This window comes from Mesoplodon densirostris, chromosome 16, assembly GCF_025265405.1.
Source record: "Mesoplodon densirostris isolate mMesDen1 chromosome 16, mMesDen1 primary haplotype, whole genome shotgun sequence".
Classification (NCBI taxonomy): Eukaryota; Metazoa; Chordata; class Mammalia; order Artiodactyla; family Ziphiidae; genus Mesoplodon; species Mesoplodon densirostris.
In genome coordinates, this window is record NC_082676.1 from 1,189,355 (window position 1) to 1,323,552 (window position 134,198).

At 62.1% G+C, this 134,198-nt stretch overlaps 6 protein-coding genes across 8 annotated transcripts; 3 read left to right on the forward strand and 3 right to left on the reverse strand.

Moving 5' to 3' along the window:
* The first annotated feature begins 8,117 nt into the window (after window positions 1-8,117).
* CHRNA4 (cholinergic receptor nicotinic alpha 4 subunit) lies at window positions 8,118-21,167 on the forward strand. Its single transcript, XM_060119828.1, is given in 8 exon segments — window positions 8,118-8,132; window positions 8,134-8,434; window positions 8,437-8,763; window positions 10,199-10,350; window positions 13,534-13,578; window positions 13,686-13,795; window positions 16,967-18,308; window positions 21,042-21,167. Coding segments are annotated over 8 exon segments (2,418 nt in total).
* A 5,588-nt stretch (window positions 21,168-26,755) lies between these two features.
* COL20A1 (collagen type XX alpha 1 chain) lies at window positions 26,756-53,360 on the reverse strand. The gene is made up of 36 exons (XM_060077817.1): window positions 53,242-53,360; window positions 53,035-53,126; window positions 50,945-51,061; window positions 46,136-46,279; window positions 45,735-45,878; window positions 44,209-44,367; window positions 43,758-43,877; window positions 43,021-43,185; window positions 42,225-42,389; window positions 41,874-42,043; window positions 41,506-41,635; window positions 40,662-40,807; window positions 40,415-40,538; window positions 40,115-40,254; window positions 39,506-39,635; window positions 39,169-39,311; window positions 38,884-39,016; window positions 38,427-38,569; window positions 38,116-38,245; window positions 37,056-37,091; window positions 36,353-36,491; window positions 34,992-35,134; window positions 34,706-34,815; window positions 34,102-34,260; window positions 33,935-34,012; window positions 33,312-33,398; window positions 32,559-32,612; window positions 30,479-30,532; window positions 30,301-30,354; window positions 29,950-30,003; window positions 29,100-29,171; window positions 28,657-28,692; window positions 28,503-28,551; window positions 28,149-28,295; window positions 27,276-27,405; window positions 26,756-27,035 (listed from the first exon to the last, which is right to left on the reverse strand). The coding sequence occupies exons 1-36, from the start codon at window positions 53,358-53,360 to the stop codon at window positions 26,756-26,758; spliced, it is 4,296 nt and encodes a 1,431-aa protein (XP_059933800.1).
* A 4,784-nt stretch (window positions 53,361-58,144) lies between these two features.
* Window positions 58,145-69,945, reverse strand: ARFGAP1 (ADP ribosylation factor GTPase activating protein 1). 2 transcript variants are annotated; one of them, XM_060119833.1, is made up of 13 exons: window positions 69,822-69,945; window positions 66,993-67,056; window positions 66,730-66,839; window positions 66,367-66,538; window positions 65,868-65,968; window positions 64,996-65,082; window positions 64,425-64,521; window positions 63,573-63,629; window positions 62,418-62,450; window positions 60,927-60,983; window positions 60,370-60,429; window positions 59,739-59,815; window positions 58,145-58,748 (listed from the first exon to the last, which is right to left on the reverse strand). In XM_060119833.1, the coding sequence occupies exons 2-13, from the start codon at window positions 67,050-67,052 to the stop codon at window positions 58,400-58,402; spliced, it is 1,260 nt and encodes a 419-aa protein (XP_059975816.1). In that variant the 5' UTR covers window positions 67,053-67,056; window positions 69,822-69,945; the 3' UTR covers window positions 58,145-58,399. The 2 variants fall into 2 exon arrangements, with proteins under 2 accessions (XP_059975816.1, XP_059975817.1); XM_060119834.1 differs by lacking the exon at window positions 58,145-58,748 and adding an exon at window positions 58,786-59,111.
* An 11,169-nt stretch (window positions 69,946-81,114) lies between these two features.
* Window positions 81,115-95,077, forward strand: NKAIN4 (sodium/potassium transporting ATPase interacting 4). The gene is made up of 7 exons (XM_060077833.1): window positions 81,115-81,168; window positions 86,153-86,290; window positions 87,294-87,374; window positions 88,435-88,629; window positions 92,547-92,607; window positions 93,704-93,788; window positions 94,936-95,077. Exons 1-7 carry the CDS (start codon window positions 81,115-81,117, stop codon window positions 95,075-95,077), a joined length of 756 nt encoding a protein of 251 aa, XP_059933816.1.
* Window positions 95,078-96,693: 1,616 nt separating this feature from the next.
* Window positions 96,694-102,769, reverse strand: BIRC7 (baculoviral IAP repeat containing 7). Its single transcript, XM_060077834.1, has 8 exons — window positions 102,698-102,769; window positions 102,426-102,480; window positions 99,856-100,329; window positions 98,902-99,001; window positions 98,488-98,569; window positions 98,335-98,380; window positions 97,101-97,172; window positions 96,694-96,938 (listed from the first exon to the last, which is right to left on the reverse strand). The coding sequence occupies exons 1-8, from the start codon at window positions 102,767-102,769 to the stop codon at window positions 96,694-96,696; spliced, it is 1,146 nt and encodes a 381-aa protein (XP_059933817.1).
* A 7,475-nt stretch (window positions 102,770-110,244) lies between these two features.
* On the forward strand, window positions 110,245-124,267 carry YTHDF1 (YTH N6-methyladenosine RNA binding protein F1). 2 transcript variants are annotated; one of them, XM_060119829.1, is made up of 5 exons: window positions 110,245-110,356; window positions 110,635-110,662; window positions 111,677-111,756; window positions 119,219-120,739; window positions 124,004-124,267. In XM_060119829.1, exons 1-5 carry the CDS (start codon window positions 110,330-110,332, stop codon window positions 124,028-124,030), a joined length of 1,683 nt encoding a protein of 560 aa, XP_059975812.1. In that variant the 5' UTR covers window positions 110,245-110,329; the 3' UTR covers window positions 124,031-124,267. The 2 variants fall into 2 exon arrangements, with proteins under 2 accessions (XP_059975812.1, XP_059975813.1); XM_060119830.1 differs by having other exon boundaries at window positions 110,638-110,662.
* Window positions 124,268-134,198: the final 9,931 nt, after the last annotated feature.

Below are 134,198 nucleotides of genomic sequence, written 5' to 3' on the forward strand. Positions count from 1 at the left end.
GGGTGCGGGCAGGCAGCAGTGCCTCGGCTTGCTGACAGTTTCTGAGCTGCAGGCTGTGGTGCGTGAGCGGCCTCGGAATCTCAGGGGCCCAGTGCTGGTTGGAGGACGTGGAGGACGCGGAGGACGCGGAGGATGCTGAAGAAGAGAGCCCCGCCTGCCCGCCTGCTGCCCGCTGCCCGGGGAATGTGCTGATTTAAAAATCCGTCACTGGCCAAGGAAGCTTCCGTGCTCTGCAATCGGCTGCTGGGCCTGGGGACCTGAGTTCCCATTGTGGGCGCCCCCCCGCCCCCCACCCCCGATTCGGGCAGGCTGTGCATGTCGGTGGTCTGCCTTTCCTGCTGAGTCCCCTCCTGGGCAGGACAGCTGGGCACAGAGATGGGGGTGGAAGTGGGCAGAGCAGGAGAGGCCCAGGCCCACGGAAGGCTGCCTGGGAAGATGGCGTGCAGCTTTCACACGGGCTCCCCATGCAAACTCGCCCAGGAAGCGGCCTGTGGCCTCCAGGGCCATTGGCCTCTGGGCCTGCAGCTGATCCTCCGCTTTGGGTGCAGACGCACGGGCTTCCTCTCCTGACTTCTGTGCTGGGCCTCAGCCAGCAGGCCACAGAGAGGCCCCACCCCGCAGGAGCTGTGCAGCCTTCCCGGGACCCTCCTCCTGGTCTCTGCTGCCGACTCTGTTTTCATTGCTGGTGGGGGAGGCCAGCTGCCTTTGCCAGCCTGTGTTTGTGGGAACTCAGGCCCCCAGGAAACTGGCCCAGAAGGTCCAGCAGGGAGGGTCCTCCCTGGCCCAAGAGGCCCCAACTGGGTCGCTTCCCAAGGAACCTGGGATGATGAGGAAGTGCAGGTGGTCTCAGTTGGCGGGCAGGGGATCAACCTCAGCACTGGCATCCGGGGCAGATGTGCTGACACCCCAGCCTGGTCTCCACTGTAGCAAGGAGCGTCCCTTGGTTAAGAACAGCCTGGGAAAGGAGGGGCAGTGCCCCGCTTTACAGGTGGGGAGACTGAGTTGACGGGGGGTTGCCTGAGGCCTGTGGCCAGAGGGGCGGGATCAGGCCTGGGTCTGGGTCTCCTGGATCACACACATGGGGCCACCAGGGCACATGCCCAGGGGTGGAGGTGACAATCGGGGGAGGGGCCTTTGCTCTGCCCCAGGTCCACAAGGAACAGCCCCCCTCTCCTGGCCTAGCTGGTCAAGCCCGGGGGCCAGCAAGAGGCATGACCGCGGCCGTTCTCCCCTCCCTCGGGGCTGGCGGGGCCAGTTTCTGAGGACCAAGTTCCGATTTCCACCCCCAGGAGGGGCTCCTCCACGCCTTGGAGGTCCCTGGGCAGTGGACAAGACTGGTCTGGGCAGGACGTGCCTGTGGCCTGCCCAGTGCCTCTTCCAGGACGACCTGGCAGCTGCCTGACTCGAGGGGCTCAGGATCTGGATGGGGTGAAGGACACCCTCAACCAGTGATTTGGGGCTAGGCCCAGAGCACACACCCTGCTGTGCTCACAGAGGGCAGGTCCCGAGGGGGCCCTGGGGACACACGTGTGGGGTCCCACTAGACGTGGTGGGAACCCACACAGGGGCGGCAGCTTGGGGTCCAGGCCTCAGGTGCAGCAGGAGCCCCGATGTGGCTCTCGCACTGGCCCAGGGGAGCCTGGCAGGCTGTGGGGTCTCCCACCCCAGGCAGAGCGCCGTCTGGAACTGCAGGGCTAGGTTCAGGGCCCGAGAGAGGACAAGGTGACTCGGAGGCGAAGGAGAAAGAGGAGAACCTTCCAGGAGGACTCAGGGCTCCCCTCGGATGGTCACGAAGCCCCGCCGGGCCTGCCTTCCGTCCTCATGCACCGCCGTTCAGCAGGGCCCACCCCCACCCCCGCCCCCTCCTCTGAGGAATGCTGTGACCCTCTGCCCCAAGGTGGGAGCCGCGTGATCCTCCAGGCTGGGACTCATGAGCAGGTGGCCAGCTGCCTGGGACAAAGGGCTTTTCTGCGCTGTGGGCTGTCAGAACGTAATTCTTCAGGAAGAGCCGGACTCGCTGCCTCAGGGGTGGCAGGGCCGGCAGGCGTCCAGACACCTGCTGTTCCGGTCCTGGGTCAGGCCGTGGGGCACGAAGCCCTGCGTGGGGGTCCTTGGGCACAGTGCCCCTGGGATGCTCTGCAGCCCCCAGGGCAGGTGGCAGGGCCCACAGGTGGCAAGGAGAAGGCCCTGGGTCTACGCCACACCTAGCCTGGCCCGTGGGCCCCCTGTCTGGCCTCTGAAGGCACTTGAGTTGCGTCCGGCTTCCACCTCTTAGCTGTCGGCGCAGGGGCCTCCCTTGAGAGCAAAAGGGCAACTGCCAGGCGGGTCCTGTTTAATGGTCATTTCAGCGGCAGCAGCAGCCATTCAGCACCAGCCAGACACGGAGCCAGACACCAAGTGCCCAGCCGACCCGACCCCTCCACCCTCACGACGGCCCCATGAGCGGGGACTGTTACCATCCCCACTTAACAGCTGGGGAAACGGAGGTTCAGAGAGGCGCCAGCCAGCAGGGCCGTCAAACCACGCCCCCACCCCCCACGCTTGCTGGGCCAACAGAACACTGGGAGCAGGGGCGAGGCCCGGGGATCCCATTCATCCCCAGCCGCTTCCTCACCCTGAAGAGTGCTTCGCCCTCCTCTGGAGTGTGTTTATAGATAATTAACTACTTAGCAGAGAGGCAGCTGGGGGTGGGGTGGGAGGCAGGGGCACGTGCAGCTGTGAGACTGGAGGCCGGCCAAGGGCGGTCGATACCGTCCGAAAAGATGCTGCAAAGTGTCGTAGGGACAAAGTCCAGCTCACAGGAGTCCCCCCTATGGCAGAGGGGCCCCTGAAGGTGGGGGAGTGGGGCTGAGCCCCTGCCAGATCGGCTCAGAGGGAGAAGGGGCCCTGCAGAGCCCTGGCAGGTAGGGCACCTGTCAGCATGTCTGGCTCTGGACAGCACAGTCCTCCAGGCCAGGGCCGTGGGACGCCAGGGACACAGGGGACGAGGAAGCGTGCTGGGGCGGCAGGCCCTGATCCCGGCACAGCACAGCTTGGGCTCGTGACTTAAATCCAGAACCTGGAAGAGGACTGGCCGGTGTCTCGGGGGAGGCCAGGTCTCTCCTTCCTCTGTGCGACTGTCCACTCCTCCTTGCAAGGAGAACGTTCAGTGATTTAGAGGCCTCTCAGCTGCGCTCTCCCCTCTCTCCCACCCCTTGTCCCAGCATCGGTGTGGCCTCTGGCTGGTCAGCAAGGGCATCTCTCTAAGAGGCCTGGTTGGACCCACCTGCAAGTGGGGGAAGATGACAGCGTGTCCCCTTTGGAGAAATGGCCCCGATTCTCACATTCCTCCTGCACTTGATGGCTTTCAAAACTTCTGCTGAAAGAAATGGGCAAAGAAAGAGACTCAAATATGGGCTTTCTCCCAGGAGCCCCAGGGAAGGCATTTGGTCACGATTGAGGCTGGAGGGGTGTTGTGTGGGGTGGGGTGGGGGGCTGGGGGTGTCGCTGTCCGTGGTGCTGAGAGCTGGGAGGCTGCAGGGGCCTGGGGGACGTGACGGGGAGGCCTCTGGCCCAGGAGGATGGATATGTGTTTCCATGTAGCAGTCAGAGTGACCTGGGGGCTGGACACAGTGCCCCTCCCTCGGGGCCTCACCGTAGTGTGTGCTGGACCAGGGCTCCCACTGAGAGATTCGATCCCAGGCCAGGCCAGGATCTTCCTAATAGCCCCCGAGAGATGGCGCCAGGGCCCACGTGGGGCACTGGTGGGGCGTGGTCCCCTGTGTGTCGGGGGGGAAGTCCCACTGCAGGACTGGCTGCGGGGGCTGCTTCGGGGGGTGGGCGCGATCTCCATCCTGAGGGAGGGCAGGGTAGCCTGCGAGGGCCCAGGGAGGTGAGGCCAGTAGATTCACTTCAGATCCAGTCCTGACCGAGGATGGGGAAAGGATGAGGAAGGAACAGACAGTCTCTGAACCCTCCCCAGGTCCCAGCGTCCTTACTCCTGCCTGGCCCAGCGTGGTCACCACCCCTCCCTCCTGGGTAGCACCTGCCTGGATGCCCAGCACCAGCCCCAAACACCTGGATCCTCTCAGCCTGAGTGTGTGGGGTTCAGCCAGGGTGGGGTTGACGTGTGACGCAACAGGGGCCCCCTCTGGACCCAGCCTCCCTTATGCCCTCTTGCCAGGCACCCACTCACCCACTCATCCATTCACCCACGCATTCAACACGTTTACCAGCCCTACTAAGTGCCGGGCATGTGTGCAAAGCCTGACTCCTCCATTATTGGCGGGTGGTGGGGGAGGGGAGGGGCCGACAGGTGTGACATCTCGGGGGTGAAGGGTACTAGGAAGTGAGGTGAAGCATGGCCACGGGGCAGAAGTGGGGGGCGAGAAGTGGGGGGGTGAGAAGCTCATCCCCACAGTCCACGTGGGGGCACCGGGCTTTTCACGTGGCCCCTCTCAAGGGTGTTTGGGTCTTAAAGGGCCTGCGTGGCTGGGTCAGGGGCTGAGGGAAGCAGGAGGGCGGGCCTGGGAGGGGACGGGAGGGGTCCCGTCAGCCACCCCTCCCCTGTGGCTGGGCCTGGCTGAAGGGCTGGAGGAGGAAGTCCCCCAGGGGTGTGGGTGTATAGGCAGGACACCTCCTCCCGGCCCGCTGAGCTCACAGCGCTGCCCTTGGGCTCACGTGGGTCCTGCTGCTGACGCCCCCCCTTCCCCCCCACACCGTCGCCTCCCAAGCCCGCCCTCCTGCCTCCCTCAGCCCCTGACCCAACCTAAGTCCCACCTTTAATCCAGTCCCCGTTTATGCCAACAACTGGTTACCATGGCAATGTCCTTGGGACAGGGTGGAGGGTGGAGAGGGCAGCAGAGAGAGAGGGGAAGGCGGTTTCTGCAGAGAAGACCTTTCACGTTAGCCAGCCGCCTGGCACTGGCCGGGGGAGCGTGTGGGCAGGGGTCTTAGGGGGCCTGCTCCACACCCTTCCTCCTCTCGGCCCCGACCCGGGGTCAGCTCAGAGGACACCTTTCCTGCCACAAAGGCTCCAGGACGCAGGGACATGGAGGCACCCGTTCCCCAAAGTCGGTTTCATTCGTGTGTGAACTGGGGGTTTTCCTTTCCTCTGAAACAGCAGTTTCAGCAGCAGTGGGAGGGAGGGGCCTGGCGGCCTGGAGTAAGCACTAATTCAGCTCCTACGACACGACTAGATGATGACTAGCTTCCTGCAATGAGTGCTTCCCAGCCGGGCGCAGGTGGGGAGGGAGGGCTGTGCAAAGTAATGAGTTAGGCCCGATTAATCTTGCTGCGTTAGCAAGTCTATGGGGAAAGCCAAACAAGGTTGGACAGATGTGTGTGAACGTGTGCATGCGACGCCCCTCTGGGTCCACTGGGCCCCCAAGCACCGCGCTAACCCCAGTCTGGCCTCGAGCGCCAGGAGGGATGGGCCTGCTGGGCTCACCCGTGGGAATGGCCATTAAGACCCACCTTCTCAACCGCGTGGGCTGGCCCAGGTGCAGGGAGGGGGTGCAGAGCTGACCTGGCTGTGAGCAGCTGCAGGCTCCTGCCGAGAGCCCAGGCCTCTCTCCCTGTTCAGCCTCAGCCACCAGGTGATGCCAGCACCCGGCCCAGGCCAGGATGCCAGGTTGGGTGGGCGCCTGGCCAGACTTTCTGCCAAGTCCTTGGGCCAAATCAGCTCTTAAAGTCCGAGGCCTCCTGAATCAGTGTTACCTGGAGATGGTTGTCAGCAGATAGAGATGGGGGCCTCGGCCCAGGCTGAGTACCCTCTGAGGGTGGGGCGCCAGAGTCTGGAACTTAAGCAAGCTCCCAGGTGACTCCCTGTGCGTGGCTGTGCGTGGACGTCCACAGTCCCCAGGGCTGCATTCCTGGGCGCCCCTTCCTCCAGGAAGCCTTCACAGATTGGGCCAGATCACCCTCTCTCCTCTGACGTCAGCCTAACATTCTCAGGAGCACCCAGATTTCACAAGTCCCGAGAGACGAGCCTAAAGGCAGAGGCTTGAGGAAGCATCCCCATTCCGAAAGGCGTGGGGAGTGCCACAGGGGGACGGGACAAGACAATCTCGCCTTTTCAGCCAGACAAACCCCGTCCATACCTCACCTTCCTAGGCTGCCAAATGAGGGAACCCCTGCTTCCCAGAGGTGCTGAGATGGTTGGAGGAGACTTCAGAGGGGCCTGGAGTGTGGTTGGCCTCCACCACCAAGAGAAGGTCGTTGAGCAAGGCACCTTCTGTCCCGGGACAGCACGGAGCAGGGACAGACAGAGAACGCAGCTGGCAGTCACCAGGGCTCACCCCCACGCCCACCGTCCCTTCTCCGTGGGGGGGGGGGCTTCGCAGGTTCTGCACCTTGTGTGGCCAAGTGTTCTGCTGCGTGTGGGGAGCGGGCCAGGAGGGGCGGGGTCAGGGTTTGCCCCCTGCGCGCAGTTGGCCGCTGGCCGGGCCTGTCCCCCAGCTCCTGGCTCAGGGCAACTCTTCACCGCAGAGAATCTTCTGGTTCCTGGCGCAGAGCTGGCTCGGGGAAGGGGCCTGAGGGTGTGAGAGGAACCCTGGGGGGTGCTGAGAGGGAGGGAAGGGTAAGAGGGGGCTTGCCGGCAGAAATAGGCCGCAAACCAGAGCAGGCTCCCAGTGAGTCTGTGGGCTGGTCCGGGGCGGGCTGTGCGCTGGGGCTGGCAGCCCAGGAGGTCGCCCAGAGGGCAGGGCAGACCCTGGGGAGCTCCAGTCTGTAGGGGCACAGGCCAGCCCTGGGACATGCTATACCTGAGGCAGAGGAGGCCAGGTGCAGACCCTGAAGCTGGAGGGCCCGCTTGGAACCCCGGTAGTGACTGCATCACCTTGGCACGCGGGGCAACTCCTCTGTCTAAGCATTTCCTCACTGGGACACACAGATAACCAAAGAGCCTGCCTCACAGGGATGCTGTGGGAGCCGTGCCTCAATGGCTTGGGCCAGCATCTAGGAAGCCCATGGACAGGGTGAGGGCGACCGTCACTGTTGAGACTGGCCACTGCTCAGGGCCAAGCTTTTGGAGAGCTCTATTTATAGGCACCAGCCAGAGTGGATAGACAGCTCCCGAGAGGGGAGCCCTGGAGGCCTCAGAGCAATTGTGTGAGGTGTCAAGAGCTAAAGCTGGGACCAGAGTGCCTGAGAGCTGGGGGAGGGGCAGAGGCGATGGGGGAGGGGCAGGAGAGATGGGGGAGGGGGAAGGGAGATGGGGAAGGAGGGAGATGAGGAGAAAGAGCGGAGACAGGGGAGACCAGCTGGGAGGGGGCGGGAGTGGGGGAATGCGGAGGGGCAGGGGCCTTTGCTGATGGAAGCTGCTGCCTTGGGACCAAGCCTGTTACTTGGCGAGCATCGCCTGTGAGGGGCGGGGACGAGGGGCTCGTGACCCGCATTCAGCCCCCTCAAGGGCGGGGCGCCGACTCAGGAGGAGCGTGGGGGCAGCTCCAGCCCCTCCTTCTCTGCCTCCATCCCGGGACCCGAAGTCTCGGTTTGGGGGCTGGGTTCTCCCCCCACCGCCCCCTAGAGCCCCGGCGCACGGCGAACAGGGATGGCTACGGGGCTCGCGCTTCTGCGGAGCGGCGACGAGTGTGCGCGCCACGCAGACCGCGGTTCCGCCGCACAAAGCGGCCTCTCCCGGCCCCTCCTCCGAGCACCTGCTGCTCTGCCGGCGGCCACCTCGACCCACCTGAGGGCGGAGCCCCTGCCGGGTCGTCCAGCGCGCTGCCCGGGCATCTCGGTTGCGGCCGACATTGTTCAAGACTAGTCCGGGGGCGCCAAGGGTCTGTTCTTCAGGCACCCGGGCCCGAGGCGCTCCGCGGCCGCCCCTCAGCCGCTGCCCACCGCGCGTGGGATGGGGGCTGCCCTCACGCCGGCGCAGGCCACCCACTCGCAGGCCGCGCAGAGCGGGGGGCGGCGGACCCCGGCCCAGGCCGGACCTGGAGGCAGCAAGAGGAGGCTTCGCCCGGGGCGGGGGCGTTAGGGTCCTCTTCGCCCCCGAAGGGCGGGCCGCGGGGCCGAGGCTCCCCTGGACGCTTCCCGGTCCGCCAGGGACAGGCCGATGGGGGTGGACGCTGTCCTGAACGCCTGGTTGGGGAAGACCTGTGATTTCCAAACTGCAGAGCGGGGCGGGGGTGATGAAGTTAACCAGATCCGTGCGGGGCTCCCCTCCTGGCGCCCGGAGACCCTGGGTGCGCGTCCTCCCTCCAGGCAGGCGTTGGAGGCGCTAGGCTGGGGACGGGGAGGGGGTCAGTGTCTCGTGCTCCGCGAACCAGACCGCGCAGGGATTCCCCAGACGCACGCGGTGACTACCGGGCCCCCACTCGTGGCTCGGGCACGTCCCCAGCCCCAGGAGGTGGAAGGAAACTTTGGCCCTGCGCGGGCAGAGCGCGGCCTCCGCGCCCCCTCTCGGCTCGCGGTCCGTTCCCCCTCCTTCCCCCTCCGATCCTCGCCCTCCTCCCCCTCCTCCTCGCCGGCTGGAGGCGGGCAGGTCCGGGCGGGGCCGCGCCGCTGAGCCCACAGCCCCGCGCTCCCGGCGCGGTAGCCGCCGCCGCGCCCCGCGGGAGAAGCTGCCGAAGCAGGCCCGGCGGACGGAGCTGCCCGCGCGGCGCGGGGGGCATGAAGTTGGGCTCGCGCGGAGCTCGGAGCAGGGGCGCGGCGGGGCCGGGAGCCGCCCGCATCTAGAGCCCGCTCGGTGCGCCATGGAGCTCGGCGGCCCGGGGGCACCGCCGCCGCCGCTGCTGCCGCCGCTGCTGCTGCTGCTGGGGGCCGGCCTCTTGCCTGGTAAGTTTCGGGGCGCTAGACGGACCCCCTTTCGCCCGGTTCAGGGCGGCCTCGGACCTCCGGAGCCAGAGGAGGGGAGGCTCCTGGCTGCGGTCCCAAGCCGCTGGTGCGTGCAACGGGGCAGCCGCGGAGGCTACCCCCACCCTCCCTCCAGACGCAAAAGGCTGTCCTGCGGCGAGGGCTGAGGCAGTCAGGGTTTGGGTGGGTGAGGGGGAATGCTGTTTCAAGAGCTGGACCCAGAAAGTCCAACTTGGATGGAGAGAGGCGCGGTCCATCTCCCCCCTCCCCCACCCCCATTTACCCATTGTGCCAAATTTCCTTGCAGACTGCATGGTGCCTGCCCACCTCCCCCCTGCACCGGGGTTTGGGGAATCAGAGGGGTGGCCTCTGCCCTTGGCAGGGCCCCACCCAAACCTCTTCTGCTCCCCCAGGCCCACTGGGACGGGGGAAGTTCTAGCCCCCGTGCTCCCCATTCCCTGGGAAGCCACCTTGCTATTTCAGGGGTGAGTGGAGTGTAATTCTCTGGCCTCCCCAGTGAGGAACAGGCTACACCTTACTGTCAGAGGGACCAGGCTGGGGCTCTGGGTTGGGAGTGAAGGGTCCTGGGGGTCTAGGACTGACCCCAGGGGTACCTGTGAATGCCCTCCTCATGTCCATCCGTGACTCACAGGTGAGCAGGACCGAGCTGAGAGGAGCACAGCGGCAGGGGTCTCCTGTCCCCGTCCTCACACCCCTGCCCCCCCATGCAGTGGTCCCAGCGAAGTCGCCCAGGAGTGGCAGGGAAGCCCTCAGACCACAGACTGGCCGATGGTCAGGGCTGAATGAGGGGTCCCCTCCCCAGGCTCACTCTAGACCTGGTCATCGAGGGCAGGCTGTGTGTCCGTCCAAGAGCACAGGGTGCCAGGTTCATTGTCGGGCTTTGCACTTAAAGTACCCCTTACACGTCAAAGCATGTTTTTTTCTTGGGTGATTGCTTGCGGATGCCACAGCCAAAGGAATCAGGCTCTCGGTGGCTGAACCCTCACTCTCCTTTCTCCATCTCCCTTCCTGTCCTGTGGTTACCCCCACCTTGTACTTTGAGGCAAGGTTCTCAGGACTCTGCTAGTAGCTAGAGATACAGTCCCTCCCACCCACAGTCACGGCCTGACGGGGTCAGCACTTATCATACCAGTTATCTACTTTCATGGTGAGGGGTACCGTGCTAGGAAGGCTTCCCTGAGGAAGTTACAGACCCCCTTACAGACCCAGGGGATAGGGGAGAAACTGCGGCTGGAAGTAGGGCAACACGTGCAAAGGTTCTGAGGTAGGAGGGACGTGCTGTGAGAAGCTGGAAGGGAGCCCAGGTGCTGAGCACGGCCTGGCAGGAGGCCCAAGGGGGCATCCTGGACGGCCACCATCCCCTGCCCCTGAGCCGCACACATGCTGGTCCCCGCAGTGAGCAGCCATGTGGAGACCCGGGCCCACGCGGAGGAACGGCTGCTGAAGAAACTCTTCTCTGGCTACAACAAGTGGTCCCGGCCCGTGGCCAACATCTCGGATGTAGTTCTTGTCCACTTTGGCCTGTCTATCGCCCAGCTCATTGATGTGGTAGGTGATGGGGGGTGGGGTGGGGGGGGCAGTGACCTGAAGGGAGCACCCGTGTCTGGGAGGGGCTGGCCTGGAGGTGGCCCCAGGGCTGGCGGGGGCAGGGGGGCTGGATGAGCTGGGAGGGCTGCATCGGAGCTGCACATGGACTGTGTGTGCCCCAGCCCCGCCTTAGCCCAGCACGCACGCCTAAGCAAGCCGGGAGGCAAGGTAGGTTTTGTGCGACACCCCCAAGCCCTGCCCTTTCCTCCCTTTCCATGTAGAAAAGCTCAAAGGGCCAGATTTGCAGCAGGGGGTCCGGGCTGTCATCTTCAGAGGCAGAGAGCAGGAAGTACCTCTGTGGGGCCAGTGGCAGAGTTTAGGGCTTTTGTGTAAGTCGTGCTACTGCGTGGGGTGGGGTGAGGCCGTGCGGCACCCTGGCAGCACCCTGACCTCCACCTGGTTTGGATGTGTTTCCCTTCCTGGTTGGGGACCAAGGCAGCTGCTGGGAGGAGGCCGGGGGTCCAGCCTCCGAGTAGCCACGGCTCTGGAGGGGCCGGGGCGTCCATTTGGGGTGGGAGCCCGTCCTGTGGGTCTGACTGGGTGGTAGCTGCACAGCCTGGGGCAGGGTCCAAAGGGCCTTGGAGGGTGGGCTCTGGCCTGGCAGGGAGGGGGCCTCTGGGAGCCTGGTTTGCAGGTCCAAGGCTGGCTGGGTTTGGGCTGGGGTCTCCAGCCAGCTCTGGTTTCACAGAGGGAGCTGGAACTTGTGCAGCTGCAGGAGGCTGTAGATCTCTCCAAATGCCAACCCTATGCTCCTGCCGGGACCCCAACCCAAAGTGGGCTCCGTGAGGTGGGGATCCACCAGTTTTGGAGTTTGGAGGTCCTGGTTCCTGGCTCAGGCCGGATGTGTTGGTGACCCTCAGGGCCCTGGTTTTCTCACCTGTGAAATGGGATAAGTGTGACAGCTCCATCTGGGGCTGAGCTGGCAACATCCAAGGGGCTTTGCGAGGTGGGAGGGGCGGTAGCCACATTCACATGGATAGAAAGGGCCGTGCTTGGACCCCATCAGTAGAGAGACCCGGTCAGTCCCCCTGTCCTGGCCTGTGCCCTCAGGCCTCCTGGAACCAGGCCTTAAATGCTTCCTGTAAAGTACTCCTGGCTGGGGCGCAGCCAGAAGGCAACTCAGGATGGCAGGTGTCCCGACCCACTGCATTTGCAAATGCTGTTCCCAGTGGTGGCTGTGGCTTCATGTTCTGGGTCGGCTGCACCGTGGCCTGGCCCCCTACCTGAGCTTCTGGAGCTCTCTCATCCACCCCCCTGCCACATCGCAGCATCCGCCCCGCATCACCGCTTCTCCCCGGTTTGCCCAGGAGAGACAGCCTGGAGCACACGAGCTCCGAGACACCAGCGAGGGACCCACTCGAGGCCCTGTGGCAGCACCAGGCAGGACAGGAGCTGCTCCCAGCTCTGCTGTCTGCAGCCACGCTGGCCAAGGGCACTCCTGCACACACGTGTGTGCGGACAAGACGTCCTTGCTCATCCTGGGTGCTGGCCGTTTGTGGAAGGGGCCGCCTCCCTGCCCCACTGTTTGTGGGGCTCAGGTGTTTGCTGCAGGTCTGTGCCCCGGTGCAGAGTGCTTGTGTGTGTGAGTTCACGCCTGCAGAGGAGGCTGGGGAATTCCTGGGCGCTTCTGGGCCCCGGGCAGACGTTCCAGAATGTACAGAGAGCACCTCAAACGGGTGCCGGCGGGGGACAGCTGCGCTGGGGGGCGGCCGGCACGAGGGGAGGAGGCCAGGCCCCGCCACCCAGAAGCTTGTTCGGAGCCCGGGGGTGGGGGACGGGGCAGAGCCCGGCAGGCTGTCCCCAGGGGGTAGGGGCGGGGACATGGTGGTGGGGGCCGCACCGCAGGACCGCACTGCTGAGGTCGAGGTCATTGGACGTGGTGTCCGGGCCCCACTCAAGTCACACTTATCCTCAGTGTCCTCTGGCAGCCTGTCCCAGGTGGCCCTGAGAGAGAGCAGGACCAAGGGCAGTGCCTGGGCCGCAGGAGATGTGGTCCCCTTCTGTGACCTGGCTGATGGGGGCTTGTCCCCTGGGGGAAGCAGGAGGGGAGGCTCCCAGGGACACCAGCCCCCACCCCCGGCCCTGGGCGCTTTGCTTGCTTGACCACCCTTGGTTTCTTTGGCCTCAGCAGTTGTCCCAACGGCCTGTGTGTCCCTGGTCTGGGGCAGATGGGGGCAAAGTTTGGGCCATCAGCAAGTGGGAGGAGGCTGGTTCAGGCGCTGCTCCCCACACCCTGTGTCCCGTGTCCAGTCCCTCTTCCCCCAGGGAAAGAGCCCCTGCCTCTCTGGTCCCCATGGGCTCCCTGCTCTCTGAGGGGACCCCCCCATCAGCTGCTGAGTGCCCTGCCGCAAACTTTGGGCAAGGAGCCAGCCCCCAAGCCCAGCCGCCCTCTGAGTGGGCTGGGTGAGGCCGTGGTCCCTGGAGGTTGGTTCAGAGTGGGGTGTGAGGACCCCTACGTCCCTGCATGGAGCCTGGCGGTCTTCTCCAGAGGCCTCCAGCCTCTGCTGGACCTGCCTGCCCGTCCGTGTACCCGGGAGGGCTGTGAAGTCGGGGGGAGGTGCAGAGGCCGGAAGGAAGCTCACGGCGTCTGTGGTCCGGCCCTCCTCACCTGGACGGGTGCCCACTAAGTGACCTGGAGAGGACCCTCCCGGGTCTCCTGCTCCCACGTCACCTGCTTTAGCCCCTCACCTTCGGGTCCTGAGGCTCAGGCCCTGGGCGGCAGTTTGGCCAGTGAGTGTGTTGCTCTGGTAGCTGGAGGGGGCCAGATGCCAGCTCACCTGGAGCCCCTCCGCAGGGCAGCTGCCCCGCCAGGCAGGATGGAGCCATGCAGGTGGGCAGGCCCAGCACGGCTGCCTGGGGAGGGGTGCCGTCTCCCTTTCCCTCAGACCCTTCGGTAGCTGGAGGGCCCGGCCACCAGTGACGTCAGCCGAATGCTGTCCTCACTTTCCTTCTGGCCCTGAGTTCCCTCCGGGTCCACTGTACTGGGCTTGGTTGCCTCCAGGGACAAGGCGCTCACTCCCTCCTGAGGTCCCCCACTCCCCACGTTCAGCCCTGGCCCATCCTTTCGGGTAAGGAGACGCGGCCAGAGAGACGTGTCCTGACCCGAGGGCATCACAACCTGCCTTCTTCTCCTTTGTGTCCTAGGATGAGAAGAACCAGATGATGACGACGAATGTGTGGGTGAAGCAGGTGAGCGGGAGGGAGCCCCCACTGCCCCCCGCCCCTCCGTGCCCCGCCCCCCCCCCTCACCGCCCCCCACTCCTCCCCCTCACCTCCCCCCCCCCCGCTTCCCCCAGGAGTGGCATGACTACAAGCTGCGCTGGGACCCCGCTGACTACGAGAACGTGACCTCCATCCGCATCCCCTCTGAGCTCATCTGGCGGCCGGACATCGTCCTGTACAACAAGTGAGCCCGGGGCTCTTAGCCGGCAGGGTGGCAGGTGCCCAGGTCCAGCCGTGCTCCGGCCAGGCGGCTCTTCCAAGGCCGGTGTGAGCAAGAGGCAGGCGGCTTGTGTGGGCTGAGGGCGGGCTCGGACGCAGGAACAGTGAGTAAAGGAGGGTGTTGAGACCTGGGGTGGGGGGGGCAGGCCCGTCAGCGGGCAAGGTGGCAAGGAGACGGGGTCCTGGGGGCTCCGTCCCTGCCCAGGCGGGGGCAGCGGCCTCGGGCACTCACGGGCCGGGAAGGGGTCTGAGGTCCTCCCAGGGTGACTGCAGGCCCTGCAGCTGCTCCCCCTTGGGCTGGAGTCCTTTCCAGAGTCAGTCCCTGTCCGGGGAAAGTGGGCCCTGCACACGCAGCGGACCGCGTCTGGGAGCAAAGGCCGGGAGGTGTAGGGAGGAAGCCCCAGACCGGCCGCCCATCCCGGCTCGCTGCCCGCGCCCCCTCCTCCTCCTGGCCCTTCGTCTGTGCTCACAGTCTCCCCAGACCCCGCTAACCACACGCAAGCAAACAAAGCCTCTGTCTGGGCCACGTGTCCCCGGCTCTGAAATCGGATCTCCTGGAGGATGTTTCTGTGCTGGGGGGCCGGGGTGTGATGGGCACGGCTGTGGCAGACAGTGGGCTCCAGAGGGCTGGCGTCCTTGAACTTGTCCTTTCCCGGGATCTTCGAGGTGTCCCTGACCTCGGGGCAGCCTGGTGCCCTCCCGCGTCCCCGTGTCCCTGCTGTGTCATTGCCAGGCCAGCTCACCCTGAGCTGAATCCACACTGGCAGATACAGACTTGGGCCTGGGAGGCGGCCGTTCCACAGCGCTTGCAGCTACAGCAAATGGAAGCGCTCGGTCCCCTCTGGTCCCAGCCATCTGCCCGCAGCCCCTGCCCTCCCACCAAGACCCCAGTGCTTCTGCACAAAAGGCCTCCTGGGCCCCCAGGCTTGGGCCTGACCTACAAAATGCTGCTATTTGATTAAGAACGATTGGGCTCCTCTTCCAGCTTAATTGATTCCAGTAATGGCAGCGGGAGAGCGGCCGCATGTGGAGGAGATGGTGTTTGGGGCTGCATTAAGGGGGGCCGCTCGGTGAATGGAAGGCGTGGCGGGCTCTCCGCTCTCCCTCTGCAAGCTGCCCGGTCCGATCCTGCGCCCTGGAGCTCTCCAGCCGCCGGGCCCCCCCCGGGTCCACGCTCCGCTCTCCCAGCCCCCTGCCCTGCTGGGACCTAGCACGGAATACGCCTGTGTATCAAAGAATCCAGAACGTAGGTACCAGGGTCAGAACTCTGGCACCCAGGGGAGCACCGTCAGGACTGCTGTGGGAGCCACACAGCCCCTGGGCTGGCAGCGCAGGAGAGCGGGGCCGCCGCCCGAGCCCCTCTTTTTCTGGCCTCCTTACCAAGGCCCACGGGAGGCTGCGGGATGGACCTCCAGCTTCTCCTGGGAAAGGTGATCGGCACCGAGGCCCTCTCTGGATGGGGCTGGGCGTGGGTGAGGACAGACCCCAGAGCCGGTGGCTGGTGCTGGCCGGACGGCCAGTGAGGAGGCATGTTTCCAGGGGCAGCGGGTAGCTGACGGCCAGGGCCGTGTGCACTTGAGTGAGGCCGAGCGGTCAGCACAGGCTGCTGGGCGAGGGGAAGGGTCGGGGGGTGCTTTTCTGATAGCTTTGGGGCACCCCTTCAAGGTTGGAGGGCGTGCACGTGAGGCCATGCCACCCTCTATGGGCTTCCCTGCATCGGCCTGTCAGGCAGAGGGTCTCACGTGGATGGGCGTCTGCGGCCTGGAGCAGGAACGGGACCAGCTGGCTCGGGGTCCCCTCCTCCCACGGGCGCTGTCATGCGGTCCCGCTGTCCACACCCCTGGGCTTGCTGGGGGCACAGGAACCAGCTGTGGGGGGAGGGGCGGGACTTCGTGCAGCGGTGACGGGTAGCAACAGCGTGCCCTGGGGAACGCTGCTCCTTCCTGGGGCTGCGCTAGGCGCCGGGTCCCACGTGCAGAGCCCTAGGCCCTCTGAGGACCTGGCCGGGGCCGATGTGCCCTCAGCACACGAGTGTGAAGACACGGGCTTGGTGACTAGCGTCCGGTGCCCCTTAGTCCTGGGGCCAGCTGTCTGGGGGGTGTCCTGGGGGGACGAGGCGAGGTCTCCCATCAGCGTTTCAGAGCCGAAGCGGCAGGGCTGCTGGAGGGGCTGGGGGAACGGCTGCCGCCTCCACCGGCCTGTGGGCACCACGCACGGTCGGCATGGACAGCGCAGGCCTTGTGGGGAAACAGGCCGACAGAGGGGCCCCCGAGGCCCAGGTGGCACCCACTCAGGGCCCAGACTGGGGACCGGATGCCAGCTGCAGAGGAGAGAGTGGCTGACTCTGGGGGCAAGAAGGGCTCTCGGGGGACCATGAGCAGGTGTCCCTGTGTCCCCATGGCCGGCTGCCTCACCTCTCATGGTGTCAGTGTACCCCCCATCCCACCATGGGTGTCTTTGGTGGAGAAAACTGAGGTGGATGTCACTGTCTGGGAGGCCCAGGGCCAGGGCTGCAGGCTGGGCACTCTGCCCACGAGGAGAAAGGCTGGGACAGGGCACCCCGAGGCCGAGGGAGAGGCAGGAGGGCTGAGGGCCTGGGATGTGAGGCTGGGGTCCACGTCTTGCTCGGGGTGGGCCCAGACTGGTCTTTGCCTCGTTGGGCCTTGGAGTCCTCACCTGTGCAGGAAGGGGGGTTCCTGCCTCTAAGTTTGGGGGGGGTCAATGGGGAGAAAACACCAGTCTGGGGCATGAGAAGGTGGCCGGACAGGTCCGACTTCTGCCCAGCTCTGGGGTGACGGCAGGGGACAAGGTGTTCTGTGTGCTACCCAGGGGCCACTTGTGTGCCTGGGGCCCCTGATGTGGCGTGGACGGCCTTTCTGGCCCCCAAATAATCACGGTCATCACCGCCATCAAGCTTGGGCGTCAGGCACGGTGTGGGCCACTGAGACGGTCTCCACGGAGCGCTGCCCCCAGGGTAGGGGTGACAGCGAGGCAGGCAGGTGAGCAATGAGCCCAGGGCTGCCCCATCCTGGGCGAGGCCACCGCGAAGTGGGGGCGCATGTGGCGGGCGGGGGGAAGAGAGCTTCCGGGCCGCGGGTGCTGGGCACCTCACCCACCCCCTCTGTCTCCCACCCAGCGCGGACGGGGACTTTGCCATCACCCACCTGACCAAGGCCCACCTCTTTCACGACGGGCGGGTGCAGTGGACACCCCCAGCCATCTACAAGAGCTCCTGCAGCATCGACGTCACCTTCTTCCCATTCGACCAGCAGAACTGCACCATGAAGTTCGGCTCCTGGACCTACGACAAGGCCAAGATCGACCTGGTGAGCATGCACAGCCGCGTGGACCAGCTGGACTTCTGGGAGAGCGGCGAGTGGGTCATCGTGGACGCCGTGGGCACCTACAACACGCGCAAGTACGAGTGCTGCGCGGAGGTGTACCCGGACATCACGTACGCCTTCGTCATCCGGCGCCTGCCACTGTTCTACACCATCAACCTGCTCATCCCCTGCCTGCTCATCTCCTGCCTCACGGTGCTCGTCTTCTACCTGCCGTCCGAGTGCGGCGAGAAGGTCACGCTGTGCATCTCCGTGCTGCTCTCGCTCACCGTCTTCCTGCTGCTCATCACCGAGATCATCCCGTCCACCTCGCTGGTCATCCCGCTCGTTGGCGAGTACCTGCTGTTCACCATGATCTTCGTCACCCTGTCCATCGTCATCACCGTCTTCGTCCTGAACGTGCACCACCGCTCCCCGCGCACGCACACCATGCCCGCCTGGGTCCGCCGTGTCTTCCTGGACGTCGTGCCGCGCCTGCTCTTCATGAAGCGGCCGTCCATGGTCAAGGGCAACTGCCGGCGGCTCATCGAGTCCATGCACAAGGCGGCCGGAGGCCCACACTTCTGGCCGGAGCCCCGGGGGGAGCCCGAGCTCGGGAGTCGGGGCCCCGCCCCGTCCCCGACCCCATTGCGCGGCCCGGACCAGCCGGCCTGCATGTCGCCTTCGGACCAGGCCTCTGCTCTGCAGTCCTCAGAGGCCGAGAAGGCTGGCGCCTGCCCCTCGCCCGGGCCCTGCCGCCCACCCGCCGGGCCCCGGGCCCCAGGGCTCGCCAAGGCCCGGTCCCTGAGCGTCCAGTACGTGTCCGGCCCCAGCGAAGTGGCTGAGGGCAGCGTGAGGTGCCGGTCCCAGAGCATCCAGTACCGCGCACCCCGAGAAGACGCCGCCTCCCCAGCCGACTGCCCGGCGGACGGCTCCCCTGCCTCGCTGACCACGGCCCCCTCGGCCGGGCTTCAGCCCCCAGACCAGGCCTCCCCCCGCAAATGCAAGTGCAGGAAGGAGGCGGAGGCACCGAATGCCGTGCCCAAGGCCCCCGGCACCGCAGCGCCACCCCTGCCCCTGTCGCCAGCTCTGGCGCGGGCGGTTGAGGGAGTCCAGTCCATTGCAGACCACCTGAAGGCGGAAGACACGGACTTCTCGGTAAGTCCCCGCCGCGGCCGTGCCGGACGGGCCCCGCTGCCCTGTCCACTCTGAAGGAGGGGGTGGCCGGTGAAAGACCCAGAAACCAGGTCCCAGAGCTGGCTGCTCAGCTTGGAGGCCCCCCGCCACCCCGCCGTCTGCTCCCTCTGCCCCAAGCCTCCGAGACCAGCGGGGGTCCCTGCGGTGACTGAGTGGCTGGCGGAGAGCAGAATGGATCTCGGGCACCCCCTTGGGGCTTCAGGGCGCAGGGAGCCTGCCGGCGGGGATGGGGCTGCCAGCACCATCTGTACCTGGTGAGCACCTCCCCCGACCTCGAGAGCACCCCACCCCTCCAAGGGCTCCCGGAGAAGGACTGGGGGGTGTCTGGGCCCTGGGGTTGGGGTGAGAGGGGCTGAGTGGCCTCAGCGGCCTGGCGGGGGGAGAGGAGAATTCAGGCCTGGGCCACAGCCCTGCCTCTCTGGCCGGCGCCCCTGTGCCCAGCTGGGGAGAGGGCACCCGGGGTCTGGGTGGGCAGGGCGGGTGCTCAGACACAGCTGAGGCTCAGGGCCCCGTGGAGTTGGTGGGGGGTGGCAGTGGGGCTGCTCCCCGAGGCTCAGGCTCCCCACTGGCCACGTCGTGGGTGCCTGTGAGGGTCGGTCCAGGCTGGCGGCCGAGCCCCAGTTCAGGGCATGGGCAGAGACAGGCGGGCAGGGGGAGGGCACTGGTCATTCAGCCTGGTCATTACCGGCTGCTCAACCTGGGCATCGGTTATGCCGCGTTGACCTTGCCCCGCGTTAGCTTCTTCTTACCCGTGACATGGACCCTGGGTGCGGGCGTGACCCTGCTGTCCCCTCCCTGGACCTGGGTGCGGGTGTGACACTGCCATTCCCTCCAGGAGCCTCCTGGTCCCTTTGCTTCCTTGGGAACGGCCCATGACTGTTTCCCGGACACGCATGATCCCTGGGGACCATCCGTCCCATGGCTGAGCCCCGCCTCTAGCAGTGAGCCGGTCTCCCTGTACCAGCTGGTCATCCCTGTATGACCGGCTGGTTATCCCCCTGAATCCCAAGGGGCTGTGAGGCCACCTGGGGGTTTCTGGAAGGTTCCGTCTTGCAGCCAGGTCTTGAGACAAGAGGAGCTCTGGCTCTGGCGTGGGCTTGAGGGCCTGCTGAGCAGAGACGGACGCCTTTGAAGCGTCACCAGGATCTCGGAGGCCCAGCGGTCCTCAGCGCAGGGCCGGCCCCTCGTCCCCAGACCCCTCCACCAGCATCGCGGGCCTGGCTGTGGCGACCTGGTTCTGGTTCCGGGCGTCGTCCCCGGGCTCTGGGGAGCAAAGCGACTTCACAGGATCCAGCCTGGGATCCCGGCTGGGGTAGCTTTGTCTGCGAGCATTTCATCCTGGGAGGAGGGGCAGTTTGAAAGGCAGCGCGGAGGCCGTGCGCCGCGGGGCTGCTTCCTGGAACAGAGGGTCCTGGCGCTCCCTCGCTTATAGTGACCCCATTTGCTCTGGTTTCCTGAGAATAAACACGGCTCTTTCAGCTTTGGCTTAAAACTATCAGGACACCTCTGATGACTTTAAAAATCAGAGCACAAAACAGCAGTGAAAAGCCTTCTTTCCCTCGACGGCCCCAAAACGGGGTGTGATGAGCCTGCCCTTGCCCAGGCCTATCAGACCCACTGGCGTCTGGCTGGCCTGAGCCTGGGAGCTGCATCCTTTCTGGTCACTCAAGGGCTGACAGCTGCCCACCCAGGACCCGCCTGTGGCCTTCCTGAGCCTTTGCCCTGGGGTCACACCAGGTGGAGGCCAGGACCTGCTCGCCCAGTGTGGATGTGTAACCATGGCCCATCCTGCGCCACGCTGGGCCTCAGGGTCCCACCTGCAGACGGGATGGTGCAGCCACCTTCCTTGTCAGGTCCAAGGGAGCAACCGCAGGTGATGCACTCAGCGTGTTCCCCACTTCGAGCCCGGGGTCCCCCCCCCTTGCCCTTCCATGGAGCCCCCTGCCTCACAGCTGCCCGGTTCAGAGTCTGCTCGCAGCACAGGGCTGTGCCCTCCTTCACATGTGACCCTCACCCTCAAACGGCTTTAGGGACAGAGCTGAGAGACCCCCTGACCCATGAGGGGCTCGAGCCACATGGGCAGGCGGCCGTGAGTGCTGCCCCGGGGCACGGGCAGGAGTGGAGGGCAGTTGGGACTCAGCTGTCACCCTTGGGACGCCGTCCACCGTGGAGCCTGCCCTGGGCTTTTTGTTGGAGGCCAGGCCCCGTTACTCAGGTTGCTCCTGGCTCTTGCCCTGCACAGCCAAGGGGCTGTGGGTGCCCCCTCCCTGGGCCTCACTTGCCCACCTGCAAATGGGGGTGTACTGGCTGGTCCCCACGGTGCCACCAGCTTTAGCAAACCCAGAGCACGTTACACTGTGACACAGTGCGGACCCTGGCATTCCTCCAGAGGCATCACTACCTTCTCGGAGCTCAGGCAGGTGAAGTCAGGTGGGGCCACCATGCTGGACCCTGTCCCCTGCAGTGGCTCTGCTGTCCAGCCCCCGCAGAGGGCATTGACCCTGCAGCTCACTGCTTCTGAGCCCAGACTTCAGCTGGACAAGCCGTTTCTCCGTGGCCCCTTTCCACCCCTCACCCCAGTACAGGTGTGCCTGTGACCTTGGTGGCAAGGATAGGAACAGAGCTTCTAGAAGGTTCGCGCTGCAGTGAGGCCTGAGGGCACGGCCAGGAGTGACTGTGTGTGTCTGTCCGCAGGTGAAGGAGGACTGGAAGTACGTGGCCATGGTCATCGACCGCATCTTCCTCTGGGTGTTCATTCTCGTCTGCCTGCTGGGAACGGTGGGCCTCTTCCTGCCGCCCTGGCTGGCCGGCATGATCTAGGGGACTCCCCGCACTCGATGCGGCCACGCCACTCACCAGATTGCCCTCCGTCATCTGTCTGCTGTGAGACGGCCTTGGAAGCTGCCTCCTGGGGACCTGCCAGGGAGGCTGGTAAACGCCTGTCTATCTGCAGGGCGGTGTGTCAGGAGCAGGGTGACATGATGGCCTTCCGCCAGGACGCACGTCTGACCGCTCTAGGCAAATGTCCCAGCAGCCCTGACTGTCCCAGGGCCACGCCCCTTGGCCACGCTCAGCCCCTCTCAGCCCCCAAAGCCCCTCGTCCCTGCGGGATCCCCGAGGCCCAGGCACTGAGCCGAGCCTGGCTGCCTCTCCCACCCGGGCCTGGGGCACCCTTGGGTCCTCAGACCTGCTCTGTCTGACCCCAGAGGCGAGTCAGCAAACATTCGAACCTCATTTGCCAGGGGAGGGTCCAAGCAGGGACTTTATTTTGGTCTGTTCTGGGTAAAAACAAAACCCCCAATTTTGTGCCTGAGGGGCCTTGGGGATGGAGTGATGAGACGTAGTCCTGCTCGGAGGAGAATCCAGTGGCAGGTCCCCTCGGGTGAGGGATCCTCAGCCCCAGGGAGTCCAGAACTCTGCCTTCCAGGGGTGCCGGGGGTCTCGGGCCAGCACTTTGCAGGGGCCTGTGATGCCCCCAGACCCCCGTGGGCCCTGGTACTTTGTGAGGGACCTGGAGCCACATTCAGGACCCAGGTCCCGGCTCCCCGACACCTCCTGTGGGTTCCCCTCTGCTCACAGCCCGGGGACCCCTCTGGGGCATAGACACAGGTAGGACTTCCCTGACACAGTAGCCATGGTGACCTGGGGGGACCCGAGGACAGCTCATCTGGCCGACTTGGAGACTCTCTGGAGTGTGGTCCCTGGGGGTGGAGCCCCTGAGAAACATCGAGGGGGTGGAGGGGACCCTCCACAGGTCGCCCCCCAGCCCAGAAGCCCTACCTCACACTATGCGGGGGCTGCCCTGCCCGAGATGGTGGGGGGAGGTGCGCGGGCAATGGCCCTGGGGGTCCAGTGTCCCCCCACCCCAAGGCTAAACACTGGGCGGCACCAACAGTGTCCCTGGAGACCCTGGGAAAACACTGGCCCTGGGGGGGTGTCGGGGTGGGCGAGTCTGCCCCCCATCTTCTGATTCTTCCAAACCTTCAGGCTCCAGGTGCCAAGGCGGGTCCTGGACAATGTGGCCCCTCCCCCAGGAGTGGCACCTGGGTGGGGGGCTCCCCAGGCCGAAAGAATCGCTCCCCCTTTATGGTCAAGCTCCCCAGACCTCATGCATCGGGGGTGTGGCTGGCAGGTTGGAGCCGGGCCCTCTTGGAGCCCTAAGTCTCCCCCCTCCCCAGGCTGTGCCTGGTCCCGCACAAGGTAATGGGGATGCTGCTGGAGGTGCAGCTGGAGGGCAGCACCAGGTCAGAGGAGGCTGGAGTCTGCAGCCCCCATCCCGCCGCCTGTGAAGCTCTGGACAGCCCCCTGGACATCCAGGCCCCCATCTGTCCATCTCGGATCAGCACCTGCCTCCTGGGGCCATTGGGGCACCAATCCCAGGATGCTGGGGGAGAGCCCGGGTGCGCGTTCACCAGGACGCAGGACTGGGCAGCGGAGGTGGGGGAGGGCCAGGCCCCCGAGGATGCAGCCGGGATGGGATGCAGATCTCAGACGTCAGCGCCTCAATCCTCCTTACGTAAGCGGATCCAGCGCCAGATATGGGGCAGCTGTGGGGAGCCCTGGGGGTGCCCAGCTGCAGATGCTCTTTTCTGGGTTGGGAGAGAGCAGGAGCCCCAGGGATGGGGATGCTTCCCCTTTCTGGTTTCCGCTTTTTCTGTCTTTTGAGACCCAAACACAAGTCAGAAAATCCGCACACAGCATAGATCACCCACATTCCCACCAAATTAACCATGACCACTATTTTGGGGTATTTGCCGCCAGGGTTTTTGTTTTGTTTTGATTGACATGAAATTTACCTATGACAAAATGCCTGGTCTTAGGTCCTCAGATCAGTGAGTTTCACTAGATTCGACCCCAAGGCCCCCATCCCCCAGAGCCCCCTCCAGCCCCTTCCAGCCTGTGCCCCGGTGGCTGTGATGGCTCTAATTTCCTCCCCAGAGGTGGTCTCTGCCTGTCCCTGACCTTGGTATGACTGGAACCCCCCGTTCTCAGCCTTTCTGTCCTGTTCTTCCACCAGGTGTGGTGCGATCAACACCCACCATGGCTGTGTCTCCACCCATAAAGAGTTTTGTCGTTAGTTGCTGAGTCGTGTTCTTCTGTCCGAATAAAGCAAGTCTGTGTCTCCGTCACCAGTGCTGGCCTCTGTCCGGTCATTCTGACTCAAGCCGCTGTGTGCAGGTCCCGCTGGGTGTCCTCCTTTCTCTCAGGGTTGACTGTGTTTCATTTTCTGTGTCTTGTGATGTTTTGACACCTTGGGGGCCTCACACACTGGGGAGGGGGCTGTTTCAGCACCATTTGTTGAAACACTGACCCTTCTACATTAAAATGCCTAAGAACAGTTTCCTCATATATTTTCTGTGCTTTTTAATGGTTTTTGGTCCAGTATGGGTTACTCCGTCACGGCTAGAAGTAGAAAGCTGTATCTTGTCTTTTAACGTAATCTTTTGAAGCGTTAAACTCCCCGCTATTTGTTGTAATTTCTGCTACACTGGGATATGGTTAGGCCGTCTCCTTTATTTTCCTGCTTGCATGTGTTCTACCCGCCTACGTAGAAGAAAGCTTGATCTAGTTGGCTAATCTTGAAGGTTATATGTTCAGTGTTTTCCCTCCTGGTGGCTGCTCTTAACTTCAAGAGTGCTGGTATTTTTCAAGAGCTTAACAAGTTGATATGAAAACTGTCTCCGTCAGCCTCCCACCTCCAAAGAAAGCAAGCACCTCGGCTGCCCTCGGGGTTCTGGAACAGCCTGGAACCTAGACTAGGTTGCCACCGATGTGATGGTCTGGGGAGGGCTTGACGATTCCGTGAACGGCGAACGTCACTAGGGCTTTTACTTACCTGGGATTTTCCATGTATCGGGCCTAAGTGCTGGTTACTTTCCCTTTCTGCAGAAAACTCCGCCAACCGGATTTCGAAGAGGATCCCCTGTGACGTGTGACCTTCTCAGACTTTGTGGGCCTCAGAATGTATTTTCACCCCGTTCGTTTCAGTAGTAATTCTGCTGGGCATAAAATTCGAGCCTTTTCCCTTCAACACTCTGAGGTCATTTCCTCCACCTTTTGACGTAGAGCGACTCTTGTCTTTTTGTAGAGAAGCATTTAAAGAACTTCCCCTCCGTCTTTGGTTTTTTGCATCAGTGACTCTAAGGGTATGTTCTAAGAGCCGGTCCCACTTCGCCCTCTGAGACTTTCCATCTGGGGTTTTAAATCCTCCTCTAATTCTCAGATCTTTAAAAAGTACTTACTTCAACATTCTGCCCCCTCCACTGACTTCCTGTTTCTTCTTGGAGCCCCTCATGAGGATGCAATGCTTCTTCCACTTTTATCCTCCCCCGAGCCCCTGGGTGACTTCTCTCCCCCAATCCCACGGCCTGTCTGAAGTTGGGCCCGTAATTACTGCCCCACCGACTTTATTTCTCCTTTTGTCTCCCACGCCACGTTTCCTCGCACCTGTTCATTTCAGCTCCATGTTATTACTACCTGTCCTTCCCTCTTTTTTTTTTTTTTTTTTTCTTTTTTTTTTTCTTTTTGCGGTATGCGGGCCTCTCACTGTTGTGGCCTCTCCCGTTGCGGAGCACAGGCTCCGGGTGCGCAGGCCCAGCGGCCATGGCTCACGGGCCCAGCCGCTCCGCGGCATATGGGATCCTCCCAGACCGGGGCACGAACCCGTATCCCCTGCATCGGCAGGCGGACTCTCAACCACTGCGCCACCAGGGAGGCCCCTGTCCTTCCCTCTTTGAAGATACTGTAATTTTAAATTAATGGACAAAAGGGGACCCGCATTCTCCTTCAACTCCTGAGACCTGCCCGGCGGTCGTGCGGCTCATGTGTCGCGTTTCCCGTTAACTCATCTTCCAAACCCGGGCGCAGCGCTGCGCGCGTGAATGTGCAGGAGCACATGTGCCCACAGCGGGGAGATGCACGCATGCGTGTGCATGTGTGTGTGGCGTGCGCGCGCACGGGGGTGGGGGGGAGATTTGGGAGGGACGTTTACTGTCCTGTGAGGGCTTCATGTCAGCCCTCGAAGCAGCTCAAACCATAAAGGGCCAGAGGCGATGCTACTGGACAGGGTGGTTGGCAGGGGCCAGTGCCCACTCCTGCCCATCTCGCCCTTCCTGCGGGGGCGTCGCCTGACTCCTGAGCAGGTGTTCCCCGGCTCTGGAGCCTTCTCCTCTGCCCCTTGCCGGCCACATCCTGACAGGTGGTCTCTGGCAGCGTCCACCCCCCTCCTGCTGCCGCCCCCGGCCCTCCCCGCCCGGCCTTGGAGACGTGAGGGACTCAGTCCTGGGACGAGCCCAGTCTGTTTCACTGCCACTGAGATGGCGGCACCCACACTCTGCCCCCGTGAACCCCGCTCTCGCCAACCCACCCAGCACCTCCCCCCACCACCTGGCTGCTCTTGGGACCCTGGACCCCACCTCGCCCAGGGCTCCGCCCCCGCCCACCCCTTCCAAGCCATCACCTCTCCAGTCCAGCCACCTCCGTGCCAGTGGGCATCCCCCCAACCTGGCCACCTGCACTCTCATCTACAGGTCGTTCACACAGACACCAGGTCACGGCAGCCCCTGCTCAGAACCCCGGGGCTTCCGGTCGCTCTGAGGTCAAAACCCAAACCCCTCCCCGCAGCCCCTGCCCCGCTCCCCGGTCCCCGGGCTGAGCACCCCCTGGCCTGTGCTCAGCTTGCTCTGTCCTCCTGCCATTTCTGGGTCAGGTGCAGCCAGGCCCGGCCCCAGGCTGCTCACGGGCGGCGCCCCTGCCCGGAACATTCCACACGGTCTCCTCCTCCCACTCTGTCCTGTCTCTGCCCCAGTGTCACCTCGGAGCCTTTACTGGCCCCGCCCCCAGTTCTTCCCGGTGTTCAGGGAACTGCTTGGCCCCAGGGTCCACGGCTGGCTGGCCCAGGTGGATGGGGAGCCGGGGGGAGCGGTCACTGCACAGACGGTGGCATCCAGGCTGGTCAGAGGGAGGGGGAGGCGTGCGGGGCAGTGACGAGGCGAGGGGCCAGCGGGTTGGGGTCCCATGAGGCCTGAGCACATGGGGGCTGAGCCAGACTTTAGGACTCTAGAGGAGGGGCTGCTACTAGGGAGGCGGGGAGCCCCTGGCTGGGCCCGGGGCAGCCACGCCAGCGTTCTCCAAGCCCACCCCCACCCTGCGGACTCAGAGTGCAGCCGAGGCTGAGACCCCCTAAGCGGGGCCTGAGCTCTGGAGGGGCCGGCCGGGGGCACCCGGGCACCGGGGCCTGGGGGCTGCAGTGGCCTCACAGGAAGTGGGGGCAAGCGCCAGGGTAAGAGGGAGACCATGGTGGGGGCTCCTCTCCGAGAGACGGGGGTGGGGAATCTGGGACTCCACCCGACGGGGCGGACGTGGGGCCCCGCCAATGAGCAGCACCTCCCTTGACAAGCACACATGGTTTATGTGAACAGGAAGCGCACAGAGGAAAGGTTCCCAGGCCCGGCCTCTGCCTCCTCTCCTTCCACCTCCAGACCCTCTTCTCCAGCTGTGCTCGGTGTCCGGGATCCGGTGGGGGGACGTTCGGGCTCACTCGGGGCAGCAGGGGCACCGTCCTGGCAGGAGGACAGGGTGGGTGGGTCTGGGGGAGGCGGTGGACAGCTGACAGCCGTCAGGAAGCAACGCCCGGCCTGCGCGGCTGCGTGGACCAGGCCCCCGGGTCCCGGCTGGATCGTGAGCCGTCTGCACAAACCCGCTCCTCAGGACGCTGCCCCCTGGGCCCCTGCCCCAGTCAGCCAGCCTGGCCAGGTGTCCACTGTGGTGCTGACCCCCATCAGGGCCTCCCCACTGGGCCAGCCTCGGTCTCCCGCACCCACTTCAGTCCTGCCGGCTCCCCCGAGGCCCCCACATGCCCCACTGCGCCCACTCCAGTTGCTTCTCTAGCACCTGCACGACTTTCCCCGCTGCTCCCCGCCCCCCCACCGCTCCTCCCTGCAGCCCAGGGCTGCCTGTCCGACTGAGGGCTCCAGGCTCAGCCAAGGGGAAGGAGGGATGTGCCGGACCAAGGGGTGCAGGTGACAGTGCTTTCCTTTCTTGAGGGTCCTGTGCTGACCTGGGGAAGGTGGGTCCTGGGGGCAGCGGGTCCAGCCTTCAGGTTGACGCTGAAAGCTTAGGGTCGGGGGTCCCTGACCTCAAACAGGCACTGATCATTGTCTCAGAGGCCGGGGTTTAGTGTGCGGTGGGGACGGGGGAGGGGGCTGGGGTGGGCATCAGGACAGCGCCTGCCAGCTTTGGACGGCAGGTACAAACGGGGGGCACTTACGGCAAAGACAATGTCTGGGGGACTGTGGTGGGTGCAGTCGGGGGGATCCCTTCCCCGCCCATCCCCGTCCCCCCCCCCCGCCCTCGGCGCAGAACTGTCCTCCCAGCCGCCACATCCCACCCCCACCCATCTCCTCCTCCCCATCGAGGCCACGAGCTCCATCTCCCCTCATCAACTTCTCCATCCATCTCAGCATCTAGCATCTGAGCCGTGAACAGCGCCACAGCCCCAGTCAGATGGACGGACTCATTACAATAAGGTCACTGGACCAAGCCTCCCGCTGCAGCAGCCAAGGAGAGGGGGACGGATCAGGGACGGGAGGGAGGGGACCAGAGGGTGGGGAGGGGGCCCTAAGCTCAGGCTTGCTGGGAGGTTGGGGAAGAGGCTGTTTCGAGGGCCCCAGGCAGCCAGGCAGCCCCAGTTCTGTGTGCGTTCAGGGATCCTGTCTCCCCACCCGTCACCTGGGGGAGGAGGGCCACACAGAGCCACCAGCCCCAGGACTGGGGGAGACCCTTCCCCACGGGGGCCAATACCTCTGTCCTCTGGGCGGGGGCCACCGTGCCCCCCTTCTCCAGGGAGCCGGGCCTCTCTGCGCGTGCCGAAGGCCCTGGGGGCCTCCAAGATGGGCATGGGGGGCCGGGTGCTCTCATGGGTGCAGGCATGGAGCTTCAGCACGTGCGCTGCGGGGGAGGACGGTCAGAGGGGGCAGGGCAGGGAGACCTTCCCTTGCTCCCTGCCTTGCCCCGAAGCACGTGGCCCAGGAGAACGGCCGCAAGGCTGGGTTCGCTAATGACCGGGCGCCGGGCGTCCCTTCCCTCCCGGGTGAAGACGGAGGCTCTGGGGTCCTCACAGGAGGCTGGGCCACTCACTCTGGATGGCGGACTCGCAGGCCTGGCCCACGAGCTGGTAGATGGTGGCCAAGGACTGTGGCTCGCCCTGCAATGGAGGACGGGCCACGTGGCCAGCGGATTGAGCAGCCCGAGTCAGTGCCTCCCTGTGCTTCCCCAGGGACGGCCCAGACCCCAGACTCCCCACACTCACCTTCTCTCCTCGCTCCCCCTTGGGTCCCGGCAGCCCCTGAGTGGGATGAAAAGGAGAAGCATCTGGACCCCGTGGCCGCCCGCCCACCGCACCCCCCAACCGAAGGCTTCGTGTGGGACTCATCCCAGGAGTCCCCAGAGGACAGAGGATCCACCTCTCCCGCTGCGAGAAGGACCTTCCCTGCCCCCCGGCCCCCCCCGAGCCTGCAGGCCCAGGTCTGCCCCTCCCCGGCCCCCAGAGCCCACGTCCCCTCACCTGCCCCCCACCTTGTCTGTGTTGGGCCGGGCAGGGGGCAGCCTGGGCTCTCTCCCCTGCGAGCTTTGTGCCGGCCTTGCTCTACAAACGTGCCCGTCGCAGGACACCCCGAGCGGTCAGCGGGGACAAGTCTGCACACGTGACCCCCCTTGCTGTCGGGCGGGTGGGCTGGGTAGGGAGGGGCTTACCGTGGGCCCCACAGCCCCCGGGGGTCCTCGCTCCCCGCTGCTTCCTCTGGCCCCCGCCGTGCCCTGGAAGCCCTGCAAAGGCGGGGGTTCCGGTTTGGCTGCAGCTCCCGTGCGGTGGCCCCTCCCTCCGGTCCCGCCTGCCCTGGGCCAAGAGCAAGCTAAGACAAGCTAAGGGAACCCTTTAGCTTGTCCCCAGCCCCCTGCAGGCTGTGCCTCCTGCCCACCCTGCGCCCAGGCAGCCTCCCGCACGCCCCGCCCGTTGTCGCTAATGCTGCACGAACACGTCCCCACCCGCGTCCCAGTAGTCCGGGTGTGACCGCAGGACGGGCCCCCCGGGGGGGCCTCTTGCAGGAGGGGCAGCTCGGCCTTCCAGGAACGTAGCGAGGCCGACCCCCGGGAGACCCTGGCCGGGTCTGGGCTGCCAGCACCGGACTCCCCACTCACAGCAGCTCCCCAGCCCGAGCTCCGCTCTGAGCTCCGGGAGCACCAGGCCGGGAGGGCAGGCGCTTCCGAGTGAGCCGCGGTGCCCCCAGCCCTCCCGCAGGGCCACCGGGTGAGGGTTTCTGGAGGCGGAGGGAGAGAAGGGGGCCCGACCTCGTCCCGAGGCCAGGCCCGCCCGGGAGCCCAGGCACCTTCCTGCCGTGTGGAATGGCGGCGTTTCCTACCAACCTGCCCGATGCAGGGAGCGGGGAGGGGGCGGGGGGGGCGCGGCTGCTGCGCCACCGCCGACAAGGCCCCCAGCCTGGGGCCCAGAGGCCTCCCCGGTCACTGCTCAGCTCAGCCCCAGGAAACCTGGGGAGGGCCGGTGGGGTGAGTGGTGTTGGGGGCTCACGGAGGAGGCGATACGCACCCTAGGGCCAGGGGGTCCGGGCAGGCCAGCAGTCCCCTCCAGGCCTCTCATTCCCTGAGGGCAAAGGAAGGGGTGGGCGGGGCAGAGGCAGGTGCCCCTCCCACAGTGACCCCCAAAACCCACCGCTGTGGGGGGTACATGCTTGTGCCGGGCTGAGGCTGGTCCATCCCAGGGCCTGCCCCCGCCCCGGGCAGTGGCCACTCATGCCCCAGTCTGTGTGGGCTGACGCTCCCCTCCCACCGGCCAGGCCCCGGCGGGGACAGGATAGGGGGGGAGGTGGGTGTGGGGTAGAGGAAGAAGCCCCACCACAGCCTCCATCTCCAGACCCTCCCGGCCAGGCTCCTCTCCCACCTTTGGTCCCTGGACGCCAACCTTCCCAGGGGTGCCCTGGAGGCCGGGGTGGCCCTGGAATAGAACAGAGGCAGCCAGCCAGGCTGGGCCGAGGTCCGACCCGGAGGGGCAGGCCCCGTCCCCAGACCCCCGTCCCGAGCACACAGCACTTGTGCTCCGAGTGTGGTCTGACCCAGACCTGCGAGCCGGGGCGTCCGTGGTCCCCCTTCTCTCCTTTGACCCCTGGTGGACCCTGGAGGGGGAAGATGGATGGGCTGGAGGGCGAGGGGAGAGGGGCGGGGGGATGGGAGGGAGGGCGAGGGGAGAGGGGCGGGGCGATGGGAGGGAGGGCGAGGGGAGAGGGGCGGGGCGATGGGAGGGAGGGCGAGGGGAGAGGGGCGGGGCGATGGGAGGGAGGGCGAGGGGAGAGGGGCGGGGGGTGGGTGAGTGCTGGGGGGTAGGCAACACCTACCACGGGTCCCTGGATGGTTCGGCCCTGGGTGCCTGGTGACCCCTGCTGACCTCCAGGACCCTCGGGTCCCATCTGTCCGGGTGGCCCGGGCTCTCCCTGGAGACACGGGGGTGTGTGGTGGAGCTGAGAAGACATGTGGCCCGTCCTGCGGCCCCTCCTTCGATCCCACCCTCCTGCCGGCCCATGGTCTCCAGACCCAGGCCCGTCACAGGCATCTTCATCCTCACAGACCACTCTGGGAGGGAGGGGTCCTGCTATGACCCACCGTATAGCCAGGAGCTGGGCCGACTGTGGACGGGCCAGCACAGAGCCCTGAACCCCAGACACCAGAACGTTCTACGAAACCTCTAAGGGACAGATGACACTAACGCCATTTAAACTGCTTGATTTGCAGTTTAAAAACAAAAGACTGCTTTCAAATAATCATGTGAGTCATGCATATCAATGCACCAAACTCTATAAAGAAAACCACAGGCATTCCCATTTGTGAATAGCAATGTGACAATCCTAAATAAAACCTGAGCGCACAGAAGCCTGCAGCCCATTAAATGGGCAGCGAGTGCTCGGTGACCACGCCGGCTTTTAACGGGAGTGGCGTAGTTCAGAATTTGGGAGAGATTCAATCATTCACCAAACTAATAGCTTCAAGAAGAAAAATGGTTTGCGTCCACAGCAGCTGATGAGGCACTAAATCTTATTAAACGCCCATTCTTGATTTTTAAAATCTCCTAATAAGGGTAGGATTTGACTATCACGTGGCAAAATGTATCTGTCTCAGCTCCCAGGCCAGCCCCACACTCAACCGGCAAACACCAGAAGCATTTCTGTGAAGTCAAGATGAGGACATCTTCTATCACCGCGGTTCTCTGACAAACTCTGGAGTGTCACCATACCAGACAAATAAACGAGAAAAATAAAAATAAAAATAAACGAGTGTAATAAAAATCGGAGTCAGTGAAGTGATTTTTCACAGGTGATGTAAATTTAAACCAGGAAATTCCAAGCAAACCATCTGAAAATTAAAAAACTATTGCAAATAAGATAATTGAATAATAAATGGGGCACAAAAGTCATACACAGAGATGACAGAGGATTGGGGGGCCTGACTGTGGAGCTGGACACCAGGATCCGCGTCGGAGGCAGCCGTTTGGACTCTGGAGTCCGTGGAAACTCGTGATGTGATTAGGCTGCATTTGAAGTTGGCGGGGGCTGGCTACCCAACCCTGGGAGGACCGACGGGGGCAGTGGTCTGGGGAGGGAGGAGGAAGCATGTTGTGTGTCGGAAGGTGCTAGAAGCACTAGAAGGGACTGTGAGCAGGTGGGCCCTCTCAGACTGAGGAAAGCCTTTAAACACGGTGCGAAAGTCAGGAGCCGTAGAGACAGACCCACGCAGTCCACTAGACAAAGGCGATTCTAAAATCTGCCTGGAGACACGTACGGTAGACCAGGTCAAAAGACAACAACAGGGTAAACTAGGCACAACTCAGGTCACAGGTGTTTCCGTTAAACCTAGAGCCCCACGAGCGAAGAAGAGATAACTCATCGGAGCGGGGGCTGGAGGCCACGCGTCCAGCAAGAAAATACCAGCAACTTTCAAAGCCGCTGGAGCCACTGGGGAGAGAAACACACTTCAGGGCAGAAGACACACGTCCTGGCCAGACGCCCAAGACTGCCTGTCACGCTGTCCCTAGGCTGGGGCCCCGCGGGGAGGGCACCATAGCCCGGCTGGGGGGCCCCGCTCCCGCCTGGGATTGGGCTGCGGGGGGCTCAGTCCTGCACCACCCCCCCAGGACGCCTCACAACTCACCCTGGGCCCTGGGAAGCCCTGCTCTCCTGGGCTTCCGTCCCTCCCGGGGTGGCCCTGCAGAGGCACAAGCAAGGCTGAGGCCGGGCTGCACGCTGGCCTCCCCAGCAGTGCCCTGGGCTCCAGTCCCCACCTTTAGGGGGAGAAGAAGGAGGGGCTCCGGGGGCGAGGGCGTCCTGGCCCACCCTGCCCCCCCACAGCCACCTGGTTACCGCGTTCATGGGCTCAGGCGGGTCTGGGTTCCAGCCCTGGCCCCTCCCTGGTGAGGTCTGTGGACCACCAGCTAGAACGGGTCCTGGAGCCTCAGGGTGGCCAGAGGGTCTGGACCTGCCCCACAACGGGGCCCAGGCCTGGAGCCGCCTCCTTGGAGGCCTGGGGAAAGGCCCCCCAGGGCTACCCTACAGCCCAGAGCGCCCAGGACAGAGGCTGCCTGCGTGGCTGCGACTTGTGGCCAGGGACCAGCGCAGTGCTGCCGACTGCTGGGCCCGGACCCCCACCCCAGCGGGGAAGTGTGGCTCCGACACCAGAGAGGGGCCTGCTCGGGAGAGGGCGGCCATTGGGAGGAAGGGGCTTGCAGGAGGCGACGCGTGGGCCGGGGGGTGGAAGAGGCAGGCAGGACACTCAGGACGTCGATCTCATCTGGGCGGTGGGTCTAGGGACGGCTGCGGGGCATGCGGGGGGCCACCCTCATCACCGCTGGCAGCAAGATGTTGCCAAGAGTCCCTGGTCACCTCAGGGAGGAGCTGCTGGACTCACAGGAGGTCCTTGGGGGCCCGGGGGCCCAGGGGTCTGCGAGGAACATGCACAGGCAGAAGGGAAGGCGGGGCAGGTCTCTCCATCCTTCTGGGAGAAAGGAGACCCCCACCGTTAAATGGACCCTTTCCTCAGTTCTTGTTCGACCCTAGAGCTCAGGGTATCCACGGACCAGGGTCCAGGGAATCTCCAAACCCACCCCTGGGAGGCTGGGGGGGAGGGGGGAGGACCTGGTCCTGGGTGCCCACCCCCACAGCTGCCTGGCACAAGCCCCCAACAGGACTCCCTCTCTCACTCCCTTGCAGGCCACCAGCATGGCCAAGCCCAGTGTGGGCACCCAGGGGAGTTGGTAAGGACCCCTGCCCACAACTGTGCCCACAGAAAAGGGCAGTGGCCCTGAGTACGTGGAAGCAGCCACCCCTGGGGCTGAGGGCTTCCAGGCCTGCTCCAGCCTGCCTTGCCTCAGGGCCTCCAGGACACACATCCAGCTGCCCTGAGCTCTGGCTCTAGCCCCGGGGGCCACCTCCTCCAGGAAGGCTGTCTGGATTTCTCCCAGAGCAGCAATGACCTGGATGGCCAGTCTACCCCCAGACTCTTTTGCCCTCAGTGGGCACTTGCCCGCCTACCGAAGCCGGAAGCTCGCAGCACCTGTCCTCCTCTGCCCAGGAGTCACTGCACACAATCTGTAGCATCTGGAGCTGGAACTGCAGGTGGGGGGGAGGGGCAGGGTCGGCCAGGGGCAGCTGGGTCGGGTGCGGGAGGGGGTCCGCCAGCCCTGGGTTCTCTGGCTCACCGAGGCTGAGCTGCTCCGGGGGCCTCGGGCCTTGGCCAGTCTCCCCAGCGAGACGAAGCCGGTGGTGGGCAGGCTGCCGGCCTCCCCAGTGGGCTTCTCAGCCACCTTCCGGCAGTCTACGTAGAGCCTGACCTTGGAGCGGCCCACGGCTATGTGCACCTGGGAGACACCAGGAGGTCTCCCGCAGCCCCGGGCCAAGCAGGGCTCCCTTCCACGCCCACAGGCCAGGGCCAGAGCGGGGAGGGGCAGGTGACCATCCCCTGGGGCCTGGGGTCAGGATCCTGACTCCACCCCAAGTCTCGTGAGACCCCCCCTCACGGGGCCTCAATTTCCCTTCTGTAAAATGGACCAAATGACATCCCGCACAGCCCCTCCCAGGGACTTGTGGGACGCAGGAAAAAGGGCTGGATGCTCTTTGACCCAAATTAAGGTAAGGACGTCCAGGGTAGAGGGGACCACAGGAGCAGAGGGGGAGCCACGGTGACGGGGGGCGGGCAGCCTGTGTCCTGCAGAGCCCTGTGTGGGGCCTGTCCCAGAACTTGGGAGCCAGGAGGGCCTTAGGGAGGGAGGCACATGCTCTGGTCCTTCCAGGACCTTCCAGGACCTTGTGGAAGCTCCCAAAGAATATCCTCCTCACTTCGGGCAGGTCGAAGGTGACCTCCTGCAAGGTGGCCCTGGGGTCACGGTTGAAGTAGGTCAACGACTTTCTGCTGGCTGAGGGGCAGGGCAGGGAGCACGTGAGACCCCCAGGCGAAAGGCGGGAGGACCCACCCAGAGTGGAACAGCAGGGTGGGGGCCGTGATGGGTGTGCAAAGCCTCAGAGGCCGTGCTGCATCAGTGGCCCCTGCCTCTGAGGAGTGACCTGGGCCCACCGCTCCCCTCCAACTGACCGTCCAGCAGGACCCCCACGACGGGCTGGAAGTCTTCAGCCGCCACCTGCCACAGCGCGAAGACCTCGCGAGGCGTCTCGGGGAGCAGGCGCAGGAGGAAGACGACTGTGTGTTCCGTGGGGAGGGTGGCCAGGTGGATGTCGCTGTGGGGACACAGCAGGGGCGACCGCAGGCCTGAGAGGAGGCCGGACCCCCGGGACCGCGGAGTGGTGTCCTCGGGGCCAGGCTGGGCCTCTCTGCCTCGGCTTCCCGTGAGTAACGCGGGGAGTGACGGGCAGGACTCCCGTCCCGGGCCTGTCAGGTTTCAACGGGAACATCTCCCCCAAGGCCCAGCAGGGACCACGGCCAGTGTCCATGATGATCGTTCTTCAGGGTCTCTGCATGGGTGGGGAGGGTGCAGGTCGAGGGCTCCCAGCAAAGTCTCTGAGCCTGTCTCCTGGGCCAGGAGCCCACAAGCCCAGAGGCAGCTCTGCCCTTGGGAGCTGCTCGGACTGGGTGGGCAGCTGGGGCCCGTGCTGGGGCCATGCCCACCCTGGTGCTCAGTGGTGGGGAGGGGCAGGGAACAGGGCCTGGAGTCACCCAGTAAAACTGCTAACGGCATGCAGCCTCCCTATTGGCTCTTCCTTTGCTCTCGGGAGAACCAAGGGCCTGGAAGACACAGCCCAGCCTCATGGCTGCAATTCTTTAAGCAAACCAACCCCAGGGCCTTGGCATGTGCTGCTCCTTTTCCTGAGCGCCCTCCCCTCTCCCATTCTCTCCTACTCTCTGCCACCTCCTGGGGAGCCTTCCTGACCCAGGGAGGAGCCCCTTCCATTCTTAGCAGCCCCAGGGTTGCATTTTGTATTTCTCGAATTTCTATTATAAAGTACGTGATCTACCTTTACAACGTAAAACATTTTAACTTAAGAAAAATTATGCTGTACATGTGGAATTTCCAATGAGTGATTAAAGACACCTCCATATACGAAGTGGGGTGACTATTAGACCTCGGAGGTCATCACAAGCCTTGATCGTGGTGAGTCACAAAGCAGTGGTTTCTTACAGACCCCGGATATTTGCAGAATCAAATTAAAGCACAAAGGAGGCAGGAGTTCTCAGGGAGACAAATCTGGTGGCCGCCGCCCAGAAGTCTGCAAGTTCGGTCAATCCCTGGGCCACAGGGGGAGAAGGACCCCCTCCCACCGTGGCCTCATTGCGCCCACAAGAGATTTATTAATCTGTGGAACTCGGATTCCCGGAGCCCACGTTCCCCCGGGAGTCTCCCTGGCTGGCTCTGGGGTGGAGCCGCTGGGCCTGGGGGACTCCCCCTCCCATGACCCCCGCAGGGTGCCCTCCTGCTCCCAGGCCCACGCCGCCCCAACCTGGCCCGGCGGGTCAGCTGAGCATCCTTGAACAGCGTGAAGGTCCTGAAGGGACCAAACGCCGAGGGCTCCACGGCCACGCCACGGATGGAGGCGGACTCCTTCTCCACCAGCCCGAAGGCTGCCATCAGGTCAAAGCCTGGGGAAGGGGGCGCGAGGGACAATCAGAGACGGGAGGGGAGGTGGGGGGCAGGAGGCAGAGAAGAAAGCCAGGTGTCAGGTGAGAGGAGGTGGCGGAGGCAGCGAGGGAGACGCAGGCCTCCCCCTGCCCTCCATCCTGACCTGGGGAAGGACACGCAAGCAGCACCGTCCTGCCCCTTCTGTTGCCCGCAGCCCTCGCCTCCCTGTGACCCTCAGTGCCCGGACCCCCGCCCATCCCACCCCCATCCCCCCTCGCCGGCCCTGCAGCTGGGGCTGAGCAGCTTGTTGGACATCCCGCGGGAGACCCAGCCCCAAGCTGGGCCCCCGCCTGCAGCCCGACCCCACTGCCCCGACCTGGCAGATCTCCCTGACCATGGGGGCCCACGTGTCAGCCTTCCCTCTGGCTGTCTCAGACCCACAGCAGTAAAGATGCGACGCCAGGGACCCTGGCTCAGCCCCTCGCCCGCCCAGTCCCAGGCCACCCCCAAGACAAGGACCCAGAGGAGGAGGGGCGGCTAGGGGCTGGTGGGGAGCAGCCGCCACCCAGGGTGGGGGGACCTACCTGGGAGGGAGCCATCCGGGTGGAGGGCCGGGCAGGCTGCTGAGAGGTGACGGAGGTCAGGGTCAGTGGGGAGGGGCCCCTCGTGGCCGGACACCATGACACACCTCAGGGACGGGGATGGGACAGGGACAGTGTCCTGCTGCCTTAGGGTCCACCCCCAGGAAGACGGCAGCCGGCTGCGTGCTGCCACCGGGGGCTGCACCCAAGGCGGTGTGCCCCAGGCGGCAGGGCCAGGGAGATGCCTGGGTGTGAGGACGTGCCCGGGACACTGCCATCCTGGGACCCAGCTGTGCAGGCCTGCCCCACTGCCAGGCTCTATGTGGGCGCTCAGGATCGCTCACGGGCGAGTGCGTGCAGAAACTGGGACCCTCAGGGCGGGAAGCGGCTCCCCCCTCAAAAAATAGGAAGGGTGCTGAGCCTCAGGTAGTGAGGCCCTCGTCCCCAGAGGTATTCAAGCCAAAACCAGGCAACCCCATAGAGGGGACGCAGAGGGAAGCTGGGGCGGTCGGCTAACTGGCCTCTGAGGACCTTCTACTCCGAGCGTCTGATTGTCCAAGAAAAGCAGCAAAACAAAACAAAAGACTCCTCTCAGCCGGGTCCTGGCCTGCAGGTGGTGGGGCTGGGACAACCGATACCCCGATGGTGGGGCCAGCCCGGCATGGGCCCTGGGCTCCACTGCAGCCACCCCGTCTGTGGTCTGCATCCAGCTTCCTGCTCCTACAGGCCAGACGTCTGCCCTGAGCCTGCCAGATGCAGATCCAGGAGAACACCGGCTGCTCCCCAGCCTTGGGCACCTGCAGTCCGGGCCACAGCCGCGATCCCCTCCGCGTCAGCCTGATGCCTTCAGCTGGACTGCAGTGGCCTTAACCCTTGGGGTAGCGGTTAGCATCCTACACCGAGGAAGGTCTTGCGTGAAGACCGGATCTCCTTCCGCTAAGGTCTGCAGTGCAGGGTGCCTCCAGGAGTGACAGGGCCCACACGTCCTGGCTCCCAGGGACCTGCCAGGGTTCTGGGTCCGGCTGGGGTCTGCTGGGGCCTGGGGGTCTTAGTGCCCACTCACCCGTCTGGCCCGTGGCAGACACTGCCACACTCTTCCCTGCTCCGTAGACGGCTGAGACCAGGACCTGGTACTTGGTGGCTGCCAGCAGGTCAGGGAGAGTCACATGGCTTCTGGGTCCTGGAACGGAGATCTGGTGGGGGAGGGGAGATGGTCACCTGAGCGTCTTTGCTCATTTGGGTGTCTCAGCTCCCTGTGGGTCCTGCCATGGAAGAGTGGCCCCCTTAACAGGCAGGGTGGGACGTGTCTCCCCCAAGGCCCAGGACCCAGGGGCCCACGAGGGGCGATGGCTTCCCGGCTCCAGGGAGACCCACCGACTTCACAGGTCCCGAGCCTGAGGCCAGTGCGTAGGAGAGCTGGTAGTGGAGAACATGGCCACTCGGGGGCGTCCAGCTGACCTGCAGGCTGTCGGGCGACTCCGAGGCCAGGGCCAGGTTGGAGGGTGGGCTCCGGCTGCCTGCGGGAGAGCAAGGTGCGGGGGGGCCTCAGATGGCAGCACGTCCCCCACTCTGCACCACATCCACCACCCTGCCACTCCACGGCCCCGCCACGCTGCCCAGTGGCCTCGGCCAAGACAGGGCCACCAGGCCAGCTCCAGGACCGTCTTGGGCACTGTGTCACACCAGGTGACTTGGACCCTCGGCCATCCCAGGGATGCCTGCCTGGATGGCTCAGGACCCAAGTGGTCCAGCTGCAGGGTCAGGGACTCGGGGGACTGCCTGTCGGCGGCCCACAGATCGAGGGGTCTGGGGCAGAGCAGGGGTCACCTACGGGGGGTGTAGCGGAGGGACACGGGGTCACTGCGGGCCCCGTCCCTGTAGTAGGCCAGGATGGTGATCTCATACTCCGAGTGCCTCCCCAGGCCGGGCAGGATGGCCGTGCCCAGGTTCCCCGGGACGGAGATCTGCGGAGAGGAGGGACCGGGTGTCCAGCCCGTGGAGTTGTGTCCACACGTTGGGGCCCAGCCCGGGCCACATGCAGGCCGATGTCCCCAGGGTGCAGCACGGGGATCTGAACCCCGGGAGCTGGGCTGGGGAAGGTCTTCTCCCCCCACACCTTATGGGCCTTCCCCTCTCCCAGGGGCGTCCACGTGATCTGGTAGACAAGCACGCCGGACGCCACTGCGGCCGCCCACTCCAGCTGGACTTCGTCCCCAGGCAGCTCTGTCACCGACAGCTGGCTCGGGCTGGGGACTTTCCCTGGAAGAGGGAGACTGAGGCTGGGGTGGCAGAGGGGCCCCCAGTCTTCACGCACAGTGTCCGCAGGGCCCACTGTCACACCTGCCCAGGTACCCGCCCTCACCTGGCTTGGTGCTGCACAGAGCAGACACCGAGCAGCTGTGTTGATCTTAACTGTCCAGGGGCGCAGAGGGAAGCAGCCTGGGGACACTCACGTGTGGTCAGGCGGCCCGTCAGTGTGGAGGAGCTGCCCCCAGGGTAGAGGCAGGTGACGCGGACCGTGTAGGCGGTGGAGGACGAGAGGGGGCCCAGAGTGACTGAGGTGGCGCTCCCAGGAGCCTCCGTCTGCAGGCAGGTGGGGGTGGGGACACGGGCAGCTGCGGAGGGGGCAGCCCCGGCCAGAGGGAGACCCGGGCCTGCCCCGTGACCACCCCCAGGCCGGGGAGATGGGGACGGACTGCAGGATCCACGGCACCGGGGCGGGGTCTTGCCCACCAGCCTGCCCAGCAAGCCGGCGTTTTCGCCTCTCGTGACGCCGCGCGCCCCCAGCACAGCCCGCCACAGCTGTCACGCACGAGGGTTCTCGTGTATGATTCTTTGCTTCACGTCTGCCGCCCCCAGGGGTCCACAAGGGCCGGGGTGGTATCAGGTGCCCTCCACTCCCCCTGTACCGGCTGAGGCTGTGCCTGGGGAGACCCGGCCACACCCACCGACCCTGAATGCAGGGCGCCCAGTGGGGGAGGCGGAGGGCACTGGGTCCCCGTGGACAACTCATGGCCCTGGGAAGCCCAGGACATTGGGCCCCGGGCAGGGCCTGGCCTCACCTGTCCCGAGTGGCCGCCCTTGCTCGAGACGTAGCTGACCCTGAACAGGCGCACAGGCCTCGCGGTGCCCTCCCAGGACACTCGGGCCGAGTCGTGGCTCACGTCCGAGAAGCTCAGGTGTCTGGGGGGTGCCAGGGCGGCTGCAGGGCACACCAAGGCCTCAGGGACCGCCCCACACGTACGGGGGAATGGTGGGCGATGGCCAGGGCTGGTGGGGCTACCAGATGGGGTCGGGGTCCCCCACCCGTGGAAGGTTGCAGGGAGCCAGAGTGGGCAGCAGCCTGCGGGCGGAGCACTCACGGGTCCTGGCGCGGATGCTCTGGGCCTCGCTGGTCTCTGCCCCTCGCAGGCTCCGCACCCACACCTCGTAGTCCCTGCCTGGGGCCAGCCCATCCAGCAGCGCCTCTGGCTGCCCCACCCGCACCTGCGGGAGGCTCACGCTGGCCCTGCCTGCGCTGCCCCCGCCCATCCGCCAGCCCAGGCTGGCTCCTCCGCCTCCCCTTCCCCCCTGCCCCGCACCTCTCTCCCCTCCCCCCTGCCCCCGCACCTCTCTCCCCTCCTCCTTGCTCTTGGGGGAGGTGGGTGAGCACTGCACCAGGTACTGGGTGGCCCCTGCCGAGGGCTGCCAGGTGAGGTGGATGGCTCTGGGCATCACTGCGGCCAGGGTCAGCGCCTGGGGTGGGGGCAGGGGCGCTGGGGGAGACGGGGGCAGGCGTGGGGGGGCTTTAGAAACGCAGCTCAGGCAGAATTCAGACCCATAAACTAGCGGGACAAAGGGTCTCAGGCAGCTCAGGCCAGGTGTGTCTTGATGGAGACACAGAGCGGGGAAGACCAGAGCGGGGTAGGGGGGGCACAGACAACTGAAGTCCCTGTCCCGACTTCGCCCTGGGCCACCCTGCCGGTTTCGCTTAAGGCCAGATGCTGTGTGGTCCCATTTATATGGAGGGTCCATAGACAGAAAGCAGATTAGGGGTCCGCAGGGGCCGTGGGGAAGGGGAGGATTGGGGGTGACTGCTAAGGTGTGGGTGCGCAATGCTGGGACAAACGGAAACCACTGACTTGTACACTGTAAATGGGTGAGTCGTAGGGTGTATCTCAATAAAGCTGCTGGGGGGCGGCTCACGCAGGCCCTGGGGGCCTGCAGGCTGGACGGGGCGGGAGCCCCACCAAGAGTGCGAGCAGCAGCAGTACTGGGTCCCAGCCATGACTACCCCGTCATCACTGTGCTCAGAAGAGGACACTGAGGGTCAGAGAGGCCCAGTGACTTGTCTCGGTCACAAGCTGGGGGTGTGCCCCACCCGGGTTAAGACTGCTCCGGTGCCAGGCTCCGAGGTGAGGCTGCGGGCGGGGGCAGCCCTTACAACCCTGAGCCCAGGTCCCCCCTTGCCCACCTGTGGTCACCAGGCCCTGCAGGCCCTCACCGACGCCGGCCTTGTAGACGGGGAGCACGGAGACCAGGTACTCCGTGCTGGAGGTCAGGTTGTGCAGCTCTGCTGACGAGGTGGGCGCCTCCACCACCACCTGGAACAGGAGCCGCGACAGAGTGGGTGGGGTGGGGGGCAGGGGCGCGGGCCGGGGAGGGCTGGGTTCGCCCTCGCTCCCTGCGCGGCCGCGTCCCTGGCCAGGTCTGGGCCATCTGCGGGGGAAGGGGCTGCGGTTTGGTAGCCCCCCGCCCCTGCCACTCTTCTTCCTCCATGTTGGCTTTGTGTCGTGTGGGCCCGACTCTAGCCCTGCCTGCGTGAGGGGGGGGCCCTCTCACCTCCCTGGGGGCGCCGCCCTTAGAAGGCCGCAACACGATCAGGTACTTGAGGGGTGGCCGCGGGGCTGGGGTCCAGGACAGGTGGATGCTGGAGGAGGTCACCCGGCTCAGGACCAGGCCGGTGGGAGTGGAAAGGGGGTCCAGGGCCGGAGCGGCTGCGGCCGGTGTAGCTGTGGGACGGGAGGGGGCGGCTGGCGACAGTGGCTCTGCCTGCGCCCCTGGGGGCCACTTCCGCGAAGGACAGTGCTCCCCCAGGCATCCTCAGAGCCCTGAGATCCGCGTGGGCAGGCCCTGGTGGGGCTGCGGCCAAGCACGGGCGACCCTGCCCTCGCGCCGCCCCCGCTCGCTCACCTGGGCCCCCACGCAGGCGCCCGCCCTGCACCTTCTGGCAGACGAGGCGGCTGAGCAGACCGGCCAGCGTGCCGAGCTGGGGGAAGTCCTGCACGCTGTGGACGGTGATGTCCAGAGGCTGGGACGCCAGGAGCCTCAGCTCAGCATCATCGGCGTTCTTCACGCCTGCCGCGGGGTGGGGGTGAGCTGTCCGTTGTGCAGCCAGGACCACTGGGCCCCTGCCAGGCATCCAGCCGGCAGAGGCTCCTTCCCAAGCCACAGACCCAAGACTCCACAGGCCCCAGAATGGGGTCACCCGGCCGGGCCCCCGCGAGAGATGGGCTGGTGTGAAGGTGGGGCTAGACACCCGAAGGTCCCTCTCAGGCTGTGCCATGCCTGCCTGGGTCTCTGTGGGGTTTGGGGCCAGGAGGGAGGCCAGTGTGCTTCCCTCGCTAGGGTCAGGCCCCGGGGACGGTCTCTGCTCCCAGGAATCCCCGCCCCCAAGTCTGGAGTTTCCTTCCCAAGGGACAGATTTAATGACTGGCCAGTTAAGGGAGCAGAACAAGGCGTCCAGGCCACGCACAGGCCCGTGCAGACAGGAGGGGGCACGGAGCCGCCTACAGACACGTCATCAGAGAGCGGCCTTGCTGCCCACGCCGACGCACGCGGCTGCCTCGGAGCAGGGACTTGTCCTCCTCATTCGCAGACAGCGGGCTGAGGCTCGGAGGCCACAAGACCTGGAGCCCGGGGGGCGGTGGGGGGAGTGTGGGAGCCACCCGCTGTGAAAACTCCCCGTGAGAGCCCGGGGGCTGCTCACCCACGGCAAAGACGTCGACACCCAGACCCTTGAGCGCGTGGCCAGCAGCGCGGGCGTCGTCCTGGGACTTGCCGTCCGTCACCAGAATCACCAGCTTGGCCGCCTCTGGACGGAGACCCGCCACGGGCTTCAGGTTCTGCTCCAGCACGTGCGTCAGGGCCAGGCCTTGGGTGCAGTGAGAATAAAGAGCTGGCAGCTCCAAGCACCCTCCCAGCCCACTCGCGATGGCTCCGCCAGCCCTTGGCCCCCTGCTTTGCCCACCAGGCCAGTCCTGGCCCCTTCAGGCTGCGGGGGCCAGGAGGGCAGGGATGCCCCCTCTCCTTCCCTCAAAGGCACCCAGAGACTCAGGGACCGGCACCCCACACCCTGCTGCCTGCTCAAGAGCAGCGAGGCCCCAGGACGGGAAACAGGGAGGGGACTTGCGGTGGGGGGAGGGGTCTGCCGGGGGGGAGACCCCCTGACGGGGGCTGCTGCTGGCAGGGCCCCCCCCAGGCAACTGGTGGGCCCTCCCAGGGGCCTCTACCGACCAGAGGAGTCTCCTGGTTTCAGTAGGACTGCCCAGCACACCATGTTCACCATGGATGAACGAGCTGGACTTGTCCTTTGCAAAGGCGTCAATACACAGCTCTCAGGCGGGGCTCAGAGCACACGTTTCCAAGTCTGGGAGGGTGCGAGGGCGGCGGACCTCGGGACAAGACCTGAATGGACCCCGAGGAGGGCGCCGGGGCCAGGCAGACCTGTGAACGTGTTTCCGCCTCTGTAGTGGAGGCCACGCACGGCGGCCAGCACCTCCTCCTTGGTGCCAAAGGCATTCAGGTCCCACTCGGTCTGGGGGTCCCCGCTGTACTGAGTCAGGCCTGGAAGGGGAGGGGTCCCCGCTGTACTGAGTCAGGCTGGGAGGGGTGGGCACACAGCAGGCGGGCAGGACACACACGGCCTCGCCCGGGTCACCAGGGAGGCACATTTGCAAAGCCTCGCTTTCCACACAACATCCCCCCAGGAGCCAGCTGTCCTCCAGTGCAGGTGGGGACCCCACCCCTGCCTGGCCAGGTGGGAACTTAGCCTTAGTTCCCAGAGGCTGCGTGTCTCCTTTCCCAATTCTCCCTCCCTTTTCCAAGCATCGCCTCTGCTGGGGGCTGGCAGGAATTGTGAGGACCACCCCGGGTGGGGCGCAGGGCTGGGACCCACCTACTTGGACTTTGTCTGGCCCGATTTCAAAGGGCTCAATGATGCTGGCCAGGAAGTCTTTGACCTGCTGGAAGTGACTGTGACCAATACTCCAGGACCCATCCACCAGGAAGATCATGTCCACGGGTGTGGGGGACGTGCAGCGGAACTGGGGTCCGGCTGGGGAAGGAGGGGAGGGAGGCGAGGTGCTGGGCGAGACCCGCTGCTGCTGCTGGACCCTGAACTGCCCCGGAGGCGGGCTGCAGCCCCAGCATCTCCTTCCCTGGGGCAGGTAGAGGGTGAGGAGCCACAGGACTCCAGCCTCAAGTGAGGTGGGCAGCTGGGTGTTGGGGGACAGGCACTAGGGTCTCCCCAGACTTAGAAAACCCCACTTGAACCTCAGCCCATCATCCCAGGTTCTCTGAGCTCCCCCAGAGAGGGTTCACAGGACATCCAGCCGCTCTGGCACCTCTGCCCTCCATCAGCCTTGGCGGTGCTGGTCACGGTGCGATTGTCTATGGCGGGGGAAGGGGGGTTCCACCTTCCTCGTCTGGCCAACACGACACCCGGGCCCAGCGGGTAGAGGCTGCCCCACGGGGTGCCAAGCGGGGTCGGGGGTCAGCACCACGGACAGCTCCCAGCAGCCACCCCTCCTGCCAGCTCTGGGCGGAGGCCTCACTGTTTGGTCCAAAGGACCCAAGAGCTCTTTGGAGACAAAGCCACACCCCTCGATCTGGGGCTCCCTGAGTTCTGCACAGACAGTGCCTCCAGGCCAAGCCCCAGAGCCAGGGCCAGACCCCACCTGAGGCTCCCGGACAGGGTTGGTGTGGTGAGACACCCCCCCAATGGGGGAGGCAGGCCCTGGCCTCAAGGCCCTGCATTGTTGGGGAGACCATCTTGTGAGACCCCAAGTCCACTGGGAGACAGCAGAGGGCCCGCACCCCAGGACCCCACGTGAGGCTAAGGAAGGAGGCACTTTCTTCCATTCCAAGTCTGACGGCAGCAACAAAATCAGAGACATCTCAGGTCTGATGGGGGAGGCACAGCCCTGCCTGCAGGGCCTCGAGGGAAATGCGGTGCTGTGGTGCCATCCCGCTAGCCTGCAGAGGCTGGCACCCTGGCCGTCTTACCTGGCTTCTCTCTCCCTCCAGCCGAGGCCCTGGCGTGGTTCTGCCCTTCCAGGTCTGGGGTGCGCTGAGCAGGGGCCTCCCCATCGGGGCCCCTGGGTGGGGGCTGCTCCTCACCAGGTACTCCTGGGGGGGGTCACAGCTGTGTCACCTCTCACCAGCCACACTCAGGCTGGGGGACTCCTGAGAGGGCTCAGGGTGGTGGGACCAGGCACTGGGGCCCCAAGGACACCCCCAGCAGATGACCTGGGGACCAGGCACACCCCCAGCAGATGACCTGCCCCAGTGGGTTTAGTGAACCCAGGAGCATGGCAGCCAAGCCTGAGTGAAGCTGGACAGTGTGAGGTCAGACGGAGGAGCCGCGGAAGCTCAAGACCGCTCCTCGTCCCAGGCACTTACCGTCCCCCAGCTCGGACCCACCAAGCGTGGGCAGGTCTTGGCTTGGGGCCAAGGCCACTGGGGGCTCAAGGTCTGGGCTCCCCACGTGGGAGGGGGTGGGCTCCAGGGTTGCCCCCAGTGGCCTCCGGCTGCTTCTGCTCGCAGAGCTACTCTTCAAATCTTTGACTGCAGAGAGATGCGAGGGGCTGTCAGGACCACTAGGGAGGGAAGAGAGGCCTGGGGCTGCACACAAACCCTCCCCGCGAGGGTACGTCCAGGCTCCATGAGCCCCAGCCTCCTGGGAGGCAGGCAAGGGCATCAGGTACAAGCAAGGCTCCCGGGAGGCTGCCAGGACTGAAAGCCAGGCCTGGGGCTCCCAGTCGAGGGGCTGCAAGGGCTCAGCTCCAGCCCCCTCTGCACACATGCACCCCGGAGGGACTTACTCACAAACTCCCTCCGAGCCAGCAGGATGTTCCCTGAGCCCGTGAGCTCGAAGATCTGCAAGGTGTACCCTTTGGAGGGGCTCAGGCCCCCCACCGTGGCCTTGGGGGTCTTGGTAGTCAGCATCACCTCCTGCTCCAGGTCCCCTGGGGTGGGGGTGGGGAGAGCTGTCGAGCCCACCGGGGTGGATGATGTGTGCACGCGTGTGTGCACCTGTGCGTGCAGGTGTGCTGCGCCCACTGTGTCCTGCGTGTGCCTGCAGGTATGTCAGTGAGTGGTAAAATCCTCCAGGCGCCTCCTCTTCCCCCTCCCCCAGCTCCTCCCCTTGGGGCGGGGGAGGGAAAAAGGGGAGAGGTCTTTGTTGCTCTCTCCAGGACCTGATGGGAGGGGCCTGCACTCCTCGGTAACAAATGGAGAAAGAATGTATCTCTGCGGCAGCAAAATAATATGCCTTTACAAAGCTTCCCCAGAAGGACTTATCCTCCCCAGAGAGAGGACCCATAAACCCTCCAGATGCCCAGCACAACAGCCCTGCAGACAGCATGAAGGTGTGAAGATGGGGGCTGCACACAGAGAGAGTCCCCACCTGCCCATGCACAGGGGGCTGGACAGCACACAACAGCGAACCTGCAAACATGTCCCACTGTGACTCTGTGAGTCTGACTAAAAAAAGAAACTATTCCAAAGGGGACACTGCCAAGCTCTCAGGGCAGGCAGTCGTGGAACCGACTGGAGGGACTGCAGTCAGAGGTCAGGAAGCACCTGGTGGTTCTTGGGTCTCAGGTGCTAGAAAGGGGATAAGGGAGGAAGGACCTGCACGCCCGCCCCATCGTCCATTGTCTTTCAGGGCGGACGGCCCTCAGCCTGGGTCCAGCCCCACGTGGGGAGGTGGGACAGGCCGGGAGGGCGAGGGTGTTGGTGCTTCATATGACTCAAGCTGCGTAATTTTCACAAAACCATCCCATTTTGTAGGTGGGAAAACCGAGTCACACAGTTACTCAATGGTAGAACCAGGATTTAAAGCCAGGTCTGTTGGGTTCCTGGGCCCGCCTGCACAGGGGAGGGATGTACAGGCAGGCCCTTTGAGGAAGTGAGTCCTTGGCATGTGACCATGTGCCCCCCCCCAATCTTTGGGTTGAGACCCTGAAGAGCTCCACCCAGGAGCAAAAGGGTTAATGAGGACAGACTGGCTCTTGAAAGGGCTGAAGCCCAACTTCAAATAATCTTAACTTCTAAAATGGAGTGAAGATGACCCCGAACTGCTAGTTCACATCACTGTCTGTCAGAAACAAACATAAATTGTTTCTGAAGGAAGGCAACGTTATCAAAGGCCATAAATTATTTGTATAAGTTGTCACAACGTCTGGTGTGCAGTAAAAAATAACCGGATATGCGAAGGAGCAAGGCAATGTGATTGAATGTTAAGAGAAACATGAGACAACAGAAAGAGAGCCACAGATTTCCCAGATAATGGAGTCATGAGACTTTAAAATAACTATGCTAACTAGTTTGAAAATTTAAAAGACGAGCCTATGAATTCACATATCAAACCATAAAAAAGTAAAAAAAGGAATTCTTGAATGCAAAAACCAAACGGAAATTTCCAAATGGAAATTCTAGAATGTAAAAACACAGGGACTTCCCTGGTGGCACAGTGGTTAAGAATCCATCTGCCAACACAGAGGACATGGGTTCGAGCCCTGATCTGGGAAGATGCCACATGCCACGGAGCAACTAAGCCTGTGTGCCACAACTACTGAGTCTGCACTCTAGAGCCCATGAGCCACAACTACTGAGCCCATGTGCCACAACTACTGAAGCCCGTGCACCTAGAGCCCGCGCTCTGCAACAAGAGAAGCCACCGCAATGATAAGCCCACGCACCACAACGAAGAGTAGCCCCCACTGGCCGCAACTAGAGAAAGCCTGCACGCAGCAACGAAGACCTAACGCAGCCAAGAATAAGTAAATAAATAAATTTTATTTAAAAAAGAAAAAGAAAAGCACAAAACATGATGTTAGAAATTCAAAGAATGACCTAACAGCTTGTTACACACAAATGAAAAGATAAATGGTAGAAGATCAGTCAGAATAAAAAACACAAAGTTAAGCATGGAGAGATAAAGGGATTGAAAATATAGAAGAAAGAGTAAAAGGCATAAATACAGAGAGAGAATGGGGCACAAGCAATGTTTCAGAAGATACAGCTAAAGAACTTCCCCAAACTGTAAAACAGTAGACACCGATTTGAGAAGTTCTATGAATCTGAAGCAGGAGAAAAGAGACCCACACCTACAAACATCAGATTAAGTGTGCTGAGAATCCAAACAGGAAAAAGTCTTAAAAGCAGCCAGGAAAAAGAAAAAGACATTACGGCAGCAAATGGGTTGATAACTGAATTCTCAAGAAAAACAACAGAAACCAAGAGACATTCAAAGGAGTCTTCAAAGTGCTGAAGGAAAGTTCCAACTTGAAATTCTATACCCAGCAATAATATCCCTCAAGAATGAAGGCGGAATAAAGACATTTTCAGACAAACAAACAAAACCCCCCCAAACACAAGAATGTGTAACCAGCAGACCCTTACTAAAGGAAACATTTTCAGGCAGGAGAAAAATAACCCCAGACATGCTGGAAGGAAAAGAGAACAAGGAAAGGGTAAACATGTGAGCTGGTCCAAATTCATGTCGAATTTATACACTACGCAAATGAAAATGTTTTATGAGATTTAACATGGATATAGAATTAACATGCATGAAAAGGGGATAAATGTAGTTGTGCTGCTCCTGTGTGGGAAAAGGTAACGTAGCCATCATGGATGCTACACGTTGATAAGTTAAGGATGGCACGGTGGTCTCTGGGCGATCACTGCAGGAGTAAAGGGATACGTAACTACTGAGCAGAGGGTTACATGGGATGACAAACAGTGCTCAGTCGTCCCCCACCTACCCATCAATCTTAACTTCACACACAAAAAGAGAGACACTAGACGCTGTGGGCCTCCAGCTGTGGTGCAGCAGGAGTGACACAGAACCACTTATAAAGGATTGTTGTCAACCAAAGATAATCAAACCTGAATCTGACCAAACCTCTGGGACCTGTCAATCTTCAGGACAGACGGGGGTAGGGGAGCGATAAAAGTGGCACCACGGGGATGCCATCAGCAGAACAAAGCATGTTGGAAGTTCTGGCGGACAAACGATCTTCTTTCTTCAACAAGTAAGTGTCAAGGAAAAGGGGGAGAGAGGAAGCTGTTCTAGCTGGAACATTACCGGAGACACGGGAACAGCACAGTGTGAGGACTCTGTTGGGAACTCAGTGCAAAGAAGTCAACTGCAAAAGATGCTTATCAGGCAAGCTGGAAGATTTTTAACACAACAAATTACTTACTGATGGTTTTGAAATATTTTTACTTTTTAGGCATGTCAATGGTATCAGAGTTATTTTTTTGGTCCTTCCTTTTAGAGAAACATACTGAAATATTTATAGACAGAATTATATAGTGCCTGAGATTTACTTTAAGATAATACACTCTAAGGAAGGGGTTGGAGAGAAAGACATGGAACAATAGTGGCCGTATGTTGATAATTGCTGAAGCTAAATGCTGGGAACATGAGGCTTCATTACATCACGCTCTCTTCTTTTGCATGTGTTTAAAATTTTCCATAAAAATTCAGTGCCACAAAAAGACAAGAAAGGAGAGGAAAAAATTATAGTGTAACAAAATGAAAACAAGTAGGAAGATAGTAGATTTAAACCCAAATATATCAGTAACTTCATTAAATGTAGGTGGAAAAATGTTTCAATTAGAAAAAGATTGTAACATAAAAACAATACAAATTCTATGCTTCTTAGAAGATGCATCTAAAATGAAAGACTAAAGAAAAATTGAGTAAATGAATGGGAAAAGGTTTTCAGCGCAAACGCTTCCTGGCGGACCAATACTTATCTCACAAAAAGGAGACTATAAGAAAAGACTGCAACCACAGAGATAATGAGAATAGTTCATAATGAAAAAGGTTCAGTCTACTAGGAAGATATGATAATTCTGAATTTGTATGCACCTGATATCAGAGCCTCAATGTATAAAACAAAGATTAGTGAGAAACCACAGAAAGATGTATCTATAGTCATGATGGGGGATTTAAAACACTTCTCTCAGTAACTAATGGGATAAGTAGACGCACACAAAATCAGCAAAGATAAAAAAGATGTGAAAAATAAGGTAAATAAATTTGGCTTAGTTGAGATAGTAGAAAACCACAGCCAGGTCAACAAGGGGGTTCTGCTCGGGAGCAGAAGGGGTGGAGACCGGGAGGGGCCTCTCCTCACCCTGGGAGTGAGCTACGGTTTGCCTTTGCATCGTGCGTGTACCAATCCTGCAATCACACACCCACGACTGTGGGCTCGTCTGCGTGTCAAACCTCAACTTCTGAAAGGCTGTAACCCTCGCAGCCCTCATCCCGTCTGGAGGTTTGTGCCGGGTTGCCAGGCGCCTCTGCTGCCTGCCCTCCTGTGAGATGCGCTCGGATACCGTGAGTGTGCCCTGGCGCTGGGCACTGGCAGAGCCCCGAGAGCTCTAAGCTTGAGGAGGAGCCTTGTTTCTTCCAAGTGAGTGAGCGCCTTCTGCGTGCGCCAGGCGCGGGGATACGGCGGTGGGGACTTCAGGGTCCCGCTCTCCTGCCACAGCTTCCCCGTGTTAGCGGGGCAGTGGGGGGAGGAGGCAGGCAGAGTCGCGAGGAGCCGGGCACGGCGACCGCCATGCTGACCGCGGTCACCGTCAGTGCGCGCACAGGGGAGGCGGGGCCCTACCTGCCCGGGGCTTCACCCGCACCAGGTAGCCGAGGCCGAGGCTGCTCCCCTCCGACTCCCTCCACTTCATCTGCAGCCGGTCCTCAGGCAGCACCGCCAGCCTCAGGCGGCCGCTTGCTGCGAAGGCAGGACGGGGGTCAGGGCTGCCCCCTGGCAACCGCCCCAACCAGCTGTGGGGGCCCCAAGGCAGCTGGGGCCCCATCAGGGGTCAGAGGGGGCCAGTCCCACCTGGGGGAACTCGAGAAGAGGCCCCACCTGGGGCTGAAGGAGGACCGGGCCCGCCTGGCAGCTCCTGGGAGGGCAGACTTCTGTCCAAGGAGGCCCCCGCCCCCGTGGAGTGAGGCCAGCCTCCCAGAGCGGCCGTAACTGCCCCATCGGAGACGCAGGCACTGAGCCAGCACGGCAGCTGCCAGCCCGCCCGGATGTTCCCGCCAAGTCCCCGCAGCGGGAGACGCAGCTGCGCAGCTGCAGACCCCAAGGTCCCCACTAGGTTCACACAGCCCCTGAGGGTGGGGTGCCCCGGGGTGGGCCTGGCCATCCTGGGAGGAGGACGGGGTAGCGGAGGCCTCAGCCCTCAGGCACAGCCTGACCTCCCAGCTTCCGGGAGCTCCTTGGCGGAGGCGACTATTTTTGGAATGTGGGGACAGAGATGGGCTTCTTCTGGCGGCCCCCCTCAGAGCTGGGGCACAGGGGAAGGGCAGGGCTGGGGGGAGCCCACGGCAGACACAATGATCGCCTAAGAGCAGAGAGCAGCTGAGCCGGGTCGCCGGATGGGCCCCGCTGACCCCTGGAGCCTAAGCTGAAAGTCAGGAACGCCTCAGGAGCGGGGGCTTTGAAAAGCCACTTGTGAGCAGGAAGCCCAGCTCATGAAGAGCCTCTGTCTCCCTGCGCCCCTGGCATGTTGGGGGCCGTCCCCAGCTGCCTTCTGAGTCTGCAGGTCAGGGCCCTGGTGGGGCGCCTGGGAGACAGCACCCACCCAGGGGCACCCCCCACGGGGCCACCCTCGGGGAAGCGCAGCGTGGACGTGGGGCCCCGCCCCACCCCAGCCCTCCCCCGTCTACCCAGAGCCTGCAGGGACCTCGTGCTGTCTGGACTCAAGTGTCTGTGGGGGTCCCTTAGTGACTTGGCCCCCTCGGGGTGATCCTGTCAGAGCCCCAGGGACAGAGGGCCCCGACCACCTGCGTGCAGAAGTATAACCACGAAGATGCACCACCAGTAAGGAGGCGGTTACCAGAGCCGGGGCTCCGGGCTGGGTGGCTGCACGATGCGCCCCTGCCGCCCCCCATGAGGCCAGGCCTCGGCGGTCTCCTGCTCCTTCATCACCCGTGGGAGCCGGGTGCACGCCAGGGATGTGGCCGGCGGGGGTGGAGGAGGCTCACTGGGTGACCAGAGCCTCGGACAGCCCCTGGAACGCGGACACCACCTCCCAGTGTCAGTCTACGCAGCCCTCCCCCACGCGTTTGGGGTGTTACAAAGGATACTGCGACCAGCGTTACCCCGAAAGGGACACACTGTGAACGTCCAGTAGGGAGTGGAAGCGTCCCCTCGCTGGATGGGGTGGAGCCGCCCAAGGTGCTACCCGCAGCGGGCAGGGGGCTGATGTGATGTGTGCCTTAAAGGAGCTTAAATGAGCAGGGACCTGCTGAAGGCAGCATCTTGGGCTCTCCTGGGGGGTGGGGGTATCACTTTTTACTCTAGATTCTGCTGTTTGAAAAGTTCACATTGAAAAGGCATCTGGGGAATGATGGAAAAAACCATTAATGTGAGAGGGAATTAAATGCACACCCAGTGTGTTAATAACTGTTAAAAAAAAAAAAAAAAAAAAAAAAAAAAACCCCGGAAAACAAAAAAAGCCCAAATAAATAGAAAAACCGCAAGGCCACATGGTCAAGCCACAGCTGAGGACACTGTGGGCAGAGCTGTCCCCTCTTCCCGTCTCTGCCCCGAGCATCTGTCCCCCCAGAATAGCAGCTGCTGGGGGCTCAGGGCCAGAAGGAGGCTGGTCCATCAGAGGACCTGTGCCCTGGGCAGGTACGGCCTGGGGTTGGGGGCAGGCAGGGGCCACAGGAAGCCCACATCCGTGTCCTCACCTTGTCCCTGGCCGAGTCCCAGGGTGACACCCAGCCACAGCCAGAGGCTGACCCCGAGGCGGGGGCACACACGGATGCTCATGGTGCGTGGCCTGCGGGAGGAGGAGAGGCCACTCAGCCATCTGTCCGTCTGTCCCTTTCCCCTCCTGACCTCGAAACCAGAGCTTCTTTGTCTGCGCCTGTGTGGGCCTGGGGCTGAGCCCATACCTGGAGGCCTCCAGCCACTTGCCCTCCCGTCCCCAGGGGCCAGCGTCCCACAGGCCTTGGGGAGCTTCCTGGATCGGGAGGTCAGCTCCCCTCCGTCTGCCCACCCACACCCTCTGCATCCCGCCCTCGGGACCTTCTCCACAGGCCAGCTAGGGGCCTGGCCACTGCTCTGGTCACTCGTCATTAGACCAGCCTGGGGTGGCCACTGTCAGGGCCAAGGGGTCTGGGGAGGAAACCACGGCCAGTTGGGGGGTGACCCTGCCCACAGCCCGGAGCGGCATCAGAGCTGGGAACGGGACCCCTGCTGGAGCAGGGCCCCAGCTGTGCCGCTCCCCCTGCTGGCCCCAGGAGGGGCGTGTCCTGGCTGAGGACCGGCCACCCAGGACAATCAGCCCCCTGGCTCCAGACCTGGCCTCTCAGTGAGGCGGGGGGAGCCCCAAAGGTGGGGTTGGGTCCTGGGGGGCTGTCTCTGGACCTCTGCTGACAGAGCAGAGGGGAACGCAGTGCAGGATCTCAGGCCTCCGGCCAGCCCCGGCCCAGACACACCCAGGGCAGTGGAGCTCAAGGGGGTCCTCGGGGCTGCAGATGGGCTAGAGGACGATGCACACGTTATCCGGGCACCCCAGGTCCCAAGCCAGGCCCCTCCCCTCCCCTCCCCACAGAATTCAAGGCTGTGAACAGGACTCCGCAGCACCTTCCCTCCTCCACCCGTGACCCTGGGGGGCCAGACCCCCTCCCCAGACCAACACTGGGCATCCGGTCCTGCTGCGCCCGCCCCCGCAAGGAGCTCAGCTCCCCACCCGCACTCTGTCTGGAAGGACAAGGTCATCCTCAGATCACAGACCTGGGTGCATCCCCTGGTGGCCCCTCCCTGTCCACCTGGCCCTGAGGCGAGTCACCAACCTGCTCCCGTCCCAGAGCAGCGTCTCTCCGTCCCGCGCTCCCGTCTACCCTGGTCCTGCTGCATCCACAGGGAGGCTGTGGCTTATGAGGCCCCTTTCCTCCGACGTCACTGCCCCAGTCCACCCCCCGCCCACCCCGTGGCTTGCCCCCCTCCCCTGGCCCCCCTCCTCAGCTCTCCACTCTTCCCATCTGCTGCCCAGGACGTCTCTCCAAGCGTAGGGGACACAGGTCCCAGTGTAAAGGACCCCATCGCACCACGGAGTGGGATCCAACGCACCAAGGGGCCAAACACCTTTATCCCTCACTCCACGTGGTCTGTTACAAAGAGGCCCACGAGGCAGGCACCTCAGGGACCAAGGTCCCCACGTGTGGTCCTGGGCGCCAAGCTGTGGGTGATGGGCACGGGGATCTCTGGCAGCCTGGAGCAGCACCCGGACCCCAGGGGCACGCCAGCCTCACAACCTCCCCACTCGTCTGGCATCGCACCCCAAGACCCGTGACCCCAAACCCAAGCCACTCATGGGTCCCTCTCCAGGGCCCCGCCCCCCAAGCCTCCTCCACACCTGTCCCTTCTCTACAACCCTCCACAGCCCGTGAGGGCCAGCGTAGCACAGCCCCTCCCCCAGCCCTCCCCACCCACCCTGAAGGCCCCACCCCGACCGACTAGGTTCCCCGCAGGCTGGGCCCACTAACCAGGGCTCGCGGGGTGGGGCACCCAGCCTGGGCCCCAAGCACCCAACCCCTACTGGACCCCAGGACTCACCCCCTAGAACCACCCTACCCCAACCTGGACCGGACTGGCCCCCTCCCCCCAGCCGCTCTGAGGCTGCCAGGGCAGCTCTGGGCTCAGCTTCTGGAAGCAGAGGTGCTTTGGGAGAGGTGGGCGCAGCACAGGCCCCTCGGGCTGCTGGCTGGCCGAGGCCAGTCCACATTCGCTGGAGACTGGGAGAGGCCAAAGGTCAGGGGCTGGATGCTGCTGGAGGGGTGGGGCCCTTCCCAACGCCCCTGGAGGCTCCTGTCCCCCTCTCCAACCCCCAGCCACTGGGCAGGCACTGCAGGATCCAGCCAGCTCCCGGCCTTGACCCAGGTCGCTCAGAGCCCCTCCTAGCCTCCAGCCCTGCCCTGCGGTTGGTGCTCCTGCATCTGGGAGGGGCCTGAGGACCCGAGGCGAAGGCAGTTCTGAGACCTGCCGTGGCCTGGGAGCCAGCCGCCCATGCCTGCGGACCCATGGCTGGACGCCGGACGCTGCAGTGCTGGTGGATGCCCTGCACTGGATGCTGGGAGCAGGGGGTGGGGGTGGCGGTGGTGCAGGCAGGCCCTGCAGTCCCCAGTGGAGGCCGGCAGAGGGCGCCTGGCCTGGTGGCCGCAGACACACAAACACTGGCACATACGTGTCTGTCCACGTCCACGGCTCACAGGCGCTCGGAACATGCATGTGCACGCTCACGCAGCCCACCAAGGCGCCGCTTTCCACACTCGCAAACCAGTAGGTCCTGAGCGCTCTTGGCTGGACTCCGTGCAGGCCCCCACCCATGTGCCCACCCAGGAGTCCCTGCACTTGGCAGGTGCTCCACGCCCCTGAGGCCTGTGGCCTTGCAGCCCACCTAGCAGCGTCAGGGCTCAGCCAGGGCACAAGCTGCCCATGGTCACAGTTCAGAAAGGGCAGGACAGAGTCAGGCTGGCCCCTGCTGGGCAAGTCCTGTCGGCCTTCTGGAAGCAGCACAGCCGTCACAGCCCTCACTCTAGCGTGCAAGTGGGGACCCCAAGCAAAGGCCCCACTTGCCCCAGCCCCAGCAGTGGGGAGGTGGCCCCAGGAGTCCCAGCCCTGACCGCTTGGGAAGCCGGCCCTCAGTGCTGAGCAGAGTCTCCCCAGCCCCTTGGGGAGGAGGTGCAGAGAACAGGACCCCCACTGCCCAGAAAGCCCCCCAGACGGTGCCCAAGAAGCCAGGACCGGCTCAGGGCGTGGAGTCCCAGGAGAGCTGTCAGTATATGGCGTGCCGTAGGCCTGGGCCCGCTGGGCAGGGCCATCTGCCTGGGAGCGATGGTTGGACTGGGTAGCGCAGGTCACCTGCAAAAGCTCTGGAAAAGGAAGCTAAGCTGGGCAAGGGCTGCCTTTAGGTGTCTGCTGGTCAGTCGCAGTGTCTTGGCCAGGAGATCTGGGGCAAACAGGTGACAGAGGCTGGCCAGGCCTCAGCTGGTGGATTGGCCTGGCCTCCTGGAGCCGGAATCTGGGGAGGACAGCACGCAGCCAGGGGGCCGAGGGCAGTTTCACGGCCGACGGGTATGTTGTCCAGAGAGGCAGAGGCCCCGTGTGCTCAGCACGACCAGGGCTCAGCTGAGAACAGGATCCAGGACTGCCCTACATGGCACCCTGGCTGCCTGACCTGTCTCCCCACGCAGACCCGGCTGCCTTCACCCCGGGGCCCCCCTGCCCAAAGTGCTGCCCTGAAACAGGACAGCACAGAACCACCCAGAAGACACAGCTCCAGCCTGGAGCCTCCAGTCGGCCCTGCGTGGCAGCCACAGGTGCCCTCGGGCAGGCAGTTTCAGGATGACGCAGGCTGGCTGACCGCCAGCTGGCAGCCCCAAGTCTACCCAGGGCCAGGGGAGTGCCGGACTGTCCTTACAGAACTGCCCTCCAGGCACACACCCAACTGGGAACTTTTCTTCCCTGGACGAGGGTGCCGCGCAGATGCCCTCATGTGTGGCAAGGGAGCTGGATGCTCAGGCCGTCACTGCCAACCCAGCCAGGAGGAGAGGGCCTGGCACTGTCCTGGGCCCAGCGAACAGACCTGCAGAAGAGCAGGGGTGCCTGTCCTTTGCCCGCGAGGGGTCTCGGGCCACCCACTTAGTGTTCTGACGTGATGCCCGCGAGCAGAGCACATCTCAGACCAGTCAGCCTCAGGGCCACGCGCATCAGCGCGGGGGGCTCCCGGGCAGAGGGCAACTTACTCCAGCTGAACTCGGCCTCCGGGTCGGGCCTCGTGGACCAGAATCGACAGGAACCAAGTGCCCCCGAAGCCTTCAGGGCCGGGGCAGGATCCCGGAGTCCCGATCCCAACAGGCTGGGGTTCCAGCATGGAAACAAGGGTGTCAGGACAGACTGCACCCCCTTGTCCAGCCCGGCGCTGACCTGAGGGCCGCCTGCAATGCAGCCCACCAGCCCCGGTGAGGACCCACACCTCACACCTGGCCCTCCTGAGTGCCTCTGCTCTGGGACACTTGGTCCCAGGCTGGCAGACCATGTTTGACCCTGGCTCTTGGGTTGACCTGGGTCTTCTCATCACCCTAAGCCTGATCTCTGACCTCAGATCCGAGCGTGGCAGACTACTGGTTCAGTGACTGAGACCCTCAGGGTCAGCCAAAAGCACAGGTGCTGGCCACTGGGCGTCCCATTCCCCATGGGTGTCTTCCTTGGGGAGAACTGTGGGTAGCAGGGCTGCCACTCCCCACTCAGGGCCGTGCCGCAGACCTGCCACGAGTCTTCACATGCAATCTCGCTGTCCACACGGGGAGGGCCCGTCCCACGGGGCAGGGCGCAGGGACGTCGCACACCAATCACAGAGGAGGCCTGAGGGCCGGCAGAAACAAGTGTGGGGACGGAGGACCAAGCACGGCGTCGTGTCACGTGGTCGTCAGCGCCGGACTGTAAAAACGGGGTGGCCGGCACACAGCCGTCAAAGTCGAGTGGGCTTGGGCAACAGTGAGATCCAAACCACAGTGCAAGAAGGCTGGAAGAGGGGCTGCGAGGAAGGCCAGGGTGCCAGGGCACCGCTGCACGACCCCCCCGAGCTGATGACGGGCTTTAGGGTGACGGCAAGGCCAGGCAGGCGGTGCTTGGGTCGGGCGGACACAGGCCGGCACTGGTGCAGAGACGCACTGGGGGGCGGAGGGTAGGGGGCAGGTGGCGGCTCTCAAACACCAGGCAGTTTCTTCCAAAGGAGGAAAGAATGAGAGCGACCGGGAAGTGAAAGTTGCTTCAAGGAGACACAGGCCTCAGTCACGGTCACCGGGTAGCTGCGGGCGCCCGCTGGGGAGGGTGTTTATTACCGAGCGAGCGCGCTGGGGGTGGGGGCTGGGGGTGGCCGATCCCGCAGCAGCAGGGAGCCCTTCCTGCGACAGCACCCGGCCCAGGGCCCCAGGAGAGCGGGGACAGGGAGGCACACGCCCCTGGGGTCCCCGCGGAGGCTGTCTTCCCGCGCAGCCGTTGCTTCTTGGGTGAAAAGGAGCGAGGAGGCGGCGTGGCCGCTGCACCCTACCAGTCCTGGTTGTCCCAGCCGTCGTCCACGGGGGCCGGCGGTGCCCCCTCCTTGACGGCCCTGGCCCTGGCCCTGCCCTCCACCCCGCCCCCCCAGGCCTCCCCACCACCCATGTTGTCGCCGTCCCCGTTGCTGGACGCAGACGCGGGGCCCAAGCCCCACGCGTCCCAGCCGTCTGAGCTCCTCTTGTCGCCTGAGGGGTCTGCACATGTCCAGCTGTTGCTGCTCGGGGACCTGTGGGCCCTAGCAGGGTCGGTGCTCCCGAAGGCCTCCCAGAAGTCCCGGTCGGTGGTGCTGTGGGAGCTGTCCCCGCCGCTGTTCGGACAGCTCCGGCCCTCCGGGGCTCTGGGACAGAGAGCGGTCTCTGAGCGGCTCCCAGAACCAGAAGGTCCAGAAGGTCGCCGGCGTGGCCCTGAGCCGCCTGGTCTTCCCCAGGCTCCTCCCCAGAGAATGGGGATCAAGGCCGAGTCCAAGCCCCCAGCCAGAGCCCCACCCCCAACCAGGGCGCTCAGCCAGTGCCACTCAGGGTCCCAGAGCCGCTGTTCTCGCTCTAGGGCAGAGGAAACCCAGCCTCAGGGCGGCTCCGCCATGGAGCTGAGGCCGTGGAGCCTGTGGGAGGGACTCGGGCCTCCTGCCACCGGAGCTGCCTCTCCACCAGCCCCACCCAAACGCAGGACGCTTTGAAGGAAAACGTAAAGTGCTGGTTGCCTGCAACGATGAAGGGGAAAAAAAAACCCAGACCCTTCTCTGCACCATGGAGTCCCTCAGTCCCTCAAACCACAGTCACACCACTGAGCACAGCGGACAGCACGCAAAGGGGGAAGCACTGAGGCATTCCGTCCACGAGCATGGGAAACACGCCCAGGCCTCGGGCAGACGGACAGCACGTGCCACGGCCGGAGTGGCCGCTGCTCCGGGCCTGGCCCGAGACCATCCATGCCCGCACCAGATCCCCAGGGTCCCACCTGGGGTCAGAGAAGAAGGCTGACCAGTCTGGGCTCGCAGCAGAAAGGCCCGGGCGGGAGCCCTGAGTGCTCCAGAGTCCTGGGAGGTGGGTCAGAGCCCAGCCGCACCCCCTCTCCCTCAGCCTGTTCCAGAGGCAAGGCTGAGACTCTCTCCCTCCCCAGCCCTGGATGGGGGCAGCTCCCACGAGGTCGAAGGCAGGGCTTCAGAGCAAGAGGTCAGGGGGCCGACGTGCCTCTCTGCACCCCCAGGGCTCCAGGGGTTTCTGCACTGTGACCCTTGAGCCCCTGGGGGAGACACACCTGCCTCCCAGAGACCCCAGGGGAGAATGCCACGGAAGGGGGCCCACTTCGGGAAGGGGGGCCAGTATACCTGTCCAACGGGTCCTCCGCTCTCCCAGATAAAAAGGTGGTGACGTCCCTCCATCCCCTGCTACCAACTCCCTGGACCTGGAAGGAGACGTAGGCGCTCAGCCTGGGCTCTGATGCCAAGTGCAGAGTTGAGAGACTTGGGTGAAGTTTAGGAACACGGCGACACCACGGGGCTCGGGCGGTTCGTCCCGGGCAGGCTCTGCCAGGGACGGCAGGATGCCCGCTGTGTGGACGCAGAGGCTGTGGCCCCAGGAGCTCAGCGGAGAAACTCCTGGGTGGGAAGCAGGACAAATGCCAACCCGACCCCCGCCCCACCCCCAGCAGCGCTAAGGCAGAGAAGGCGGCCACCCCCAGCGCACTCACCAGGGGAGGTCGGCAGCAGCAAGACAAGGGCAGAAAGAAAAGAAGCAACAGGTTAGTGGCTGTGACGGGTGCCCGTCAAGCTGTTTCCATATTCCTCAGGCTGTCGGCACCGGAGCGTCTACCTGACCCTCCTCACGTCCTACAGGCCCCTTGGGCCAAGAAGCCATACGGGGCATGAAGCGCCCGGCCCTTCCTGCTCGCGGTTCCGGGCTCCTTGGAATATGGAGACGCTTTCAGCCGAGCCCGCCTGTCAGGCGGGGCTTCCCTACCTTGGCCGCCAACTCAGAGAACCCACTGGACACATCATCAAAAATCTTTCCCTCCTTCACCTGGTGGATCGAAACAGCATCGTCATAGCCGAGGCAGATGCCCCGCTGCCCATTACTGACAAAGGACAACGCCCACCGACACCTGTCAGGGGACCTGTCTCCGCGCCGCGTCGCCCCCTCCCCAGAAGTGAAGGCAAGGAGCAAGCCGACCACACCGCAGCCCGGGCCGGTCTCGCTCGGACCCTCCTCCGGTGGTCTCCCGAGCACAGGCTGGCACTGGCCGCAAACCGCACGCCCCCCACCCCCGGGAGCTTCTCTCGCCGCCTTGGCCTCCTCTGGGGTGAGGGGCTGGACACACAGACAGCCACGCGGGAGCAGAGTACAAGGCCAGGCCTTGCAGGGCTGGGGGACGAGAGCCACAGGCACGACGCACGCTTGGGGACACAGGGAGTGAGCACGGGGGTCTGAAGCCCCAACAGTGCCTCCCAGCACCAGGTGCCCCCCGAACGAGGCCCACGGGAGACGCACGCAGCCGAGTACCGGAGTCCCCGCGTTACCTTCTCCTGGGCAGGTTTGAGGACACTCTCGTTCAGACTGTGGCCCAGCTCTGATGCCTGTTGGAAGGACAGATGCGATGAGAAAAAGCCGCGTACGTGGCAGCACGTTCACCTCAGGACTGCGAGCCCCGCCCGCGGAGGGAAGGCTGCAGATGGCGAGCAGCCCACCAGCACCCGATGCTCCAGGCTGTCGCAGAGGCTGGAGACCGCTGCCCCTGCCTACGCGCCCTGGGAAGGGGCTCGGGACAGCAGCCAGCTCTTGGAAGTCCACCCCATCTGGTGGCCACCATCAGGCTCTCCCGGTCGGAGCCCACAGGATCCATCCCAGGAGAACAGCCCCTGGCATCCCCCCGACACAGATGGGTGGATCCCAAGCCCCACCTGCCCTCCAGGCACCCTGCGGGCGTTGGGACAGCAGGGGATGCAGCCGGGGAGCGAGCCCAGGCCAGCAGCTTGGGTGGGGTGCAGGCAGGACGGAGGGGAGGCAACCACGGAGCAGGGCCTTCGCCACTGGCACCGGACTCTCCAGCACCGCTACAGCAGCCGCCTCAGGTTCCGGATCCCGCGCCTCCTGCCTGAGACGTGGACGCCCGAGCACCGTGGACAGGCCACGTGGGAGCCCATCGGGCTGGGGAGCCGCTCTGAGCGTGAGGACAGGGAGCACCGACATGCAGGCCACAGCGTGGGCCCCTCGGAGCAGGACACGCGCCATACACACGGTGGGGGGTGGCATGCACGAGCATGGGTGCGGCCTTACCAGCTCTGGCTGCTGCTTGGAACCCCAGAACTTTACCCAGACAGCATGGGGAGACGGGGGGTGGGGGTGGGAGAGAGAGCGAGGCGGTGGGAGCGCTGTTCAGCAACAACCAGGACAGGGTCCCGTGGGCACCGCACGCTCACCAGACCCGGCGCCTCCCACCTGGGACCTTTCCAGCACGGTAGGAGCGAGCGATTAGGGAGTTGAGATAGGGGCTCAGAGAGATCAGCCCTCGGGGCGTGAGGGGGCCCGCGTGGCCCCAGAGGCTTCTTGGACGGCCTGGCACCACGCCGGGACCGCCGGGGCTGCCAGCCAAGGTGTGAGGAAAAGACGAACACCAGGGCCTGAGATGCCGCCCACGAGAAAGGAGGGCGCTAACCAGGGACAGAGGCACGCTGTTGCCACAGGATGCAGAGCCCGGTCCCCTGGGGGGCGCTGGGCCTCCCGTGTGCGGTTGACATGGCACAGAGCCTCCTTCCCCACGAGGCCAAGGGCACAGGGGCCTATGGCTGCCCCCCTACCAGGGACGGGGAAGGATCTAAGCCTCCTCCACCTGCTAACCCACAGGCGCCCAAAGTGACACATGGACACGTGAGCCTGGGAGGCAAATGCATGCACGGGCCTGTCAGCGCCCGAGTTGCCCGCAGAAGTGCCCTTCCCCTGAGCGCAGGGCACGAAGCAGGCGACCAGCCTAGAAACCCTGAGAGCACGAATGCAGAGGCTTCCTTTGTTACCTTTTGACTTGCCTGGGATCCAAACTTTGTCGCCTGAAAGGAAACACAGAGAAAGGGCTTTCTGGTCAGCCGCCTGACACCAGCCACGAGGGCTGCACATCCTTGGGGCCCAGACACCCGTGCGGGTCTCCTGACGGCCGCGAGGCACTGGTGCTCACCCCACAGCAGCTCTAAGGGGCCCTGCAAAGCTGCCCACCACACCCGCTTCCCCTGGAGGGAGGCCGTCAGGGGAGGGGCACCCAGGGTGAGGGAGCAGGGCTGATGCCGACCTCCCTGCTCTGGAACGCAGGGCGCACAGGCCACCCACAGGCCCACAGGTGGGGCAGGTCCCTCTCTAGCGAGCTCTCCCCGTCGCTGCTGAGTGCAGTCTGGTCACACCTCTCACCTCTGCCCAGCACCCCGGCCGCTCTCATAATAAGTAAAGAGGGAAAGGCCTGGATCCCCACCGCAGCCCCGCAAAGCCCCAGAAAGAATCAGCAGAGGCCACGTGGCAAAGCGCTGGTGCCCCAACGCCAGGCTCCTCCGCGGGCTCTGGCCCTCAGAAACTCCTGTCCTGGCCTCTCCAGGGCCTGTGTGCTCTGCGTCAGCCTGCCAGTCAGCCTCCCATCCCTGCTCCGGGCGTTCCTGTCCCCACCACGACAGGGTCTCCTCGCCAGGCCCGTATCCTCGCGCACGCCTCTGTCCTGTCCCCTCCTGCCTGGCCTCCACCCAGTCACTGCCAGGAGCCGCGCACGTGCCCACGACCCAGCTGCCTGTTCTGACAAAACCCTCAAATCCTGCCTCGCCTCGAGCCCAGGAGCAGGAGGGCAAGAGGAAACTCGGGCTGTCTATACCCTGGAGACCCAGCAGCAGCAACTCCAGGCTTCGCTTGTGCCGGGGGAGGGGAGGCAGGGAAACCTGGGTCACCCTGACCCCCTGCCGGCACCCGCCTTCTGGAGCCAGCCCAGCCCCTGCAGGCAGCTCCGCTCTGCCCGGTACACCACCAGCTGTCACAGCAAAGAACGTCCGTGGGGCCTGGAGGATTCGCCAGGGCGAGAGGCCGCTCACCGAAACCCACTCAGGGCACATGGACACGTGGCCTGAGCCCCGTCAGGACCCCCTGGTCTCCCAGAGCCACCTGGCCTGCGCGGCCGCATGACGGGACAGGCTACTTACACCCTCCTTAGCTGCTGAGGCAAACCTGCTTGCTCCAGTGGCGAAACTGCTCCAGCCCTGAAAGGAAGTGACACAGAAGCCACACGGTGGCTCCACATGTGGCCACCAAGGGGGTGCTCCTCAGACACGCGCCGGCCGCCTCGCACCCACGTTCTGTGGGAAGGACGCAGCCAGGGCCCCAGAAGCAGCTCCTGGCCCGGATCCCTGGAGACACGCCTTCCCCCGAAGCGCCCCGCCGCCCCTCCAGACACGGGGCGCTGGGGGCACTGAAAGCTGTCCTCCTTCCTCTGAGTCCAAGGTTGTTTCCCCTAAGCCTCCAAGATAGATGAAAGCAATTTGGAAATAGAAATTCTTCATTTAAACCCCAACTCGGCCTGCTCCACCTGAAGGAGCCGCGGAGGGACCCTCGCGAGGAACTGAGAAGACAAGTGCGTGGGCCTCTTCCCCAGGGCGGGGCGGGGCCACACGGAGACACACACACTACAGCCTGGGAGGCGCTTCTGGAAAACAGGCTCCCGCACCGGGGGCCAGGCCGACAGCCCCCTTCTTCCCTGGGGCAGCCCTGGTCCAGAACCCACACGCTTGGGAGGCTCTGCCAGGAGCGGGCGGCCAGGAGGGCTCCGCTCAGAGGAAACGAGCCTTGCTAAATCTGAGGGATGTGTTTTGTAGCCAAAGTAAACAAACGACAAAACACACGTGGGATTAAACACCGTAAGCAGCGCTTTAAGAAGAGGACGTCAGTGAAGGAAAGGGAGGGGGGCCTCTGTGAGACGGGCCAGCGCACGATCCCAGGACAGCCAGGCTCGGGGAGGCCCCTGGGGAGCGGGGAACGGCCAGGACAGGCGTCCTCACCGAGTACAGGGACGACATGGCGCTGTTGAGGAAGTCGTCTTCCCTCTTCGGAGGCGGTACCGTGTTCCCAAACCCCACGTAGCGGTTCTCCTGGGCCCTGGCGGGGACACAAGCAACAGCCCTGCTGCTCCCGACAGCTGGGGGTGCAGAGGTGCCCAGACCCGGGACGGGCACCCCGGAGGACGTGCGGCTCCCACACCCCAGTGTGGGGTCAGGCTCTCCTCTGTTCGTGGGATGAGGCCCTCCTGCTGCACCTGCCAGAGGACCTGGCGCGACCCAAAGCGACAGCCGGTCACTGCAGGGAGTGGGACAGGCTCGACCACAGGTCAGGCAGGTTCCAGGAAGGAAACACGTCCTTTCTGCTCGCAAGCATTCTTAGCAGTGGTTTTCTCTCCACTCAAGCCCCCAACCTGAACCTGGGCTGCCAGGCAGCACCCCAGGAGGCCTGCCGATTCTGCACCCCCTGCACATGCGGGCAGCAGCCTCCCCCAACCCTCGCAGGGGCCAAACTCCCGGGGGCCAGGTCTGCCTGGGCCTCCCCCAGCTTCCCCGAGCCCTCCGGAGGCCTTACCCTTGATAGGAGCCAAGGTCATCATTCAGCCAGTCTTCGAAAGCCTTGTCCGCGGAGGTGGTGGAGTTCCGCAGCTGGCCAGAGGCTCTGCAATGGAGGGTCAGAGGTCAGAGAGGCCGACGGGGGTGGGCACACGCCCACAGGACCACGGGGGTCTCTGGGAGGTGCCGTCACGCCCACCTGCTCACACCTGGCTCCTCCAAAGCTTGGAGCAGAGGGTGGCTCAGGCTTAGACACAGCGGCTGAAGCCGGCAAGAAGCAGGGGGAGGCGCTGCAGCCTGGGTGGGGGCACAGCAGCTCTACGCCTGCCCGTGCCTGCAGGGAGGCCACAGGGGTCGAGGCCGAAGCAAGCGCTCGGCAGGGATCTGGAGCCCTTCCGACAGGCATCTGGAGCCCTTCCGACAGGCATCTCGCCACACAAGGGGGAGGAGGAGGGGAGGGCTGCTGGGCACCCCTGGCGTCAACAGGGAGCTCTCTCTGAGACCGGTCACCCCGGAACACCAGCCTCCAACCCACGAGAGGACACAGGATGCCCGCCAGGGGGATGGGTCACCCTGGGGACGTGGGCAGCCCTCAGGCAGGACAGGAGACGTAAACAGCAGCAAGACTGGGTCCTACAGAGATGCCATGTGCTGTGGGCACAGATCTGAGGAACGGGGAACGGTGCTTCTACTTCAGATGTACCTTTACTGGTTGAATTTCTACTAAAAGTTTGAATTGTAACTTAAAAAGTTGTTTTTCCCACTGACTTTCAGAAACGGCTCACAACTGGAGCTGTTACCACAACAGCACAGGGACCCTGAGCCACAGTTAAGGTCAGAGCCGGGCAAACCCGGCCCAGAGCCCGGCCCGTAGGCCAGACAAGTAGCTACCGGTGGACAGAGGATGGCAGTGTCTTGGGCTGAGGTGGGGTCCAGTTCTGGGCGGGCGATGACTCCAGAGACCATTCTCTGCCTTCGGCCAGAGCGGCCACCTGCAGAGGGAGCCAGGGTGTCAGGCAGCGTGGATGCCGCCTGCCCCGCACACAGCCCCTCGGGCTCAGCTGCCACGGGCCGGGGCTCTGCGGGCGCCGACATCGAGACTGGCTCTCATGACGGGCAGAGTGAGCGAGCTCTCGGTCGGCGTGGCGCCCAGGCTCCCTCTGCAGCACTCCCCAGGGGCTGCGAGGAGGGCCCATCCCTCAGCCCTCCTAGTCACAGGCCACCTGCTTCCCCTTGGGTGGGGCGAGCTGGGGCCACGCGTCCTGTCTGTGTGTGGACTGCACGTGGCCTCCGTGTCGTGTCAGAACCCACAGGAGATCTCAGCTCCTGGAACCACTACAGCGGCCGATGGACGGAGCAGCCTGCACACGGCCAGGCGGCCTGTCCTCACCTTGTCCCTGAAGAGGGCGGCGGCCTTGCTGTTGTACTTCTCCTGCAGGGACCAGCAGGGGTCATAGTCCTCTTGACACTCCAGGAACTCCCGGAATTTAGCGTTCCCGCCCGCCTTCATCTTCTCCAGCTCCGCGTCCTTCCACTTGTCCATAGTGACGGAACGGACAAAGCTACACACCAGAGGGCCGACCTCGCCACCAGTACCAGCATCCAAGAGCCCACCCCAAACAGGCTGGAATTAGACACGTGCACCTCCTGTGCCGGAGCGCCGGAGCGCCGGAGCGGGTAGGAGCCGGCCTGTGGGTGGCCCGCACCTTCCCGTCACCCGCCAGGCGGCAGGCCAGGAGCAGAGGGCACTGACCTGAGGTGCACCCCGAGCCCGCGGTGCTTCCCCGAGCACTCCAGGCAGATCCAGATGCCGTAGGTCACGCTCACCCACTGAGGGTTGAAGGCGCCGCACTCAAAACACACCTGCGAAGAGCGCCCAGGCGACTCAGCCGGGGCGGGGCAGGGCCCCCAGAGCGGGCAGAGGGAGGCTGGCTGGGAGGCCAACGGTGACAGGGAGGGAGGACTCTGAGAGGACCCGGAACCTAAGCCGAGGGTCAAGGAAAAGCGGACACTTACGTTGTTTTCATCTTGCACCCGAACTTCCTTAAGAACTTTCCTGGTTCTCGGGCTGGCCATGGCACTGTGAAAGAGAAAAACAAACTTTTCAACTTCCAAATTGGTCACTTCACAAGAAGATCAACCTTTGGTGCAAACACACTACAAAGTATGACTTCAAGAAATTCCGTGAAGCTGCTTGGAAGCTGCAGGGGAACAGGGCTACTGACTGCAGGAACCTGCTCTCCACGTGCTAAGAAAAGCCGAGATCAGTCTGGACGCTCCCGGGCCAACCACAACGTGATTATTAGGGGCAATGCGCAATTACTGGAGGCCGCTCATCATGTACTATCAAGACCACATGATTTATAAAAACATCCGTCTTCTGGTGAAGTTCACAGCAAGGGGTGGTCTTCACAAAACGTGCTCAGACTGGCTGTTAAATCTCATTTCCCCTTTTCAGGGCGACACACCAGACTTGAGCTGACAGTATCCGAAGACAGGGAGCCCCACGTGCTCGGCCCCCGCAGCCCCTCTACCTTACTACCAGTGCAAGGAGGCTACTGGCCTGGGGCGGAAGCAGTGGCCCCGATTGACACAGGAAGAGGCTGGCCTCCCTGGGACCATCTGAAGGATGGAGGTGACAGACAGCATGGCCACAGCAGGGCAAGGACAGGGGCCTATGGACCAGCAGACCTCCCACCGCGCCTCAGGGGGACACTGCCGGGGAACAGCAGCCACACAGCCTGAGCTGAAGAGAAAACCCATTTACTTCTTTATAGATCTCCTAGCTTCCGCAAAGTTCAAGTTCAAGTTCAAGTGGTGGCCCGGTAAGTTTCAGGCGGGGCATGGGGAGGGAGCTCAGCGTGGTGTCGGCAGTAAAGTAACCCCATGGATGCCCAGCCTGAGTCTCAGGCTGGCCCTTCCCTCGTGACCAGGACCTGCAGGCTGTCCCTCCAGCTCCCCCGGCAGCATGCGTCCTCTCAGGACACACAGGCCGCTTAAGGGACAGAGCCACACACGTGGGCTGCTGGGGTGTCTCCAGCCTCTGACCCTGCACACGCCACTGTCTGTGAGGGACGGCTCCAACCAGCTTCCCTGCCAATGCTTTAGCGTGAAAATCCCAGGGGCAGCAGTCACCCTCGGTTACTCCCCAAGGGGACCCTGCCTCTCCCCACACCCAGGCCTCCTGAATCCTGAGCCCCAGAATGCCTAACGCCCACAACGCCCACTTCTGAGCCAGCTGAGGTTAGGAGACAAATGTCTGCTTTCTGTAACTGAGGGAAACAAAGCCAAGGGCTCGCCGGAGGCGCCTTTCTGCTCTGTATTTCTCTGTGCTGTGCATGATGGTCTCGAAGGCAAACACCTGAACCCACAATCCTGCCCAGCACCCAGCACCCAGCCCGACCCATCCAGGTGGGACTCTGTCCTCGCGCTGAGCTCCAGTCACCCACAGAGCGAAGGCAGAAATGGGTGGCCCCTGGGAGCTCTTTCCAGAGAACTGTGCCTGCCCAGAGGATCCCATTCTGGCCAACAGGACCCAGGCAAACAAAAGTCAGAACTGGGGTGAGCCTGCCCTGAATTTCTAACTGCGTAAAAGAAGGCAGAGAGAGTGTCTGCAAGAGTACTGCAAGGAAAATACGTGAAAAGTAAATGACTTGGCTCGGATTGAAAAGGAACTTTTTTTGGACGTGAGAATTCTGTACTTCTGTGAAATGCTAACTTTAATACATAAAAAACAAATACTTCCTAACTTTCAAAACTATAGTTTGTCTTGAAAAATAATCCAAGAACTTCTGCATTAATGCTTGAAACCAAACATAGCTCTCTGCAAGTGAACATGGCCTCAGTAAACGGTGAACCAAATAACACTTCTCAGTTTACGGAAGAAGCCACTTGTCAGACGGCAGAACGCTGTTCCTTAAGTTGGGACTTCCTGAATGCCTGAGATGAAAAGGGATGACTTAGGGACACCGCTTGGGGCTGTTATACAGGCGACAGGCAGAAATCCTGCTCATCTTTCTCAGAAACCACCTGAGGCCCCCGAAGCACCGACACCAAAGAACAACCGTTTCTCACCTTAAAACACCATTACTACTGAACTTCTGCAGGGTATGGTCCCAGGAAGGGATGCCAAAGCCAACTTAAAACGCTAATTATCCCCTGGGCCATTATCACAGCCCCACAGAGGATGGCGGAACCGTTAGGCCTACACTGAATGACACAATTAACTCTCACATGGGTGGTCAGCGATGAAGCTGTTTAACAGGGCAGACGAGAAGCACAGTTCTTCTACCTAAACGCACGGACACTGACAGAGAATTCCAAAGTCCCTTCTTAGTTTCCTCTCCCTCCCCCAAGACGATCACCCACGGCCACCAAGGGCGAGGCTTCCATTTCCGATTAGACCGGCCTCTACAACACCGAGGGGGAGGACCCTTCCCTCTTAGGAGTGGAAGCCCCTTCAGAACTCAGACCCGGCCTGACGGGACCCTGTGTCCAAACCAGCTCCTGGTTCCGAAGGAAGGGACGGGGCAGGGCCGGCTCGCCCCACGGAGGGGGTGTTGGTGGGCAGCGGCCCGTGACAGCCTCAGAGGAAAGAAGGCTGGGGGCCGGGAGCGAGCTGCGGGGGGGGGGGGGGGTCCAGGCGGGGGCGGCCAGAGGAGGGGGGACGGCCGGGGGCCCGTGGACTAGCCCCGGGGTGGCCGGGGGAGGGCGGGGTGGGCGCTTCCAGGTCCTGCGGACAGCGGCCTCGGGGCGGGTGTGGGTCTGGGCGGAGGCGGCCGCCGGGAGGGGCCGTGAACCAGCCCGAGGGGAGCCGGGGCCTCGGGGCCTCGGCCGCGCGCTTACCGGGCAGAGGGCTCGATCCTGCGCGCCGGGTCGGGCCGGGTAAGGCCGGGGTCGGCCGCGCCGCGAACCACACCGAGGACGAGCGCCGACCACCCACCCCACCGCCACCCGCTTCCGGCTACGTCGCGCCTCGCAACGCCTCACGGGAAGCCGGGGACGGGCCGGCGGGGGCGGGCCTTCCTCCCCGCCTGCTTGGCCGGAAGCGCTGCCTCACCCCGTAGCTATGGGGACGCGTCCTCCTCCGGGCTGCTGTGTCAGAGCTGCTAGTCCAGCGGGGACCGCGGTAGCCTGGGGACTGGCAGCCGTGCTCACCAGCGCTGCGCCGTCAGGATCAGACGGGAAACTGATGGCCTGCTCAAACTAGAACGATTCATGGGCGTTTACTCACAAGGGGGCTGGTTAGGAGGGTATGCGCGGGTTTAGGGCACCGCAGGAATTCTGCGGGAACCCAGGGCTGGAGCAGCAGAGCTGTGACGTCAGCAGACTCCAAGGAAAAGGGGGAAGGAGGGGTTCCCGGACTCGGGAAGGGCAGTGTTCTCAGGGCCGCTCCCCAAGAGGAGCTGTCATCTTTTCTTGAGGGCATGACCAGCCCAAGGTGACCTAGTAGAAGAAGCCACAGGAACAAATACCGGCCTCTCTGGCCTCTCACCCTCTGGTCTCCCGATTTTGCCACCCACTGGCCGGGCCCACCGGTGCAGTCTGAGGTGGAGAAGGGTAGGGGGTGGGCACGGAGGACAGCTGGAGACGTTGCAAGCAGGCTGCAAAGCAATGTGAATAGTAGAATCCCAAATATGGGAAATATGACTGTAGAAAGAAAACTGTCCAGAGTGATGATCTCTGGGGAGTATAACTGCAAGTGATTTTTGGTTTTGTTTTTACTCTGTGCTCTTATGTGTATTCCACATATTCTTCATTCGTCTATGTAACTTTTGGAGGGATCAAGTATGAACATTTTTACTGAGATATAATTTCATTCAATAATTTACGTTCAATGAGTTTTGAGAAATGCATACTCCAATGTAACCTCCACCATGATCAATTATAGAACATTTCCATCACAGGCAACCACTGTTCTTACTTTTATTCCCATTTCTTAGTTTACCTGTTCTAGAACTTCATATAAATAGAATCATGCAATAAATACTCTTTTGAATGGCTTCTTTCACTTAGCATAATGTTTTCGAGGTTCATCCATGTTGTAGCATGTCAGCACTTCATTCCTTTTTATTGCTGAATACTATTCTGTTAAACGAATATAACTCTTTGTTTATCCATTTACATATTGGACAGTGGAGTCATTTCTGAGTCTTGGGTATTGTGAATAAAGCTGCCCCGAAATTCACATGGGTATATTTTAACATTTCTTTTGCATAATTACCTAGAAGTTAAGTTGCTGGGTGATCGGGGAGGTGTATGTTGAACTTCATAAGAAATTGTGAAGCAGTCTTCCAAAATGGCTGTACCATCTCACACCCCACCAGCCGTGTGAGAGCTCCAGTGTCGGGCGTGTACGCTGGGTTATCTCATTTGCATTTCCCTCCATTGCTGGTTGAAAGCTGCCCTGGAGGATTATCTTAGCTTCCTGGCCCTTCCAGCCCACCCTGTGCCCAGCTTAGCATGAGCACCTCATGCAGCTAGGGGAAGCCCTCAGGAAGGAGCCAGTAGGGCTTGCAGTGAGAAGCCACTGGCATCACAGAAACAAGAGGACTGAGGTGATGTGCACGGGGCACCCACAGGGTCTACACAAGGACAATGTGAGACAGTGTAGATTTCGGCACGAGACCCTGGGGCTGGGACTGTGTGGGTTCCACAAGTTCAGAGAGCAAGAGCCACGTGCTGGATTCCTTACGTGGGCTCCCTGGAGGAAGCGGGCTATGAAGGATGTTGAAAGGGAGGAGAGGAAAAGGGAAGGCGGTCCCTGAAAGGGCACAGTGGAAGCCAACATTTGGTGCTGGCTAGTGCAAACAACAAGCAGAGGCTGAACTTTCAGTTTTCTGATCATAAAGCTAAAAGGTCAACCCCTACTCCACCCCGGCTCTGGAGGCCTGGGGCTACGCTCGTCCCCAGAGCCAAGAGCAGGGAGGTGGCCACTGCAAGGACAGGGCAAGCCTGCCTCCTCATAGCATCCGTGGTGCCCCTGCCTCTCTCTGCCATCTCAAGGCTGGCTCAGTGACCAAGTAACAGAGGATCAATCTGGGCATTGAAGTGGTGAATGGAGCAGAACATGCAGCTGCAAACAGGAAATTTTTTATTACCCCATCTGAAATATTTAGATAATTTGTTTTTCTTCTAGAACTGCCGCAGTACATTAATTTCCAGTTAGAGTAACGTGCTCATCTTTGTGGTTTCCTCCCCAGGGCTGCTGAAGCTCTCGATATGATATGAATAAAACTGAAGGGAATACGAGGGCAGCAATATGAAAACCTTAGGGTAAATGGCTACACAAGGCTGGGGCTGGCCTGGGCCACACAAGTTCACCTGTGAAGTCACCGTGGGACCCGGGACACATCACTGCTGCCTCCTGGACTCAATTTCCCCGTCTGTGAAAGGAGGACCCCAGTTCCCCTTCCAGGACAGGGGCCCACGCTTCCTGCCTGCTTGCCAGAAGTCAGGCCCTGGGCTTGATAAGGAAGATCTTGTGTAAACTGCACAGCCGTGCAGCTCTTTCTGATGTGAACCTGTTGTTCAGGTGAAGAAACAGAGGCGCAGAACAAGTAAGCAATTTGCCCCAGGTCGAAAAGGCAGTAAGTGGAGGAGCCGAGGTTGGTACCCAGCCTGTGTAACATCTTCCTCAGAGTAGAAGGAGGGCATGTGGGGCGAGCGTCCACTGGGGGCGCAGTTGTGTCCTCTGATCTGACCCAGCACCAGTCTCAGAGGTCAGTTTCATTCCAAACATGTGCAAGTGACAGAGAAATTGGGTTGGGCCATGAGCACTGGTCAACCGTGACCCTGTCAGGGTCTCACAGCCGGGTCCCAGGGGTCCAGCCAGCTGCCATCAGGGGTGGCAGAGCCTAAGGAAACAGCTGAGGCTACACAGGACTGGTGAGGACCATGTGTGTACATGTGTGTAAGTGTACACATCTGTGAACATGTTTGGGTTTGCACGTGTGTGCAGTGTGCATGTGATTGGTGTGTGTGGGTATACATGTGTGCATGGTATTGCATGTGTGGTCTGTGCCTTAAGGCTCGTTAGGCTCAAGGTCATTGTAGTGAGTCCCCCACGCACACAGAGACAACAGGTGTGGCGTTGGGGTGTGCCCCAGAAGAGGTGCCGCCCACAGGGCTTCCCAGAGAAGCAGGGACTGCCATACCCGCTTTGCACAGCAGCAGAGGCTGCAGCTTGGAGTCGGAGAGACCGCCCTGGCCCCGGCCAGTGTCAGCAGCACACAGATGCGGGCCCAGGCTACTCAGACCCCAGGGGCACCCCAGCAGCGCGCGTCCGGAGCTCCTGCGCGCGGGGAGAAATGAAGCCAGGGCTGTGTCCGCCTCGCCCCCAGGAGCACTGGTCCGCCCTGCACCCTGGGCATGGCCCACAGGTCTGTGTTCCTGAAACCAGTGTGGGCTGAGGAGGGGCCATGTGGGGCCCCGTGAAGACAAGGCTCCTTCCCTGCCTGGGAGGGTGGCTCTCAGGAAGTCTCGCTGCCTGTATTTAAAGATCAGCCATTCTGTGGGCCTCCAGGAGCCTGGGGCATGGCAGGACCTTGGGGGCATCTTGAAATGACTATCTAATCCCATTGACTGGCCAGTGCTCCAGGGCCGCCTGGAGAGGTGGTCGCTGGCCATGGATGTCGCCAGAGCCCTCGGTCTCTCTCTGGACTCTTAACTCCTCTTGAAATCTCTCCCATATTGGGCTCAGCTCGGGGGCAGGGGTGTTTCTCCCAGTGTTTAAGGGGATATGCCTATGCCACCCAGCCCCCACTGGGCTCCAGGGAGCAGTTAGACCCACCTTGAGGCTGACAGGGCCTCAGGTACATGGAAACAGCCCCAGTTTCCCAGAGGGAGGGCTCAAGGTCAGGATCATTCGCTCTGTTCCAGCGATGCGGATGGAGCCGACTGTTTGCTGGGCGCTGGTAGGAAGAGGACCAGACGGACCCAGGTGGCACTGGAGCATCTGTGATGAAGGGTAGGGCTGACCTTCTGAAGGGAGCAGTGCTGCAGGGCCCAGCATGGGCTCAGGTGCTGCTGAGGCAGACTTTTGAGCCAGATCCGAGGGAGGAATTGAGTCCCTCCTGGGTGCCAGCCCTCACGACAGGCCCTTGGAAGCCCACAGAAATAAAGGGACACGAAATCCTTAGTTCCTATCACCAACCTTCTGTTTTTCATTCCCCAATAGCGTGTGCCTTTCCTGATGCAGGAAATCAAAGAGATGGAGGGGCCCCTGCCGGTCAGCGTTGGTCCCGATGCCGGGCTCTGGCGCACAGAGGGTGCCGCGATGCCCCCCGGGTCCCCTCCCTCAGGTGCACCCCCCTCAGGTGTGGGCCTGTACGGTGCACTCAGAAATGCTCACATGGTGTAGACTCTCAAAGTGGACGTGCTGGGTAAGCTCTGGTGGATTCGGCCAGGTCGTTCCCAGAGACTTTGTACCAAACGCCCTGCTGCGAGTGTGCCCGTTCCTCACGGCCCCTCGTGGCCGTCACTGGCAGCTCGTCTGCGCCACGAATACACGTGTTGTCACGGCTGCTATGGTTTTCATTGCCTTAACGGTGGTGGAGCCGAGCGCACGCACGTTGGCCGGTGGACATCCCCCCGTGTCTGTGCCCTGTCCGTTTCTGTCCTCCGGTCATCCCCTTCCATGGCCAGGGGCTCCCTGAAGTGGCTCCGTCCTGCAGCTGATAGAAGGGCATGGGGCTGGCTCAGGCTGAGGCGGTCACACTCCTGGCCTCTGACTCGGCCCCACACGGAGAAAGGCCTGGTTAGCCTCAGCCCCATCGGACCCCTGTTGCTGCCTCTAAATGATGCACAGGAAGAACGGGGCCCCAGCATGAAGGAAATGGAAGGAATGTCAGAACGTGGTCCTGCTAATCCACGAGGTTGTGCGTCACTACGGAGCCCAACTCCTCCTGAACCAGAGCTGTCGTTCCTCCTAAAACACCCAGGAACGTGCAGCTGTGCTGAACGACACTTGGTCACACAGGCTAACGAGTCACGGCCAGGAATGTATTGAGACAGGGCCAGCTTCTCAGACTGCAGGCCTGAGGGCTCAGATCCAGGGGCTATGACAGGAAGACCCCCACACCCCCTGCCTTAGCCCCTCCCATGCCTATCCAGATTCTAGTTGTTAGAGACAGAAAACCCAACCCCACATGGCTTAAACAGCAAAAGGATGTTATTGGCTCATGTGGTGAAAAGTCCAGTGGTAAGTTAGCGTTCAGGTGAGGCTTGATCCAGCAGCTCAACACTATCACTGAGGAGGAGGTTTCTCTCTGTATCTTTGCTCTGCTGTTCCATTTTCATCCGAAGGTCCCAAAATGCAGCTCCTAAGGCTGTAAGCTCCCTGTTCACATCCCAGCTAAAAGCCCAAGATTCACTAGCTTGGGTCATGTGTCCACTTCTAAACCAATAACAGGCCAAGGGGATGGAATGTGCTGATCTGTGGCATCTAAGCCCCGAGCTCCAGCCCTGGAGCCCCAGAGGGGAGGCAGGTTCCCAGGACTGCAAGGACCCCAAACAGAAGTCTGAAGGTCAGGTGAGCTCTCCTTGTGGCCGAGGTTGAGGTGGGCATTTTGTGGCTGCCCTCTGTGTCCCTGGGGCCCAGCAGGAGCCCAGCCAGCGTGGTACGAACACTGGGGATGCCTGGGTGGGGCGCTGCCTGTCTCCTCTTCTCTTCGGGGGAGCTGCTGCTATAAGGAGGGAGGGAATGAGTGTAGGTGGACAGGCGGATGGTCTCTCCAGAGAGGCAGGAACTTGGCCTGGAGGCAGGAGGGAAGAGGGGTTTCAGGTGGACACAGGACCTGGCGCCACGGGGAGGCTGAGAAGGGCCAGCCAGGGGGTGGGCGGCAACTGGGAACAGCCACTGACACACTGATCCCAAGGCCAACACAACGGTGGGGGGGGAGGGGGAGGGGGGAGGGGGGGGGACCGGGCGGTTGGAAATTAGGCCTTAAAGGACCACAAACGCAGCCAGTCACGTTTTGGGCTGAGAGCGCTCCCGGTCAGTCAGCCAGGAGGCCTGAGAGCCTGTGGCCCCGGGGGAACCACAGCATCCCTCATCCTGCATTCTTACCTCCCAGGCACCTGCCAGCTGCGAAATCACAGGGCAAGGGGAGCCACCGAGCTGCGATCCTGCCCCCGGCTCCCTCTGCTGCCCCCCCAAAGCCCCTGCCCCTGCGCTGCGTCTCTGGACTTACTCAGACCTGGACCCGATCTCGCCTTGAGCTGCGGGCGCCAGGTCTCTGGACCTGGCGGAGCCTCAGCCTCTGTGAAGCTGTGGAGCGGGATCATCATCGCTCCTCCCCCACGGTGGTCCCGTGACATCAAGGGAGATGAAAGGAGGTGCGGCTTCTGGGCCCGGGAGGGGCCCTGGGCTCCTGGTCACTTCACACCCCACCCCCACCTGCGCGAAGCCAGAAGCAGAGCCTTCAGGAGTGACGGAGGGGGTGTCGGCAGGGCTGGAAGAGTCTGTCACCTGCCGTCCCCTTTGCTCCCAAAGCCCAGGAGTCCTTCCTGGGGACTCGGTAAACGTGGCTTGATGTGGGCGGTCCTCTGCCACTCGGGGATCGTACCCCATGCCAGCCCTCCATCGAGAGAGAGACAGAGACAGAGACAGAGGGAGAGCGAGAACCCAGAGCCAGGCGGCGGTGGGGGGGCAGCCGCTGACCTCAGCAGGGGACACACACAGGCCTGCAGACCAGCTTCCCTTCTCCTTTGTTTCCAGTCTGCTTAATGAGCCAAATGTTTAAGCAACTCCCCCGATACCCTGCTTTCCTCTTTAATCCCTGAACCTCTGAGAGTGATGCCGGGGTCCCAGTGAGAGCTGCGGACACGTCCTCTGGTCTCTCCAGGTCTCAGGAGGCCCGGGCCGACGCGCCGGTGGACGGGCCAGAGACGATACCTGGGCCGCGTCTGGGTCACGGCAGCGAGCCGTCTCCTCCCGCCCAGCGCTTCCAGCTCTCAAAGGCCCGCAGGAGGGCTCCTGGATTTAAAGCCTCGTCTGTACCCCAGCCTGACGACGGGCACCCTCGCAGGGCCTGTGGTCCGTCTGGGAGAACCAGTGGGGTGTCTGCACGCGGGGCCTCCACCTGGGCCGAGGGAGTTTGCTCCCGCGTCAGGCGCCCCAGGGAGCCTGAGGCCGCTCCGCCCTTTGCAGGCTGCCCAGCTCTGTTGCTCTTTCAAAGGAAGGACAGGATCAACAGTGCCTCCCGCTGGTCTGCCTCCTGTCTGGTCCGGATTAAGGCGTCAGGCCCCCCACCCCATGCAGTTCTGGGGCTCAGCCACTATCTTTCTGGGAGTGTTTGTTGATAGTTAGAAATTTCTCCCAAATTCATCTGAACAGAGATGGCAAGAGGTTTTTTTTTTTTTTACAACTTTATTGGAGTATAATTGCTTCACAATGATGTGTTAGTTTCTGCTTTATAACAAAGTGAATCAGTTATACATATACATATGTTCCCATATCTCTTCCCTCTTGCGTCTCCCTCCCTCCCACCCTCCCTATCCCTCCCCTCTAGGTAGTCACACAGCTGGTCTCCCTGTGCTATGAGGCTGCTTCCCACTAGCTATCTATTTTACGTTTGGTAGTGTGTATATGTCCATGCCGCCGTCTCACTTTGTCACAGCTTACCCTTCCCCCTCCCCGTGTCCTCAAGTCCATTCTCTAGTAGGCAAGAGGTTTTGACAGAGCTGAAATTCCTCTAGCCTCTCTGTGAGCTGACCCCACACAAGCCCCGAAGCCGGCTGTTGTTTCTGCCACAGGGATGGCTGACCTCTGCAGGGTGGATGGGGGTGGCAGAGGGGTGCAGGGGGCCCCCCAAAACCTCAATCTGGCCTCTCCAAGTGTAGTGCTGAATGGTGGCCTCCGGAGGATACGTCCCTACTGCCTGGAACCTGTGAACAGGACCTTGTTTGGGAAAAGGGTCTTGGCAGGGATTGAGTTAAGGATCTCGCATGAGATTCTCCTGGATTACCTGGGTGAGGCCGCAATGTGTCCTTACAAGAGACAGAAGAGGAGGGACAGACAGAGGAAAAGGCCGTGTGAAGATGGAGGCAGAGACCCAGGGACGCCTGGGCCACGAGAGCTGGGCTCAAGGATGGGTCCCGCCCTGGAGCCTCCAGAGGGAACGTGACCCTGCCGACACCTTGAGTTTGGACTTCCGGCCTTCAGAACTGGGAGAGAATACATTTCTGCTGTTTCAAGCTCCACCCCCACCCCCCACCCCAGACCCGCCCAGTTTGTAGTAAACTTACAGCTGCCACAGCAAATTGCCTGGGGCCTTCTCTGGGCGAGATTGCTCTTCCCCTAGGAAGACTCAGTCCCACGCTCAGAGCGCCCAGCTTTCACCCTCTGGAAACCAGGGGCACCTCCCCCGACCGTGCCACCTCAGCCTGCAGACCCCAGGGGCAGGCTTTCTTCCAGATTCGCTGTCTGCGCTCAGCTGTGGGCAGTGTGGACGTTCCCGGCCTCACCTTGGTGACCCGGCAGCGTTGCCCAGGTGTCAGGCTGCCGTCTGTCCCCCAGCTCTTCGGATGGCCTGCTGGGGGCCTGGAGATAGCCCACCTCTGTTCTCTGCTCATGACTCACATAGCACTGCAGTCTCCTGCTGCCCCGATCTGGCTCAGGCAAGGGGGCCTCTGATCACTGAGTTCCATCTGGGGGTCTATGTAAAATGCAGAATTGGCAACATTCAGCCTCCAAGAACCGTAAGCCTCTACCAGGAGGAATATGAAGTGCAGTGTTCTGTAAAATCTCACAGTCCAGAGGGGACCTAGGGAGAGTCATAGGCTTGTCATCTGTAAAACGGGTGGCTCTGCGCCCGGGGGTCCCTCCTGGCCACACAGCGTGCATGCCCCAGATGTATGGACGCCATTGACCCTGTGCAGAGCCCCACACATCAGGTCAGTGTCCGAGTGGCTCTGGTTGACCCCTAACCCCTCCGCCAGGACCCGTCCTTCCGGAATGGGTGATGCCCAGGAGGCCTCCAGGAAGTGCCAGCAGGGGAGGCTAGCCCCGTTCCACCCCCACCTGGCGTCAGCTTTGAAGAGGAGTGGCTGGCCTGCGACGACTTATTTCACCCGGCATAATGTTTTCAACGTTCATTCTCTGCACAGCAGGTATAAGTAACTAGATATCTTGTTATATAGCTGGATCAGTAACTAGATACCTTGTTACATAGCTGGATACACTCCATTGTATGGCTGGAGCACATTTTAAAATGTATCCATCCATTCAGGGATGCTTGGGTTGTTTCCACTCTGGGTCCTTATAAACAATGCCGCTGAAACACTTGTGTGGACATTTTGGTTTCTTTGGGGTAAATATCTAGCAGTAGAATTGCTGGGTCCCATGGTAACTTCATATTTAACCTCTGAGGACCTGCCAGACTGTTTTCCACGGCGGCTGCACCGTTTTACACCCCTACCAGCAAGGTGTGCAGGTTCTGGTTTCTCTGAGTCTTGGCCAGCACTTGCTGTGTCTGTCTGCGGATTCCAGCCATCCTGGTGGGTGTGAAGTGGTCTCTCGTGGTTCTGAATGGCTTTTCTCTTTTCAGGTGCTTGTCTGACTTCTGTCTGCAGACAGCGCGGTGACAGCCATTGCCCATGCATCCTGGCACAGGTGAGCAAATTCATGCGGGGGAACCAAAATCACGTAGGGGAAAACTCCGGGTAGTTTGTGAACTCACATGAGTGGGGTCAGGAATTGAGGTTGCCATGGGAAATTGGTCTCAGGTTCCTCCTCTGGGAAGGGGGCTGGTGCCAATGGGGTGGCCAGAGCTCCAAGGACCCAATGTCCGGCAACCTCGCTGCAAGTGCCCTTGCCTGGAGGTGCTGCTTAGTCACGAGGCGCTCTGTCACCACCGTCACCACGGGGCTGAGACCCTCTGGTTCTGGACCGCTGGAGCCAAGACCCGCGGCCCAAGGCTGAAGTGCCACGTGCTGGGCTGCCCCTCGCTGGCCACTCTGTTTGGGTCCTGCTCCCCCCGGGGTCTGACCAGGGCCACAGCCTGCATCCCAGCACGAGGCTCACTTGACCATGGGTCACCCTGATATAGAACCCAGCGACTGCCTATGACCAGTGGGGTAAAGCCCAAGCCAGCCTGTGCCCACATCTCTGGCCCCCACCTTACCTGCCTCGCTCCCACCATCGGCCCTACATCTTGCTCAGTCACACCTCCACACCTCTGCGCATGGAGGTCTTCAACTAGTCCTCCCTCCACCAAGCACAGGTCCCGTGCCCCAAGGCCGCCTACACCCCAGGGTCTCCCAGGGACCCTCCCCCTCAGGCCTGACCCTGGCCTGGCCTGCAGGGCCCCCCCCCGGCCCCTCCCCAGTGCCTGGGCAGGTGAGTTCCTGGTAGGCTAGCCTGCCCCTCCTCCTCCTCTTGAGTCCTCACCCCCGAAGGGGTACCTCTGAGCTCCTGACCTAGTCCAGGATGCCTCAGGGATGGAGTGCGCCCGGGGCCCCATTAGGAAGGAGGTTGGGTGCGTGGGTCACACGAGAGCCCCGGGGCAAGCGCAGAAGGTGCGGGTGCGGGGGTCGGGGTAGGATATCCTGGGGGTTATCCTGGACTCTATGGGGCAGGTCTGCAGCAGCTCCGGGTCTGTCCTGGGGCCACCGCGCAGCCCCTCCAGCTCCGCACCGCCTGACAAGCTGCGCCATCGCCCCTTTAAGAAGGGTCCCGCGCCCCCTCCCCAGCTGGCACAAGCCCCCAGAGGCTGCGAGTCGGGCTAGAGAGGGAGAGAGACGCTGCGCAGCTGTTATTCGGAGGGGCGGGGCGGGGCTGGGCTGGGGGACACCGGGCTGCCTGCCGAGCAGGGCGGGACAGAGGACTGGCTGGGGCTGCGGGGTGGGAACTGGCCGGCCGCGATCTCGAGTCTGTGGGGCGGGGGCGGGGCTGCAGCGGCCGGGGGCGGCGGGGCAGGGACTTCGGGGACCTGGGATTGCGGGGCCGGGCAGGGCGGAGCCCGGCAATGTGGGGGAGGGACGCTGCAGAGTGGGGCGGGGCCGGGGGCGGGGGCTGGGGGCGGGAATGGGGGGAAGTGAAGGGCGGGGGCTGCGGGCCCAGGCACCGGGCGTCCCGCGCGCTGGTGGCCCCTGGTCCAGACTTGCAGAGGCGGCGCCCGCGGGCCGGGCCGGAACCATGGGCTGCTGCTCCGGCCGCTGCACGCTCATCTTCCTCTGCACTTTCCAGCTGGTGAGCGGCGACCCCTCCTCGGGCCCGGCAGTCCCAGCGCATTGGGGGATCCGGACGCCATCCCCACACTCAGCCCGCTGGGTCCGCGACAGCCCCTGGGGGCTCCCGACTGGGCATGGCTCGGACCCGCACGCTTCTGCGGCCGAAGTTCCCCGCCGTCCGGGTGGGGTGGGAAGCCAGCGTCCTATGTGCGACCCCGACGGCCCCTCCGTGCGCCCCAGCGCGCCCCGCCGTGTGTGCGCGCGCGGAGTCCGGGCTGGGGGCGCGGGGCGGGGCGGCCGCGGGGTCCGGAGCGACGCGGCAGGTACTGGGGAGCCGCTGGAAGTGCCTGTCGCGGAACAAAACCCTCCCCGCGGGAGCGCCGGGCCCCGCGATCTCCAAGTCCCTTGCGCGCGGCGGGGAAGGGGCGCCGCTGCGCGCGGTGTCCACACGTGTCGGAAGGTATGTGTGGCCCCGGGTGCGCGCGCAAGGAGCGTTGCGAGGGTGTGTGTGTGTGTGTGTGTGTGTGTGCTCCCTTTCCGAAGCCAGCACTAGGCAATGAGTGAGCGACGAAGTCCAGTTTCTGAGACCTGACAGCCCCTGGCGGCCAGGGTGCTTGTGAATTTGGGAGTGTGTGTCTGTCTGCATGTCTGCCGGTGTGTCTGTGTAAGGGTGTGTGAGCCCTGCTGTGCCCACCCCTGACGCCCCCAAGCTGGAGGAGGAGGCCCCTCCCCTTTGCCCTGGCCTGGCGAGTCCGGGAGCGGAGAAGGGGGTTGAGTCCGTGTGCAGGGCTGTGCTTCCCTGTCTTTTGTGTCCGGACCAGGATGCAGAGCTGGGCCCTCTGGATGCAGAGCTTTGTTGGAGGTCTTGGGCATCCCTCTGCCAAGTTTCAGTTATGCCTTTGGAGCTTCAGGAGCTCCTGCTGCCTAGGGGCTGGGGGCTAAACAAAGGTGGAGGCCCCTGGGCTGGGGAGGAGATGCTGGTGAGCCCCTGGGTCCCTGGTCTTAAAAGGGAAATGCTGCTTTGTCCAAGATCCCTGGGTGTGCTCCTAACTCAGCTGGCAGAGTGCTTTCTCTGGAGCTAGAGGGCCACGGAGGAGGAGGGGGCTTGCTTCAAAGAGGCTGTGAGTAGGAAGTCCTCCTGCACCCACGGCCGTGCATGGATGCGGGTCCTGTCCTCTGCCTGGGGGCAGGGCTTCTGTCCAGGCTGGCAGGGGGCAGAGGTACACAGGCCCGGCTGGAGGAAGGAAGGAGCTGCTGGAGCTTCCCTGTGGAGCAGGCTCAGTGCTGTGGAAGTGAGGGGCAGGGGTGGTGGGCAGTGAGGAGGGAGGTGGGCGGTCTGGGGGTTTTTGCTGGACAGATAAGGCTGAGAGAGAGCCCGGGCCTGCAGAGGGCATGAGGGCCCAGGGGCTGTTGCACCGGCAATAGGGAGCTATCCCGGGCCTTGGAGCAGCGGTGTCACTCACTGTCTTTTGGTGGACGGTACACAGATGGTCCCGCCACAGGCCTCTGGAGATCTGGCTGCAGCTGTGGGGGAAGGGCTATCTAGGCTTAAGGCAGCAGGGTTTCCCTGGATGGGGGCTTCCTGCAGACTCTTTAGTCTCAGCCAGGCGAGCCCTAGGGCCGGGACGGAGCTGTGTCCCCATGCGGCCAGTGGCCACAGCTAAGGGCAGCAGACAGCTGCTAAAGGCCTTCTGTCCCGGCCGTGCACCTGCCCCTCCTCTGCCGGGTGCAGGGGGCAGCGGAGTAGGAAGAGGTTTGACGCCGCCCACTGCTCTAGTCACTATGGGGGGCGGGGCGGGGGAGCCGAGGGGGAAGCCGTGTGGGGAGTTCTCTGCTTTCTTTTCTCTTTTTGACAAGCGTGAGAGTTTTCTTGTCCCAGCTATGGGACAAAGGCCCGAACATCTCAGAGCCTTCTCCCTGGGGAATAGCGTGACCTTTGTCCGCTCTGAACCAGCTGCAGCACCCTGAGGCCCTTTCCCAGGCTGGGCCCCGGCTCTGACGGGAGCCAGGGCCCAGCGAGGGGTTCGGGACCGGTGAGCAGGCCACTGGGGCACTGCAGAGAGCTGAGCCTTCCGGTACCTTGGCTTAGAAACGAAAAAGACACCCCCACCAGCCCCACCCATGCCAGCCACCCTGCCAGCTGCAGGGTCTCTCTGGCAAGCAGACCCTGGGGGCCACCCCTCAGACTTAGAGAGACGTCAGCAGGGATGCACAGCCAGGCTGGCCCTGAGTCAGGGCCTCACAGGACAGTGCCGGCGGCCGGTGATGGGTCGGGGTGGGGTAGGAAGGGGATCTGGGGCACCCTCACTCCGCCTCCCCGCCCCGTGCATGGCACCCCGGGCGAGTTCAAGCAGGGCAGGCGTCCCTGCCCGTTGGTCAGGGGCTTCTGGGCACCAAGGGGAGGCCTGGGGCTAAGATTGAAATTTCATTCTGTGTCTAGAACAGCTGCTGTTGGCCAGCTCTGCCCCGAGGGCTGTGTGCATACACGTGTGTGCTCGTGTGTGCGTATGAGTGTGCACGTGTGTGCACGTGTGTGCTCGTGTGTGCGTGTGGATGTACGTCTCTTCTTCCCTGCCCCACGGAGCTTCCCACCACAGTGTAGGCCATTCACGCAGGGCCCCTCCCCTTCCTTTTGCACCACCTCGGACCTTGGCCCACCCACCCTCCCTGCCCTCATCTGCGGCCAAGGGTCCCCGTGGCTGTCCTCCGTGGAGACTGCCAGCGTGGGGTCGAGTCCACCAGCTCACGGCTGCCCAGTCAGGCGGGGCCGGGCTCTCGTGAAGCAGCAGAGGCAGGCCCTCTGCCCTCAGATGCCCGTCTCCTTGCCCCAAGTCTAATCGAGGAGCTTCAACGTGCAGGCCTCCTCTGGGCACCGGGGACCATGCCGAGATGGGGCAGCTGAGCCCTGATGGGCGAGGAGGCTCGTTCGGGGCTAGGCAGTGGCCTAGCCCAGGCGACATCTGTAGACAGACGGACAGACAGACCGTCCTGCTGCTCCGGGTCAGCGCTGCTGACATTGACACGGAGTGGACTGAGTCGCAGGCGTGTGAGAACGCGAGGTGGGAAATGCGTGTGGTGGGGCTCCCGCAGACAGCTGCACGCGGAGGACCCAGGTGAGGCAGGACTGTGGCTCCGGGAGTCGAGAGATGCAGGGTCTCGGGGACGCGGCAGTGAGGGTCTGTTGGCGGGGGAGGGGCGGATGGCAGGGCCCGAGTCCATGCGGGGAGCTCAGACTTTGTCTAAAGGGCACCGGCATCCCTGAAGTGGGGTGTCCCCAAAGGCCGGGGGGGGGCTGCTGGCGCCCCCCCCGCCGGGGAACAGGCTTCCCTGGACACTGTCCAGCGGACTGGGGAGGGGGCTTAATGACCGCTCGTGCTCGTGCCCTGACGCTGGCCCAGTTCACGGCCAAGGCCTCCACTCTGTGCCGTGACTCTGTACCTACTGTGTGCTTCCTCCTGTCGGGGAAGAGCATTCTGGCGCCTCTCCCTGGGGGTCCTGTCTGGCCACCCTGCTGCGGGACGCCATCCAGCTGGAAATTGCCTGATGTGATGCCCCGTTGTGGGTCTGCTCCCGCCTCCCCACTCCCCACTCCAGCTGTCTTCTAGGGCAGACCCCAGCCCCCCGCAGGACATGCTTGGAATGCCGCCTCCCCGAGACCTCTTGGAAATTGCTATTACCTGGTCCGGGCCAACCACAGTGGCTGGACAGTGCCCGGGACGCACCACAGCAGCTGTTTCCTGGGGGCTGGCGGGGGTCCCGTGAAGGCTCCAGGACACAGGCCTGGAGCAGCGGAGAGGCGGGTGGTCGGGGGAGGGCTGAGCACCCTGGCTGCAGTAGGGGCTTCTGTGGCCAGCAGGCCTGGTGACCACAGGGCCAGTCCACAAAGGCTCACCTGGCTGGGCTCTGTTCTTCAGTGCCAGGGGCCACGTGGGAGGGAGGCTGCCCCTCGCTGCCCCGGCCCGCCCACTCCCCTCTGTCCCAGTCCTGCTGCTACTGGCCTCAGCCCATCCAGTCCTGAGGAGGGGCATGCGGTGACCTCGCCCGCCCGGCTGTGAGAAGTCTGGCTTCTCCAGTGCCCGCCTGAGGCTGCCTGCTGGGAGGGGCTCCCCTCCCTCCTCCACCCTACAGAGTCCTCCCCACCCTAGGGCTCAGTGGATGGCCCCCGACCCCACCTGCTCTGGGTCCAGATGGCTCTCTCGCCTCTGCAGCCCTCCCAGTGGCAATGAGTGCTGGACACACAGTGGGCCCACGGGGACCTTGTGGAGCGCAGCCACGGGCCGTGCTGATTTCTGTCCTTTCTCTGCCACCGTCCTTCCGGGATGTGTTGGTCCTCTCTGCCCTTGCTCGCCGCAGCTTCCTTGCCGTGAACACAGCTGGGACAGCATCTGGGGAGCAGTGGCTTCAGTCGTACCTTCTGGTGATGAGCTCGGCCCCACAAACACGATGAGTGAATGAATGTGTGAGGGGATGAATGAATGAATGAGGGAATGCTTTCTGAAGTCACACCGAGCTCAGACCTGGTCCATCTCCCCCTGCGCATAAAACGTCAGGTTTCTTAGGCATATCTGATCCTCTGGCGTTGGTCCTCTGTCGGCCGAGCCTGCAGGGTTGGCGTCCACAGAGCGGGGGGGCGGTGGGAACATCCTGGAAGGAGAGGCCCCAAAGCGGTGAGGGAGCCCCGCCGACGGGGAGGTGCTGATCTGGGGGCCCAAGGAGCCCAGGGTCCCGCTCGACCTTCCTGCCCCACGTTTGCCGTTTGGCCCTGCAGCCCCCGAAGTTAGAGCAGCCCCCGTGTTCCCGTTCTGCAGGTGAGGAAGCCGAGGGCGGGGGCTTGTTCCAGGAGGGACACCCCAGTGGTGATGCTTCCAGGCCCGTCGACTTGTTTGGAGATTTTTGTTGAATAGCCGAGACCACAGTGGGCGCTGGATGATGGTGACGAGGCAGGAGCGGGACCTGGGGCTCCCAGGGGTCCGCCGCCCCTCACACGCCTGCCCTGCTCCTAGGTCACCGCCCTGGAGCGGCAGGTGTTCGACTTCCTGGGCTACCAGTGGGCACCCATCCTGGCCACCTTCACCCACATCGTTGTGGTCATCCTGGGGCTCTTCGGCACCATCCAGTACCGGCCTCGCTACATCGTGGTGGTGAGTCCGCTCTGCTCTGGCCCTTCTCCTGTGGGCAGGGGCGCCGGGATGACCGGCATGGAGGGCTTCAGTGACAGTATTTTCCTGGAAGCCATCAGAAAACCTGGAAAGGCCCGGATTTCAGCCACACAGACCCCCAGGCTCAGACCTTCCCACAGCCTGGACATCTGAGTTCTGACCTGGAAATTGTGGCTTCAGCGTTGCTTCTGGGAAACTGAGCTGCGGAGCACCTGCCAGGGGCCCCAGGCGGAACTGGAACCCAGCATGTCTCAGCACCCCCGCCCTGCCCGTGGTCCCATGCCCCCGACCGTCCTGCCTCTGGAGAAGCTCAGACGATGTGCAGAAAGTTTTGCTCTGAGCAGAGTAGCATTGTCGCTCAGTACAGATCAAAATAATTGGTCTGGATCAGGGTTTGCAGCCAACCCTCTTGGAAAGGCCGCACAGCCTCGTGGAAGGTACTCAGCCCTGTCATGGCCCAGACACAGCCTGAGCAGTGCCGCGCAAAGGGCGGGGCTGCGTCTCAGTAAAACTTGACGAAAGCAGGTGCCAGCTGGCCGCCCTCCCCGCTGCAGGCGGCTCTTGGGGGCGGTCTTTGGGGTGGGCTTTGGGGGTGCTCTGCCGTTGCTCGTCACTGGTTCACGTGGCCCGGGCCACGGGCACCTCTGGGCCAGGACAAGCTCGGGGAGTGTGCTGTGTGCTGGCTCTCTCCAGCCCACTGTGCCCCACCTCCTAGGTGCTCCCCGGCCCTGCGGGGGCAGGAGCCTTGTCACCCTTCTGGACCTCTTCCCGGTGGGCTCAGGGACGCCCTCTGCCAAACGGAGCATCCTGGGCTCCAGACTCGGGGAGCAGAGCCCCCCCCCGCAGAGGCCTTGTCCTCCGGGGGGAGGTGCAAAGTCACACTCCCTCCCCCCCTCCCCCGCCCTCTCCTTTGTCCTCCAGGGGGGAGGTGCAAAGTCACACTCCCTCCCCCCCCCCCCCCCCCCGCCCTCTCTTGTCTCCACAGTACGCAGTGTGGGCGGCTGCCTGGGTCACCTGGAACGTCTTCATTATCTGCTTCTACTTGGAAGTGGGGGGCCTCTCAAAGGTGAGTTAAGTCATGGGAAACTCATGCAAACGCAGGGGATCTTGGCGAGGGCCCGGGGGCACTGGATGTGTTTGCTTGTGTATCGCGCGGCTCCCCGATGGCGACAGAGGCTGGGTCTCTTCATGGTTCTGTCCCTCGCACCCTGAACAGTCCCGGCCCATAGCAGTGACTCAGTAAAGTTTTGGGGAAAGATCAGTGATCTGATGGATGGATGAGGGGCTGTGGGCATTGGTTGGCAGGTGGTCTCCAGCCGGTAGTAGATGCACCAGGGAAGGCTTCCTGGAGGAGGGGGCCTGAAACCTGGGCAGCACCTGGAAGGAGAGTCAGGGCTGGGGAGCAGGAGCAGAGAGACCAGCCTTTGCAGGAGGGCTCAGGCGGGAACACCGCCGGGCGGCCAGGCAGAGGGGATGCCGTCCTCCTGCCCACCCTCTGGGCTGCTCCTTCAAACACTGATAAAGTCCCCAGGTCCCACCTGCAGGGGAGGGGACACCTCCTCCAAGCCATGTTCTGGGATCATCAGTGTGAGCAAAGCCTGCCTATGCAGCTGATTCAGGCACTTCACACAAAGCACTTTATTTCATCTTTGCCCAAAGCTCAGAGGGGAGTCTAAGAGCCAGGAGTGGGGTGGCATGGGTGGGCAGTGGGGCAGATGGCCCCTGCTTCCTGGGACCACACCTGGGCAGCAGTGGGGGAGACAGAGGTTAGTTCAGACACACCTGAAATGGCAGCGTTGGCCTGAGATGCGAAGGAGGGGCCCAGGGCACCGTTAGAGTGTGTCCTGGGGGTCTGTCCTGGGCAGGGAGGCCTTCCTGGAGGACGGGGTGTGAGCCGGAGGCCCATGGCAAGCACAGGGAAGCCTTTCCTGCAAGGGAACGACTGGGAGGGCCTTGGTGCCCCCTGCTCCCGGCGGCTGGAGCCCACGGGGCCGGGGCAGGGGAGGCGGGAGGGCAGAGTACCCCTTGCCCTCCTCAGGGAGCCCATCTGGGCTGCAGTGGGTGGGGTTTGGCTCTGTCCCTGGTGCTGACCTGGTCCCCCCCATCCCACCCCACCCCTCCCCCAGGACAGCGGGCTCCTGACCTTCAGCCTCTCCCGGCACCACTCCTGGTGGCATGAGCATGGCCTGGGCTGCGTGCACAAGGAGCTGGCGGCCAGCCTGGGTCCCCCAGAAAGCCAGGCCCTGGTGCCAGGCATCGGCTGCACCCTGGAGCACGGCTATGTGGAGGCCCTGCACAGCGCCCTGCAGATCCTGGTGGCGGTGAGTGCGGAGGAGGGGAGGTGGGGCGGGGGGAGGGGCTCATCCTGCTGTGGGCCCAGGTCTCAGCCTTTCCTGCGGAGGCAGAGGAGGTCCTCTGCAGGGGGCGGGGAGCCCCTCTTCACACCATCCCTGCTGAGAGGTTAAGGAACCGCACCCCACCCCCACCTGTGTGGCCTGGGCCACCCGCTCCGCCAAGTGGGCTCAGAACCAATCCCAACCCCAGGGCTGGCGTGAGGATGAACCAAGGGTACGGAACCTGAAACTTCTGATGATGCAGTGGGGTCGGGCGGGCAGGTAGGACCCTCCGTGAGGGGGATCAAGGTGAAGGCTCCTGCAGCCCCACCGCCCCCACCCTGGAGGCAGCGTGACAGGGGAGGAGCCCTGGGAGCTTCTCCACAGCCTCCTCCAAGTCAGAGGGTCTGTTTCCATACCCAACAATCCGACCATGGGGGCCAGGGGCAGGGGAGACCCAGCCTGGCCTGCGCGCTGGCCTCTTTCTGCTCCTGCGGCATAGAGAGTAGAGGTGTAGATTCCGCGAGTAAAAATACAGGATGCCCAGTGAAATTTGAATTTCAGATAAACAGCAAGTTTTAGTGTAAGCATGTTCCATGTCGTGTTTGGGACATACTTATACTCAAAATGGTTTAATTCTGTATCTGAAATTCAAACTTAGTCGAGCATGGGGTGTTTTGTCTGCAGCTCCAGAGAAGTGGTCAGAGGGGAAGGGCTGGAGCAGCCCCCCTGGGCCAGTGCCTGGCAGCCCCGGCTGACTCCAGGGCTCGGGCAGGACGGGTGCGGCCACTGGAGGGCGCCGGTCAGACCTGGAGGCTCCTGACTGCTTGGGTGCACGCAGGCCAACAGCACCTTGTCGGGGTGGATGCTGGGTTTATATAGCACGGATGCTCTGCGCCAACAGCTGACGTTGGAAACTGAATGCCAGGTCTAGGGCCTTCCCTGGCAGAAAAAAACGTGACAGTTCAGGTGCCTCTCGAGCTCCCAGGGCTCCCTCCCCTCCTGCTCTTACAGGACCTGCAGAAATCCAGACTTTGGGGCATCTGGGTGCTGCCAGTCCCTCGGGTGCTGGGACATTCTCTCTCCCACCATAGCTCATTCACTGAGGCAAAAAGAGGTCTCTGGTTTTCCCAGAATACTTGGGAACCTGGGTGCATTCCTTGAAAGGAGAAAGAACCGCTTGCCAAGGATACAGGTCAGAGCTTCTGAAATCACGTACAGAATCTGTGAAAAGGTAACAGGAAGGAAGCTGGAAAAGAACAAAGGAGGATTCTCCTGGGCGTTTCTGACTGCACGTGATGGCAGAGGCAGAGACTCCTCACTTTTATCCTTCATCCCCAGGGATGGGGGTTTCTTTCTTTCTTTCTTTTTTTTTTTTTTGCGGTACCCGGGCCTCTCACTGTTGTGGCCTCTCCCGTTGTGGAGCACAGGCTCCGGACGCGCAGGCTCAGTGGCCATGGCTCACGGGCCCAGCCGCTCCGCGGCATGTGGGATCCTCCCGGACCGGGGCACGAACCTGTGTCCTCTGCATCGGCAGGCAGACTCTCAACCACTGCGCCACCAGGGACGTCCTCTTTTTTTAAATATAATTTTTATTTTATATTGGGGTATATTTGACTTACAACACTGTGTCAGTTTCAGATGTACAGCAAAGTGGTTCAGTCATACGTATACATATATCCATTCTTTTTCAGATTCTTTTCCATATGGGTTATTACGCAACATCGAGTAGAGTTCCCTGTGTTATACAGTAGGTCTTCAGTGAAATGCCGGCTTCTAAATACCAGTCAGTCCTCTGCTGCTTGCTTTTGTGGGTCCAGGAGCAGCAGACCCTTGGCTGCACAGTCGGCCGGTGCTGGGGGGTGGGGCGGGCAGGTCTGAGAGCCTCACGGAGGAGCTGGGGCGGATCCCAAGGGGGCCTGGGAGGGGCGGTGGGCGGGCAGAGGTGTGGCAGGTGGGGCGGCCTCCCCCAGCACCCCGCCCACAGAGGAGGAGCGGGGCTGCGGAGGAGTTTTCAGCACCTTGGCCAGCTCTCGGGCGTTGGGAGGCGGCTCAGGTTTGCCTTTCAATGGCAAGGAGACAGGCACAGAGGAGGCCCTGACCTGCCGCCTGGAAGGACGGGCTTCTGAGCCCTTCCAGCTCCATCTCCTCCTTCAAGGCATAGGGGGCGTCAAGGGAGGCTGTTGGGCTTGTTCTTTGGTGAAAGTAACCCCCTGAGGTCTTGCCACTGCTGATGGGAGGCCAGTCTCTCCTTCCCGTGGCCCTTTGCCCCTGAAGCAGCACCGCTGGCTGGCTTCCTGTCCCCTGCCCCCTGCCCTGGCTGTGGTTGCCCCACAGACAGACCCCACCACCCTCTCTCAGAAGACCCGCTGCAGCTCCTCCATGGCAGGTAGCCCCCATGAAACATCTTTTCTGCTTATTCCCCTGATCAGTCAGGGTCCCAGCAAGACAGTGATGATGCACTCGGCTTAGGTTAATTCCCGGGGGCAGGTGAAGGGGCTGTTCTAAGCATAGGTGCCATGTCGGGGACCCCACGGGATATCCCCCTCCCCTGGGGCTCGTGGCTGAGCTGTTGCCACCCCAGCCTGAAGGGAGGTAGGGAGGAGTTGTGCTGGCAGAGAAGGGGCTGGGGGGTACGAGCCCTTCTCCCCCTCCCCCCTCCCTCCAGTTTCCTGCTGGGCTCCCCATGGGCCACCCCAAGCTGGAGGGCGCTGGTGGACACCGGCCACACCATGCAGGGTGGGGAGTGTGGAGGGAGCGCCTGCAGGGTCAGGTGGGGCACCTCTGACCCACCACTACGGAACCCCACTCTGTGCTGTGTCCTCAGGGTCGAGACCACTGCCTGCTAGTGGGGTGGCCAAAGGCAACAGGTGATGCCCCAGAGGATGCTGGGCTGACCTACAGGGCAGAGAGAGGCCAGAGGGCGTGACTTCGCCGTCCTGGGCCACCTCTCAGGTTTCCAGCTTCTGTGGAAGAAGCTCCCCTCCAGGGTGAGCTGGGGCGGGGCTGCCCCTCCAGGGGTCCTGCGAGCACACGGGGCTGTGGGCCTTCCACGAGACCCTGTGGCTTCAAGATGCATTTGGCTGCCCACTCCGGGCCGCCCTGTGCATTGTCTGTCAGCCCCAGCAGAGGGTCGGGGCTGGGCCCCTCGTTCCCATCAAAGAGGCCGCAGTAGACACCGTGCGTGGAGTCACTCCCCCTCCCCCATGCTTACCATCACCGGGCTGTGGGCAGTGCCAGCCTTGCCCCGTCTCAGCTGGAGCCCTTCCTGCTGCGGTGGCCCTGGCGCCCGGGCATCTGTGGGGGTTTAATGCAGGCCTGTCCTCTTTACCCTGAAGTCCGAGCACCCTCTGAGGAGCCTGGCTAATGAACATCTGCCAAGCCAAGCCCTCAACTCCAGCCAGCCCCGTCCACTCTGCCCAGAACTGCCCGCTGCACCAAGTCCTCGGTCTGTCTCCCCTGCACTGCCATGCAAACCATGAGCTTGGCTGGCTCGAAGCTTCTCTACCATGGCTTCCCAAGGAGGAGAAACCTGACAGTTGTCTGCTTACGGCGAGAGGTGCTGGGGAGGATGGCTTGGCTGTGACAGGGGTGTCAGCCTGTGGGGGCACGGTCAGCCTGGGGGACCTTCAGGCTGCAGTCATGTGTCTCCCAGGGCTTCTCTCTGCATCTCATCCCCCCGTTCAAGCAAGGGCTTGGTCAGCCCCACTGGGGAGTGGACGCCGCCTGGAACTCCAGAGCGAAGGAGGCTGGCAGATCACTCCCCTCGATCGGTTACAGACAAGGACACCAAGGCCAGGAGGGGCAGTGGCTGCGTGGTTAGGACGCGCTGGGACCCACGTCCCACGATGATGCTTCTGTGGCTCCCGGGGCCTCACCCTGAGTGACCTCTCCATGTCTTTCAGCTTGTGGGCTTCATCTGTGCCTGCCACGTGGTCAGCGTTGTCACCGAGGAGGAGGACAGCTGTAAGTGTGCGGCCACCGGCCTCCTGCAGAGTGTGTTAGTGACCTGCTGGCCCCATCAGGCAGCGGGGGAGGGAGAGAGAAGCTGAGGGCTGGCCACAGAGGCCTGAGACCTGGCCTCTTAAATGGGTCCCCGTGCCATGGAGGTCCTGGCCTGAGCAGAGATGGGGAGGCCCTGGGCTGTGGGCACCAGGGGTCAGTGCACCCCAGCTCCTCCAGTCTGAGGGCTCCTGTGCTGTGGGGCTGCCCCCCACGATCCCCACAGACGTCGCAGGCGGAAGGCTGAGCTCTGACCTACAGAGGAAAGTCCCCCCGCCCTGTGCCCCCTTGCAGCTGGGAACCGGCCCACCTTCAGGCCCAGTGCCAGCGGAGACGCATCTGAGGGGAGTTCGCACATCCCCCTCCTGTGAGCCCTCTTGACTTTTCCTCCAATTTGCAGCATCAACACTAGGGTGCCCTTGCCAGCCCTGACCACCCCAGGCTCTGACGGGGTCTCGCCGGGGTGAGCCGGGGCTGGGCGCACCCAGGGGGCCCACAGCTCCTGTGGGCAGAGCCTTCCCTGGGATCTGAATCAGAATTCAGAGCCTCTGTTCCCAGAGGTCAGGTGGCCGTGGGGTAGGCGGTCCATGTGTCCTTCAGAGACCAGACTCAGTCCTGGACCAGCCCCCAGCTACCCTCGGTCCTGGTGCTGGGTGGCCCCAAACCACCACTCAGCCCACAGCCAGCTGGGAGGAAACAGAAGGGGCTTCCTGTATGGGTTACATTAAAACGTTTTAGGACGGGAGCCAGCCCTGGGGTTCAGAAACGTGTTAGCTTTGCCCAGCAAGCCCCGGCTGCTCATGTGCTGTGCAGACCCAGCTTTGAGGCGCTGTGATTGGGACAGCCCAGCAGGGCACGGGGCAGCCCCCCGCTGAGAGCGCCAGCATCCTTTGAAGCTTTGCACCCAGTGGGAGTTCACCCTCTGCTCTCCAGTCTGGGCAGCCCACGGCCCCTCCCACCTCTGTGTCACCTCCTGAGTGTTTGCACTTGGGAACATTCTCCACTCTGCCGTCCTGTCCATTGTTTGGGTTTGTTTTATTTGGGTCTTGGTTTCTTTCAGTTGATTTCATTGGTGGATTTGACCCATTTCCTCTCTGCCATGTCAGTGAAAAGCCTTCCAGCCTCTCGTTCGAGCAGGCATGCCTGTAAGCACGGCCGCAGAGCCTGCCCCACTGGCCTGGCCAATCCAGGTAGCATAGCCGCCAGGCTCCTCTCCTTGGGGAAACCTCACCAGGCGTCTGCCTGCCTGTCCATCCATCATCCATCTGTCTGTCCATCCCCCACTTTCCCACTTGCTCCTTGCCGGCTCTGGGCCGGGTGTGGGGTACAGAGGCTCTGGGGCTCGGCCCCCGTGCCCAGCAGAGTCTGTTGGAGTCGGGGCTGAGGGGACGCTGAGAGGCCACCACCCAGGAGAGCAATAGAGCGATTTTCCTGGGTCTCACAGTGGCAGGAAATTTTAGGAGTTGGTTTCCTACCTTTGGAGGATCAGACTTCTTCACTCTTGAAAAGCAGTGTCCACGGCCCTGACCACCCCAGGCCTCAGTAGGGGTTCCCGGGCCACTGGCCCCCCTCCTCCGAAGCGGCCTTGGCCACGGGCCCTGGTCCACATGGATTCCTGAAAGTCGGGGTCAGCAGAGGTGGCTGTGGTCCTTCTCCTGGTAGAGCTGTGCTTCCTCCGTCTCACCCAGGCCCTCAGAGTCAAGCCTGCCCTTCAGGGCCACATCTGCGGCCATCCCTGGAGACCCTGGCCCTCTTGGTAGCCCCCCAGCCCTTCTACCCTATAAGTGAGGCCCCACGTCAGCTAAGGGCCATCAGAGGTAGCAGGCATCCAGCTCCCGTGATGGGGGAGAGGCCTCGCTCAGACCCCTGAGCCAGGGCAGGGTATATGGGAGTTGATGACCCAGGCACACAGGCTGGGAGAACTGGCCAGGCTGAACACGCCTCTGGGCTTTCCCCCTGGCCGTGGAGCTGGGCGGCCAGAAGGACCTAGGGTGAGCCCCTCACTCCGCTCCCATCCCCCTGGCTCAAACCCCAACGAGATGTCTACGGCCAGAGTCAGCTCTGCAGGGACAAGGCCCCCAGCTGCCTGCGTGGGGAGCCCCGGTCCTGGCCGGGCCTCGCAGAGGCCCAGCCCCTCCCCGCGCCCTTTTCCAAAGGCCAGGAAGCCCTCCCCTTCTTGGATTTTGTCCCATTTGCTCTCCAAGGGACGAGGGCACAGCAGCCCCGCTGACCGCTGACTGCGCCTTCCTTCCGGCTTCTCTGCCCCTGCTCACCCCCAACCTTGCCCCGCAGGCCGGCCGGCGGCGTAGCTGAAGAGCACCCCCCCCCGCCCCCGCGACCTCCAGCTTCGGTGACCCACGCTGACAGTGAGGATCCTCCAGGCAGCGGACCTCCCTGCCCCCGTGGCCTTGCAGGCGCCCCCAGGGTCTGGTGACTGGACGTGAGCCAGGGCGGCAGGGCCAGCGCCAGGCCGGGACGGCTGCAACTTCTAAAGAGTTTGTTGTTTCCGTTTTCTAAAAAAAAAAAACAAAACGAGAAAAAACCTCATCCCTGGCCTCCGGTAGCACTGGGAATGCACTCCATCTACAGCAGGCCTGGGGCTGCTGGCCAAGGAGCCCCGTCCCTCAGATGCCCTTCCCAGGGCAGCCAGACCCCCGGGGGCTTCACACACCCATGCTGGGGTGGGAGGGGGCCGGGCTGGCCAAGGGGCCTGTGAGACGGGGAAAGAGTGACCCCACCACGAGGGTCCAGTGAGCCCATGGTGACCTCCACCTGAGCGCGGTGGGAGTTAGGGTTAGGGCCCCAGGTGCTGCGGCCGGTGGGACCCCCGGGGTGAGGGCTGGGCTTGCCCAGGAGCCCACAAGGCAAGGGCTTCCTGGTGACAAGCAGAGGGCACTGTTTGAGCCCCCGGGATGCAATCGTCCTAGTGCATCCCAAGGTGCCCACAAGTAGAGGATAGAAAGGAACCTGCCCTCCAGACCACCTTCCCTACCATGCAGGACCTTGGTGGACAATTACAAGTTCAGTTTCAGAAGCAGCCCAAGGCTAGTCCATTCTAAAAGTCCTTAAAATGCTGAAAAGATAAGAACAAGCGAAAGGGGGAAGGGTAAGGGGTGGTGGGAATGGCCTGGAATGGGCCTGGCCTCACCTGCCCTACTGGTGAGGCGAGGCGGGGAGGGGGTGGGACAGATGCTTGGGGCAAGGTGGTGGAGAGGGGGCTGGTGGTTCTGGAACAGAGGCTGCTGTGCACCATCCAGGAAAACCCACACTTTATTTTGACTCTTCCAGAGCACCCACACACAGGGCAAATGGCTCCCACCCCGCACGCCAAGCCGCCAGCAGCTCCATCTTCCACGCTGGACTGGTCAGTGCTAGACGCGAGCTCAGCCGTGCTCAGCAAGCCACCGAGTGGGTGCCCACGTGGGGCCGGTGCTCACAGCTCCTGGTGGGGAGGAGGGCCGAAGCGGCAGCTCCAGTTGGCTTCTCCCCCCAGCTGGGGACCCTCAGCCCCCAGGGAGTTCCCTTCCCTGTCACTTCTCCCCCCAGAGGATTCCTGGAGGGACCTTGGGGCTCAGAGCCTTTGGGAACCCTGAGAAGGCCAGGGCTCCTGCCCCAACACGAGCACTGGAGTGTCACGCACCCCTCCCCCACCCACCATGCATTTCCATCAGGCCTCAGATCCCAGGCTGAAATCCCCATCGGGGTCTTATGCTCAGGCAGACCCCAGCGCTTTCTCCTAACAAGGGCATCGTGCGTTTCTTCACATGCCTCCAAAGATGTCCTCCCCTTGGCCTGGCTGCTGCCATGTATGCCCAGCTGGACAGGAGGAATTATCCCCCTTGACCACTAGGAAAACCAAGGCAGAGATGCGCTTAAGCAGAGTGGTAGTGGCCCCCTAGGGTGCTGTGCTGAGAAGGATTCAGAGCAAATATCTGAGCATCAAGGGGAGGTATGGGGTTGATTAGCAATGTCTGTCAGGATCGGCCCTGCAACAGGATCGTAGGAGCCGGCGTGCTTGTGGTCACCGTCCAGGCCGAATGCTCACCTGGCCTAGGACAGGAAGGTGCGCACGCAGCTGCGGATGGGGGCCCTGCAGATGGGGCACAGCTGCAGGCTGGGCGCGCACTCGGTGCAGGCCAGGTGGCCGCAGGGCACGAAGACGACGGCCACGGTGCGGTCCAAGCACACCCTGCACGTCCGCTCCTCCTGCAGGCGCTGCAGCTGCTCCTCCACGCCAGCGGCCTGGGCTCCTGGGGCCCCGAGGGCCACCGGCACCCTCTCGGCCTGGGCTCCACCTGGGTCTCCACAGCGGGGACCTGTGACATCGCCCCACACCCTGACCTCCACACTCTGTACTGGCCGATGGGGAGGCGGGCCAGACCGGGAGTGCCCGCCTCCCACCTTGGGATGCAGGAGGGCCGGCCCCGTCCCCACCCCAGGTGGGCCCTCTCCCTCACCTGCCTCCCTGGCGCCTTCCACCTGGGCCTGTCTGCCGGGCGTGGGTAGCTCGGGCCCTGGGTGGACAGGAGCTGTGGGCAGGTAGAACAGGGGTGAGGCCCAGGTCCTCAGGGGACACGAGGCTGGCCCAGAGACGGCAGGCCACGGGTGAGCCCTGGTGCCAGCTCCCCCACCCACGGTGCGCCAGGATCCCAGAGCCCACTCTCCACCAGGGCGCTCGGCCCGTCCAGCCCCTCGCGCCGTGGCCCTGGACACTGCGGGCCGGGCCCCTGGGGGCAGCGAGGGAAGGCTGTGCCCAGAGGCAATGAGCAGGGAGAGATGGGCGGTGTCCAGAGAGGTGGAGGTACCTCTGGCCCCTGCTGCCTGGCCCCCGTCCTCTTCCTGGAGCAGGTCGGCCACCAGCTGTGACGTGGACACGCCGGTCGGCACCACTTGGCGGTACTTACGCTGCAGCAGCCCTTGCACCTGGCCCCGCCCGAAGCCCATCCGGAGCACGGCCTGCACTGCTGGGCACTGGCTCCAGGCGGGCCGCTGCTGGCTGCCCCCGACATCTGCAAGGCAGGGCGAGGGGTGTTGGACCGAGGGCAGGCAGGGGCCAGGGCCTCGGGGTCCCGGCAGAGAGGCAGCGGCCTGCCACTGTGGCACGTCACCAGGGACACCTGAACACAAGGGGCCCTGTGGCCATCGCAGCCACTCCATCCATGTCCGAGTCAGGGCTGTGTTCCCAGGGCCTGTGTCAGAGGTGCTGCCACACCGGGAAGATGGAAACCTGATCACCAAAGCAGCCATGGACAGAACCCGACTATGTGCCAGGCGCTGCTCCCGGGGCGACACACAGACCCCTGTTTGATCCCAGTCGAGGCTGTCACCAGCCCTATTTCACAGCTCAGGGCACTGAGGCTCAGAGAGCACAGTCGGGACCTGAACACTGGAGCCCCTCAGACCCTGCCCCCGCCCACCCACCACCCGGCACTGATGGAGAGCAAGAGCTCCGCGCTGCCGGCCCCTCTGTGCTGGGGATGGCAGCCAGCTCAGGGGTAGCAGGGTATGGCTTTGGCCTCTCTGGAGCCCCGGGCACACACGCAGTGCCTGTGTGAAGCCCCCCGAGAAGCAAGCCCAGGCAGCACCCTTCACTCTCCCTAATGTCCTGTAGGGGGGATACCCAACGGCTGGCCACAGCGCAGGAGGGAGATGCCCCAGGGAGCCAAGCTCAGGCTGCGTGTCCCGGCTCACCTGAGGGGGTGGCGAGACCTGCGTCTTCTGGTTCCTCTGAACGGTCCTGGAAGGAGCCAGAGAATACCTGTGCCCCGAGTAGGCGGAGGAGCAGGGGTTGTGGGGGGGACCCTCACTACTGCCCCCCAGAGCCCTAGGGCAGGCAGAACTCACCCAGGAGCCCGGCTCGTGGCAACAAGACTCCTGGACCCTGCAGACAAAGTCCCTTCCTTTTGTCCGGAGCAGGAACTCACACCTGAGGAAGATGGGTTCAGAAGCGGGCAGTGGGCTGGAGCTGTCAGAGGACCCCCCGCACTGGCCGGGTCTGGCCCTGTGGACCCCTTGGGCCGGGGTCGTGCCTTCTGCCCCCGCTTCCCCCACCACCCCTGTGGGGGAAGCTGGGGCTCCGGGGTGGTGTGCGCTTGCTGGGAAGCTGTTTTGGAGACAGACCCTTGAACATCAAGGGAGAAATAGCAGAAGCGCCGTCCCCAGAGAGTCACCAGCCCCCAGAGAGTCCCCCCCACCCTGGTCCCTGAGACTTGACACCCCTGGGACTGGGGAAGGGAGGCTGGCCCGCGGAGCCCGTACCTGGGGAACCACCTGGCATGCTCGGTCCAGGGGTCGTCGCCTCGCTCCCAGCTCTGCAGACCCCCGTAGCAGAAGAAACACCTCACCTTGTCCTGCTGGCCTGGGATGGAGCCAAGACACTGGTCCTGACCACGCTTGGTCCCTTGCACGGCCTGGTGTGTCCCCCGAGGCCAGGGTTGGGCGCTCCCAGGTGGCCTTTCCTTCTGGGGCAGGGGCTCTCTGGGGTTGCTTGTGAGCCTTGGAGGCTCCCACTGGCCTCTGCCACCCCTTTGCCCAGCGTTCTCCTCAGAATTCATGTGTACCCCATTTTCTCGACAGTGGAATAAGGGTAATGATGTCTGGGTACTTGCCCGGGTTGAGGTGCATGTTGGGGAAAGGGATGCCGGGGGCGTCCACAGTATGTATGGAAAGGTGGGGGCAGAGCCCTGGTGCCTCGCCCCCCGCACCTCTGCCCCAGGTGCCCCTCCTCAGGGTGGAGTCCCAGTGGCGGAAAGAAGGGGAACTGTCTGCTGCCAGGCTTGGTTTTAGGGGCTCACGACTCCACTGGGGGATGCGGACCCCCATCTCTCTACCCCCGAGGCCCTCACCCCTGCCTCACCCCTTACGATCAACAGATTTGGTGCAGAGACCACAGATCAGGGGCTGCTACAGGGACATCCCACCACCAGCCCTCCAAGAGCCTGTCCCTGGACTCCCGGGAGCCCTGTAGATGCGCCCATACCCCCCTCTCCTCCGTCCCATCACTGTCCCACCAGCCTAGGGTCCAACTGTTCCGTGCTGGTCTGGCCTCTCCCCAGGGGCGCGTGTAGGTCGGAAGCACAGGAGAGACTGCAGGGCAGGGGGCAGGCATGGAAGGGCTGTGGGGACCCTCCCTGCCCTGGGGGCGGACGCCGTGGAGAAGGTAGAGCCCAGTCCAGAAGGGTCTGCAGTGGCGCCCAGGCCACTGGGACTCACCGGTGTGGAAGAAGCCAGCGGCAGCCAGCAGCTCCGGCGGCACCACAGTGCTCAGCGGCCAGTCGTAGAAGGAGGCCAGCCGCAGCTCCTCGGAGCCCATCCCCGGGAAGGCGGGCCTCGTGGACGGGGCATCCCCGGCCCCGTATTCCTCCTCCTCCTCTGCCAGGGGGCGCAGCTGGCCCAGGATCTGCCCGTCCATGTGGTCCCGGCCTCCCCAGGACAGGGCGCTGTCGGGGCACTGGCCCTGAAGGTGGCCGCACGGAGAGTGGGGTCGGTGGTGTCCCCAAGTGGGGCGGCCGCCAGCTGCACAGCGGCTGGGCTCCAGGCCACAGCACCAGCACTTGGTCCCGTCCTCGGGCCCCATAGAGAAGACAGCAGCCGTGACAAGTTCTGTGGCAGGGATGGGCCCCTGGGCAGCCGGTTCTGGAATGTGCTCCGCCAGCCTCCCCAGGGCTCCTGACCCCTGGGCCCTGCCTGGGGACAACGGTGGCTGGGCAGGCATGGTCCTGCCCCCCAGATGCCCCGGGTGGGGGAGCAGCCAGGGGACTGGGGGTGGGGGCCGCTGGGGCCGCCACTTTCTGAAAGGGGCCAGCGCTGCAGCCTGTGTCACATGCTTGCTGCAGCAGGATTGTCACGGGGCTCCGGGGCCACTGTGAGGGCTGCGGCTCTCACTCTGCTCTACAGGGGAAGGTGGGGTCGCTTGGCACGAGGGGAGGGGCCGGAGCATGGAGACCCGCCCAAGGCAGCAGAGGGCTGGTACTGGCTCTGGGACCTTGGTGGGGGATGGGAGGGGAGGGGGGAGGGGTGGGTGACGCTCTCCGTCAGCTCCGAGCTCCTGGGCGGCGTGCCACGGGGGCCTCTGAAAGCAGAAGGTTCCAGGTGCTCTAAACACAGTGCTGCCCGGCGGGGGGAGGGCAGCTCCCTCTAGAGGGATGACGGGTCAGCCGAGGATGCAGGGGTGCGTAGTGAAGGGCTGGGCCTCTGCCCTGGACTGGTTCCCCTGGATGTTCTCGCGCTCCGAACCCTGGAGCTGAAAGGGGCTTCAGTCATCCCTGTGTCCAGCTGGGCGGGAGCAGCAGGCCCTCAGCGGGCCCTGGAGCAGCTCCTGCCCTCCGGCCTTCAAGATTCCGTCCCCTCCCTCGGCCTCAGCGTCCCAGGGGCCCAGAAGGTGGAGCCACATGTGGTGAGGTCGATCTTCCCGCTTGAACTAGACTCCCTGAGGCGCTGTAACCCAGACACCAGGGACGTTTGGGCCACGTCCACAATTCCAGCTCCCTCCCCAGGTCCGGACCCCCTGCCACCCCCTCCTTGCTAGGTGTGCAGCCCAACCAGCCCAGGGTGCCCTGGCTCCTGGTCTGGGGGGCCCGGGGCCGCTCCAGGCCCCAGCCCGAGACCCTGGCCATTTGGGTGCCCCCTTCCCTGGACAGGCTGCCCTCAAGCCTGGTCACAGCCACAGGTCTGCCAATCAGCCCGAGCCCAGGGGCCTCAGCGCCCCCAAACCCAACAGTTAGGGAAGGGGATGGAAGGCTGTCACCCCAGTGGGCAGAGCAGGGTCCCTAAGACAGAGGGCTCTGGGGTAGAAGGGACGCAGGAGAAGACGGGATGGGGTGGCCTGCCCCCATCGCCCCTCCCCGGAGTGCAAACCTCCTGCTGCTCCCAAGAGCAGAGCAAAGAACAGGCTCAGTGGGGACCCTGCCAAGAGCGGGGGAGGACGGACCCACCGGCCCCAGGGCCAGGCAGGCCCAGTGAGGGTCACAAAGGGGGGTGGGCGGAGGGGGGCCCCACCCGGGCCTGAAGCCCCCATGTCCCCCCGGCGGCCCTCCCCCCACCCCCCGTGGAGCTGCACGAGCCCGGCACAGAGCGAGGAGCCTGGAGCCCAGGTCCGTGCCCCAGTCCTGGGAGTGGGGTGCACTCTCGCCCCCAGGGAGACCCCTTTGACATCCTGTCTGCACTGGCCCTCAGCCCCACGTGGTCAGGGTCCCATGGAGTCCCGGGAGTCCTCTCCTAGCAGAGGCCTGGAGCCACCTGGTTCCCTGCAGGAAAGCCTGGTAAAGGGTGTGGCTGGACGTCTGTGCCCCTCCCAGGCTCCTGAGGCCGAGCTGCCTGTCCTGGGCTGGGGGGGCCACTGGGCGAGGGGCGCTCGGGCAACTGGAAGGCCGGGTCTCCCAGGAGAGGGTCCTGGGGGCAGGTAGAGACGGATGGGCCCCAGCTGGGACCTCCCAGTGAGCCGCCTTGGGATCCCCGGGTACTGCGTCTCCAGCTGCTCCTATCTCAGGAGGGAAACCACAGCCCCCAGGTTTGCTCTGAATCCTCTGGACCTGGGGACTGGCTGGCTCAGAGGACCCTCTGAGGTGGCCCTTGCAGCAGGGGTGGTGTCCCCTGGGGGCACATCTGAGGTCTATTCCCTCGGATCCTGAAATTCGGGGGTGGGGAGGGGAGAAGCAGCCTCCCTCTCTTCTGGAAATTCCAAACACGCATCCTCCAGGCACCACCCCATCCCGTGGTGGAGTCTCCCCATGAAGGAGGGCCGGTGCCTGAGCTGAGGGAGCCCTGCCCCCTGCGCCCCCCACCTGGAAGCAGGTACTTCTGCAGCACATCCAAGCGTGTGGCTGCACACAGGAGGGGCTGCGAGGATCACCCACAGAGCCGTGGGCATCTCGGAGGAGGAACAGCCTCAGCCTCTGTGCTTGTCTGTGGCCATGGCTGAAATTCTTGACACAAGGAATTATTCGTGTCTTACTTATACAGTTAAATAAAAAGAAATCAGGAGCTAAAAATAACTATCATATGCTTATTCCAGAAACTTCAAGAATACTGAAAACATAAAGAAAGTAAAAGTCACCATCTGAACCAACTCTGGCACCACCAGGGCCAGTTTTCCAGAACCGACCTTGCCCGACAGCTGCTTGGGCATGGAGCTCACTGGAGCCTCACAGATTTCTTTGCAACTCTCTGTAAATCTATAATTATTTCAAAAGAAGCAACTGAAAAAAGCCATCAGCCTCCCCTCCACTGAGAAGCACTGCTCTATTTTACTGTTTCCTTCCAAACGTGCTCTGTGTATTTGTTATTTGCCCGTTTTCCTCACTTGATGTTATGTGCCAGTTTTTTTTTTTTAAATAGGCACATACCAGGTTTTTGTTGTTGTTGTTTGTATGTCAGTTTTTAAACATGAACGAATATCTGTCGATGCCTCCGATGGCTCACCTTGAACACCTTTGCTGTGAGTCTTTACAATGATATCTCCCCAGGTAAGACGATGCCAGATGGGAGATGGCAGGTAGAGGCCTCCAGGTCACCCCAATCCGTTTAAAGACAGGAGCCCAAAGACGACCCAGGACCCCATACAATTTGCTACTGGATTCGGACCAGATCCCCACTCTCCCGAAAAGAATCAGAACCAGCTGGGGCTGGACAGGAATATCCTCAAATTGAGGGCTCTCTCCCCTACCACACCATGATGGGGCCTGGCCCTTGAAGGCAGGACAAGAGTGGTGGGGGGCCGGACCAGCATGATCGCAGGTCCTGCCTACCCCAGAGCCACACCCCCCGGAGAAAATTCTTACACGGAAGCTGTGTGTGCAGCCATTCGAACGAGCTCTGGCTTTCCTTCAGGATGGAGGGGCCAGGGCCACCTGGGCAGGTGGCTAGACCCGCTGGACTTATTCCCCTGGAATGAGGCTTCTGAGGCCCAGACCTGAGTCCGCATACAGCGAGGGAGGGGTGCTCGCCAAGCTCTGGTCCGGTCCGGGCCTCAGGTCTCCCCGCGGGCTCTTGAGTTTCCAGGAGGCTCAGTGCTCAGACGCTGGGCCTGCTGCCCAGGCCTGGGGGCACCACAGACTCCTCTGAGACAGGGGAGTAGGGTCCACCTCCCTCCCACACCCCCACCTCTCTTCTGGCTGAGAAAAGAGCTCCACGAGCGCCCCACCCAGGGGTCTGGGAACCTGGCTGGCACAGGGACACCCCGACCTGTCCGCAGAGCAAGGACTCCAGGTGACCACAGGGCGCCAGGTGAGCACAGCAGAGCAGGCACAGGCTGAGGGCCTGGGGAGGGCGGGGCAGAGCAGCTGGGGCTGGGATCCACCCCCCAACCCTACCCTCAGCGCCGGCTCCCTGCCCTGTCCACAGAGACATCCCCCTCAGAGCCTCTGCAGACAGACCCTGCCTGGTGGCCTGAGCTCCACCTGGGACCCCACTTGCTGACGATGACGAGGACCCGTCCTTCCAGCCACCGGCGGAAGTCAGACAAAGTACGAGCTGGGTGCAACCAGCACGGCCTCTGGGCTGGGTCACGTGGGCTGGGGGGAGCCATGTCTGCTGCGGTTCTGGGGGTGGGGTCCTTAGAGCCTAGAACGGTGCCTGGGCCAGAGTGTCATAAAGATCTGTGGAAAGGAGAGCGAGGGGGTGGAGGGAGAGGGAAACGATGGCTTTTTTTTTTTTTTTTTTTTTTTTTTTTTGCGGTATGCGGGCCTCTCACTGTTGTGGCCTCCCCCGTTGCGGAGCACAGGCTCCGGACGCGCAGGCTCCGGACGCGCAGGCTCAGCGGCCATGGCTCACGGGCCCAGCCGCTCCGCGGCATATGGGATCCTCCCAGACCGGGGCACGAACCCGTATCCCCTGCATCGGCAGGCGGACTCTCAACCACTTGCGCCACCAGGGAGGCCCAAAACGATGGCTTTTTAAATTCACCCTCAGAGCAGGATGTTCTGTACTACGCCACCTCCACCCCTGAGGCTGGAGTGGGGCCCCCAGAGCCGACCCTGAAACCGAGACTGGAAGGGAAGAGATTTATTTGCGGGTCACTGCAGGAAACAGCCAGAGGGGGTGGGCAAGGCGCCGATGTTGGGTGTGCTCCTGAGGGTCCTTGCTGTGGGCACCCCTGCCGGGGGCCTTGGAGCCTGCGGACCCCCAGCGGCTGGGCCAGGCTCTGGCTCCGGGCTTGGGAACGGAGCCGAGGGCAGAGCCGCAAGGGGCCAGAAGGGGGCGCGTGGCGAAAGCGAGCACTGGAGCGGCCGGCCCCCCTCCTGGGCATCTCCCCAGTGGCTGAGGCTGGACCCGCCTGCGTGCAGTTGTCTGGACCACAGCTTTGGGGCTGCCTTTGCACCCCAGTCTGCATCACCTGGGCTTGTTAGATCAGATGATTTCCTGGGCATGCGTGGCCCCAGGCCCGGCAGGATGATTGGCTGGTCCCTGAGGAGGACTCAGCACAGTTAGCCTGACTCCTTCCTGCCCCGTCCCCAAGCCCAGGTGCCCCTCGAAGCTGAGCTGGGAGGCTCGGGAGCAGACTGGAATTATGGCCCAGGGAAGGGAAAGGAGGGAAGGCTGAGCGGTGGCCTTCTGGTCTCAGGCCCACAAAGTCCAGAATGTCCACTGAACGGCCACCGACGGCTCCTGCACTCACAGCTCAGCAGCCCGGGAAGCATCGCATCCCTGGGGACCCAGCTGCTGTCCTGGGCTGGGGCTCACAGGCTCTGAGTGGGCCAGGTGAGGCGCCCACCCCAGCCAGAGTTTAGCGGGATGTGTCACCGGACAGACGGGGATGATGTCGGCGTGCAAAGAGACCGCGGGCGAGCCGTGCGGAGAGCCTTGCCCGTCCCAGGACAGTCGCTGCAGGCCCTGGGCTCCCCTCCTCCCATAGGAGGGCTGTGCTGTCCGGCGCCATTCTCCTTACCTGCCCCCGGGACCCCTCCAGGGGCCGGTGCCCTCTCCAGTGCTGGCCCTGCTCGCCCTCATTCCCACCCCACCCACCTCCCCTGCCCAGGCGCCTGGCCCGGCCGTCGAGGCCCCTCCCTTGCCAGGCCACGTGCAGCCCTTGATACGTCTCGCACGGCCTTGTCACACTGGCCGCTCGGCCCCTCCTCCTAGTGCTGCCACACAGGCTGCTGTGGTCCCCGGTCTTTGTGGACCCCTAGTGGAGAGTCCTTGTGGTGTCCTGGGGCCTCACGGCATTCGACCCGCACTGAGGTGAGCTGGTGTTTGGGGGTCAAAGCTCTGTGGTCACCATTTCGACATTCTTAATACTTCACCTTTGAATGTACGTTTTGTAAAGTACCGTCCAGTGGGACAAAGGGGCACGTGGCAGGGGCTTGGGGCCTCCCGATATCCCTTCCCCTAGGACCGATTCTTGGCCGCCTACTTCCCTGTCCCCCAGCCAGTGACCATCACTGACCCTTGCCCCAGCGGGGGTCTAGGGGTGAACACAGAGGAACACTGATTGACAGGGATGGGCCCCAGGTGTCTACGACAGTCTGTGCTCCTATGTGAGAGCCCCCTGACATTAAACAGCAAATGATAACTAATAACTGCCGCCACAGGTCAGAGAGAGATGTGGAGGGCAGGGAGGCAAGGCCTCTTCCTGCTTCTGGAACGAGGCCCCAGGTTTGCACCCTGCACTGTGGCGGCCCCGCTGGGCCGGGAGCTCACCTGCATCCTCTCACTGCCAAGGTCGATGCCCCCTGAGTTGGGCGAAGCTGCAAAGCAGCTCAACCCCTGCTGTTGTATCAACCACCCGCCAGGGTGCGTCCCACTCCCACCGCCGAGAGACATCCGGGCCCCAAACGACCTGGCACTGTCTCTGGGGACAGATGGTGGTTTGCCGCTGAGGCCGAAGGTGCCCTTGACCAAGTGGAGCTCAGACACCACAAGTGCAGCTCCTGGAAAAGCAGGGTGGGAGCTGACCGGCATGACCGGCACGGGCCGGGGGTGCTGCAGGGCCCCCGGGGAAGTGGCAGGGCCCAGGGGTGCCTCCAGCTGGCCCCCGACTAGCTGTGTGGCCTGGGCAAGCTTTCTCTTCTGGGAGGCTTACCAGCTCCAGGAACCCAGAGCTGCTTCTATCTCACCAGTTTGCTCTCTACCTGTTAGATGGTCCACCTCCCCTACACCGAGCTGTCTTCCCAGCACTTAGCAGTGGACCCAGGCATGGCCCGGGCTGCGGGAGCTCCTCTTCCAGTGGGTGGGCAGTCAGCTCTGCGCCCTGGCTCCCAGGCCTAACTGGCGAGGGTCTGCCTGTCCTAAGCCTCAGTTCTGGGATGGGCCCCAGAGGCCTTCCCCAGGTCAGGCTGGCACCCCTCCTGGCTCCATCTGAGCTCTGATCCAAGGTGCCCTGTTTACCCCCTCTCTCTCTCCCCTCTGGGCCGTGGGGCAGCATGAGGTGCATCCTCTGCCCTTGAGCTTTCCCCTCAATGAACGATCAAGCAATCAGCATTTTGCAGGCTGTGAAGCATCCCCCCACCTCAGGGGCTCTGTGGGGCAGAGACCACCTGTACCCCCAGAACCCCACACATGCAGACCACATAGTAGTGCTCAATTAACACTTACGGAATTAGTGACCCAATGAGACACGTACAGAGAGGCAGTTTCAAAACTGTAAAGTGCTGTAAATTATAGGAGGCACGTCAAGGTTACTCCTGAGCTGGGGAGCACGAAAGCCCGAGGACATGAGCAGGTTTGTGGCGTATGAAGCAGCTCCAGAGAAAGCGCAGAGAGGGTGGTTTCTGGAAGGAGTCCATTGATTAGGGATGAGCCCCGAGAGTTTAGGTGAGAAAGGGACTGGGGAGTGGCTGACACCAGCACAAGCACCTCTATCACCCCTCGAGTGGCCAGGTGTCTTTGTTTGCAGGCCCCTGGAGGCCAGCTGTTGGGTGAGCCCTGTCCAACCCCCAGGGGGCAGTCTGCTCCAGCCAGGTGGTCACCTGAACTCAGGGCCAGCACCCTTTAGGGCCCACCCCCAGCTCGGCAGAAGATCTCCCTGCTGGTGAATCCGGAGGCTTCTCTTGGGGGTGACCTGCCAGATCTAACATCATGCAGGTGGCCAATGTGCGTGCCCTCTGACCCAGTGATCTGCCTGCAGGAACCTCCCTCTAGGTGTCCCTGCACAGGTGTGCACGTGCATCAGGGCCAGCGAGGCTGGAACAGCCTGGGAAGGACCTTCTGCCTCCCACCTTGTACCTTTCAGTACGTAGATGAGGTGTTCTTGGTTTGTTTGTTTGTTTTTTGGCCATGCCACGTGGCTCCTGGGATCTTAGTTCCCCGACCAGGGATAGAACCCAGGGCCATGGCAGTGAAAGTGCTAAGTCCCAACCACTGGACTGCTGGGGAAGTCCTAGATGAGGTTTTTCACCATGTGCTTACGTGCCTGTGAAACAAATAGAAAATCAAACCTCTTTAAATCAATGCTGGAAATGTTTAGACAATCCCACCCCAGCTGCATACAGCAGGGAGGGGGTGCCTGAGTGTGGAAGGCCCTGGATGGGGTGGGCTCCCTCTGCCATTGGACACACCTGGCAGGAGACCCCTGAGCTACGTGCCTGCATGGACTCGGCTCCTCCCCAAAGCTGAAGGGTGACCAGGGGTCAGGTGGGGGAGGGCAGGAGCAGAGTGTTCTGGGCAGTGGGGAGTGGCCGCTGGTCCCAGCACAGACCCGGGGTCGGGCAACCCTTGCCTCAGAGGTCCCCGTGCTGTTCCAAAGCCTAAGCTGATCAGTGTCACTTGAGTCCCCCACACCCCCTCCCTGTGCCAGGAGCCGGGACAGTTTCCCCCACTCCCTTCACGGCTGGACCATGGCAGTGACCCTCTGCAGTAACAGGAAGCTCAGCTCCAGACTCCGTGACTCCACCCTTCCTGTGTCCTCAGGCCTGGCAGAGGAAGGGCTTCCCCGGGGCTGGTCTGGGAGCCTCAGCCCCTTGTGCTGGGCCCACAGAGTCCCCACCTTGGGCCTCTGGGGTCCTATGCTCCCTGCTCTGAGCGGTCCTCACAGCCCCCCTCCCTGAGATCAGTGAGGACCACTGCCAGATTTCCCAGCTGGCAGGGTGGCAGCCCGGGGTGGGCCCAGGTGGTGGCTATCAGATCCTGCCTGCCCCTTCCCTGGCCAGCAGGCCTGTGTGGCCGTACCTCCGCAGGCCTCTGGTTTACGGGACTACTCCTTCCACCGCTCGGCCCCTGTAACTCGCCTCCAGATTTTTCACTTGACATTATTTGTGATCCCTGTACTGGTTGAATAGTGTCCCCCCAGATTCCTGGCCAAAGGATACCTGTGAATGTGACCTTATTTGAAAATAGGGTCTCTGTAGATAGAATGAAGTTAAGATGAGGTCATACTTGACTAGAGCGGCCCTAAATCCAATGATGGTGTCCTTATAAGCGGAGGAAGACTCAGAGGCAGACCACAGGGAGAAGGCCATGTGTTGACAGAGGCAGAGAGCCAGCATTCCAGGCCTTCAACCTTCAGCAGATCTGGGCCTTGCGAAGATGTTACACCTGTCAGAGCCAGAAAAGAAGAAAAGAGACCCACCTGGAAGCCATGTTGGGGAGTGGCCGAAGGGGCGCAGGAGCCCCGAGGAGCAGCCAGGCTGGGGGCCTGGTGTGGGTGGGCTGGGAGTGAGTGGGGAGAGAGAAGTGGTCTCCCTGCAGGAAGGTGGAGCCAGGAAGGGGCTGTCCATCTCTGAGGAGAGACCAAAAGGCCCCTAGCAGGTCCTGGACTAGGGCAAAGTGCAGGACTGAACTCTTTTCCTCCCTGTGGTCAAGAATCTAACATGCAACTATGATTATAAACTGGGGAGCCCCTTGGAGACCCAAGAGAGTGCTCACACAGCAGCACCCTCGGGGAACCTCGAGTCCAAGGCTCCGCGGGGACGGAGGCTGCAGAAGCCCAGGAAGAGCTGCCCCGAGGACCGCAAAGCTCAGAGCCTGGGCGCCCCTCCAAGGGTTGTTGGAGGGGCGTTTGGGGGCGAGCTGAGGGGTAGAGTGGACTGCAGCCTGGCTATAAGTGGCTTTCGGTGGGTGGCTGCACTCGCTGGCTGGAGCTTCTTCACATCTGACGAACAAGCGCAGGGGTGCCACCAGGCTCACAACCTGCGCCAGTCTGCGGCAGCACCATCACCGCCCCCGCTGCGGCTGCCGACTCGAGGTCTGACAGATGCACACCTGCGGGGCGGTCCCCGCGGCGCCACTGGACACGCCCATGTGACTGCCCAGGCTCGCCCCGCCCTGCCGCGCGAGACTGGGACCCGGGCGTGAGATCCGTCCCGCCGGGCGGCGACGCGCAGGCGCGGCGCGTGGCGGCTCGTCGACCTCCCGGCCTGCCCCGCGATCGCTGACGTCGCGCAGCCTCGTCCCCGCCGCCGCCGCCGCCGCCGCCGCCGCCGCCGCCGCCGCCGCCGCCGCCGCCGCCGCCGCCGCCGCCGCCGCCGCCGCCGCCGCCGCCGCCGCCGCCGCCGCCGCCGCTGCTGTCGCCGCCGCTGCAGCTGCCGCCGCCGCCGCTGCCGCCACTGGAGTCTGCGCCTCGTCAGTGCGTCCAGTCCCGCGCCCGCCCGCGAGCGGCCCGCGCGCCCAGCCACCGCCGCCGCCGCCCGGACGGCGCCCGGGGAGGAGGTGGCGGGCCCGGGGCCGCGAGAGCGCGGGTGACAGGCCCGGCCTCGCGGGGAGGCCCGAGCCGGCGGGCGCCCCGGCCCCGCACCGCACCAGCTGTTCATGAAGCATGTCGGCCACCAGCGTGGACCCCCAGGTAGCGGTGGGGCCGGGGTCGCGGGGCCGGGCGCCGGGGTCGCGGGGGCCCCTCGCGGAGCGGGAACTCGGGGTCGCGGGGGCCAGGATCGCGGGGCCCGGGGTCGCGAGGCCCGGGTCGGGGTCGCGGGGTCGGCGTCGCGGGGCCGGGCCGACGTCGCCTGGGACCGCGGGCCCGTTGGGGCCGTAGCGCGCCGCCCGCCGGGAGGGGTTCTCATGGGTAATTTTGTGTTCTCTTCTCTGGTGCTGTCCGCTCGCGCGTCTGGGCCTGCGGCGAAGCAGAGAACAAAAGGGCAAGATAATAAAGGTGAGCGGAGTCCGGATGGCGGTGCGGGCCGGGAGCGGAGGGGGCGGCGCTCGCCTAGACGGAGGAGAGGTCTTGGAAGCGGAGTTTTTCTCCTTCCTCTTCGGGGAGATGAAACTTTAGGCTGTGATATTGGGGGAGACGTAACAGGTCGGAAACGGAGTTTTCAAGGAGAAGCAAGCAAATCGGTGGTGAGAGTTAACTCCATCTCTCCCTCCTACGGCAGGCTGGTTGATTGGGGTGGGGGAAGGGAAGGAGGCGGGGGGCCGAGCGACCTGCCTGTCTGCGGCTCCAGGTGTGGGGCTGGCCCTGGGGCGGCCGCTGGCCCTTGGCCCTGTACGCTGGCGCCTTACCCCAGTCGTAAAGCCCCTGCCTTTTGAGCCTCTTGGGATACTCTGGCTTGGGGTCCACCCCCAAAACTCCGTCTTGGGAGAACTGGTGACGCTTCATGTTTACTCCAAAGACTGTTTTGAACCAGTGTGTGTGTTACTCCGGTGTAACCAAATACGGTTATCATGTTTTGAGATTGGAGAAGGCCCAGCACTTATTTACCTTTCCCTTCTTTTCCTGGCTGAGCGTGGTGACAGTGGAAAATAAGAGCACAGCCAGATAATAGTTAAGAAGCGTCGTTCAGTTGCAGGCTTCCCAGCTTTGCTGCCCGCGTAGCCAGGCTTTGGGAAGCACCGTTCTCTGTTTGGCAGACATAGATCTCAGACCACATCATCTTTACCAAAACCTGGTTACGAGTTCCTTGCATTATTTTGTCTGCACCTGTATTTTGTCCACATCTACCAAAGTACGATTAATTTTTATCAGAAACATAACCTAAGTTATTGAGAGTTTTGTATCAGTTTTCTAATTAGTTGTGTATCAGTTCTGTAACGTCTGTGCCCATTTTTAAGTAAAAGTGGTTTCTAGTAGAAGTTGATGGGTATAAACTTGACTATCTTTAATTTCTGTGATTAAAAATAATTTTAAAAAAATTCAAAGGTAATATTTTGCAACTTTTCATTCTAGTACAAAATGGTTCTTTGCATCAGAAGGATACAGTTCATGACAATGACTTTGAGCCCTACCTTTCTGGACAGTCAAACCAGGTGAGTTTATCTCTTTTTTTTTTTTTTTTTTTTAGCATTTTTACATTTATTTTGACTGAGGTTTGTAATAAACCTTTATTAGCGTATTTTTGACTTTATTATCCTAAACAACAGAGAAGCAGACTATAAAGTACTAGAAATAAAGGAAGAGGCTGACAAAGGCTTATATTGAAGAGCAGCTTCACGTTGAAGGTGGGGCATGAGTGCGGGGAAGCTGGTTTTCTCCCTGGAGGAAATGGCATCCCACACGCCTGGCAGGCATGCGGGATTCTCGTCGGCCTTAGCACTGGTGGGTGAGTGATGCATTGCGTTAGACAGAGTGGGGGTGTGCGTAGTTCTCTGAAGTTTTCCGGTGACTTTTTTTAGCTCTGGATGATTGGACTTTTGGTCTAGGAGCAGCTAGAGCAGGACTGTGGAGTGAGACTCCGGCCTTGGGTTCTTCACAGCACTGCTGACTGGGACACTTCTTCGATGGCTTGCCCTCTCTGTGCTTGCTTCCTTTTCTTAGGACAGTTGGAAGAGATGGCTCCTGATAGAGCTGTGGGGAGGGTGAGACTAGATGGTGCCCAGAGAGCTCAGGGCGGTACCTGCGTGAGTTGTAGCCACCGTTCTCCCAGGTGTTGCAGGCTTTCTCAGCTGTAGCACTAAGGGGATTGTGGACAGAAACACTCTCTGTCTGGGGGGCATTGTAGGATGTTTAGCAGCCTCCCTGGCCTTCGTCTGTGAGATGTCATTAGTATTTGCGTAGCACCCTCCTCATAACAACCAAAAATACCTCGGCAAACATCTGCTGGGGGGCTAAATTGTCCTGGTTAAAATCACTGGGCCAGTTGGAGTTGAGGTTTAAGCCAAAGATCTGCCGCTTTTAAAATGCACAGTGTATGTTTGCTTTAGAGCAAAATCAGGCTCCGCCTCTTCCCTGTGGAATGAAGCTAGTCTGCCCTTCTGTAGAACATCTTAGAACTTTTCTCCATTCTTCTCCTCCTGCTGCACTTGGCAAGTCAGCAGCTGAGGAGCCTGAGAGACCCTGTTCAGAGGGGCCCCCTGAGGGCCCACCCCTCCTCTGGGCAGGACAAGGGGCTGCCCGGTGATGGGCTTTCAGCCAGAGGTGATGACAGGAAGTTAAGTGGACTTATTTATTTCTCTCACATGATTTGTTCTAGCAGTGTTATGTGTTGATTTTAACCAAAAATTCAAGGGCGGGGGTTGCTTCACTTGAAACATTTCTTTATAGGGTAGGAGCTTTTGTTCCTCAGGAGGATGTCCTTAAAAATGGAGTAGGTGACTTTGTGACGTCAGTGGAGTAGTCCCAGCTGGCTCACGCTGGAGAAGCTGCGTGGAAGGACCGTGGTGGGTTGGTGCTACCAGTGGACAGCCTTAAAATATTCTCTTCATCCTGTGTGTTAAAATGTGTACTTGTCAGCAAGATGATTCATCAGCACATCACTTGGGAGTGAATTTATTGAGAAAAGTCTTAATTGAGAACAGACCTTCCAGAAATGCCCAGTTGTTGCGGAGTGTAGGAGGCGTGCAGCACGGGAGGGCTCTTAGATCCTAGTTTTCCCGGCCTTTTCGTCCTATGGATGAGGAGCCTGAAGGCCAGAGAGGCTCTGCTGTGCCTGGTGGCAGAGCCAGGCTGTGGGCTGAGGGTCGGTACCTCTCACCCAAGTGTGCAGCGGGGTCCTTTGGTCCTGTGTTTGCCACTCGTTTCTTCACATGGGCTGTGATGCAGTCAAGGGTCCCTTGAGATTGTCACTGCCTCGAGATGTGGACTCTGCCGTGACGTCCAGCCCAGACTGCTAGTGAGGAAGCCGGAGCGGAGATTGGTGTGGCAGGAAGCACTGAGCGCACACTTCCTGTCCGTCCGCTTGGCCTTTACCGAGGTGTTGCTGACGTGAGATGAACTGCCCGTGTTTGAAGAGGACGGTTTTACATGCGGCCTTGCCCTGGTGCGCGTGCGCGCCTGTGGAGCCATCACCGTGGTGGGGGTCGAGGGCGTATCCGTCAGCCCTGGGCTGCTTTCTTACCTTTTCTTAACCCAGCTGTGGTTTGTAGTAGCCAGTTGGAGACACTATATGGTGTTCTGATCTGTGAAGCCTTAATGCTGCGGATGACTTGGAAAGTATTTAAAAGCACGCCTTTCAGTTAGTTGACTTGTACCACACTCTAGTAGGACTGCTTGGCTCGGGGTGGGTGCTGCTTCCCTCAGAAAGGCCTTGGGGACCCTGCTCTCGGTGTGTGTTTCCTTTCCTAGTGGCACCCCGGGGCATCCTTACGTAGCAGCTCTGGATCCCCTTCTGTGACTTGAAATTCAGTCAGCTTTTTGGACATGACGGGGGGAGAGGAAGTATGGGGCGTGGTGGGGGCCTAGGGGCGAGGGTGAGGGGCTCTGGGTGGGGCTCTGATGCTGCTGGATTGTCCTGCCTTTGCCCTCCTAAGGGCCTGCCTGCTTTCTGGTTCTCTGTTTTTTTCTCTGAAAGGTAAGGAAAGACTGCAAGGACCCACAGAGTTCCTGCTCAGAGTTTTGGAGACAGTGCCTCTGAGTTTGGTGTAGGTGCTGCTGGCCAATTGCCAGGCCAAGCGTGTGGACGGAGGGGTTACTGGGGATTCTGCGTCTACACTCAAGCACTCAGTTGTCGGCAGCCTTGTCAGCGTGCCCAGTCACGTCTGACGTAGACGGAAAGGAGAAAAGTCAACTTTTTCGTTTTTCCTCTTTAATAATTTAGCTGTGTTCTCAGTGTAATGAGAAGCATTCACCTTTTAGGAATGTTGTATAAATTTACTAGTTTCAGGTTCTAGGGCTGATCATTTGTAGTTGGTTTAAGCCATGCTGTTGGTCGAGTCCTCTGATGAGATGTGGGCAGAGCTGCCCGGAGTGCTGGGGGCTGTTCCGCCACTTGAGGGTCAGTGTGGCATCTCTTCGAGACCTTGTGTCCACTGTCTCTCACATGCCGTCCGTCCTACGTGGTCGAGCTGACACGTATGCCTGTCTGCTCTCTTGGCAAGAAGCTCCTGTCTGGCCACCCTGAAGGCTCCTTCCTTGAAAATGGTGCTCAGTTGTCACCCAGGGTTTCTGTCAGGTTTTGGGTGGACTTTTCACCCAGCGGCACAAAGCTGGACGCATCGATGCCTTCTTGCGGCGCCTGCCCCATGCAGAGAGCCTGGAGGAGCTCAGCCCGTGGCTTCCTGCTGCTCCACAGTGGCCCCGGGGGCCTGGGCGGGGGTCAGGGCGAGCACTTGGGCACGGGCACTGGTTGCCGGTGGCTGCGTCTGGGAGCCGGGGGCGTCGTGCCGCCGAGTGGCATCGGGACACTGCTCACCGCTGTGAAGCTGCTCAGAGCCGCGCACCTCAAGGCGGGAGACAAGCACAGAAATTGTGTGGGTGTCGGAAGCCGTGGTCTCCTCTGACCTGACCTGCAGCCTGAAGCCCAGGAAAAGCGAGTGCACTCCAGGATTTTCCCCAGGAGCTGTGGGCGTGGGGGGCGTGCTCTCAGCCCTGGGTCACTTTGTCACTGCTTTCACAATTGCCCTTGGTACTTCCCCTCTTGAATAGTTTATTCCAGCCCCCTGCATCCCCCACGTAAATGCTTCTCAACATACGAGGTGTTCCCCGTGCCTTGGGCGTCTGAAGCCTTGGGCTTTCTGTTTCTTCCTCCAGTCCCTCTTCTTGGTCACTGTAATGGCTGAGTCACTTTATTGTTTGTGAACCTTAAAGCATTTGAGTAATTTCAGAATTTCTTCTCAGAAAAATGGGTATAGGAATCAAATGTTCCAACTTTCAAGTAGGTGGTTTTGGTCATTGAGCATGAGGGTTTTTTATAAAACTGGTTAAGTTTTGTTTTTGTTTTGTTTTGTTTTGTTTTTTTTCTTTTTGCGGTATGCGGGCCTCTCACTGTTGTGGCCTCTCCCGTTGCGGAGCACAGGCTCCGGACGCGCAGGCCCAGCGGCCATGGCTCACGGGCCCAGCCGCTCCGCGGCATGTGGGATCCTCCCAGACCGGGGCACGAACCCGCGTCCCCTGCATCGGCAGGCGGACTCTCAACCACTGCGCCACCAGGGAGGCCCTAAGTTTTGTTTTAAGTATAAAAAACTTAATTATAGGATAGGTTTATGGGTTTATCGTCTTTTTTTTTTTTTTTTTTTTTTTTCTTTTTGCGGTATGCGGGCCTCTCACTGTTGTGGCCTCTCCCGTTGTGGAGCACAGGCTCCGGATGCGCAGGCCCAGCCGCTCCGCGGCATATGGGATCCACCCAGACCGGGGCACGAACCCGTATCCCCTGCATCGGCAGGCGGACTCTTAACCACTGCGCCACCAGGGAGGCCCTATCGTCTTTTACTGTTTGGTTTTTCAAAGAAAGTCATCTAGGGGTAACTGTCCCGACTATTTGAGTTTGTTTTGTTTGGAGTGCCCATTTTGTTTATCGCTTTTGACTCGGTCACAAGGAGGCGCCCTAAAAGTCCAGCGCTTGGGGGTGTCTTTTCTACTGTCATTAGACTAATTCTACCTTGGAGACCTGTCAGCCTCCCTTTTTTGAGTCCCTTAGTTATACAAAGGCTACAGTTAGACGTGTCACACATGAAAGTGGTCTTCGGGGGGGCGTGGTTTTACCCGCGTCGTCCTTAAAAGAGATTGTTCTATGCTGCTCCTTTGACTAGCCCCGCGATACCCCTGCGCAGACGTATCGATGCGTAAGAGAAAGTGCGCGATTTGTGGTCATCCCTTTGGTTTCTGCACCCACCTCCCTGGCGGGTGAACTTGGGCCTCTTGACCTGGGCTGCACAGCTAACTGAGTAGATGGCGTGTTTGCTGTCGCCGGAGCCCAGCTGGGGAGCGTGGCGTCTGAAGAGCCTGAGGCCGCGGCTGGGCGGGCTTCTGAGGGGCTGGGCGTGAGCTCGAGCAGCCCCCGAACCCTGCGGCAGCACTGGCGGCCTTGTGTCCCAGCTCTCGGGGTGGCACAGTTCAGTTTCTCTGTGACGCGGGGCTGGGACACTCAGCCCGAGCACTGCGGACAGCGGGCCCGGAGCCCTGGTGGCGGGGGGTGGGGGGGTGCAGGCTGCAGCAGGGAAGGCCCCACGGGTTCTCCTGCTGTTCCTGGCACCTTTGCCTGTTACTCCGCTGCTTCACTCTTGGAGTTTGGAAGGAGACCCGGCAGATGTGATAGGAGATGGGTTGCCAGTAAGGTGGGGATGAAAATGGATTCAGTCCCCAGCACCGGAGGTCACTGCATGCAGCCTGCCGTGCACCCCGCGGCCTGGTGGGGACAGACGATGTCGGGAGGACTCGGCCAGGGCCAGCTCGGAGCCCTGGGGATGGTGGTACGGGTGGCACGCAGCGCCTTCTTAGTAAACCACGGCTGCTTACCCTGTGGACTTGAAGTGGGGCGTCTTCGTCCCTTTTGTCGTATGAACTTAAGTGTTCAAGGGAGAGCTGCAGCCTCACTGGTGCTTTCCTCGTAGCGACCTGCCTGCATTGACCCGTCGCGGGAGGAGGGGTCGGAGTCCTCCCAGGGCCGCCTCCGCCTTGGTCCTGCCTGTGGCTGGGTGACGGATTCAGGGGTGCCGGCTGGCTCGCTTCCTCTTTCCCTGGACAGTCCTGGCTGGAGGTGGCTGAGAACTGCCCATCTGCACGATGGGGTCTGTGTGACCAGGGCGTTGGGCTTCTCCATTAATAGTGAGATTGGGGTGGACTCGAGGGACGTGCCGTGGGTAACATAGGACGTGTGGTCTCACGTTCTAAATGAGCTCCTGTTGTGCTTAAGGCTGAAGTGCGGGTCAGAAGTGAGGTGCTGGCCCCGTGGGCTCAGTGTTCCGTGGCCGTGCTCCTGTGGCTCCGGTTGGATTCGTGGCTGTGTGGTTTGGATGCCACGCAGCCCCTGGGTCCTCTCTTCTCCCGAGTGCATTCCTTGTGTGCGAGGGAGGACGCGTTGACGTGGACCCGGCACCGAGGTGGGCGCCTAGCTGGTGGGGGCGGAGAGTGCTGACCTCCCAGGGACTGACTCTCCTCAGAGCAGCCCCTCCTGCGGGCCCAGGGTGGGTGGAGGCAAGCAGGGAGGTGGGGCTGGGGGGGCTACAATGCGGGGCCAGAGTCACTGAGATCCTTTCCAGGGCAGTGGCTCTGGCGGCTCCCCTGCATTCAGAGCACTGATGACGGCCGCTTGTCTGGCTTTTTCTACCCCCTGAGAATCTCAAGGATTTGTGTTCACAGGCAAACAGTTACTACTACATTTTAAAAGCGATTCTGGAATAGTCTGCCGTCAAGTGGAGCAGCCAACAGGAAGGAGACGTGATTCCTGAAGCCCCAAGAATCCTAGGATGGGGCAGGGAGGGAGGAGGTGGCAGTGGAGACCGGCAGAGGGTGCCTGGGTCAGCACCATCACGTGCTGGGCCGGGATGTGCTGAGGAACTGGCCTGTCCTCCACGGGGACTTCTGGGGGTTCCAGAGAGATACTCCCTGTTCTCATTCCAGTGAAGCAGAGCCTCCTCCAGTCACCTGGGACACCAGCCACCCTTTGCCGGCCAGGGCAGCGGGTCCTCTGACTGGGCGACAGGTGCGGGGTGGGGGAGGAGGGCTCCAGCCGCCACTCTGCTTGTAGAGCTTTCTGGTTACTTGGGAGAACTATGTAGAAATCGGACCAGAGGACTCCACGTTTGCCCCCGCTCTTACTTTCCTTCACAGCCTTTCCGCTCCCGGGCCCGGTTCTGACCAGGACCCCTGGGTGAGTCTCTCTCCAAGGAGACGTCTTCCCAGAACTGCTGACCCCAGGTCTAAACCCGGCCCTGGGCAGCTTTCCTGAGACCCACCCCCACCCAAGCGGAGGCCCTGCAGCTACTTAAACTCACTCCTCACAGGGGTTCCGGCCATCACACGGAGGCATGTTCTCAGTAAGGGTCTCCCCGCCGTAGCCAGCTCCCCTCTGAGAGCCCCAGGAAACGGTGGGGACTGAGGGGGCCAGACCCCTTTGGGCTCAGGGGTAGGGGCGGGGCAGGAGTCCTGGGGGTCATCCCGGTGAGTCATCAGCAAGCCCGTAGCCCTGAGTCCGTGGCTGCTGTTGGGAGTGTCTGCTGCGTCTTGGAAGCTTTTCTCACTGCGCTGTGCTGCCCGTGCTCTCAGTATCCTGCATGAGCATTATTGCCAGTGGGACAGAGACCTGTTCCTCAGGCTGAGTTCCTTGAAGTGGGTCACTCTTCAAGGTGCAGTGGAGGGTTGCTGAGAAGATTGCTGTCACCTAACTTGAATCCAGATCCGTTGCAAGTGACCCTTTTTGTTTGGAGTGGCCCCTGGGTCGTCTGGGCGTCGCCCTCTCTGTCCTGGCTGGGCCCCCTGGGAGGGGAGCCGCTGCTGCACAGGCCCGTTCCCCGCCAGCCCACGCTGAAGCAGCCTGCGCTGACGTAGGCGCGCTTGCCGTGGCAGCGCCTCCTCCGTGTCGGGACGCGTCTAACGCACCACTGCTTGTTTCCACAGAGTAACAGTTACCCCTCCATGGCCGACCCCTACCTGTCCAGCTATTACCCACCATCCATCGGATTTCCCTATTCCCTCAATGAGGCGCCATGGTCTACCGGAGGGGATCCTCCAATCCCATACCTCACCACCTACGGACAGCTCAGTAACGGAGACCATCATTTTATGCACGATGCTGTTTTCGGGCAGCCTGGGGGCCTGGGGAACAACATCTATCAGCACAGGTTTAATTTTTTCCCCGAAAACCCCGCCTTCTCGGCCTGGGGGGCGAGTGGGTCTCAGGGGCAGCAGGCTCAGAGTTCAGCTTACGGCAACAGCTACACCTACCCGCCGAGCTCCCTGGGCGGCACGATCGTGGATGGACAGACGGGCTTTCACAGCGACACCCTCAACAAGGCCCCTGGAATGAATAGCCTGGAGCAGGGTATGGTGGGCCTGAAGATCGGGGATGTCACCACCTCTGCAGTCAAGACGGTGGGGTCAGTCGTCAGCAGCGTGGCGATGACGGGCATCCTTTCCGGCAACGGCGGGACGAACGTGACCATGCCTGTGTCGAAGCCGACCTCGTGGGCGGCCATCGCCAGCAAGCCCGCCAAACTGCAGCCGAAGATGAAGGCGAAGAGCGGGCCCGCCGTCGGGGGCGCGCTGCCTCCTCCGCCCATAAAGCATAACATGGACATTGGCACCTGGGACAGCAAGGGGCCCGTGCCCAAGACCCCGGCTCCACAGCCCCAGCCGGCCCCCCAGACGGCCCCCCAGCCCCAGCCGGCCGTGCAGCCCCTTCCCACCCAGCCTCCCCCTCCGGCCCCACCACAGTATCCGGGCCCCCAGCAGCCGCCCCAGACCCGCTGGGTCGCCCCTCGCAACAGAAGCACGGCGTTCGGGCAGAGCGGGGGGACCGGCGGCGACAGTAACTCTCCCGGGAGTGCCCAGCCCAGCGCCGCCCTGAGCCAGGAGTCCCACCCCGTCCTAGAAAAACTGAAAGCCGCCCACAGCTACAACCCCAAGGAGTTTGACTGGAACCTGAAGAGCGGGCGCGTGTTCATCATCAAGAGCTACTCAGAGGACGACGTGCACCGCTCCATCAAGTACTCCCTGTGGTGCAGCACGGAGCACGGCAACCGGCGCCTGGACAGCGCCTTCCGCGCCCTCGGCAGCAAGGGGCCCGTCTACCTGCTCTTCAGCGTCAACGGCAGCGGCCACTTCTGCGGGGTGGCTGAGATGAAGTCGCCCGTGGACTACGGCACCAGCGCCGGGGTCTGGTCCCAGGACAAGTGGAAGGGCAAGTTCGACGTGCAGTGGGTCTTCGTCAAGGACGTGCCCAACAGCCAGCTGCGGCACATCCGGCTGGAGAACAACGACCACAGGCCGGTCACCAACTCCCGGGACACCCAGGAGGTGCCGCTGGAGAAGGCGAGGCAGGTGCTGAAGATCATCGCCTCGTACAAGCACACCACCTCCATCTTCGACGACTTCTTACACTACGAGAAGCGCCAGGAGGAGGAGGAGGTGGTGCGCAAGGTGAGTCTGGGCCCCGGGGGTGGGTCGCTGGCAGGGACAGGGACGTCTGAGCGTTCGTCACCCCAGAACCCAGGGTCCTTTTCCAGTTGTTAAGCAACACGGGCGCACACAGTCTTGTAAAGGACCTGCGGGTAACTTGCTCCTTGTCTCTTTGTGAATTATGATGTTTTCTAGAACAGTGCTTCCTAGTCTCTGTCCAGCCAGGAGCACTTAGAAATAATGTTCTGTGGCCCCGGGGTGGACAGGCGAGGCTGCTGGGGCAGATAGCCCCACCGAGGGCCTCCCTGGCCGTTGCCCTCCGCAGTGGGGACGCTCTGGTCTAGGGGTCGCTGCTTATTTCTCTCTTGAAAACCCAATATTCCTGCAGTTTTTGGAAACCTGAGTTTGCTCGTCTAGAGAGAGTAGAAGGGCAGGGGAGGGGGAGGTTGGAATGCAGGCAGTTCATAGCTGGAATGTGTGCATCTAGAGTCACAGCGCCAACCCTTGGGTGGGTCTCTGAGTGGGTCCCAGCCTCCTGTGGCAGCCCACGGAGTGAGTCTGCTTTGTAGGAGATCAGGGCTCAGAGACCTGTCAGTTGGCCCAGAAATGGGAAAACTAAGGACATCGTGACACACTTGGCAAGGCCACGTTGTTCAAGCAAGTTCGTCCTGAGAGTCTTCCTGCCTTTTGGGGTTCAGATGTCCGTCCTGTCATGAAAGGTCAGTTGATCATCGGTGGGTTTTCAACCCCCGTTTAGTCCTCTGTATGACAAAAAAAAAAAAGCGTTACTCATCTGGGAAGTTCAGTGTCCCGAGTGTTTTCCGGCAGAAAGGCTTGTAAACGGGACGTACAGAGAACACAGTGCTGGGAGCAGTTTTCAGGTTGTACAAAACTAACAGCTCACAGTTTGCAAAACTTTGAAAGCAGGTTGGTCCCACTCTCACTCTTGGGAGGAAAGGAGAAGGGCTTATTGCCAGTTACTGCGAAATTGGGTATAAAATGAAACACCGGGGCCTCCCTGGTGGCACAGTGGTTAAGAGTCCGCCTGCCGATGCAGGGGATGCGGGTTCGTGCCCCGGTCTGGGAGGATCCCATATGCCGCGGAGCGGCTGGGCCCGTGAGCCATGGCCGCTGGGCCTGCGCATCCGGAGCCTGTGCTCCGCAACGGGAGAGGCCACAACAGTGAGAGGCCCGCATACCGCAAAAAGGAAAAAAAAAAAAAAAAAAAAAAGAAACACCGAGTTGCTGGATTTGCAGGGGCAGGACGGAGATCGTGCTCATGAGACTTGACGTCCCTGGTGACTGGGCGCCGGCTCTGCGTGTGTGGCGTCTTAGGTGCTGTGGCTCTGGGTTCTGCTGGTTGTGATGAGCTGAGGGGTAAACTTCTGCCCTGCCCTGGTGGGTGTTTGAAGGTGCTGGTGACCTAGAACTTGCCTCGTGATGGTGCTGGCACGCCAGGAACGGGCGGAGGAAGGAGCAGCCCTCCCTCAGACCCTCGGGGCCCGAGGCTTCCAGGTGTTACTGCGGCGGGCTCGGCCGGGGTGTCCTCTATCGCTTGGCTTCGCTGTGAGGCTTCCCCGGGCTGCTCCTCCCTCCCCCTGGGGCAGCGAAGGCTCCAGAAGCAGGTGAGCGCCTGCGAGGAAAGGTGCACGAGCCAGCTGGGCTGAAAGCCTTTGTCCACAGGGGTCAGTGTTCCATTAACTCATGTTCTGGAAGCCCGACCTCTTGCTGTCCTGGTGGCCTCTCTCGAGCTCGCTGGGCTGTAGAGGAGTGGGGGTGGGTCTCAACTTGGCCCCCGAAACTTCCACCAGGACGCTTGTCTTCAGGGTTCATTCTGGAGTCGGGCAGCTGGCACTGCTTTCCATGCAGGAGTTGGGTGTGTCCTTAAGAAAGACGTGTACTGAGGTGAGGTTGGGAGCAGCTCCCTTAAAACCCTGGGCTTGCGGGCGAGGCCACCGTCACCAAGAAGGCCGCCCTGGAGGCTCTCAAGAAGTCCTTTTGTCTTTTTGTTTATCAGCTGGAGTTTGACTCCATTGCTTTGAAATGATCATGATGCTCAGGAACACATTGTGTTGAAAGGTGAGATGTGCTTGCCCTTCTGCAGGAGTGCTGGCTGTCCTGCACCTCAGCCGTCCATCTGAAAGCCAGCTGGCTCCTTAGGGAAGCACCAAGTCTTGTGGCAGCTGGGTCAGACCCAGCCCTGCGAGCCTCTGGGTTTTAAATGTAGAAACAGCCACTCCTTAGGGCACTTAAAATAGTGCAGGTTTTAAGTGACAGAGTCAAGCTGAAGAGTTCCTCATACGACTGGACTGGCCACTGTCCAGGGTCCGCTCTGCACAGGCACGGCAACTCAGTGGAGAACCGGGCAGAGCCAGGGTTAGGAGGGCGCCTCCTCTGTTGGGTTTGCTGTGAGAAGAGGCTGTTCACAGTCTCAGGGGCGGTGGTCCTTGTAATGGCTGAAGGGAGTCGGGGCTCTGGGAGGTGCCCCCCCCTCATCGGCACCACTCCAGCCGCAGCCACCTTGAACTCGAAAGAGAGGCTCGCGTTGCTCTCCAGGAGGGGGGCAGAGCTCCTAACCCTCCCAGTTCGGAGTTCAGGGTGGGGAGGCAGTGTTAATCCTTGGAGCTGCAGCCATCTACCCACCCAGCCCGGCTCACCCACGTGCTCGGGGGCTTTTCAGGGCGGTGAGACGGTTTGAAAAGCACCGCAGCTGCCCTGCCCTGGTGACGGCACGGAGGATGTGGGGGAGTCGGCGTCACGTGGACCTGAAGACACATGCAGTCCGTTTCTAGCAAAAGAGAGGGTTTCGCTTGCGTTGTACATTACACGTGTGGTGATCCCGAATGTTTGGGAGTTGCGTCATCGACCAGCCCCCGTCCAGCAGTGTCCTTTACCAGCTTCATCCTGCTTGAGGGGGGCAGGAGGAGGGGGACTGTTCCGTGTCTCAGCTGAATCGTAAGGAGAGGCCCAGATGGCTTCCGGCAGACAGGCAGCCGTGGGGAGGGATGGAGCTGCGGGTCACAGGCTTGTCACACACTTTGGGAAAGGTGGTCCTCTTGGTGGGAGGAAATAAACTGGCCGGGGAGCCCTCCCTGCCCAGGTGGCCACCATGTCAGGCGGTTATCAGGCGCCCATTCCGTGTGGCCAGGACCTGAAGCTCGGAACTGTCTTGGGCGGTGGCCCCTGCAGGGAGCAGGGTCCAGATCTGGCCACAGCACCTCGACCTGGAGGGAATTTGCGCGGCACGTTCGCTCACTGTGTTAAGCTTCTTTTCTCTTTCTACAGGAACGGCAGAATCGAAACAAGCCGTGAGGACGAAGCAGGCTCTGTACCGTCAGGCGTGGGGCTGGCGCGGTCGGAGGGTGTGTGCTTGGTGCTGTATCTTGGCGTCGGCTCTGGCTGGCCTCGGGCAGGGCTCGACTGCTCGCATCTTTACGTTCTGTGTAGTTCATTTTTGCCCAGATGATCTGCATTTGTTTGTATTTTTTCTATGTATTATAGTATTGTAGAACTCACTAATAAAGGACTATGTTTTCGTCAGCTTATCAATTACACTGACCTAATGTGAAATTAAGTATCCTTAAAAACCTAATCCATCCCAAAGATTTATTATTATTATTATTATTATTATTTTTGGTGAAAATTATGTTCTTATATTCACAGTCATTTAATATCTCTATATGAGGCTTCTTGTCCCCCACCCCTTTTGCTTTAATAGCGAGCATAAGTAACCATGAGTCACCTGGCATTTCGTGTGTTCTGTTCAAATGCTTCCCTCCAAGATGCCGAAGTCAACAGGCTGATGATCGCCTTGTCCGCTGCTTTGCCATTTCATCCGTTACCTGTCTGAGATGCTAATCTGCCCGTTTGATTTCTACTGGACAGAAGGGTAAATTTCAGTCCCTCCAGTTTGGTGAACCTGCTGTTTCCTTGGAACACGGGTCTCACACAGCCACGTGCTCCCGGCGGCTGACCACCGGCCCGGGCGTGGAGGCCTTCCTCGTTGTGTGCAGGCCGTTCGCTCCCCCTTTTCTTCACTGGAGAGTCCTAATGCCGTTTCACGTTTTTATGCCAATAATGCTAAGCTTTAAACCTGGGATCTGGTAGTCCAGACGGTGTGATGGATGATGCCACCGATTGTAAATTTCAGCGTGTGTGTCTAGTTTTCTTCCTGTTGAATGGGTACAAAAAAGCAAAAAAACAGAAAACCTTTTAGAAACTGAATTTGCTGTCGTGTCTTGTGGAACGAGGGGCCTCCGAAGCACTCGCCACGGGAGTTTGAGCATGAAAGCGGTGTGCACGCCTGCCTGGCGCCCCGCACACGAGCCGGGCAGAGGCCTCCCGTGCGGAGCGCAGGTGCTTTCTGAAAACTGTACTCGTCAGGCCCTCCGAGTTACAGTTTAAGCCGTTTTATCTAGACTTGTATTTAGAACGTGTCACTTTCTCTGAACTGTTATTGCCTGTATGGAGTCACAGACGACATCGGATAACTTCCTCTAGGAGAATACGAGCCTTAATAAACAATACCTATTTAACAAGTCTGCGGTCACTTCATTCTTCACCCCGTTTCTACCAGTTAATGTTTTACTTGCAGAGCTGGTTAAAAGGGTCACTTCCAGAGGCCCGTTGTGTCTCCCGTGTCTGCCAGCCGTCTCTCACGTGTGCTTGGTCGTCGGGTGGCCTCAAAGAGCAGGTGCCTCTCGGCTCGTCAAGTGGTCAGTGGGCGGTGCGCTGACAGCAGTTCTGTGACAGGGTGCCCCGCCTCTTCCTGCGAGTCAGCGGCAGAGGCCGTGACAGAATCAGCTACCAACCGGCCTGTGCGCCTGTTCCTTAAATGGCACAGGCTCTGAAGGTGACCCCCGACGCTGCCGGCTTGCTTTATCAGAGGGCGGCTGCCCTGCTGGCTTTGGGGGCACTCGGGCCTGAACGTTCCCGAGGAGGGAAAGCTGCGCAGGTCGTGGTGTGGAAGGGTCAGCGGGGACCTTGCGTCACATCTCGCTTACAAAGGGCTGCTGCTTGTCTGCCCTCCCCAAAACCCAGCCGGTCAGCCCACCCAGAAGCCCACCCGCGGGGAGTCTTAGCTTTGCGGTGGCTTCTGTCCGCCCAGCGTGCCACACGTCTCTCCGGCTCCAGAGGTTTCCTCAGAGGGTCTGACTGCAGACCGTGTCCTCACGGGCTGGCCTGTGGGCGGCTCTTGCGCACCTAGCGTTAAACTGTCCAGTGACGGAGGCCCGGACAGAGGCGGGCTTGGCCTGCCGGTGGCCTGTGGCTTCTCCCTCAGTGGGGCCTGTGCCTCGGGTCCCTTGCCATCCAGGAAACATGGGGGGCGGGGGGACTCATTGGGCACAACAGCCTGAACCAAGGCCCACAAGCAGGTTCTTGTCAGGGCGCGGGGTCCTCGTGTCCCACCAGCGAACGCCGTGGCCACCAGCGGAGTCCCTCGCGCGGGCTCCTCAGCCTTGTGTGCAAACCGCTCCTGCCCCCTCCCCAGCCTCCCCTGCGCGCCCCCCGCGCTGGCTTCTCCTGCATCCTGGAGTCGCTTTTGAGCTTTGCACGCTCAACTTTATTCGAAACCAGTGTGTTGTAAAAGGAATTTGAGCAGTTGTCCTGCACCACGTCTTTACTCCAGTGACAGGATGAGTCACCAGGGAACCTTTTTGAGCTGAGCGATCACCCGGTGGACCACGTCTTCCCGTACTGGAAAGGCCCCCAGAGGCGGATGCAGGGGAAAGGGGACGGGAACAGCCATGCGCCTGGTAGTAACTTGGACCCCTCCTCGCCAGGCAGCGGGTCCAGGGTAGGTGCCACCCGGACGCAGCCTCAGCACCCACCCGGGGGCCCTGGCTTCACCCCTGATGGCAGCCTTCCTGAGGGCAGCTCTGGGAGCGACCAGACGGGTGCCCGACCTGCTGGCCCCCGTGGTGGCACAGGGCGAGGCTCCCGGCGGGTGCAGAGCCAGGAGGCGCAGGAATACCCCTCCAGGTGCAGGGCGGCTCTGGGTTCTTGCAGGCTGGCAGTGCGGGTGGTGGTTTCTCATGTGACCAGGCTGCCCTGTGCCCTGCTAGAGTCTGGGAGGGGAAGAGAGATGAGGGGCTGGTGGCCGACTCCTGCTTGACATGGTGACAGGGTGAGGTGACATGGGGAGGGACGTGTCACCTCAGCCCTGCTTAGCTGGCTCGGAAATTAGGGGCTTCCATAGGTTGAGGGGGAGGGGCTCTCCCTGGCAGAAGCCCAGCCAGGCCGGGGACCCAGGGCCCAGTGCTCTGGACGAGAAGTGGCCGGAGGCGGCGTCCAGCCCCGGAAGCACCCCTCCCACCTCCCAAGTGTCGGTTCTGCCGCCACCCCCATCCGGCAGGAGGAGACCCCGAGCCGTCCTCTGTCTCGGGACGGTTTGCTTGGGTTGGGTTAGTGGCAGCCTTGGCGTCCCCAGGGCCTGCGGGAAGTGTCGACAGGGTGGCCAGCCTCGCCCCTGTCTTGGTAGGAGAGACTGAGGCGGGGAACAAGTACCATTTCTCAGTCTAGGTCGCGAGGTCAGGAGGGTGGGCTTGATGAGCCCCCAGAACATCCGGGTCCCTGGGTGGAGCTGCTCCATGGGCTGGGGAGGGCCTCACTCCCCTTTGCTATTTTTTGGGGCCTGCCAGCCCCTTGGGACAGGGCTTAGGCACCTGGAGATGGGGAGGGTACCGGGTGCCACGAAAGGGGACCCTGGTCCCAGGTCGGGGAAAGCTGCTCACAGAGGCATATTCCAGGGGGTTAGGATGGGGGTGAGGGCTGGTGAGGAAGCCACATTCTTTGTTTTCAAACTTTTAATTTGGAAATAATGTCAGATTTACAGAAAAGCTGTGAGAAGAGGAATAGAACAGAGAATACCTTTCACCCAGAGTTGCTTGTTGCTAGCATTTTGCCCCATTTCCTTGAGCACTTGCTTGCTGTGTGTGCATGGGTGTGTGTGCATGGGTGTGTTGTACATGTGTGTGTAGGTGTGTTCCTGTTTTGTATCTGTATGTATGTGTATATATAGGTGTGTGCATGTGTTATATATGTGTGTATGGAGGGTTGTGTGTGTGTCTACGTATATAAGTATGTATTGTATATGTGTGTACATAGGTGTGTGTTGTGTGTAGCGTGTGTATGTGTTGTATGTGCATGTAGGGTTGCACGTGTGCCTGTGTGTTGTATATGCGTGCCTGTGTGTTTGTAGGTGTGTGTGTAGGTGTGCGTGCGTGTGGTTGTGTGTGTGTACGTGTCTGCAGTATGTGCACGCATGTGTATGTACAGGTGTGTGTGTGCTGAGTACATGTGTTGTGTGTGTGCACGTGTTGCGCGCGTGTGCTCTGCCCCGTGCGCAGTCTGTACGGAGCTCTCAGCAGGTGATCACGTGTGTCTGGCTGCAGCACGTCAGGCTCCAGGGAGTGGATGTGGCTGGGCCGTTTGGTAATCAACACAACAGTGTGCTTGAGAACATCCTGGGGTGGGGGGTGCTGCTTCCTGGCCAAGCCTCCCTGTGGAGGAAGCCTCAAGGTCATGCTCAGCCTCCCCTCCTCCTGCTCTCTGGCTCCTCGCCGACCTGGTGGGGAGGCCCCAGGGTCGATCTTACCCCTCCAGCTCCTTCCACCGAGGCCCCTGGGTGGCTGGCCCCTCGGTGGCCTCCTCTGGCGATTGCTGTCCAGGACCGGTGCACCGGGAGCACCGGGGCCAGGTGCTTGGTGGCCAGGAAGCTCAGGGCAGTAGCCCAGGGGAGCGGAAGTGGGTTTAGTCCCAGGGCCGCTGCAGGGGGTGGGACGCCCTCCAGCAGAGGCAGGAGCAGGGGTCCAGGGCTGGGCCAGCATGCGTTCAGCAGGGCCTGTCCCGCTGGTGGAATGAACTGCGGTGTCTCCTTGCTCATGTGAGACTGGCTGCCAGCTCTGCGGGAGGCCTGGCATCTGAGTGGTCCTGAGTAACGACTGCCCTCTGTGCCCCACCGCAGTGGCAGGGGCTGGACGGCCTCTCCCCACCCGCAGTGTGAAGACAGCTGCTGGCAAAGGTTCTGACGTGGCCCAGGTAGGGCAGGGTCCATGCTTCATGCCTGAACCCTGGGACAGTCCCAGTAGAGGACAGTTTCCAGGGAGTGGCCAGGGCCTGTGGTTCGCCCCCTTTCTTTTTTTTGCCAAATGGCACCCTTTGCCCTGGTCACTTCCCCCTGGCGATGTCAGTGTTCCTTCCTGCCCAGGTGCAGGCCTGGTGCAGGCACCTGAAGCCCATCACCGCATGGAGTGGACGTGTCCCTTCGTGCAGGTCCCCAGGGCCTCCCACTGTCCCCAAGCCCTGCAGTCACTGGAACCTGGAACTCGGTCAGCCTCTGGAGCTCTGGTCACTGGCCTCTTTCAAAGGGACAGGGCTTGTTGACACAGTCCCTGCCATGGTGGGCCCCTGGGCCCACAGGGGGATGAGGCCCCCGGGGGTCACAGAGCACATTCAGAGGGCGAGCAGGCTGCAGAAGGAAGAGGCTGGTGTGGACCAAATGGGGGTCCCAGCTGCACAGGAGGCGGGGGCGCTGGTGGGTTGCTGGGGGGTAAATGCGGGTGCTGCCAGAAGACACACTGCCCCACCCGGCCTTCCTGGGACAGTCCCCACTGGTGCCTTACTCTTGGGCAGTGTGATGGAAGCGAAGCTCAGGGCTGGCCCGATCCACCCTGTACCTGGTGGCCAGGGGTCCCAGGAGGGGATGGCACGGAGCTGGCTTCGCTCTCGCCTTGGGTCAGTTTTTCTGCCACTGGCTGTGGAGGGGCGTGGCCTGGTGGACGCCAGGATGGGGTGGGGCGTGGCTAGAGAGGAAGGTGGACAGACCTCCGGTAGCCCTGGACCATGGGATGGGTCCTGTTCCCAGCCTCTCTGGCTGCCGGTGAGGGACCCCAGCTGCAGGGGGTGGGGGGAGTAGGCAAATGACCGCCAGGAGTGCCTGTGCCCTGGGACGCCTGCCCTTGGGGCGGTCGGGACGGAGCTGAGGCCTGAAGGGCTATCTGGGGGAGGCGGTTTTCCAGTTAGAGCAGCTGGGAGTCCAAAAGGCCCTGCTTCTTCCTCTGCACACACACACACACACACACACGAGCACACACATGCACAGTAACATACATAAAAACACAGATGTGCGCGTGAGCAAACACACGGCCCGATGGTGTGCACGTATGTAACCCGTTACACAGAAACATACATGAACACATACAAATCCACACACCTACACTTACACATGGGCCCCATAACACTGACGGTTAGTTGTAAAGATGATAATGGCTCAAGACGGGCAAGGGCCCCTTGGGAGGAATCCTACCTGACCCTCCATCTGGGCGTAGGTGCGCTCTGCATGTGGGGGAAGTGGGGTTTATCTGGGAATGGGCCTTCTGTGGGCTCTTGGGGCATCATCTCCGAACTTTGTACAATTGGGCTCTGAGAGGGATGGCCGTGGTGCCTTCTAAACCAGGAGGCAGGACTGCGTGCTTCTGGGGGGTCTGTGCTTCTCTGGGTGCAAAGTGGTTGGGCGATGCGATACGGGTGCCAGGACAGGGATCTCCCCTGACATTTTTTTTTCTTTATTTTTTTGGCTGCATTGGGTCTTAGTTGCAGCATGCGGGCTTCTCTCTAGTTGTGGCATGAGGGTTTTTTTTCTCTCTCTAGTTGTGGCACGCAGGCTCCAGGGCACGTGGGCTCTCTACTTGTGGTGCGCAGGCTTAGTTGCCCCGTGGCTTGTGGGATCTTAGTTCCCTGACCAGGGATCAAACCCGCATCCCCTACGTCAGAAGGCGGATTCTTTACCACTGAGCCATCAGGGAAGTCCCCTTCCCTGACTTTTTGAAGGATGGTGGGGAAAGGACGCTGGAGACTGTCCAAGGGTCAGCTGGGTCTAGGGCTGACTGGGCAGTGATGGTGGAGGCCTCAATGGCCTGGTGAGAGCTGTTGTATGTGGGGTCAGAGACCTGAGTGTCACACCCAGCCGTCACTGATAGCCCCACACTTCACCACTCAACTCTCAGCTGTTCGCCTCACCCCATCAACACCTTTCCTGAGTCCTCAGTATGTGGCCACCCTCCTAGGAGCACATGGGTCTTCTGAGTGGCCTGTGGTGGCCACAGTTTCAGTGGGTCTCCATCCTCTTCATTCTGCTTGCCCACCCCCACTGCTTCAAAGGACTGAAAAGAGGACAAGCCAGAGGGAGTTCAGTGACCTCATCCTGTGATGTAGTGATTGTGATGATGGTGCTGCCATTGCTGCTGCTGCTGATGGTGGTGGTGATGATGATGGTGGTGGTGATGGTGATGATGGTGATGATGGTGATGATGATGGTGGTGGTGGTGATGGTGATGATGGTGATGATGGTGGTGATGATGATGGTGGTGCTGGTGATGGTGATGATGGTGGTGATGATGATGGTGATGATGATGGTGGTGGTGATGGTGATGATGGTGATGATGGTGATGATGATGGTGGTGGTGGTGATGGTGATGATGGTGATGATGGTGATGATGGTGGTGATGATGATGGTGGTGCTGGTGATGGTGATGATGGTGGTGATGGTGATGATGGTGATGATGGTGGTGGTGCTGGTGATGGTGATGATGGTGGTGACAATGGTGATGATGCTGATGATGGTGGTGATGGTGGTGGTGATGATGGTGGTGGTGATGATGGTGGTGCTGGTGATGGTGATGATGGTGATGATGGTGATGATGATGATGATGGTGGTGGTGGTGATGGTGATGATGATGCTGATGATGGTGATGATGATGGTGGTGATGGTGGTGATGATGATGGTGATGATGGTGGTGCTGGTGATGGTGATGATGGTGATGATGGTGATGGTGATGATGGTGATGATGGTGATGATGGTGGTGGTGCTGGTGATGGTGATGATGGTGATGATGATGATGATGGTGGTGGTGGTGATGGTGATGATGATGCTGATGATGGTGGTGATGATGATGGTGGTGATGGTGGTGATGATGATGGTGATGATGATGATGATGGTGGTGGTGGTGATGGTGATGGTGGTGATGATGATGGTGGTGATGGTGGTGATGATGATGGTGGTGGTGATGATGGTGATTGTGACGGTGATGATGATGGTGGTGACAATGGTGATGAGGGAGGTGATGTTGATGATGATCACATTTACTGAGTGAATGTTTCTGAGCTCACTCTTCAGCCACAGATGAGGAAACTGAGGCACAGAGAGGTGAAAGAATTGGGTGAGGACTGAGACTGGTCACAACCGATGGCAGAGGGGGCCCACCTTCCTGCCTGCTGTTTACAAGAGGCTCCTGCTCTGTTCCAGACTCAGTTCCAGCCAGATTCCCTCTGCCCATCAGGGTCCCACCCCAGACCTTGGCGGCACTTGTGGCCTGGTCCCTACAATGGGCTCAGAAATGTCTGTTCAATGAATGAAGAGCATCCAGGTTCCCCCACCCAGCCGCGCCCAGAGCAGAATCCTGCAGTGGCTCTGAGGTGCCCTCATGTGGTGAGTCCCAGCACCTGCAGGGGGCCAGGAGCAGACCCAGGTCTACACTGGTGTACAAGTGGAAAACTCTGTGTGTGCTTTGTGGAGCAGCACACCTGACCCGCAGAGACAATGCCCACTGTGGAGCGTTGACCCTCTGTGCTTTCTGACCCGCAACAGGGCACGGCCTGGGGCTGGGAGTGTCCAAAGCCTGGTCTTGCTGGTCATCATTCCTGTGGGGTGCACACTACTCACAGGACCAGACTTCCCCAGGGCTGGTCACGGGTCTTGGTCCCAGCTTGGGGCTCTCAACAGGAGGGTCCAGGGTGGTCACACCCCAGGACAGCCCAGGTGCCCTGCCTGAGTATCTGGGGCTCCTGGCGAGGCTGGAATGCCAAGTCTGCTGGACTCTGGGGCCAGAGTGGTGTCCTGCACCAGGTGGTGACCCTGGGGTGGGAAATCAGGGAGCCCACAGGCATTTGGGGGCAGCCTGAAAGGACCTGCCAAATGGGGCTGAGGACCTGAGATGGGGCCTGGAGCCCCTGTAAGCAGAGTCCTGTTATCTGTCAGAGGGGCTGTGCGTTTCCATCTCCCTCAGTTTCCCACCCCTGGGGGATGGGAACAGGGCTCAGCTCTCCTCACACCCATCAGAGTCTCTGCAGAAATGGCTTGTAGAGGGGCCTCATCAGAATCATTTCTGGCTTTTGTTCCCCAGCACAGGGGTGATTCCTGCCTGGCCTTCCTGCTGCAAGCTCCCTGGGTGGTGAGTGTTTGGGGACCATCCGGCCAGCTGGGGTGAGGAGTGGAGTTGGAGAGGGCGGGTGTGTGCCCATCTCTGTGACCATTCTTGTCTGGGCTGCGGGTGCCCATGAGGGAGCCAGGCAGTCTGCGCGTGTCCTGGTGTGGGGACAAGGACGGCTGTAGGAATGTTGGTGGGATGGGAGGTACCTGGCCGTGCTCCCCCGAAACGTGGCCCCAGCTCTGGGCTGGGGGGTCAGCCGAGCCAAGGTTTCCCCAAGGCTGCCGGTCTCGTTTACCCCTGGGAGATGCGCGTTTTCCCTTTGTGCTCTTCGTGCAGAGACGGGACGTGAAGCTGAGGAGGGAGGTGGGCTGAGTGCAGGGGCTCTGGCTCCCCCATTCCTCGACCTCTGCTTTGCAGCCCCGCGGGGTGTGGAGGGGATGAGGCTGGGGCTGTGCATGAGAAGAACCCACCACCTTCTTAGTCCCACTGGAATGGGGACCCGACACAGAGGCAGACCCCTCAACATCCCCTCTCCCCAATGGCAAGCTAGGGGAGCCGCACTTTACCACTTCCACTTCTTGATTTTTACTGCCCCCCAGCTGACATTATCCTGCACCCTACGGTGGAGGGGGTGAAGGCTGGGCTGCCAAGGAGCTGTGCTCTCTGGGTCGCCTGCCACCAGTGTGCGGGCTTATGAGCCGGGCTGGGAGGTGGCTGGGGGGACGCCCGAGAGCCTGGCTCCTCCTCTCCGTACTGGTCGGAGGCCTGCTGCGGGCCTAGACCTGAGGGCGCCCTGCCCAAGAGGCAAGGTCATGGGGGGGGGGACTGTCCTGGCCTGAGCTGACCGCTGCCCGGCCCTGCAGTGCCTCCCTCTCCTGCCGCATCAGATGGATTGGGCAGTGCTGGGGGCTCTGGGGGTGTTCAGAGGAGGTTGTAGGCAGGTGGCACCAGCCTTGCTGTTTATTCGGTTTTACTCAGAGCAGAGAAGTCCTCTCCGCAGGGCTGGATCCTTGGGCAGGCCCGGAGTGGGGGTCCCTTGCCGTCTGCTGGTGTCCCCCACTCTGGCCCCACACTGGGGGTGCTCCCTGCTGGAGAGCCCTGGGCTGGACCCCAGCTTGATACCCAGCCCCATCTCAGGGCATGTGCTGAGTGCTCACCCGAGCTTGTCGTCCCCAGAATGACTCCCTGGCACCTCCATAGGGAGTGTCCTGTGGGCCAGGACCTGTGGGGGCCCAGCCCTTCCCTGGGAGTGGGGTCGGGGGTCCGTGTGT

Coding starts and splice junctions, on each gene's coding strand:
- COL20A1 (XM_060077817.1), bottom strand. CDS start 53,360: ATGCAGAGGGTGTGGGTGGGCAGACGGAGGGGAGCTGACCTCCCGATC. Junction 41,636..41,873: donor AGGGCGGCGCCCCCAGGGAG/GTGAGAGGGCCC, acceptor CTCCTGTTCCAG/GTGGTGGTGGAGGCGCCCAC. Junction 34,261..34,705: donor TCTTTGGGAGCTTCCACAAG/GTCCTGGAAGGT, acceptor GGTGTCTCCCAG/GTGCACATAGCCGTGGGCCG.
- ARFGAP1 (XM_060119833.1), bottom strand. CDS start 67,052: ATGGCCAGCCCGAGAACCAGGAAAGTTCTTAAGGAAGTTCGGGTGCAA. Junction 65,969..66,366: donor CCGCCCTCTTCAGGGACAAG/GTGAGGACAGGC, acceptor CTCCCTCTGCAG/GTGGCCGCTCTGGCCGAAGG. Junction 63,630..64,424: donor CCATGTCGTCCCTGTACTCG/GTGAGGACGCCT, acceptor ACTTCCTTTCAG/GGCTGGAGCAGTTTCGCCAC.
- NKAIN4 (XM_060077833.1), top strand. CDS start 81,115: ATGGGCTGCTGCTCCGGCCGCTGCACGCTCATCTTCCTCTGCACTTTC. Junction 86,291..87,293: donor GGCCTCGCTACATCGTGGTG/GTGAGTCCGCTC, acceptor TTGTCTCCACAG/TACGCAGTGTGGGCGGCTGC. Junction 87,375..88,434: donor AAGTGGGGGGCCTCTCAAAG/GTGAGTTAAGTC, acceptor CCCCTCCCCCAG/GACAGCGGGCTCCTGACCTT.
- BIRC7 (XM_060077834.1), bottom strand. CDS start 102,769: ATGCCCAAGCAGCTGTCGGGCAAGGTCGGTTCTGGAAAACTGGCCCTG. Junction 98,570..98,901: donor CATGCCAGGTGGTTCCCCAG/GTACGGGCTCCG, acceptor CATCTTCCTCAG/GTGTGAGTTCCTGCTCCGGA. Junction 97,173..98,334: donor AGGTCTCGCCACCCCCTCAG/GTGAGCCGGGAC, acceptor ACCTGCCCACAG/CTCCTGTCCACCCAGGGCCC.
- YTHDF1 (XM_060119829.1), top strand. CDS start 110,330: ATGTCGGCCACCAGCGTGGACCCCCAG. Junction 110,357..110,634: donor CCACCAGCGTGGACCCCCAG/GTAGCGGTGGGG, acceptor CCTGCGGCGAAG/CAGAGAACAAAAGGGCAAGA. Junction 111,757..119,218: donor TTTCTGGACAGTCAAACCAG/GTGAGTTTATCT, acceptor TTGTTTCCACAG/AGTAACAGTTACCCCTCCAT.